The sequence below is a fragment of the Cervus elaphus genome, chromosome 33 (assembly GCF_910594005.1).
Source record: "Cervus elaphus chromosome 33, mCerEla1.1, whole genome shotgun sequence".
NCBI lineage: Eukaryota > Metazoa > Chordata > Mammalia > Artiodactyla > Cervidae > Cervus > Cervus elaphus.
Window position 1 is genome coordinate 33,443,874 of NC_057847.1, and position 105,869 is coordinate 33,549,742.

Consider the following 105,869-nt stretch of genomic DNA (forward strand, 5'->3'; position numbering starts at 1 on the left):
GGACTGCAGCACGCCAGGCCTCCCTGTGACCCCATGGACTGCAGCACGCCAGCCTCCCTGTGACCCCATGGACTGCAGCACGCCAGCCTCCCTGTGACCCCATGGACTGCAGCACGCCAGGCCTCCCTGTGACCCCATGGACTGCAGCACGCCAGCCTCCCTGTGACCCCATGGACTGCAGCACGCCAGGCCTCCCTGTGACCCCATGGACTGCAGCACGCCAGGCCTCCCTGTGACCCCATGGACTGCAGCACGCCAGGCCTCCCTGTGACCCCATGGACTGCAGCACGCCAGGCCTCCCTGTCCATCACCAACTCCTTGAGCTTACTCAAACTCATGTCCATTGAGTCGGTGATGCCATCCAACCATCTCATCCTCTGTCGTCCCCTTCTCCCACCTTCAATCTTTCCCAGCATTAGGGTCTTTTCCAATGAGTCAGTTCTTCACATCAGGTGGCCAAAGTATTGGAGATTCAGCTTCAGCATCAGTCTTTCCAATGAATATTCAGGACTGATTTCCTTTAGGATGGACTGGTTGGATCTCCTTGCAGTCCAAGGGACTCTCAAGAGTCTTCTCCAACACCACAGTTCAAAAGGATCAATTCTTCTGCGCTCAGCTTTCTTTATAGTCCAACTCTCTCATCCATACATGACTACTGGAAAAACCATATCCTTGACTAGATGGAACTTTGTTGGCAAAGTAATGTCTCTGCTTTTTAATATGCTGTCTACATTGGTCATAGCTTTTCTTCCAAGAAGTATGCGTCTTTTAATTTCATGGCTGCAGTCACCATCTGCAGTGATTTTGGAGCCCAGAAAAATGAAGTTTGTCACTGTTTCCACTGTTTTCCCATCTATTTGCCATGAAGTGATGGGACCAGATGCCATGATCTTAGTTTTCTTAATGTTGAGTTTTAAACCAACTTTTTCACTCTCCTCTTTCGTTAAGAGGCTCTTTAGTTCTTTGCTTTCTGCCGTAAGGGTGGTGTCATCTGCATATCTGAGGTTATTGATATTTCTCCCAGCAATATTGATTTCAGCTTGTGCTTCATCCAGTGCAGCATTTCTCATGATGTACTCTGCGTATAAGTTAAATAAGCAGGGTGACAATATACAGCCTTGACGTACACCTTTCCCGATTTGGAACCAGTGTGTTGTTCCATGTCCAGTTCTAACTGTTGCTTCTTGACATGAAGATACAGATTTCTATCTATGCAGATACAGATTTCTCAGGAGGCAGATAAGGTGGTCTGGTATTCCCATCTCTTGAAGACTTTTCCGCAGTTTGTTGTGATCCACACAGTCAAAGGCTTTGGCATAGTCAATAAAGCAGAAATAGATGTTTTTCTGGAACTCTGTTGCTTTTTCAATGATCCAGCGGATGTTGGCAATTTGATCCCTGGTTCCTCTGCCTTTTCTAAACCCAGCTTGAACATCTGGAAATTCACAGTTCACAGACTGTTGTAGCCTGGCTTGGAGAATTTTGAGCATTACTTTGCTAGCGTGTGAGATGAGTGCAATTGTGCAGTAGTTTGAGCATTCTTTGGCATTGCCTTTCTTTGGGATTGGAATGAAAATTGACCTTTTCCAGTCCTGTGGCCACTGCTGAGTTTTCTGAATGACCCTCTAATTTTCCCAAAGTTCTTAACTGTAAGCAAGTGGGAACCACTGTGACCCATTGCCCTGATCATTTCTTCTAAAGGGCTAAGGACCAAGGTCATTCCCTAGTCATTGTACAATGAAACTTCTATAACTTCATCAGGAAATTCAATTGGAAGGAGAGACAGGGGCCTCTAAAAATATTGTGCTGTGCTTAGTCGCTCAAGTCATGTCCGACTCTTTGTGACCCCATGAACTGTAGCCCTCCAGGCTCCTCTGTCCTTGGAGATGCTCCAGGCAAGAATATTAGAGTGAGTTGCCATGTCCTCCTCCAGGGGATAGTCTCAACCCTGGGATCAAACCCAGGTATCCCTCATTGCAGGCAGATTCTTTACCAGTTGAGCCACCAGGGAAGCCTCCTAAAATATTATGAGGAAACAAAAACCAAACCCCATCTCCATTTTCTTGGTATTAGGTATTGAGTTGTCAGAGTTAGGCTCCCACTCACTTTATACTCTAACATGAAACAAAAAGACCTAGAAGTGCTATGCCACCTCCATGTCCATCAGTCAGTATTTGTTGAATAATAATGAATTATGTTGAATAAGAAAAAGGAATGAATGAGCCCAGATTTTTCTCATCTTGAAGATTACAATGAAGTTGTCTTCAAAGATAAGTTTAATTGCAGGCCACTCCCAGAACTAATAACCAGCTGGTGCTAAAAAGTTTCATATATTGGGTTTCATCCTAAAGCCCTTAATCAGTTCCATTCTTTTACCACTCCTTTGTGGCAGATAATTTTATCCCGAGACAAGGAAAAACCAAAATGTCTTTAGTTCTCCTCAATCTTCCAACTTCTTTTGATTCAGAAGAAAGAAAACCAGAAAACCAAGCATAGGGAGAAGGGCCCACTCTCAGCTGGCTCTTTTCGGGCTGGGGAGGAAGCGGTTTCTTTTCATTTAGAGCAGCTCCTTGGGCTCAGTGCAGCTGAGAGAGATGTAGAGGTGTTTTTCTTGACATTCTAAGTGGAATTGGCCCTTGAAGCTGCCAAATCTCAGGTGGCATACTCAAAGGCTTCAACCACTCAACTGAATGTGGTTGTGTTATGGAAGCAACTCAGTTTAGGACCCTTCATCAGTGGTGAGAGTTCTTTCCTGCTATTCCATGAGGCCATCTCACTCCATTTCCCAGCACTTCAGGCCCTTTGCGTTGAGAGTGATATTTTACCTAGCGAGTCAGACAACTCGTCCCATGGATGCTTGATATTTTTAGTGTCAAATTTATAACACACATACACATAAATGTATGTAGACATGGATGTAAAGACTAATACACTTCTATTTCCTCAGAACAATCCACTTTCAATAACAACTTTTTCACAAAGCTCACAAAACAGGTAGAGTTTTTAAAATATAAATAAACTGGGGGACCTATGGCAAGAGAGGATTTCCTTTCCTTCAAACTACTCTTTACCTCACATCCTACCATCCTATCCCTGTCTTCTTTCCTTGCTCTAAAAGGAAGAAAAACACAAAAGTTCTCCTAAGGATACTTGTCAATGATTAAAATTCCACCAGTGGAAGCATATATTCCTTTCATAAAATGTGTTACTGCTTGATGAGACATAGATTACTCTGGAGTGAAGTCACGGGTTTGACTTCATCATCTTAACCTTTTATATTGATAGGTGAGAGATTTGGCTCCAGAAACCAATTCTGAGATTGGCAGAGGTAGCCAAGTAGGAAAATCTCTGAGTCCTCTCACAAACACACCAAAATCACAATGATCTGCAGAAGAACCATCGATGAGAAAGACTGGAACCTGCCAGAAAAGATCCACAACTAACAACATCAAGAAGAAACTACAACAAGATGGGGAGGGGGGCAGACTGGCAGCAGACTCAAGCCCCCCCACACACAGATGTGTGACTCACAGACTGGAGAGTTATATTGCAGAGGTTCTTCCTGAAGAAGTGAGAGTGCTGAGCCCCATGTCAGGGTCCCTGGCCCAAAGGTCTTGCACAGGGAAGATGAGCTGCCAGAATATTAGACTTTGAAGGCCAGTGGAGTTTAATTTCAGGAGTCCCACGGGACTGGGGGAAATAGAGATTTCACCCTTAAAAGGCCCACACTAAATCCCACATGCCCAGAACAAAAGCAGTAATTTGATAAGACTTTAACCAGTCCTACCTGCTGGTCTTGGAGAGTCTCCTGGAGACGTGGAGGTCGCCTGTGGCTCATGCTGGGGACATAGGCCCCGGCAGCAACCGATCTTGGGAGCGAAACCTGGCGTGGATGCCGGTGCATATGCAGAGGCTGACGGGTGAATTTCGAAACCGTCCCTCCAGTTCATTAGTGTCGACACCTGGCCCTACCCAATAACCTGTAGGCCCCAGTGCTGAGAGACTTCAGGTCAAGCAATTAACACGGCAGGGATACAGCTGCTCCCATCAGCAGACAGGCTGTGTCCAAACTGTTTGTGGGTTCAGGAGGTCTTAAGTAGTTAAGACTCTGAGCTTCCACTGTAGGGGGCTTGGGTTCAAGCCCTGGTTGGGGAAGTTTGGCATGCTGTGGTGAGGCCAAAAAAAAAAAAAAGCCTGATGAGACTTGGGCTCCATATTTAAAAAAAAAAAAAAAATTAAAGTGATAGAAAATACAATTTAAAAAAAATAAAGAGTTTATCCCCTGCCTTAAATTTAAAAAACAAACAAATAAAAAGGTGGCTGAATTATTTGTCGGCAGTGTAAGATTTTAAAATGTATAAATCTTTTCTTTGAATATAAATTACTTACAGAATAGATTTTCACCCTCTGCATGTTCTTACGCACAGCAGTTAACTGCTGAGGCTTAAGGTTTACACAGTGAATGGTAATGACAGTACTTTCAGTAGATAACTTCTGGACAACTTAGGATAGCTCCCCACAGTTCACTGTAATTGAATAAGATTAGGATAGATAAAAAATTTTCGCTGCTAACCTACTATGATATTTATCTTAAACTCAGAGCTCTGAAACAGTTCAAATAAACACAGTAAAATTTTAAGTGTAGTTGAATCTGACAGTTACATTCTGAATGGCTGATCTCAAGGTTTATAGCTACTTAGATTTGTGTTTCATATTGGACGTTTAGTTACCTTCTTGCTTGTGAGATCTCCTTGACTACTATCTGCTTTTACCCATCCTTGCAGCAGTGGCTTCTTTAGGGGAAGCCTAATCTTGTTCTCAGTGAGAGAATAAAATGAGCAGTGAAATGTAAACAACCTCTATTGACTTGAGAGAAATACATTGAGACACAAGTCTCTGTCAAGGTATCCAAAGTCCAAAAATCTCTCTTCACAGAGTAATAGCTGCACCAAGGTTTAAGCAAATGCACTCTTAGCAATTATGTTGCACATCATTTAATGCTGACTATCTGTGTCTAAAAGTCAAGCCAGTTTTGGTGGGCATCTCTTTTCAAAGGATTCTTTTACCTTCTGAGAGGATTTCTCTGGCTGTCTCATCTCACTTTCCTTTTCCTTAATTTTAAGTACTGTTTGAGTTTGCAATAAATCTCTTTCCTGAACTCCTATTTCTGGCACAAGAATGAATTTAGATGAGTGAGAAAACTGATAAGATGAAAAGTGAAAAAGAGTGTTGTGTGTCTAGGTACCAATTACACTGCTGCAGGTTGCCTATTATTATGCATTATCTCAGGACTCGGGCTTCCCTGGTGACTCATATGGTAAAGAATCTGCCTGCAATACAGGAGACATGGGTTCAATCACTGCATCAGGAAGATCCTCTGCAGGCTTGGCAACCCACTCTAGTATTCTTACCCGAAGAATCCCCATGGACAGAGGAGCCTGGCAGGCTGCTGGCCACAGGGTCGCAAAGTCGGATATGATTGAGCAACTAAGCACAGTACCTCTCAATACTTAGAAAACAAGTGATGGCTATGTCTTAGAGGGGCATCTCCTACTGTACCTCAGTCATGATTCTATGACTATTTTGAACTGAATAGAGAGAGAAGCAGTTTTGAAGTCTATAGAGAATCAGACAAGGATGTTGTCTAGTAGACTTCCAGGGAATAGAGATTAAGATACTGTTTCTGAACAACTAATTGAAACTTACAAGTGACGGGATCTGATCAAAGGTGGGCCTTTACTCATGCCAGAGCCTATTCCCCTTCTATGTATTATTTCTAAATTGTATAACTTAAGTTATGCACATGTAAGCTCAGTTGCTCTTTGCGACTGTAGCCTGCCAAGCTCCTCTGTTTACAGGATTTTCCAGGCAAGAATACTAAAGTGGGTTGCCATTTTCTCCTCTGGGTAAGTCATGCATAGTTATTGCATAACTTAGTGACGTGAATCAACAGCAATCATTTATTATTTTTAGGATTCTCAGGGTTTTGGAGGTTAACTGAACTCAGCGGGTGGTTGTCACTTGGGGTGTCTCATGCAGTTGCATGTGGTGATTCTGACAGTTGGTGCTCCTAGGACATCTCTGTCATCATGTGGCCTCTCCAGCAGGACAGCTTTAGGGGATCAGATTTGCAACATGGCGATTCAGGAGCCCAAAGACACACGAAGAGCTTCCAGTCAGCTTTTTAGCTCCTCATTCTTAAATATGATCACATTGCCAAGGTTTATCAGGTATGGGAGGAAAGTAACACAAAAGATAAAGACTAAAACAAAACAGAAATAAAAGGGGGGAGGGGACTCAGAGGACGTAGATGAATAACATATGGGCTTACCATTTTCCAGGTACTGTTCTAAGTGAGTAGTACATTATTAATCTCATTTGAACCTCCAAACAACTCTATGCAGTGAGCACTCTAATTACCGCTCTTTTTGCTGAGGAAACTGATAAACAGAGGTCAGGTAACTTGCCTGTTACTTGTCATAGTTAGTGGCAGCACTGGTATTTGAATTGGTTGCAGAGTCCAAGTTCATAACCATTACATCACATACCAGAAACCATTCATGGAAGAGCAGGAAAAGTCTCTATATATAGCATCTTCAAAGACAAAAATAGGTTTTGCACTTATGAAACAAGAGAAGAGTGCTATTTTACAAAGAACATTTAGGGGAAAAAGAGATTTTTAAAATGAAAAAGAATGCAGTGATACAAATAAAAACAGAGGGATTATAACACAAATTTTGAGGGAAACTTTCAGAAATTTGAATAAAAAGCTGAGCTAGAAAATAAGATATTAATAGAAGTCACAGGAAAATGAGAGGCTTAGGGGCTTCCCTGGTGGCTCAGATGGTAAAAAATCTACCTGCAATACAGAGATTCAGGTTCAATCCCTGGGTCAAGAAGATCCCCTGGAGAAGGGAATGGCAACCCACTCCAGTATTCTTGCATGGGATATCCCATGGACAGAGAAGCCTGGCAGGCTACAGTCCATGGGGTTGAAAAGAGTTGGACACGACTTAGAAACTAAACAGCAACAATCAAGGGTCTAGCATAATGAGTGAAAAAAAGATCTATATCAAGGCTCACCATCAAAAAGCCAGAGATAAAGACATTAAATGTTTTCCAGAGAGAAAAATAAGCTCTTAAAAGGATTTAGAACCCACTGAACTTCTCAACAGCAACATGGGCCATGTTCCAGTTGGAGCAGTGCCTTCAACTCTGAGGGAAAATGATTTCCAATCTTGAATGCTGTACGGTGCCAAACCACAGCCAGACCAGAGCACCCAGTAAAGGTATTTTCTGACATGTAATCCCTCGACATGTTTCTCTCTCAAGTCCCCGTTCTCAGCAGACCACTTTGCTTCTTCCAAATAACAGAGGAAATAAAAAAAGAGGAAGGTATGAAATCCAAACACTGAGGGGTAGATGAGAATGGATGCTCATGGTCATCCATTTCCGGGGTGGAGGAAATTTCCAGGACTGCTGCAGTGTAGCAGGCCTGGAGCACAGAGGGACAGAGAGCCCCATAGAGGCTTTTACCGTGAAAAAGGCAGCACTGATATGTCACCTGACGGGTCTGATTTTACTAGAAGTTTAACAGCAGTGTTAGAAAATTTGAGGATGTGTGAATAATAGGTACATGGAAGGCTAAGGACACAAAATAGTACAGAGCTTTGTTAAAGTCTAGGAAAAACAAAAATTACTACAAGAAAAGAGAAGAAAGTTGCACTTGCAAAACATGGTGTGGCCCAGCTGTGAGAGGTATGTGCAGTTAGCAACATAAATATTAAGCACTGAGTTAACTCGAAAGTGTGCTGTAAATACAGTGGGAAGTTTGAGAAAGGGACCTATATTTGTGGGCTGTGCTGGGGGGCCCCTTGATCATCATTTTAAATGCAGGGAAATCAATCAATAAAGATATCTCAAATTGAAAAGTCAATACAGTGAACAATAGGTAAAAAAAAAAAATTGGGGATATGTATAATTGTGGACAAAAAATGTTGCCTGCCTTCAAGACTTCCACCACTATAGTTGCCCCCTGCCCTCTGACAGGAACTCAGGATGGAGAAAAACAGGATACTGGCTCTAAACAGTTAAGATCCATGTGTGCGTGCTAAGTTGCTTTACTTGTGTCTGACTGTATGTGACCCATTGACTGTAGCCTGTCAGGCTCCTCTGTCCATGGGGTTCTCCAGGCAAGAATTCTGCAGTGGGTTGTCATGCCCTCCTCCAGGGGACCTTCCTGACCCAGGGATGGAACCCGTGTCTCATTGGAAGGCAGGTTCTTTACCATGAGCATACCTGGGAAATCTAGTTAAGATGCACATCAAAGAATAATCTCAGTGAACCCAGTGTCTCTTGCCTCTTCCTACATCTCTCTACCAGCGTCTGTAAATGTGAATAGAAACCAGGAACTGTTGCCTCATTTGGCAAACTTAGACATTTACTTCAAAACGTTCTGTTGCAAGAAGCCTGAATTCTCTTTATGTAACAGATTTTCTTTCCACTGAGGCATGAAGGGTCCCTTTTAAATTTCTCTGGTTATCTGGAGTAGTAATAGAGCTTCACTGTCATCAGTCATTAATTTTGAAAGGAGTTCATCTGATAAGTGAGCACCATTTAGGAGTGCCTTGAGGAAACAAGGACTTCTCTGGTGACTCAGAATAAAAAATCTGCCTGCAACGCAGAAGACATGGGTTTGATCCCTGGGTTAGGAAGATCCCCTGGAGAAGGGAATGGCTACCCACTCTAGTATTTTTGCCTGGTGAATACTATGGACAGGGGAGCCTGGCGGGCTACAGCCCATGGGGTCACAAAGAGTTGGACATGACTGAATGACTATCACTTTCACTTTTGTCAAAAACTAAAGCTTTCAGTGGGTGTAAAGACTGAAAAAAATTTGATCCCCACCTGAACGGAACACACTGGACTGGGAGAGAAGAGGTCTACAGGGGCAAAGTGGTGTCAACTGGTGAGTTTGGACATCTGAAAAAGGATAGGAAGATTGAAAAATAGTTTCCAAAAGGATCCGTTTTTCTAGTTCATGGGTTTGCTGAGAGCTTGTTTTAGGAAGCTAGTAACTTCTATAGTTTTAGCCATTTAATAAACACATCTGGATTTAAATACTAGAAGTTTGAGAAGTATCTTAATTCGCTTTGGAATATTTTCAAAATAAATCCTATTTCTAGATGTACTTTCTCCTGGAGAACATTTGTTAATTAGATTTAACTCAGTACCTTCTGGTCCAAACTGAAGATGTGTGAGGGAAAAAGAGACAATGCATTTTTCAAGTAAAATAGGAAAAGGCAGACTTGGACTTGTTTTTATGGCTCACTGAAAAACTGGGAATATTATAATCTGAAAATAGATGTAGGCAAGATCTGCTATCTTATCCAGTCTTCAGAGCAAAATAATAAAATTCCTGCTCATTAAAACTAAACATTTTGGGTTTCTCTCCTTTGAGTAACTTGGCTCGCAAGAGTGTTCTCTCAGCATCTTCTCTGAATTTGGTGCCTGACTTCATGTAACTCATATCTTTTTCATGATTTTTAAAGAAAATTTCGAAACTATACTCATTTTTCTATCTTCTCACAGATGACTTTTCTTTAAGAAATGCATTTCTTATTGTCTTCATCTCTTAGAGCTCTTTCCCTCCTCACCACCTGTCACCCAAAGGCTCTTTCCAGATAACTTTCCTGTGAAGTAGAAACTACTCTTTAAGGATATTAAAATCACACTTTGGGTTTTAACATGTTTGGAGGGAAAGCTGAAAATACATTTAAAACATTTTAAATATTCATGGTCAGTGATCTTCTAAAAAAGATATCAGACAAACACGTGTGGATATTTCCATTATTTAAAATTGAATTGAAATTACTTAAATATTAATAAAGAGTGAATTGGTGAAATAAGTACAATAGTACCATGTAGTGTTATAAATAGTGATGTGGAGATAGGCTATCTATCTAATCATCTATCTTTATGTATTTTAAATAGCTCAGAGTATATTGTTACCTGAAAGAGTATGGTATGACCTCATCTTTGTCTTTTAAAATGTGTATGTATTTAATATCTGTCCACATAAATGTCTGAAAGAAGGTACATGAAAAGAGTGACTTCTTTGGGTGCTTACGAATATGGGTGAATTTTCTTTTTTACATTTTAATGAATTGTCTGTTTTGTTTTACAATAAATAGGCGTTACTCTTTAATCATAGAAAGAACAAATCATTTTCATTTAAAAATGCATACTATGGGAAATTATGATTTAAGTTCTTTAAAAATCCTTTCAGTAAGAGGTTATTTCATTCTTAATATATCCAAATTAACTATTGGGGAAAATAGATAAATAACTTTCAAATCATAAAACTATAAACAATAGTCCTGGAAGTAGGACTAAGAAACTGTCTCTATCTTTGAGCAAGATAATACTCTGAAATATTTTAATGGGAATATATTTAGGGGCAATAGGGAGTATAATTAGAAAGTGTTAGTTGCTTAGTCGTGTCCGACTCTGTGACCCCATGGACTGTAGCCTGCCAGGTTCCTCTGTCCATGGAATTCTTCAGAAAAGAATACTGGAGTGGGTTGCCATTTCCAACCATGAATCTTGACTGGGGACAACTATACCCTTTGGGTAGAAGTAACTGCTTTCATCAACTGAGTGAAGATCACTGGTATAATCTTTTATTATATGTGCATAATGGAAGTCAGAATCTCACTGCACCATTAATGAGTTGGGAAATAAAGTATGATGCCTTGTCAGAAACCCTAGAAATGCAACTGTGAGTTATTAGAGTTTCCAGAGTAAAACAGAAGCCTGTACAAAAGTTTTGAGGATACCACACAAATAGTACCTGCTTAATTGGCACAAGGCAGAATAACTTAATTAGGGTAATTGACCACAAGGAAACCGGAGCCACTAGAATAAAAAAGAAAGGTTCCATTGACCTGGCCTCAAACCCATTGAAATGAAAATGAAGTACATCTCTGAATTTTCAGAGGCCCCAGTGTCAGTTTCTAGTTTTAGCCAAATTCCTATTCCTGGTAGTTAATACATATTATCTTTGTGATTTTTTAACTTTTATACAGGGGTTCATCGTTATTGCTCTTATTACTAATAAGGACAAGGAGCTTGGTTTAGGTTCAATTTAAGGTCTGTGGAAATTAGTTTGGTTTCCTTCCAGACCAAGCCAATGAAAATAACTGGTTCCATTCATTTATTAGTCCAGATAAACAAAGCCAGTTTTATTCTGGGCATAATGCTTATCTGTGTGAGTGACCTGCACTGAAGCCCAGGGGAGGACAGAAACCATGAAAAGCAGAAACTGAAAAGTTGGCCTCTTTCCCCAGGAGCCAACTGTGTTCCAGAGCAAGGAGAAACTATACTCAAATGAGCTGAAGAGCAACAGGCTCTTTTGACCTTTGAATATAGGAAAATAAAAGCAATTTTACTGTGTAGTCTGGAAGAACAGTTTTCCCTAGTTTGTACTCGGTTTAACAAAATATAAAAAAGCAAAAAAGCTGCTCTTTAGGGCACTGCTCTCTCTCTCTCTCCCAAAGTGTATAGAATATGTTTCCTTTTAAAACAAAAGTAAATTATCTTTATTTTGAGATCTTTAAGATAATCCTATATATAGACTTGAGCTATTTGGAAATGCTCTTATGATGAAACCAAGTATATAAATATAGACATTCATATCAAGATTGTATATTAACTTACTCTCCAGAAAGCTGCTATAGAATTTACTAAAAATGACTTTTTCCCATTTCTTCAATTAAATAACTTTTAATGGCAAATACATTGGCATTGCAAAAATGCAGAATACAAAGGATTTACAATAAAAGTATACCTCCTTCCCAGGTTCCCATCCAGAAGTAATCATCCTTCATACTTTTTCACTTATCTTTTCTGAAATTTTCTGTGCACACACAGCATTTGTATGTAATAAATTAACATATAAAAATATTTATGTTTCACAAATGGGAATTTTCTTGCTTTTACCTAGTTTTACTTTTTCTTTATTTCTTTTATATTAAAATTAAATATATGTCCTAGAGATCATCCAAATAAGCCTATGTAGGTCTGTATTATTCTTTCTAATGAATGCAAAATATTTAATTATATGAATGTACCATAATCTATTTGATCAGGTATCTGTTGAAGGATAGAGAGTTGTTACTTGCTTCTTTCTTTTTCTATAAACAATGCTTCAATAAACATTCAGATATATATGTCTTTGAATGCACATGTAAGAATGGGTAGGTAAGTTCTAGAAGTAGAGTTGTTAGGTTGAAGTCTGTACCTCATTTTAAATTCTCCCTATTATAATAAATTTGATAAAATTTTGATTTTCACTTGAGTCATTTCACAATAAAAATGTGAAAAACCAAAGAATTTACTATATAAAATGGAAACAGTGATGGGTGTTGATTCCAGGTCAACAAAACACTCAGTTTTGAATGTTTGTTGTTTAGTCGCTCAGTCGTTTCCCACTCTTACAAGCCCATGGACTGTACCCTGCCAAGCTTCTCTGTCCGTGGGATTTCCCAGGCAAGAATACTGGACTGGATTGCCATTTCCTTCTCCAGAGGATCTTCCTGACCCAGGGATCAAACCCGCATCTCCTGCATTGGCAGGCAGATTCATTACTACTGAGCCACCCAAGAAGCCCTTTGAATGTTCAATGCCCCTGAAAATCATCATATAGATGCTACTAAATCAGAGAGAAAGAATCTCTACAAGCTTACACTCCCTTAAAAAAAAAAATCCAGCTTTTAGTTCTGAAAGAATTTGGCACTAAGTTGTGAAGAAGATATTTTCTAGAGCATTTAAGGTCTCAAAGCAATTCAGTTCAACACTGCAAGAATTTATTGCCTGTCTATTCATTATAAATCCCAGTGGACTGTAAAAAGAATTGTATGCTGTCCCTGCTCACCAGGAACATGAGAGTATGATCACTGCATAAGCAAGATATTTAGTGAAAGAGACTAATTTTGGAGGAAAAGGGGATTATTGTAACATGTAAAAATCTTTATCATATCATACCAGTTCTCACATAACAAAGTTATGTCATGTCAGCAGTGATATAAGGGAAGACATATTTCTCTAGTACATTATGGGTGTTAATTTCAAATAGTATAAAGGAAGAAAGAATGGAGGAAGGCAAGGGAAAAAGAACGTGAAAAACAAAAACAATCTCCAGCATGCATCATCCAGAAAGACTTCTTTTCTTTGTACCTCCATCAGTCAAGTGATGGCCCCAAGTTCACACCTTATGACTCATCTACCATGAATTATTTGCTTTTCTCTCCAACACACACAGCACTCTCCTATTGCATTGCCTTTAAATGTCTCCCTTATGTTAGTCCACCCAGCAATTGCCTGTTTATCCTTGCATTGCTGACTCAAGGATCATTATTTTCTCTTCCACCCAGGAAAACATATCCTTTTCTTCCCCTACACTCCTATGCTTCTAGGGTAATATCTCCATCATAGTTTAAATGTGTGTGTGTGTGTGTGTGTGTGTGTGTGTGTGTGTGTATTGGCCATGCCATGTGGCTTGTGGGATCTTAATTCCCCAACTTTCCCAATCAGGGATCAAACCTAGGTCCACAGTCATGAAAGTGCCAGGTCTTACCCACTGGACCATGGGGGAATTCCTTCTTTTCTTTTTTTTTTTTCTTTTCTTCCTGATCTTTTGTATTTCTGAGCTATGTGTTCTTTCTTGCAATATTTTCACATACTGTCTTTGTCACGGTTACCTGTGAATATTACAAGTAGGCTATTGTTTCTTTCTTTGTCTTCTCCCAAAAGTACAAGTTTATATCTCTCATAACTTTTAGCACACTGCTCTGTATTTAATTTTAAAAAGCTTACTGGGTGTCTGCCATCCAGTTAGGATGCTAATTTAATGGCTCATGTGGCATCATTAGGGTTTCGCTGATAGCTCAGTTGGTAAAGAATCTGCCTGCAATGCGGGAGAACTGGGTTCGATCCCTGGGTTGCATCATTAAACACTTGGTAATAATAGCAAATGATCATAGTGCTTACAGTGTGTGGGCACTCTTTTAAGCCCTTTACATAATTAACTTTAATTCTCACAGCAACTGTGGGAAGTAGACTTGGTAATACTGTGGAAACTGAGGCACTGACAGGTTTGATATTTGCCCAAGTTTAATGTTAAGTGTTGGCACCAGATACTCTGGGCCATTGTTTGAAAATGACTAGAGGTTTGAGCAGACATTTACGTTAACACTTAGAGCCAGGCATCACAATTCCTGTTTTGGAGATGAGGTTGAGAGAGCAAAATAGCTTGTTCAAGGTCACACAGCCTATTGGCAAAAACAGGATCCAAATTATGTTTAATTCCAAAATCCATGTATTTTCCACTGCCTATGCTTCAACTCAATCAATCTCTTTCTGGGGCATGACTCAAGTTTCAGATTGTATTTTTCAGCAGTAGTTTTTGCCTGCCAGCATCCATTTTCCTTTTCTCTAATAACACCATGTTATTCCTTCAAGGATCTACCCTGTCTTACCCTCAGTACATGGAGGTAGCACATGAATTACATTCCTGTTATGGTTACATGTCTTCTTCCCAGGAAGCTTTGAAGTTTCTTGAAAGCAGGGATAGTTTCCTCTTTTTCCTCTTCCCCTTCCCCCTTCTTCTTTAACTCTACCTCTTCTTTTTCTTGGAGGTACATCTCACATGCATAATCCATAGTAGAGGCTGAAAATATTTTCTGAATGAATGCCTTGCACGTGGTACTTGCTTACTCAGTATTTGTGAAGTTGGATTGTTTGACAAGATTGGAAATAAAATGAGCCTCAGCAAAGTATTAGAATCTCAGCAGGCAGAGAAAGGTCAAATATATGCCCCAGGCATATTCTACTTCTTTGTACCATTCAAAAACAGAGCATTTGAGCTTCTGGAGGTTTCTGAGGTGGTTTTCATGGGAAACCCCATATAGAATTCTTGAGCATAATCCAACCTGTTAGACATGAAGGAGCAAAGAAGCTGACAAATTCCATATCTTAGAAGAAAAAAAAAAAATCAACATTCTCCAGATAGAGAAGTAAAGGGATCATGATACCTATATCTCAATGGCAAAAGGCAGACAATCCTTATGTGGCATTAATCTAAATTTGATTAAGACATTTAGAGTTTCTAAATTAAAAAAAGATTATGTCTACCTATCCTCTACCTTTCTAAAGCTAGAATTCAAAACAAAATGAAACTGTACACTCTAAACCAAAAATAAACATAACAAAGTCTTATAGAATTCTATTTTTTTTCTCCTACTGATGATCACTTTTAGGCTTTCCAAAAAGGATCACTGTCTATGAAAAATTTTTTTGGAGGAATCTGCTCTGTTGTGCCTCAAGCATGTTGCTAATTTTTCTTTGGAATAGTCCTGTGTTGCCTCTAAAGATGAAGGCATCAGTAATCAAAGTGTTGATCCAGTCATGAAAAGAGAATGTCTCTGCTCTGTACAGTGACCCTAACTTGAGACTTAACTGGTCTAGATAGCCTCTCTTTTCCTTGTTCAACAGTTTGACATGCATTATTCCTGTACAAAACCCACTGTTTATTTCGCATTACCCACAGCAGCATTGCCCGAGCATTTTCTGAAGAAAATCATTTTAATAGATGTAATGCAAAAAGTGCTTTGAGGTCACACGTATATGGGGCTTTCATTTCATCCACTGGGGGTATCACAATATCATGTTACCTATTATCATATTAAGATCTTAATGGGGAAAAAAAGATGTACATAGTGACAATATGGGGTTTCCAAAAAGCTGGCACTGGATACCATAATTACCATGGAACAAAAGAAAAGTGAAGGAGGTTAGTATAAATACAGAAGTTGGACAAGATGCAAGCAATTAAAATGAATCTTCTTAGTACTACACTTGAGTTCCTGCTTTTGACTAAAGACCCTAATACTTTAATCAGCTATTCTCCAGACTGCTAAATCTAGTATAGAAGGGCTATGTTTTTAATTGTACATAACCTATATGCAGAGTACATCACGTGACATGTTGGGCTGGATGAAGCACAAGCTAGAATCAAGATTGCTGGGAGAAACATCAATAACCTCAGATATGCAGATGACACCACCCTTATGGCAGAAAGTGAAGAGGAATTAAAGAGCCTCTTGATGAAAGTGAAAGAGGAGAGTGAAAAAGCTGGCTTAAAGCTCAACATTCAAAAAATTAAGATCATGGCATCTGGTCGCATCACTTCATGGCAAATAGATGAGAAGACAATGGAAACAGTGACAGACTTTATTTTCTTGGGCTCCAAAATCACTGCAGATGGTGATTGCTGCCATGAAATTAAAAGATGCTTCTTCCTTGGAAGAAAAGCTATGACCAACCTAGACAGCATGTTAAAAAGCAGAGACATTACTTTGCTGACAAAGGTCTGTATACTCAAAGCTATGGTTTTTCCAGTAGTCATGTGTGGATGTGAGATTTGGACCATAAAGAAGGCTGAGTGCTGAAGAATTGATGCTTTTGAACTGCAGTTTTGGAGAAGACTCTTGAGCGTCTCTTAAACAGCAAGGAGATCAAACCAGTCAAATCTAAAGGAAGTCAGTCCTGAGTATTCATTGGAAGGACTGATTCTGAAGCTGAAACTCCAATACTTTGGCCACCTGATGCGAAGAACTGATTCGTTAGAAAAGACCCTGATGCTGGGAAAGATTGAAGGCAGGAGGAGAAGGGGACTCCGGAGGATGAGATGGATGGATGGCATCACCGACTCGACCTGTGTTTGAGCCAGCTCTGGGGGATTGTGAAGGACAGGGAAGCCTGGCCTGCTGCAGTCCACCGTGTTGCAAAGAGTTGGATACAACTGAGCGACTGAACAACAACAAAACATAAAATTGTGGGAATTCAAGGAGGGAGGTAATGTGAAAGAGGAAGTATCTGCTAAGAGAAAATGTGGCTTAGATCATCATTGTTTCCTTTTGTAGCCATCGATACTTCTCTTTTTGCTAATTTTAGTCTAAATTTCCCGTTTTCCGTCTCTATTTACTGAAGGACAACACTGAGAAGAGCTGGGTCTGGAAAGGAAGTAGCCCAAAGGATAATTTCAATAACGGCTAATGTTTTCACTGATAATAATTAATATTTCCTAAGTGCTGATATCATGTTACTGTGCTAAGACTTGTATCATCCCATTCCATCAATCTCCTCCTGAAGGAGGTACTATTGTTTACCTAGGTTTACGAATGAGGAAATGGAGACTTAGAGAGGTTCAAACAAACTTGTCCAAGGTGCCATCACTGCGCTTTAATTACTATCCTGAAGTGACTAATGAATGAACGGGTCACGCGCTAGGAATTAAAAGCCCCAGACTGTTGTCCCAACTTTTCTTAAACTTTCTGAGCCTCAGAGCTTCATTTGCCTAAGTTATGGGGTAATTGTGAAGATCAGTAAGATAATGTTTACTTGAAGGACTTTGTAAATACAGACAAACCATAATACATTACCATATTATACATAAGAGAATGGATCTTGAGTTAGGAAGTTTCCACCTCAGGACTGAAGTTGAGAAAGACCAGACTGAAATATTAGAAGGAGAAAGGTGGCTATGTGGTGAAGAATTCTGATATTTGGGAAGTTGGGACACACTGAGGAAGATGAACCCAAGATGCCTTCTGGGAGAGGGAAAGAAGAAGTGCCCAGTGGAAGATGAGTAGGTGATGACCAGTATGGGACTGTTAGAGCAAAAAAATAAATAAAAAAACTGAGAGAGAGAGAGAGAGAGACAGGACGTACAGCCCAACCCAAAGCTACATACATACAGAATGCCTGTGTGTGCGCTCGGCTGCTCAGTCATGTCAGACTCTCTGCGACCCCATGGACTGCAGCCTTCCCGGCTTTCCTGTCCGTGGAATTTTCTGGACAAAAATACACAAACAAAATAGTATAAGAGAAATAAAGACGTGGAATCTTCTCTGGCTGCTGGCTTGTCTACTTTTGCTTATTGTAGCTGCTGGAACAAAAGGTAACCTATTCTGAAGAAGAAAGAACTGCATCCTTGCTCTTCTGCATATTTGTTTTGGGGACTCATGGGATATATATGTTATTTCTATGGGCTTGTTTCTTTCCTATTTTTTCCCCTTAAGGGGGAATGTACAAAATTGAATTTGACATTTTTGCCAAACCTCTTAAGCCAGTGGTCCTCAAATTTAGTAAACGTCAGAATCCCTGGGATAGGTTTGCCAGATTTAGTGATTAAAAATATAGAATATGCAGTTAATTTTAAATTTCAGTTAAATACTGAAAAATTTTGTTATAAATATGTCCCAAATAGCTCATGGGACATGCCTATACCGAAAAAATTTACTCATTGTTCATCCAAACTCCAAAGTTAGTTGAAAATGCTGTATTTTATCTAGCAGTCCTACCTGGAGCTTATTAAAATTCAGACTCACCTGTTCCATATTCTAATTCTGGAAGTATGTCTGAAGTAGGGCCAAGTGATCCTCCAGATGATTCCAATGCAGCTTATGCTTAGCTAACACTCTGAGAGATACTGGGTAAGCTTGGAATATGCCAACACGAGAATGAGAGGTTTTAAGAGGCCTGGAGGACATCTTCAGAAGAGGATGAAGGTATGTGTACAGTGCTTAGGGGATGCTGGAAGACCTGTTCCTTGAGTGCAGCAGGGAGAAATTTGAGTGCTAGGACCCCAGTGCGGTAACTGGTCCCCACTGTTGTGTCATTTAGTCCTCTCAACAACCCCCAAAGTAGAAAATCTATTATCTCAATCTCTTTATATGAGGAAACAAAAGCTCAGGGTGAAGTAACTTGCCCAAGGTCACATAGGTAGTATTTCATGGTGTCAGGTTTGATCTAACATCAATCGTTTCCATAGTCCGCATTCTGAATCAGTCCTATGCAATCAATGATAGGAAGTTTGGGCAATTTTGCCTATGCAGCTCACCGCCCGCACCCCCCCCCCCCCCATTTACAGCCTTCTTCAAATTGCTGAGTTAACTAAAATATAGTCAGGTATGTGACATCTGCTCTCTAGAAGTACTCAAAGATCTCCACATTCTAATGTATAATAGCCAAAAGGCCTGGGGGTTTGTGAAAAGCTTAAGGGTCTAAGCTGATGAAAATATTGAAGAGCCATTAGATAAGATATTGTTTGAGGCAAGGTGTTTTTTTTTTGTCTAGAATGCTCAGCACCAGCCAAAACCCATCATCCCAAAGGGGAATGTGTCAAGGAATGCTCTCCTCTGGAGCATCAGCCAACAATTTTCTCACCAGGGGACCTACGTTCAGTAGTGTCTGAAGGGGACATTGAGAGGCCACTAGATATAGGGAACAGGTCGATGAAGAAATTGGAGCTGTTAGACTAGAAAGGAGACAACTCAAAGAAACCATGGCTGCAGTTTTCTAATATTTGTAGAACTGGTAGGAGGGAAGGGCAATGAGCAAGGACCATAGGTTAGATGTTAGCAGGAAAAGGATTTTGACTCCACATATGTGATAGAGTGCACTATTATTCACAGTATTTGCTGTTTCTCTGGGGCATGTCTTTTCCTGCCTTGTCCCTTCCTAGGGGAGGTTTTCACGTGATTCTCACTGAAAACTTTAAGGTCCAGCATGGGACTCTCCACCCTCTTTTCCTCTGCCGTGAGATCTGCACTCATGGGGAGAGGGACATTAGCCTGAATCCCAGATGGAAACTGATACGGGGCAGAGCCAAGCTGACCTGTGGTAGGCACCCAGTGTAAGCAAGAAGTAAGCCTCTGTGGGTAAAAGAAAAGTCACAGACATTTTCCAGCTTTCTATTTCTGTGGGATACCTTGCTTTTGCTGACAGGCAAAATGAGAAAGCACTCTCTGGAAGTCAGCGTGGTCCTTCTCCAGAAAGGACTCCCTGGAGAAATGAGGAGTTTCCTGGACTAGAAGTATTCAATATAGCTACAGACAATTTAGAAGGCTGTTTGAGAAGCAGGGCGGGGTGGGGGGAGGTGGGTGGGGGTGGAGGCTGGGAGAGGTGAATTGCAGTATGGGCTGAGTGGTTAGGACATTAAGCTCCTTTCCATATCTGAGAGTCTGTGCTACATGAGTAATAAGGTAAAAGTAGCTGCAAAATGGGCAAGGCCTTTTGCACAGCCAGGCTTTACACACACTTGAGGAGGAGGGACACAGTGACTCTGGGGCAGATTAATATCAGCTAGTGGTTACTGAAATTTAGAATATTAACTTGTGCTCTGTTTGAGAACAGGCTTCTGGAATGTAACTAAAAAGAGAGTTAAATATTTATGTGGTTTGAGATTAACCATAAAAGACCTTCAGGGGAGGCTTAGAACACAAGAATAGCTCCGGAAAGTGTAATTCAGTCACTAACATGGGCCTCTCCCAGAACCCTGCTAACTGTTAGATGTACAACGCCAAGCCACACGCTTGGCCAGAGATCAGAGAAAGCAGAGCCACGAGTGGGATCCTGCCGTTTCGTCGATCAGCAGCCCAGAGAAAGGCCAAGTTGGGATTCACTCCCTTCTCTCTCCCCTTTCCTGTTTTATCCCTTCATAATCCCAAGTTTTTCTCTTGGCTCTTCTTTCACCCTTCAGTTCCCCTCACTCTTAACATTCTATCTCAATAATCTGATCTGTCATTATTGGATCATCTCTCTATAATCTGATCTTGATTCTACCTATCATTTATTTACCTAAGTCACCAGTGACAAAGCTAGAAGTGAAAAGGTAAAACAAAGCAACACTGTAAAATCAGGAAAGTGTCCATTTATTCAGTGAATTAAGTAACATGTGGTGGGGTGTGTGCTATGTGCAAGCATGGTTTTGGGGGGAAGAAAAAGATATATTCCAAACTTCCGATCATGGCTTATGACACAGGGGACCTTGAACAAGTTCCTTAAACTCTCAGTGCTTTCAGTTCCTAATCCTTAAAACGAGGTCAATAATCTCCTGGCAGAGTAGTTGGAAAGATTAAGTAAAGTAAAATACTTTATACTGCAAATACATAAAAGATACCAAGTAAAAGGTTGATAAATTTCATAACATTTTAGTTCAGCTTGGATCTGTGTTTATAGTTTATTCATTTAATTTCAGGTTTAATACCTTAAAAGCTAGGTCCATTTTCTGTTAGTATATTTCAGTGTCTACCATTTGGTTGGTCACAGGAATGTATAGGAAGTACTTGAAGACATGGGACCAAAATCTACGTATCTATGTAATATTATGTTGGATTGACCAACTTTTGGCCAACCCAATATGTAATTATATATGCAATACTGTATATTTCATATACATGCTATGGATTGAATGTTTTTATCCTTCCCACAAAATTCACATGTGGAATTCTAACCTCCAGTGTGATGATATTTAGAAGTAGGGCCTTTGGAAGATAATTAGGTTTAGATGAGGTCATGAAATATGGCCCTCACAGTGGGATCATTGTCCTTATAAGAAGAGGAAGAGGGACCAGAGCACTGTCTCACCATTATATAAAGACACAATAAGAAGGTGGCGGGCCATCTGCCACCAGAAAATGCATTCTCAGCAGGAATCAACTCCAGCAACACCTTGATCATGAATTTCCTGCCTCCAGAACTGTGAGAAATAAATGGCTGCTATTTAAGTCATCCAGCCTATAATGTTTTGTTATAGCAAGCTGAGCTAAGACTATACACACACACACACACACACACACACACACACACACACACACACACACACAAGCCTCCAGCACTGGGAGATAGTGCAGGACAGAGGAGCCTGGCGTGCTGTAGTCCATGAGGTCAAAAAGAGCCCGGCACAACTTAGCGATTGAAAAATAACAAAAGCAACAAAGTTTTGTATAGTACCTCTACTGTTAGAACAACTGAATGAGATTTGGAGATACTGCCTTAGTATATAGAATATAGTGTATATATCTATATCATATGAATGTCTATATCTAATAATTTTGTTATGATGTAGGTCCCATACAGAAGGAAGAGAATAGACACAATCCCAGTCTTTAAGAATTTTACACTCGTCCAAATGATCTAGGGCATTTGAACAGACCCTTTTTGTTCCCTTCTTTACTGACAGGTTTATGATATTCCTTGAAGTGTCAATGTATTCACCCTTGCAGTGTCTCACAGTGGTCTAAGTCAATCATGAGAATCTTGTTTCCTGCTTTCCCAGGCCCCTTTGAAACTTGTGGTGTTCTTGAGACATAAGGAGAAGTCCCTGTGGGGGCTTCTTGAGAAGCTTTCACCTTTTTGACAAAAAGACACAAATAGCTGGGAGCCGCTTTCACCATCCTGTTCTGGCTTAAGTGCTGACTGGCAGTGACCATTTTTATTTTGTGACCCTGATTTGACAAGCAGGGGTAGCAAAGTCAACATGCCAAAGATTGTGGAGCAGAAAAATAAAAAAAAGTGTTATTGATTATACTGTTAAATAACCAAGCCAAAGATAGTAACCATCTATTTCTAGACTTGTTACATCAGAAAAATAAAAAGTCACTATTTGTTAAGTCACTATTAGATATTTTTGATAAATTGCAACCAAAGATGATATCTTTAAATTTTATTTTTATTTTTTTGACTGTGCTGGATCTCTGTTGCTGCCCACAGGCTTTCTCTAGTTGCGGTGAGCAGGGGCTGCTCTTGGTTTCAGTGCGTGGATTTTTCATTGCAGTGGCTTCTCCTTTTGCAGAGCACGGGCTCTAGAGTATACAAGCTTTAGTAGCTGTGCGCAGGCTTAGTTGCTCCATGGCATGTGGAATCTTCCCGGACTAGGGATCAAACCCTTGTCTCCTGCGTTGTCAGGAGGATTCTTTACCTCTGAGCCACCAGGAAGGCCCCAAAGATATTCTTGATAGATATCAGATAAAAGGATAATATATAGTGGAATTTCTGCTGCTGTGAAATTTCAGGACAAATGAATAGTGGAATAAAATATTATTGGTATTTGATATTTGATATCATCGGTATAATGGTATTTCCAAATATCATTGGAAAAATTAAAAAAAAGGTTTTGCTGAGGAGCTCTTTCTCTCTTGAGAATACAATTTATTTCAGCAAACAAAATCTTCAATATTTATACTATCTTAAAGTAGATATAGTAGGGAACATAAAAATTTCTATTTTGATCCTGAAAAGAGAAAGAATATATATATATATACATATATATGTATATATATATATATTTCAAAGCATGAAGAATGCTAGATGTATATGACTATATGATGATGAAAGAAAATTATTTGAGGGAATTTTATAGTAAATACTAATTATATAATGCTGGCAATTAACACAAATAGTTTGCCAGCTGTCTCCACATTTGTCAATATCATGTGTTGAGATGTTTAAAGGAAGCTAAACATCAATATATTCCTTTAAAATTTTTTTGAAAGTTTGGCTGCAGTGTGATTTTCTTACTCTTAACTAATCCTTCCTCATCACTACCATCACATATCAGTCTATGTCCTAATGCCTATTTGATGGTTTTAGAGTGTTTGCCTTACTGCAATTTTCTCCTGAGATATTATTACCTCAGGATAAATTCAGTAGTCTTTTATACTTTCTCAGTTTCAAAAACATCTGAGTTTTACATTTCTAAGCCTATAAAAATTTCTAATAGAAGTAGGTCTTACCATAAAATTTTTTTTCATAAAGGCGTTTGATCATAGTTGGACTGTCAGTTTTATATACTTTTCCTGTTGACCTCTTTTAAAACTGACTTTCCTACATTTGTAATATTTTTTTGGCCATTACAAAATTTTCCAATTCGAAACCTTGTGATTTGCTGCTATGTTCAGAGGGATCAGAGTCAAATTTAGACGTTCCAAAGACATCCCTTCAACATGTATATCTATTTAGTCACAGTAGCAGTTTGTATTGTATAACAAACCTATCTATAAAAATTGGTCTTAGTCTTTCTGAAATTTATCTCACAGAGTTATGACATGGAGTGATATACTTTAAATGATCAAATAGCAATTTTAATACTGGTAGAGATGGATTTTGAAAATCCTTTACTAGCAAAAAAAGAAACCCTTTATTAGACACCATTATCAAGAAAATATTTTGCATGTCTGTGAATATACTCAATGAAGTTCACATCTATTATATAAACACTTTTTTAAAATAGAAAAAGATAATTATATAATACTATTTAAAATAAATTTTAATAGATGCTAAAATTATTTTTAAAAAACTAATAGAGAAAATACAAACCAAAGCATTAAACTTAGGTTCTGCTCGAGTCTTTGTTCTTGTTTTGTACACAAGTCATCACTATTTCAGTTATAGTGAAAATTAGCCTCTTTCTCCCCCATTAGCCTGTCAAGGGCAGGAAATGAAAGTGAAAGTGTTAGTCACTCAATCATGTCTGATTCCTTGTGACCCATGGACTGTGGCCCACTCGGTCTCCTCTGTTCATGGAATTCTTCAGGCAAGAATACTGGAGTGGGTTGCCATTCCCTTTCCAGTGGATCTTCCTGACCCGGGGATTAAATCCACATCTGCATTGCAGACAGATTCTTTTTTTTTTTTTCCCATTTATTTTTATTAGTTGGAGGCTAATTACTTTACAATATTGTAGTGGTTTTTGCCATACATTGACATGAATCAGCCATGGATTTACATGTGTTCCCCATCCTGAACCCCCCTCCCACCTCCCTCCCCATCCCATCCCTCTGGGTCATCCCAGTGCACCAGCCCTGAGCACTTGTCTCATGCATCCAACCTGGGCTGGCGATCTGTTTCACACTTGATAATATACATGTTTCGATGCTGTTCTCTCAGATCATCCCACCCTTGCCTTCTCCCATAGAGTCCAAAAGTCTGTTCTATACATCTGTGTCTCTTTCTGTCTTGCATATAGTCTTATTGTTACCATCTTTCTAAATTCCATATATATGCGTTAGTATACTGTATTGGTATTTATCTTTCTGGCTTACTTCACTCTGTTTAATGGGCTCCAGTTTTATCCATCTCATTAGAATTGATTCAAATATATTCTTTTTAATGGTTGAGTAATATTCCATTGTGTATATGTACCACAGCTTCCTTATCCATTCGTCTGCTGATGGGCATCTAGGTTGCTTCCATGTCCTGGCTATTGTAAACAGTGCTGTGATGAACATTGGGGTGCACGTGTCTCTTTCAGATCTGGTTTCCTCAGTGTGTATGCCCAGCAGTGGGATTGCTGGGTCATATGGCAGTTCTATTTCCAGTTTTTTAAGAAATCTCCACACTGTTCTCCATAGTGGCTGTACTAGTTTGCATTCCCACCAACAGTGTAAGAGGGTTCCCTTTTCTCCACACCCTGTCCAGCATTTATTGCTTGTAGACTTTAGGATAGCAGCCATTCTGACTGGCGTGTAATGGTACCTCATTGAGGTTTTGATTTGCATTTCTCTGATAATGAGTGATGTTGAGCATCTTTTCATGTGTTTGTTAGCCATCTGTATGTCTTCTTTAGAGAAATGTCTGTTTAGTTCTTTGGCCCATTTTTTGATTGGACCATTTATTTTTCTGGAATTGAGCTTCAGGAGTTGCTTATATATTTTTGAGATTAATCCTTTGTGCAGACAGATTCTTTAACATCTGAATCAACAGGGAAGCCCATCAAGGGCAAACAATGGTCTGGTCTTACTCTAGTGACTAGCAGAGTGCTTAGTACATACTGACAAATATTCATAATATTTGTTGAATGAATGATACCCTTCCTGCTTCAAACCTTCATGACCCTCCCTGTCTAATAGTTTAGCACAAATTCTTTTCCCCAACAGCTAAGTCTTTATACAAAACCTCTTGGAGCCCAACCACCTTTAAATAGAACAGGGTGTGCCTACAACATGCCTTAAGCTTTTAGCTTCAGGGCCTGCTTTGTCCAAAATCTTGACTTTGTACTTTACCGCATCTCAAAAGATTCATATCACTTGCTTTACAAAGACACTTTTTGTCCCTCTTAACCAATAGGGTTTCTTTCCTTTGTGCATCACTACAATATGTCTGTTATGGCACTTGCCATATTTTGCTTTTGACTATATGTATTTGCATTTACAATCTATCCCATCAATGCTGTAAGATCCTTGAATAAGTTCTTTTATCTCTCCCCACAGCACAGCATACAAAGTAGGCATTTCATTCAGACATAAGTGTGTACACCTACTGTTTGGGCCATCAGAGTTCTTAGCTGTGAGAAGGAAGCTACTAATGGAAAACACATATTACTGGAGTATTCCAAATTACACAGTGATTAAGGATGAAAGCTTCTGTAACAGCTTACATGGGTTGAATCCTCATTCTGCTGCTCAATAGCTTTGTAGCCTACATAATCTCCTAAATATCAGTTTCCTCACCTGAAACATGGTAATACTACTACCTGCCTCACAGGGCTTTTGATCAAATTAAATGAAATAAGGTGTGTAAAATGTTTAGTATACATAATACACACTTGTTACTATTCCCTCTTAGTAGTAGTATTATTTTGGCTTAGGGTGTTTGATTTTTTTAATGGCTGATATGCTTGCACTGCAATATTAGATGGTAGGTTAGAAAGCATCTCTGCACTGAGTAGCCCTTCATCAACCAAATAATTTTGGGCACATATATATTTTTCTTAGAAATCTCAAAAAATTTCTGCAATTCTCCATGTAATTTTTGTGGGCTACAGTTTATGGGATCACAAAGAGACCTTTGATATGCTTCTTATCATGATATTTAATGTCCAATTATTCCTCATTAGGTTAATAGCAATGATTTTTTATTAATAACTGTTTACTTATTTAGTATTTATAAAGCATATTACAAAGGCTTTTTAGGAATACATTAGACAGTAACGTATATTACTGAGTACATTGCCCCACTGGAATGAACCCATTATGAACTATCTAAACCACTGTACCTTCATTTCAAAATAGGGCTTTGCAGCTTTCTCATCCTGGTATAGGAGACCAGCAAGGGTGCATGCATTAATCAACTGAGCAGAAGATCTGGGAGGATACCACTCAAGGAATCTTCAAGATACTATTACCATTTGCTTGTTTCTAACTTAAATAATTTGGAGTTCTTAGAAGATTAGAAAGTTTTGAAAAGTAGACTGTCAACACAAAGAGAATGAAAAGAAAATTTGGGGCAGGGGGCATTTTACAAAATGTTTCTTCTACAGAACAACAGGCTTTTACAGGCCTGCACTGATTTAAAAAAAAATCTTATTAGATATAAATGAGAAGCATGTGCTTCTGGTGGTATTATACTCAAAGGATTTTAGTTAAGTAAAGTCTAAACTTTCAGAGTATTTGAAATATACTCAGTTGGACAGTTAATGAACCCTCCTCAACTTAAAGTAGAGAACTGCCACAAGAGAAAAAAATGCATGAAAAAAGTTATGGAAGAGACAAATGGATATTGAAATCTTTTCCAGTGTTCCCATTCCAATGATTTTTAGGAGTTATAGTTAAAGAAGTACAGCTTTCCTTCCATCCCTGAAATTGGTTTCTTGCATAACACATTATTTTGAATGTCAGCAATCAGCCCTTGCACTTCTTTAGACCAAAGACCAAGATTGAGAGCAGAGTGAATGCCTATTTCAGTCCCAGAAACGAAGACATCAGTAGTGTAATAGAAGGCAAGTGAAAGATAAATACATTTGTTTTTCCATCTGCTAAGACATAACTAAAACATTCTTCCCATTTTTTCCTTAATATTTTGTTTCCTGGCAACTAATAACAAAAATTCCCAATCAACCACATCTTTCACAATTCTTGGTTCTTTAAAAAAGCAGCACTAATACTGTTGTTTAGATTTCTAATATATAAAATTATTTTCAAAAAAGAAGTACTATATATTAAAAAGTTATATATATTATATACATAGGTATACATACATAAAATTATATGTGTATGTATAGTTCAGTAAAGGATCCATAGGGATGTATTATATAACCATTCTGAAAAACAATGGGGCACTATCTGGTAAATTTTCTGTAACCCAGCTATTTTATTCCTGAATGTTTATTCAAGAGAAGCTCTTTCACATGTACCAGAAGGAAACTAAAAGACTGTTTGTGATCTCTTTCTCTCTCATACGTGCATTTGGAGATATTTCCAATGTTTATCAAGAGCAGAATGGATTAACCTGATACAGGGTGAAAATTAATTATAGCTACATGCAAAAATACCTAAGAATCTTGTCTACACAGCAAAAAAATTGGCATAATCTTACACCTATATTTCCATAATATATAAAGTTCAAAAATGTATACAAAATTAACCAGTATTTTGTTTAGGCATATAAACATATGAGGCAAAACTAAAGAAAAGCCGGACAATAATTAGCACAATATTCAAAGCTTTGATTAAGACCTGACAGGGTCCCACAGGGGATATGAAAGTAATATTCTTTCTCTTCAAGTAGGTGGTGGGTAGAGAGTTGTTCATTGCATTGTGATTCTTTACATATTACACATATTTAATAAATGTTCTTTTGAAACTGTTCAATATTTGGTAAAAACATATAAACAATAAAACAATAAAAAGCAAAGGTCTACACAATTACTGCCATTATTATATCTAAAAAAATGTTTTAAAACTAATATATTGTTCAGTCATTTATAATCATCTACTTTTGTGTGGTCTGGGACATTATTTCCTGATATCTATGAGACTGGCAGCGTTTAAGTACTATTAAAAAGATGGCAAAACTAGTCAGTCTAGTTCATTTTATTTTGTGACGCTACAAGGGGTCAAATTCCATAAAACCAACTGACAGGCTGTCCCAGGACTTTTGCTTTAGACAGTCTTTAAAAATGAAAGGTTATTTTGAAAACTCACTGAGATATTGTAAAATACATTTTTGCATGAGGATTTTTATTTTGTTGTAACTTTTCACTGAATAGTTTTATATTACACATTTCTAGAATGATCCCTTAAACACAGTCCATACACTGCAATTCCATCTGTCTAGTGTGTTTATATGGGGTCCAATACAGTTAGGTTACAAAATTCACAATTTAATTTTTCATATTGATGAATTTTATTGTATCTTCTCACTTTATGAGAAGAGATAGATTTAGCTAAGAATCATTGGTCCAAAAGTATAAGTATTTCACTTGCAACTAAAGTATATGTATCACTTAAAAGTAAGAGAGACTCTTATCTTTAATGTGAAAATAGAAACTGTCAATGAATGCTTAAATACAAGCTAAAGATACTGAGTTATTCACCCTTGGATTCGAGGCATAATGATTTTATAACTTCTCTCATATGATGTAGTTTATAGAACACAGATATTTGGGTCTGACAGACCTGTTTTAAATCCAGCTCTCTCAACTGTGCATGTTTGGGCTATTTCCCGAGATCTCCTCACCTGAAAGACAACAGGGATTTTATGGAGACTCAATTAGATAATGTAGGAACAATTCCTCGTACAAAACTATTACTGAGTAAATGTTATCCTTTCCCCACATTGCAGGTCAAAATAGGAGATAAAATATTTTCAGTACAAGAACATCAAGTCATTGCAACAGATTATAAGCAAATTTCTTATCATCCAAAGCACTTACCAGTGTTTTTTTGTGACATAAACCACAGACTTATGGATTCCTGCCCCATTATCTCCTCCCACTTGCTTCATACATGGTTTCCTATCCATCATTCTCTTTTATTTTGGGGGGTTGGGGATAAGAGAGAGAAATGCTATCTCAGGAAATGGAAAAACTTACTGTGAAGGGATGTTTTTCATCATCATCATCATCACTGAAGAAAGCTTATAAAAGACAGGAGTTGTGAATAACATACTTTTTGATATGAATTGGCAATGACAGCATGCAGTTTTGTAACATAAGAGACCAAAGAAAATCCCATGGAGGCTGAACACTGAATATGGATTTCTTTTGCATCATTGTATGCTTATTACTATGAAGTCTTTGTAGTGGATGCTAGTTCTGAAGACAAGAGTCAGATACATAACAAGCAACATAAAATTATTTTTCCATGTCTGTTGTTGTTGAGTTGCTGAGTCATGCCTGACTTTTTTTTGACCCCGTGAACTGTAGCCCTCCAGGCTCCTCTGTCCGTGAGATTTTCTAGGCAAGAATACTGGAGTGGGTTTCCGTTTCCTTCTCCAGGGGACCTTCCTGACTCAGGGACAGAACCGGTGTCTCCTGCATTGGCAGGCAGATTCTTTACCACTAAGCCACCTGGAAAGCCCTTTCCATGACTATACCTAAGTAAGGATAATTTCTTTCTCACATCCATTCTTACTTACATTGAAAAATGTTTTGTGGCCTCTCTGAATCTTTCTGGGGCACTAGAGGGCTTTGGGGCTGTCCTACATCTGACTGCCTCAAGAAGCCTTTTGGAAATGTTTTCTGTTCTCACTCCACATTAGGTAAGGAATAAACTTAGGGTCTTTCTGCTCTTCACGGTAGAGCCTATGAGCCCAGCTTCTTTCTGCTCTCAGAGCTCCCTCAGCAATCTAGTTCTTAGTGTCAAGTCTGCATTCCTGCACATCTTACTCTGCACATCCTTCTGTGAACGGTGGCCCATGCAGTTGAGCAATACGGCATTCCTACACAGCGAGGTTACAGGACTTCTTCTCAAGCATCCTTTCAATGCCCTCATCCCCAGCCCACCTTGATTCTCTTCTCTTTCCTCACTCTGCACACCTTTTATTAAGATTTGGGGTGGGGAAGAGAAAACTGTCTCTGACTGAGCACATATTCTTTAAAATATATAGTTTATGGTATATGTTTTGTACAGTCATTTTAGGCTTAGACTTCAAAATTCCAATAAATCCAAACTTTGTGTGTCAGAAGTTTTCTGCGTATGATCAGGAAGAGTACAAAGGGAGCACAAACATAAAATAAAAGGTGCTTGCTCTTGTTGAGAGGCCAAATTTAGATGAAATTGTTAAATAAATTAAAAAACTGCCCCCGAAACGAAGTGACTTAAAAGAGCAAATTAATCCTTTTCATGATTTTGTGGCTGGTCAGGAGAGTGAAAGGCTGATTTAAAACTCAACATTCAAAAAACTAAGATCGTGGCATTCAGTCTCATCACTTCATGGCAAATAGATGGGGGGACAATGGAAACAGTGACAGACTTTATTTTGCTGGGCTCCAAAATCATTTCTGATGGTGACTGCAGCCATGAAATTAAAAGACACTTGCTCCTGGAAGAAAAGCTATGACAAACCTAGGCAGCATTTTAAAAAGCAGAGACATTACTTTGCTGACAAAGGTCCATCTAGTAAAAAATATGGTTTTTCCAGTAATTATGTATGGATGTGAGAGTTGGACCAAAAAGTAAGCTGAGTGCCAAAAAATTGATGCTTTTGAACTGTGGTGTTGGAGAAGACTCTTGAGAGTCCCTTGGACTGCAAGGAGATCCAACCAGTCCATCCTGACGGAGATCAGTCCTGGGTGTTCATTGCAAGGATTGATGCTGAAGCTGAAACTCCAATACTTTGGTCACCTGATGTGAAGAACTGACTCACTGGAAAAGACCCTGATGCTGGGAAAGATTGAAGGCAGGAGAAGAAGGGGACAGCAGAGGAGCAGATGGTTGGATGGCATCACCAACTCCAATGGACATGAGTTTGGGTAGGCTCTGGGAGTTGGTGATGGACAGGGAAGCCTCGCATGCTGCAGTCCATGGCGTCACAAAGAGTCAGATATGTCTGAACGACTGAAATGACTGACTGACTGAGGTGATTCTTTGGCTGGTATCTACCTGAGCTCCGACACATAGTTGCATTTAGCTGATGGATGGCTGGGGTCTGAGCTCAACTGGGCATCTGGGACATTTGGGCCTCTCTCTCTCCCCACGGTCTTCCATTTCAGGCTTCTTCATGATATGAAGAAGCAACATTCCAAAAGACTAAACACAGAATGTATAAAGTCTCCTAAAGCCTAGTCTTAGAAGTCATAGAACATCACCTCCACCATATTCTGTTGGTCAACACAAGTGGCACAATACTCCATATTCAAAAGGTGAGAAAACAGATTTTACCTGACGGACACCAGGTTGTGTGTGCTGAGCCCTGCCTGCATCATGGGATCCTGTCAATAGACAAGTAGGGCTGAAATGCCCCCTGGGCTTCATTCAGCCACCTGGATACCCTGGAGTGAATTTACACCTACTGGGAGGATAGGGTCATCCCCTTGGCTCATCACAAGCCATGAGCCTGTGAACTCTCTCTGCCCGTTAATGACATTCTCTAAACCAAACTCGCACACACACACAAAAGACACTGTTGAGGCTGGTAGAGGCCCAGCTGAATATCATCTTAGTTTGAATCGGATATACACTAGGTCTTGATGAAGGTTAAAGGCTTCCCTACAGAATTTAGGTAGTTATTACAAAGCTGCATAGAGTTTGCAGTCGGGAGAGAAAGGGAGAGGAAAAGAAATTGGATGTTGTTCCTCATTTACCTCCTCTGCTCCCGGTTACTCCCAGAAGTGAAGCCACATTATCAGGCCTTGGGAGGAATGTGTCTCCAATATTGTTCTTAAGCCTTCAGAGGATGTCCCACATGGATGAGTCCTTTGTCCTCTACTCCTTCTTTATCGTGTCTAAGCTATTTAATCCCTTTCTGCAGTATCTCCATCCCCCCCCTTGCCTTTTCTCTGTGGTCCATCAACTCTTCTAACAGAAATAAACACATTTCCTCCCCTAGCAGTAATTTTGTGTGTGTGCGGCCTCAGATGTCAGCTGCTTGTCAGCGACTCCTGTTCTTGAAGTTTTGCTGAGGGGAGGATCGGGCTGTTTTAGAGTTGGCTGACACCCTCGGGAATAGAGAACAGGTGCATTCCAACTCTGTGATTGGACATAAGTAAGGAGCAAATGACTTTTCTGTTAATCAACTAAAAACAAAGCCACTGAAAAATATAATTTCCTTCAAAGTTTTCCTTCTAGTATGCTTGAAAAATCAATATTTCTCTCTTAAACTTAATTATAATGATGCTATTTCTTTTTGGTATAATACCTTAGACCTATTATGCTAAAAGATCATTCCTATCTTCAATGATTAAAATTATTTAACAGATTTTATAACTATTTAGCAATAAATGATACCATACCTAGGTAATGTCCCTTAACAATTTTCCCTTCATGATACTGGCATAAGGAGGAGGGAAGGACCAAGGGAGGAGGGAGGTTTATTTTATGCCATTGCAAGGAATTTAAAAATATCAAGGTGATTTGGATTGCTTTTGGAAGCTCGCTAGTAGACCAGGGTCTTCAGCTGTGTTAAAGAATCTTTGGAGAGATGGAGGGAAGAATACTGTATCAAAATATACACAGATTTTCAAAAGTGGGAAGCTAAGTGTGGTATGATCAGGAGACAGTAAAAGATCTGGCTTATTTAAAGTAAGGGGGCATTTCCATATTTCTAAAGTAATAAGGTTTTAATTACAATGAACATCCTTGACATAAAGGCTTGGTAACTAAGATTCTTACAAATAGAAAATGCTCATTTGTTTCTATTTATTACTGTTTGGGATAAGATTCTACTAGTGATATCATCATTGTTTAGGATCTTGAATGACTGATATAAAATAAAAGTCAGAAGGAAATCATTACAAAAGTTTCAACAGATGAAGACAGTAGTGACCAGATGAAGAGCATGATCATCACAGTACTGTTCGCAATAGCAAAATTTGGAGACAGTCTTCATTATCCAATAATAAATGGCTGATTAAATACATCTACACAGAAAGAAACAATGATGTAATCTAAAAATAATGCTGTAGAGAAGTGAATTAATTGATATGGAAGTATATGTTAAGCAGAAAACTTTGGATACAGAAAAAGATCACGAAACGATCTAGATTTTATTTTAAAGACATGTCTCTATCTCCCTTCACATCTCACATTCCTCTCCCCCAACTTTTTCCAATAAAATATCTTTGGAAAGATATACAACAGAAACAGGCCTGGCAATTAGTCCTGATTTATCCTCATGGCAGAAATTTTAGATTTTTCAAAATCCATCTGCATTTTCTGATATTTCTATAGTGAACATAAATTGCTTTATAATTTAATCAATCATTTTTCAGAAAACAGAGAGATAAATTGAGGGGAAAAATGAATCAAGGATACCTGGAGTACTTCTCTGAGGTTAACATCATGCAGGACTATCACCGTCTTTTCCCACAAAGTATCCGTTGGTGCCACTGTCAGAATTTAGAACTGGCTAGACTGAATTTAGCCTGACTCAGCATAGCATTTTTTTTTTTTTTTTGTCTTATGCTAATGCTTGAAAGCTTGAAACTCTGCACTCTATTCAATCCATTTCATCAAATATTTATTGAGCACCTACTATGTGCCAAGCATTAAGGATACAAGATTAACAAGACATAATTCTGTTGCAACTTAAGTCAATAAGTGCCCTCATAGAAATCTGTATGTCTTGGAAAGTCCCAGATGGTTGTTCTGATGATATTCTTCAGGGGAAAATCATAAGCAATCCTCACACAAGACAATGTCCAAGAGACTTCATACTAAAAATAATCTATCCATGTTTTCATTCAATGTTTTAAGCACAACGTGGAATTACGCTGAATCACTATTTTTAAAAAAAGACTCACATATTTGTGGTTCTTCCCTATGATACCAGCACCATTCTCCTTTTAAATCAATAGCCTTTCAGTTCTTTTAGTAGAAATTATTTAAATCTTTTTAGTCTTTGAGTCAAAACTCTCATTTTGATTTTGAGATCCTGAACTGGAGACTCCAGTTTCCACACAAGGCAAAACTGTTTTTAAAGTTTAAATCAGGCAGTATGTTTCAAACTAAAGTTGCTAAACCCAGGATAACCAAAAATTAAACAGTTAGCAAATCCAAAACACTTAGAGTTGGACTTAGTGAATCTGAACAATTTCACTAGTTATATTACATAATTAATTTTTGAATTAAAATTTCAGTCTCAGTTAATTAATTTATGTGTTTTCATTTTTGTTTTCCATTTTTTTTCCTTTAGAGGTTTATTTTTCCCCCTGACAATTTTCATGGCATTTACATGAATCAGTGTGTGAAGGAACTTGGCAATCACTTTATACCATTGTCTTATTTTGTGGGAAAGAAAATGTAAGCCCAGAAACAAGTAACTCATAGAAGCATAAGTTTCTTTGCATAGTGCCTTTGAAATATAATTGTGTGATAACTGGTAACTACTGTTATTGGAAACTTGTCCCTCAGATTCCTAGTCCATTACTCTTACTTGCCTAAATTATTTCTCTAAATTATTTGGTTAAAGCATTCTTTTGGGCTTGTACCCAGCTCAAGACACTCTGATTATTGTTGTTTTTTTTTCATGATATTTAATGGATCTATTTATTAATTTAACAAATATTTATTGAGTACCACTTAAGTTTCAGATACTGGTCTTGCCATTACTTTATATATTAACAGAAATTATTAAATAGTGAGTATTATTTTGGGAGTGGTTTAGTTGCTAAGTGCTGTTCGACTCTTGCAACCCACGGACTGTTGCCCACCAGGCTTCTCTCTCCATGGGACTCCCCAGGCCGGAATACTGGAGTGAGTTGCCATTTCCTTCTCCAGGGGATCTTCCCAATCTAGGGATTGAACCCACATCTCCTGCATTGCAGGCAGTCTTCTGCATTGCAGGTGGATTCTTTACAGATGAACCACCAGGGAGGCCCGAGTATTATTTTAAACCCATATAAATGAGCATTTTGTGGTTAGTCTTGTGTGTGTGTGTGTGTGTGTGTGTGTGTGTGTGTGTTTTCCTGTGGCAGAGGGGAGCGGAGGTGAGAGAATGTCTGCCTTCCTTCCTGTGCAAAATCTGCTTGGTTTTCTATCTTAACTGCCATTTTATGCCAAACATGTAGTGTTAAGACAAGCTTGTTTCTGGGACTTCCCTGGTGGTCCAGTGGTTAGGACTCAGCATTTCTGGTTCAGGAGATGCAGGTTCAATCCCTGGTCTGGGAACTGGGATCTGGCCTGCTTCATAGAGCAGCCAAAAAAAAAAAAAAAGCTTATATATGTATATATAAAATATGCTTGTTTCTGAGAAGCATGTCTACACTAAGTCTCCTGGGTTTTATTTTATGATGAAATACTGATTTCCTCTTTATAAAACAAATTCTTTATCCCATAATTTTGAATAACATACTTTCAAAAACCCTTTGTCTGATCGGATTTAGGACATTAAACATTTCAGCATAACAATATTTTCCTCTGGGCCTGCAGCATTTTAATTTTATTGTTAAGGAATAACTTTCATTAATTTTAAGACTTTGCTTCAGAATGAAATGAAACAGTATGTGTAATGCTAATAGTTATGCCAGACAAAGAAATATTGCTTTCCTTATTTAAATGATTTGTCTTCATTGTAAAAGTGATAATCAATTTTTAGTCCTTTCTGATTTTTCCTGTTCTTTTTTTCACTCATGCAGCATTTTGGTCCTATTTGCTTGTTCTCTCTATTTATAGGTCTCCCCTAGCTTCTCTTTTAGCTTCCCTGGTGGCTCAGTCAGTAAAGAATCTGCCTGTAATGGAGGAGACTGGCTGGAGTACAGGAGATAAGTGTTCGATCCCTGGGTGGGGAAGTTCCACTAGAGAAGGAAATGGCAACCCACCCCAGTATTCTTGCCTGAAAAATCCATGAACAGAGTAGCCTGGCAGTTACTATTTGACTTTTCTAGTATTGCTGTCAAAAAAGTTCAGTCCTTGGATTCCAGGTTGCTTTTCTATATTCATCTGCTTTATGCTGTCCTGTTAGTGAAAATTCTTGCTTGTTGCTTGGTGGGACATCAAAAATCTGGTAGTCTTTGGCTTCTGCCTCATTTAGGGATGAGGAGTACAAGACAAGAAACATAGACTCCTTGGTTTAGGATTTCTTAGTTTATTAATTTCTGGGTTCAAATTTCTTGGCTTCGTATTTCTCCCAAATTTCCCAAAGGCTAACACTCTAATATCTGCTTAAAAGCAAACAGCAAAGAAAGTAGCAGAATTTTTTTAAAAAGGAGCTAGGTGATGTGAAATTTAGGTAGTGTTTTTAGCCCTGGATCTAACAACAACTATGATCAAATTGATATGGTAATACACATAAGTAGCTCCTGAATTTCTATGGGAAGAGAGGGAGAGCTTAAAAAATTACAGGCAAGTACTGAACTGACTGACTGACTGACTGATATAAAAGGGGCTTTCCAGGTGGTGCTAGTGGTAAAGAACTTGCCTGCCAATTCAGAAGACATAAAGAAACAAGGGTTTGATCCCTGGGCAGGGAAGATTCGCTGAAAGAGGACACGGCCATCCACTCCAGTATTCTTGCCTGGAGAATCCCTTGGACAGAGGAGCCTGGCAGGCTACAGTCCATAGGGTCACTAAGAGTCAAACATGGCTGAAGCAACTTAGCACACACACACACACTGATATTAATATGTCATAAACATATAATGGTTTCTTGATGCTTGCAAGGTAACAGTTCAGTTGAATTGCTCAGTCGTGTCCGACTCTTTGCGACCCCATGGATTGCAGCACGCCAAGCCTCCCTGTCCATCACCAACTCCTGGAGTTTACTCAAACTCACGACCATTGAGTCAGTGATGCCATCCGACCATCTCATCCTCTGTCGTCCCCTTCTCCTCCTGCCCTCAATCTTTCCCAGCATCAGGGTCTTTTCAAATGAGTCAGCTCTTCGCATCAGGTGGCCAAAGTATTGGAGTTTCAGCTTCAGGTAACCACAATATACAAAACAAACAGCTAACTAAAGTTTTAAACCCGATTTATGAGTGTAATATAAAATAGTACTGTGGATGCTAACACCAACGTTAGATTAACCAAGTCCTAAAACTGCACCTGTTGATACTGTACTAACCAGTATGTCTAAGCCTTTACTTTTCAGTTCAGTCACTCAGTCATGTCTGACTTTTTGTGAGTAAACCTTTACTTTAGTAAAGTAAACCTAGTAAAATAAAGTAAACCTTTACTTTAGGTCACACATAACACTAATATACCAATAAATAGGAACAATAAGAGTATGTGCCAAAATGCTGGAGGAAGGCCACAGGTGAACTTTATGGAAAAACCTGCCACCAGGTAATTAAGCATGCCACTAAAACATTTTCAGCTATTTTTCTCTTAATATTCCCATGTACATTCAAGATAGCGCTAAGTAAATAAGTTCATAGGAAGGTAGAAAGGTCATTTTAAGTCCTGGTTTCGGGTGTGTCAATGCTTGTCAGAACAGCAGCAGGAAGACGAAACAGAAAGTTGTATCTATCATAGAAGGATTTAAAATTTTTCTTTTTTTTTGGTCTTGGGATGAACAGCAAACCCCACCAGTTCTCTAGAGTCTGCTTTCTCACTTCCCAGTAGATGTTGGGTTTAAGCAAAACTGCAGGAGCAGCAAGCCCTCTCTAGGAAACCTCAGCGTCTTTGCAAACAAGCGCAGCGGGCTGTTCTCTACCCTCCCTGCTTTCCCTCTCATCTGGCAATCGGTTTGCCTTTCGATAGCAACCCAGGAAGGAGTGGCGCGCCCCAAATTCGCGAGGCTCTGCCAAATACCAGAAGCTCTTCTTTGGAAGACAGAGGCTCCTCCTTTGGACGTGAGGCGCCCCTACCAGAGCGCGCCCTTGCAGAAACGGAAACCACTAGCTGCGCTGAAGTGAGTCAAGTGATGAAATCAAGACTGCATGGGAAGGAAGCTCACCCAATAGCTCACGAACCGAAGTGGTGACAGACGTTGCTGAACTCTGCTCGTGGAAACCCTACGAGCCAACCGTTGCTACTATCAGGAGGTGGTTCTCGGAGGCACGGGGTACCCCGATCTCCGTACAGCGCACCCCTTCATTTTGGCAAAACGCAGAGGAAGAGAAGTGTGTCTGAGGGCTATCTAGATCCTCTGGTTCCCTAAGGACTCAGACTCTGTTCTGGTTACAAGGTGACCCCTGACATCAGGTCAGCGCAGGACTCCCCAGGGTAGACGGGCTGAGACTCGCCCCGAGCGGAGAACCAGCCTCGCCTCTCGCGCGGCCAGAGGAGCCGCGGGGCGGCTGCGCGCGGCCAGGGACTGCGCCCTCGCCCCGCGCGCGGACCTCGGTCCTCACCTGGAGCGCTCAGGTAGGGCTTGGGCGGGGCGGGAGGCTGGCGCGCAGGCGCGGGGCGGGGGCCTCGCCCCTGCCGACGTCGCAGGCTGGAGCTCACCTGGGAGACTCCGAGAGGAAGCGGAGCCTCGGTTCGGCCTCTCCTGGCAACGCCGGAGGCCCAGCGGGAAGGCAGGAGGCGGTGGCGGAGGAGGAGCCGGACTAAGCGGCAACTGTAGCGACAGCAACCGGAGCCGTCGCCGCCGCCGCCGCCGCCACCTGCACCTGGCGCCCGGCCCACGTCCAGCGCCCGCCGGGCCGCCGCTTCCCGCCGCCCTGCCCTGCCCTGCCCTGCCCACCGGCCAGGTGAGTCGGCGGGCCGGCGCTAGGGTCGCGGCGGGGGACCCGTTGCCCCTGGGCAGCATCGGAGGTGGGGAGGGGGGGGGTCGGATGGACGCAGAGGCTCACGTGGCGGGGAGACCGGGACGGTCCCGGTGGCCGGTTGGAGATGGTCTCGAGAGCGGTGTTTCAGTTGCCCTTCGGGAGAGGGCGAAAGGGGTGCCCGAGGCCGGGGGAGGTGACGCCCCGGGGGTCACCCTGTCACCCGCGGTGCCCCCTGTAAGGAGGCTCCAGAAGATCCAGCCCCGGGCCGAAGTCCCGGGGGCCCGGAGCCTTCCCTTTGAGGGTCGCGGACTGGGGGTGGGGTGGGGAGGTGGGAAGGGCAGGGAGCCGGGCGGCCGCGCTTCCTCTCGGGCTAACAGGTTGCAGGTCTCCTCCCGCCCCGGTGCGGGTGCCGGAGCGGCGAGCCCGCGGCGGGAAGAGCCGAACTAGGCAGACAACTTTCCCAGCCCGACCCCAGACAGTCCTAGCTGGAAACCGCGGCCGCCGAGCCATTCGAATGGTTTCCGAGTGGTTTGGAAGGCGCTCTGTGGTCGGGACGCGGACATCCTTCTCTCTCTCTCTGTTTGGTCTCTGCACTTTTCCGGGTGCGCTCCCTAAGCCAGGCTGCGCCCACTTTCCGGTTTGATCAAGAAGTTATTTTCTTCGAGTCAGGAGGAAATTCAACTGCCACTCACCGACCGCACACCATCTCGTTAAAGGACCTGTTGACTTAACCTGCATATCGCGGGTTTGGTCTGCCTGTGGCATATGACTCAAAGGTTCAAAAAAACTTTGTTTCAGGAACCTGCCACGTCTGAGCCTGGGTGTGCCAGGCCCAAATTCCTTTCCCTGCCTAATTAGGCTTTTCTGAAGCCTAAGAAATGAGGGTAAAACCGGTGCTTACCTTAGATTTTTCTTTTCTTTTCTTTCAAAGTCCATCAAAGCACTTCCTTCTCTCTCAAAAACTCATCCAAACACCTCATTTTAAAATTGATCAAATAACTATTTCTGTTTTAAGAACTCCATGGAGTTACCAATTTTTTTCTGGCTTTCAAAATATCTTATCAAGTGAACAGTGGACATAATTTTCTATAGAAGTTATGTTGCAATATTGAAGACATTTTAATTCAAATTGTATTATTAAAAAATCAAAGTCGCTGCCTTTATTTGAGAATTTTTGGTTGTGGGGAAATCTATTGCTTTTTTTTACTGTGCAAATTTTTCTTTAAATTTGTGGCTAAACTATGTAAGGTTAAAATCATGCCCTACAAATGAATTTCTTTAAATTTAACTTTTAATATCTGTAGTCTAGCATACATATTAGTTGAAACATTCTGAACAGTTTGTACGAAGCATCTTTCTTTTTGCATTGCTTTAACTAGCATTTTTACATAGAAATTTTAATAATAAACTGTCTCACTGTCTAGATTTTTTTAGTTCTATCTTTGCTAATTTTTTAAACATAGTTTAAATTGAACACTTAACATAAAATGCCTAAGGAAACACAAATGGTTTTTTTAAGACACTTAAAGTTAAAATTCAATCACAGCACAATAGGAGATTATTATTAATGATAGCTTTAACCAGTGCGTTTTGCTTTTCATAAAAGAGCCTCACCTTCCCTCTTAATGTTCTCGCCATACAGAGAAATATATGTGCTAAATACTGTTTAAAAATTAGACATGGGTATTGCTCTGTCTGAGGGGCTTCACAGGTGGGTCAGTGGTAAAGAATCTATCTGCCAGCGCAGATGAGAGTTTGATCCCTGGGTGGGAAAGATCCCCTGGAGAAGGAAATGGCAACCCATTCAGGTATTCGTGCCTGGGAATCCCAAGGATAGAGGAGCCTGGCAGACTACAGTCTGCAGGATCATAGTCTGACAGGACTGAGCAACTGAGCACACACACACATTGCTCTCTGAGTGTATGTTATTAATTTAATCTTATTGATTATTGGGCCAGATGTTATTAGATTATCTTTACTCTTAATTCTAGAGAGAAATGTAACATATCTGCATTATCTAGAGTAACTGTGTCTCATTTAAACTCTCTGTAAAAATAGAAAAAATAATACTTCCCTAGATTAAGATAATGAGGACTTAAGTCAGGAATCCCTTCTAGCCCTACCCTTCTTAGGATCCCCTTCTCACTTTGGATATCCAGCCAACCCATCCATTTTGTGATGAACTGAAGCTGAGAAGAGATTCTAACTTCAGTTCACCTAGCAAATTAATAGTAGACATGGCCTTATTTGAGTGACCTGACTCAAGACACATGTTATCTTTCTTTTCACTACCCACCTTCTCATTTATCTTAAGATGTTTATCTTTCTGTCTTTCATATAGTTTGTAAGTCCTTTGTAATTACAGAACAGTCAGTTGTTCTTTGTCCAGCTCTGATTTACTCTAATTTCTACTGTCCCGATGATGCCTGACTTCAGGGAGACTGAGGCTGTCAATCTTTTCTGTCACTGTGGGCACATGTGTATTGATGATGACATTGAGATTTTTAATCCTTCCTTCGTATTTCAGAGCCACATTTAATTTTTTGAGTCAACTTGGACAACATAATTTAGTCTTCTGATCTTTTATTATATTGGCTTAAAATGTATTTTATTTTAAGCCAATAAAACATCAGTGTTTTTAAAACTTTTTTTTTTTTTGGACTGCAGTCCTCAGAATTGCATTCTATTCTTCAATACAATAGACTGAAGTATGTGTGTATATAAATGAAGCAAGGTTTACAAGGCAGTACTTAACCTTACAACTGGATGTTCTCTATTATTTACTTTAAAAAATATTGGTCTTAAAACACTGCATTGATTTTATGGGCACAGATGGACTGGAACCTACAATAAAAACAGTAATGTTCTATTGAATTTACATTTTTTTAAGGCTGATTTTTCTAGCAGTTTGTGTCTCATGCACACACATTCACGGGGAAGAAAATCAAACTGTACTTTTAAAAATGTATAAAATTATACTGTAATCCTTTTGAAACATTTATTGGATGGCTAGAGGCTCTAGGACCTGGTGCTAGACCAAATCTCTCAAACATTAGGAACTGCATGAAACCTTATTGTACATCATTGTATCTTAAATGGGTTCTCAGTATATTGTGGTATGTTTGGGGACAGGAAAAACTGGAAAGGTTTTTCTGAAGGGATTTCGGTGGTAACTATTATCAAATGAAAGCTTGAGAGAGAAAAAGAACTCTGTCCTGCTCTAAGTGCTAACATTTATGGCTGAGTTATATGCTGGGTGGAGTCTGAAAAAAATTATTATAGTAAACTGGCAAGTTTATTCTTTGGTTTATAGTTTGTTAACATATATTTTCCTTTTACTATGAAACAAATATAAGACATATTGTAGAAATCATACCATTTTCCCACCCCCGCAAAGACTAGATTGGGAAATTGAGAAATTTGATTGGATCCCTAAAGGACCTGTAGGGATGTAGGCTTGAAAGTTCTGATTGGATGATTAAGCCTTCCATAGAAGCTTTTAATTTTAATCTGCCTTCAGATTCCTGGTAAAAGGAATCTTTCTCCAAAAGCAAAATTACTGTTTTAAGATTTTAGAAATGATTAATGCCCAGATCATCTTCAGACATATTTAACTTTTTGGTCCATAGAATATAAAAATATATTTTTATGCCAGATCTTTTATGACTGTAAAATCATATTGAGAAAGAAATATTTTTAATCACCTATCTATGCATCTATTTAGGATCAGAATGATTAGTTTGATATAATTTGAATAATCAAAACACAACATGGGGCCAATAGCAGCAATGAATTCAAATCAGTGCCAGTAAAGACAAAAGACCAACATGCATTAACTTATGGCAAAGCAGAGACAAGTAGGACTCTGAATTCTAGGTCATTAGTGACTACTAGCAATTAGATGAAATCTTCAGTCATTCTCTGGGTTGGCCTCATATTTTTGGCACTAAACAGAGATTATTTTCCCAAGTATACATTTTTCCCCTATAATTGTTTCAGTTTCAAACTGTCCAAACTAGTTTTTTCATCTCATCTATACCATTGCCTGCTGGACATCTTTGAGATGTCATAATTACCTGAGATTATACATGTGTAAACCAGAACCTTCATCCCATCAAAACAGCAGCAGCAACAACAAAAGACGACCTCTTTTACTTCCTGTATCTTCTTTATGAGCATTAGTACATTTACTGTATCTTTTTTTTAAAATTTTTTTATTTATTTATTTTATTAGTTGGAGGTTAATTACTTCACATTTACTGTATCTTATCCACAATTCCAAAACCAAAAGAATCTCTGTTAAAAAAATTTTTTTGGTTAACTCATTTGTCAGTAGAATTCAATGCATTTGCCGTGAAACCTGAGTGAATTGTCAGGACGCCGATTATCATCACTCTGCTTGGTGGATGTGTCTGGCTGAAGAAATAGTTCTATGCTTGATTATGTGTGTGCTAAGTCACTTCAGTCCTGTCCGACTCTGTGCGACCCTGTGGACTTAGCCCTCTAGGCTCCTCTGTCCATGGGATTCTCCAGGAAAGAATACTGGAGTGGGTTGACAGGCCCTTTTCCAGGGGATCTTCCTGACCCGGGGATTAAGCCCTCCTCTCTTACGTCTCCTGCATAGGCAGGCAGATTCTTTACCACTCGCTCCACCTGGGAAGCCCCTCTGTGTTTGACTACATGGTACCATTCCAGTGCTGCTGGGGGACACTCTGTTATATTGGGTATGTAAACCACATCTCCTTTCTAACATCCAAAATGTCTCGATTTTTGAGACATATTAGGCTCCTGGGATTTTGGAGAAGGGGTTATTGATCTGTATCACCATCCAGATGTCATGCCAGAAATCCAAAGGTCATTTTTTACTCTCATTTTAGCTTCTAGAACTATCAGAATACTGAATCTCTTTAAGGTTTTCCACCTTCTTTTTTCACAAATTCCTCTCCTACTTCTATTGCTCTAGTTCAGGGTCTCATCACCTTTTGTCTTGGGTACCATAGTCACCTGCCACCTGATATCTCGATGGATAGTGTTAAGCTCAAATCCATCCTCAGAAGAACCCTGAGGTGCTAATCTCTTTAAAATTATAAACCTGAACTTCTCTCTCCTCTGCTTCAAGTCAGGTAATGACTTTTCACAGCTCACAGGATAGAGAATCTATGGCCCTTAAAATGGCCCCACCAAATATGACCCTCGTTTAACTATGGATTTATACTCAGAATTTTTTATTTCAGCAACAGATGTCATTGGTTTTGTTTGTTTGTTTTTGTTCTCTGCACTGCTCAAAGCACCTTCCCTCTAATGTTTACCTCTATAACTTTTTCTGATTCTTAGGAGTCAGCTGAGGTCTCACCTCATTTAGGGTACTGCACACCCTGACCAACATACCTCCACATACACCTGAGCTGGGTGAGGTGTCTTTTTATCATGTGACTTATATATGTGACATAATATAGTCTGCTGGCTCACCTGTGAACTCACACACAGTTTTATTAATAAATTATTTGCAAAACATGTAAAATTTCTCTTTCCACTTAAACTATTATGGAATAATAATCTTGGAGTAAAAATGGCACAGAAAGGAGAGAGAGGCATTGGGCAGGAAGTATATTTGCTTTTTTTAATAGATATTGAAGTAGGAAATATACTTAATTAGGATATTTAATTTATATTGCTATTATTTCCATCTGATTTCTTTGAATTCATTGTTATTTTTGTGTGTTTTGGTTCTGTTCCAAGATCTGGGTTTTACCATTTAGAAGTGAAAAGTTAATTTTGTGATTGAAATGCCTTGCAGCTTTTGTTTGCAAATATTCTACAATTGAGTACATTTGTATTGGTGAGAAGTTTAGATCAGCTTTCAAGTAAAGAGTATAATGTAATTAGACTAGACCAGCCATGAAATTAAAAGGAGTAAGCACTCCTTGGAAGGAAAGTTATGACCAACCTAGACAGCATATTAAAAAGCAGAGACATCACTTTGTCAACAAAGGTTCGTCTAGTCAAGGCTATGGTTTTTCCAGTGGTCATGTATGGATGTGAGAGTTGGACTATAAAGAAAGCTGAGTGCTGAAGAATTGATGCTTTTGAACTGTGGTGTTGGAGAAGACTCTTGTGAGTCCCTTGGTCTGCAAGGAGATCCAACCAGTCCATCCTAAAGGAGATCAGTCCTGGGTGTTCATTGGAGGGACTGATATTGAAGCTGAAACTCCAGTACTTTGGCCACCTGATGCGAAGAGCTGACTCATTGGAAAAGACCCTGATTTTGGGAAAGATTGAAGGCAGGATGAGATGATTGGATGGCATCACCGACTGGATGGACATGGGTTTGGGTGGACTCCACGAGTTGGTGACGGACAGGGAGGCCTGGCGTGCTGCAGTTCATGGGGTTGCAAAGAGTTGGACATGACTGAGCGACTGAACTGAACTGAACTGAGAAAAAAAAAAAAAGATGAAAGATTCCTTCCTGGAAGTCTCCCTTCACCAAGTTCTGTCAGTTTTACCTCTTAAATAAATATTTCTCAAATCCATCTACTTTTCTCTATTCCTAGCACTAGCATCTCTTGCCTGAACTTTTGCAATGTCCTCCCTGTTGCCTCTGTGAACTTCTTTCTAGTTGCTCCTTCTCAGGGTACCTAGAGGGATCTTCTCAGAATATTGGTCTTCTTGCCCTGCTGCTTAAAGCCTTTCATTGCCTCAGGATAAGTCAATCTCCTTAAGATGGCCTAAAGACCTGGCTTGATTTAGTTCCTGCCTAGAGCACATCTCTCTCATCATCACTCTCTGCTCAGGCTCTCATTTCAGTTTAGTCACTCAGTCGTGTCTGACTCTTTGTGACCCCATGGACTGCAACACGCCAGGCTTCCCTGTCCATCAACTCCCAGAGCTTGCTCAAACTCATGTCCATTGAGTCAGTGATGCCGTCCAACCATCTCATCCTTTGTCATCCTCTTCTCCCATCTTCTCCCATGCTTTCTGTCATAAGGGTGGTGTCATCTGCATATCTGAGGTTATTGATATTTCTCCCAGAAAACTTGATTCCAACTTTACTTTATCCAGCCCAGTATTTTGCATGATGTACTCTGCATATAAGTTAAATAAGCAGGGTGACAATATACAGCCTTGACATACTCCTTTCCCAATTTTGAACCAGTCCATTGTTCTTTGTCTGGTTCTAACTGTTGCTTCTTGACCTGCATACAGGTTTCTTAGGAGGCAGGTAAAGTGGTCTGGTATTTCCAATTCTTTAAGAATTTTCCACAGATTGTTGTGATCCACACAGTCAAAGGCTTTGGCGTAGTCAGTAAAGCAGAAGTAGATGTGTTTCTGGAACTCTCTTGTTTTTTTGATGATCCAATAGATGTTGGCAATTTGATCTCTGGTTCCTCTGCCTTTTCTAAATCCAGCTTGAAAATCTGGAAGTTCACGGTTCACGTACTGTTGAAGCCTGGCTTGGAGAATTTTGAGCATTACTTTGCTAGCATGTGAGATGAGTGCAATTGTGCGGTAGTTTGAATATTCTTTGTTATTGCCTTTCTTTGGTATTTGAACTGACCTTTTCCAGTCCTGTGGCCACTGCTGAGTTTTCCAAATTTGCTGGCATATTGAGTGCAGCATTTTAACAGCATCATCTTTGAGGATTTGAAATAGCTCAACTGGAATTCCTTCAGCCACTAGCTTTTTTTCTTAGTGATGCTTCCTAAGGCCCACTTGACTTCACATTCCAGGATGTCTGGCTGTAGGTGAGTGATCACACCATCGTGATTATCTGGGTCGTGAAGATCTTTTTTGTATAGTTCTTCTGTGTATTCTTTTTTTTTTTAGGATGTATTTATTTATTTTTTTATTAGTTGGAGGCTAATTACTTCACAATATTTCAGTGGGTTTTGTCATACATTGACATGAATCAGCCATGGAGTTACATATATTCCCCATCCCGATCCCCCCTCCCACCTCCCTCTCCACCCGATTCCTCTGGGTCTTCCCAGTGCACCAGGCCTGAGCACTTGTCTCATGCATCCCACCTGGGCTGGTGATCTGTTTCACTATAGATAATATACATGCTGTTCTTTCGAAACATCCCACCCTCACCTTCTCCCACAGAGTTCAAAAGTCTGTTCTGTACATCTGTGTCTCTTTTTCTGTTTTGCATATAGGGTTATCATTACCATCTTTCTAAATTCCATATATATGTGTTAGTATGCTGTAATGTTCTTTATCTTTCTGGCTTACTTCACTCTGTATAAGGGGCTCCAGTTTCATCCATCTCATTAGAACTGTTTCAAATGAATTCTTTTTAATGGCTGAGTAATATTCCATGGGTATATGTACCACAGCTTCCTTATCCATTCGTCTGCTGATGGACATCTAGGTTGCTTCCATGTCCTGGCTATTATAAACAGTGCTGCGATGAACATTGGGGTGCACGTGTCTCTTTCAGATCTGGTTTCCTCAGTGTGTATGCCCAGAAGTGGGATTGCTGGGTCATATGGCAGTTCTATTTCCAGTTTTTTAAGAAATCTCCACACTGTTTTCCATAGTGGCTGTACTAGTTTGCATTCCCACCAACAGTGTAAAAGGGTTCCCTTTTCTCCACACCCTCTCCAGCATTTATTGCTTGTAGACTTTAGGATAGCAGCCATCCTGACTGGTGTATAATGGTACCTCATTGTGGTTTTGATTTGCATTTCTCTGATAATGAGTGATGTTGAGCATCTTTTCATGTGTTTGTTAGCCATCTATATGTCTTCTTTGGAGAAATGTCTGTTTAGTTCTTTGGCCCATTTTTTGATTGGACCATTTATTTTTCTGGAATTGAGCTTCAGGAGTTGCTTGTATATTTTTGAGATTAATCCTTTGTCTGTTGCTTCATTTGCTATTATTTTCTCCCAATCTGAGGGCTGTCTTTTCACCTTACTTATAGTTTCCTTTGTAGTGCAAAAGCTTTTAAGTTTCATTAGGTCCCATTTGTTTAGTTTTGCTTTTATTTCCAATATTCTGGGAGGTGGGTCATAGAGGATCTTGCTGTGATTTATGTCGGAGAGTGTTTTGCCTATGTTCTCCTCTAGGAGTTTTATAGTTTCTGGTCTTACATTTAGATCTTTAATCCACTTTGAGTTTATTTTTGTGTATGGTGTTAGAAAGTGTTCTAGTTTCATTCTTTTACAAGTGGTTGACCAGTTTTCCCAGCACCACTTGTTAAAGAGGTTGTCTTTTTTCCATTGTATATCCTTGCCTCCTTTGTCAAAGATAAGGTGTCCATAGGTTCGTGGATTTATCTCTGGGCTTTCTATTCTGTTCCATTGATCTATGTTTCTGTCTCTGTGCCAGTACCATACTGTCTTGATGACTGTGGTTTTGTAGTATAGTCTGAAGTCAGGCAGGTTGATTCCTCCAGTTCCATTCTTCTTTCTCAAGATTACTTTGGCTATTCGAGGTTTTTTGTATTTCCATACAAATTGTGAAATTATTTGTTCTAGTTCTGTGAAAAATACCGTTGGTAGCTTGATAGGGATTGCATTGAATCTATAGATTGCTTTGGGTAGAATAGCCATTTTGACAATATTGATTCTTCCAATCCATGAACACGGTATGTTTCTCCATCTGTTTGTGTCCTCTTTGATTTCTTTCATCAGTGTTTTATAGTTTTCTATGTATAGGTCTTTTGTTTCTTTAGGTAGATATACTCCTAAGTATCTTATTCTTTTTGTTGCAATGGTGAATGGTATTGTTTCCTTAATTTCTCTTTCTGTTTTTTCAGTGTTAGTATATAGGAATGCAAGGGATTTCTGTGTGTTCATTTTATATCCTGCAACTTTACTATATTCATTGATTAGCTCTAGTAATTTTCTGGTAGAGTCATTAGGGTTTGTATGTAGAGGATCATGTCATCTGCAAACAGCGAGAGTTTCACTTCTTCTTTTCCTATCTGGATTCCTTTTACTTCTTTTTCTGCTCTGATTGCTGTGGCCAAAACTTCCAACACTATGTTGAACAGTAGTGGTGAGAGTGGGCACCCTTGTCTTGTTCCTGATTTCAGGGGAAATGCTTTCAATTTTTCACCATTGAGGGTGATGCTTGCTGTGGGTTTGTCATATATAGCTTTTATTATGTTGAGGTATGTTCCTTCTATTCCTGCTTTCTGGAGAGTTTTAATCATAAATGAGTGTTGAATTTTGTCAAAGGCTTTCTCTGCATCTATTGAGATAATCATATGGTTTTTATCTTTCAATTTGTTAATGTGGTGTATTACATTGATTGATTTGTGGATATTAAAGAATCCTTGCATTCCTGGGATAAAGCCCTCTTGGTCATGGTGTATGATTTTTTTTAATATGTTGTTGGATTCTGTTTGCTAGAATTTTGTTAAGGATTTTTGCATCTATGTTCATCAGTGATATTGGCCTGTAGTTTTCTTTTTTTGTGGCATCTTTGTCTGGTTTTGGAATTAGGGTGATGGTGGCCTCATAGAATGAGTTTGGAAGTTTACCTTCTTCTGCAATTTTCTGGAAGAGTTTGAGTAATATAGGTGTTAGCTCTTCTCTAAATTTTTGGTAGAATTCAGCTGTGAAGCCATCTGGTCCTGGGCTTTTGTTTGCTGGAAGATTTTTGATTACAGTTTCGATTTCCTTGCTTGTGATGGGTCTGTTAAGATCTTCTATTTCTTCCTGGTTCAGTTTTGGAAAGTTATACTTTTCTAAGAATTTGTCCATTTCATCCAAGTTGTCCATTTTATTGACATAGAGCTGCTGGTAGTAGTCTCTTATGATCCTTTGTATTTCAGTGTTGTCTGTTGTGATCTCTCCATTTTCATTTCTAATTTTGTTAATTTGATTCTTCTCTGTTTCTTAATGAGTCTTGCTAATGGTTTGTCAATTTTGTTTATTTTTTCAAAAAACCAGCTTTTAGCTTTGTTGATTTTTGCTATGGTCTCTTTAGTTTCTTTTGCATTTATTTCTGCCCTAATCTTCTGTGTATTCTTGCCACCTCTTCTTAATATCTTCTGCTTCTGCTAGATCCATACCATTTCTGTCCTTTATTGTGCGTGTCCTTTATTGTTCTAGCTCTACTAGCCTTTTTTCCTTTTTTTTTTTTTTTGCCAGTTTCCTCCTGCCTTTAGGTCTTCGTGTCATTCTTTCTGCCTGGAACTCTCCTTCCCCTTTCAGCCTATCTAGCTAAAACTTACCTTCCGATTCCAATTTAAGCTCTTACTGTAACTGGAATTTTTCGTGGGTCTTTTTCCCCACCTCCAGCTATGGATTAAAGTGAAGACTGAAGCCCAAAGAGGTAAATTCCTACTTAATACCTGGGAATATTACCTTAAATAAAATCAAACTTTCCTCACAATAGGAGCAGACTTTAGTATGTGACTTGTATGTTTAAAAAATAGATTTTAGTTCTTACTGCCTTTATATTTTTACCAAATAACAGTAGTTAATATTTATTGTCTTAATAAGTTTTAGTCATCAGTTACTATTTTACTATTGAGCAGTTATGTGCCGGGCATATTTTAGGAACTTACATGAATTAATTGTTTAATTTTCAAAGCTGCTCTATGAAGTGCATGTTTTCCCCCCCTAATTTAGAGATAGGAAAATTGAAGAGTAAGTAATTTGCCTCTATCTACAAGGCTAGTGAAATGTCAGAGCCAAGATTCAAATCTAAGTAGTCTCATTCCAAATCCTATACTTTCCCTGACTTATATGTAAATAAGACTAAGTAGGATTATTAAAGATTCTGCAGTAGCAACAGAAATCCTCTCAACCCTCATCTCCCCTAATCCTGCTATGAAAAGGCAATCACACTTTCACCTCTTTTAGATGTTTCTTCCCATTTTTACCTTTTGAAATAATATGCTTATATTGCCATTTCTTAATGTATTATTTGACATTACCTACTGACTGCCCATATGGTAGATACATATTAAGCTTTTTCACACACATACTCATTGTGCTCCCTACCTTGACTTCCCAATAGATGTCACAGTACAGTCTCACATTTTGTTGGCATTTTAGTATGTATTTGTTATTGTGAAATCTTGCTCACCACTGAGCCAAGCAAGTCTATTATGAACATGCTTCCTTACTTGTAGAATTTTTAAAAATCTTTGAGTTAATCATAAACTCGCTTAAGAAAAAAGAACCTGCTTAGTTTTTCCATATATGATTTTCTGTATAATCCAACACTGTCTCAGTAAGTTTTTTTCACCTAATCAAACCTATCAGATTCATGGGTCCCTTCCTAGAACTCTCTGTCTTCTTGTTTCTGTTTGGACTATTGCTTTCTAGTCCTGTTCCATAGCAATTGTTTGGGATTTTTCTGTGCTGACATTTCTGACAGAGTTCGTATTTATTAGACACCATGACTTCTGTTGTTTTTGTGCCCCCTAATTTGGATGGAACCTCCCCAACATCCAGTAGGCCTTTTCCTTTCACTGTGTCCTCTAATACCCAGTTTTCCTCTCTGGAGGCAACTAATACTTTTCCTTTTTTTAAAAAATAATAAAAACAATATGTGTATATTTTCTCTGTTTTTGAAATGCAAAGAAATTTTGCTTTTTTTTTTCCATTTAACTATATTGTGGAACTAACATCATATCAGCATATAAAGTTGCTTCTTTGTTTTTAACTTTGCTTACTATTCCATCATATGACTCTATCATTATTTATTTATCTAGTTCCCTTTTGGTAGAGTTGTAGGCTGTTTCAACCTTTTGATATTAAAAAGAATGCTTTACCCTGGGGAAGAAAATGGCGACCCACTCCAGTATTCTTGCCTGGAAAATCCAATGGACAGAGGAGCCAGGTAGACTGTAGCCTGCCGGTTCCTCTGTCCACGGGATTTCCCAGGCAAGAATACTGGAGTGGATTGCCATTTCCTTCCTCAGAGGATCTTCCTGACCCAGGGATTGAATCTGCATCTCCTGCATTGCAGGCAGATTCTTTACCACTGAACCACCAGGGAAGCCCAAGCATGTCATTAAGTGGTCTTTTTCAGCAAGTCAAGAACCTATCTTGAACACATGTCACAGCTTAACAACCTTCCCAGCCTCCATGCTGACTTATTTGTTGAGTTCAGCTAACTCTTATTTCCAAATCATATCCTGAGCTTCCACACCTCTTCTGCTGTCACCTGGATTACTTTTACTAGTCTCCTAATTGCCTTCAGCTTCCTCTCTGGCTTTCCCAACCATCTACCCTCGGGGTGGGGGTGGGCAAATCCATATTCATCACAGCTTCAAGAGCAATAATTTTAAATTTCAGTTCTGATTAGTTCATCACCCTGCTTAAAATCCATTAAAGCCTCTTCCCTTTGCCTGAAGGTTTAAGTGTTAATACAGATCCCACAGAATTAGGTACCCCTCCCTTCTCTACCCTTCTCTACATGGACTTCCCTGGTGGCTCAGACGGTAAAAGCATCTGCCTACAATGCGGGAGACCTGGGTTCAATCCCTGGGTCGGGAAGATCCCCTGGAGAAGGAAATGGCAATCCTTCTCTACATGGAGCTTGGCATTCAACTTGTGTTTCATAGGCCTCAGTGTGTGATACCGTCCTGACAAAACTTACCCTACTTGAGGTCATCTGTTGAAAGAAGAATTAATGTTTAGGCTGACATTGTTTTATTTCCAACTGAAACATACATTAAAAGGGTTTTTTTCATACTTTAACCATAGGATGCAGAAATTTCAAATGGTAACTGAATCAGTGGAGGGATATCATGTGCTTCTAATTAGGCACATGTTTGGCCTAATCTTAAAGGAAGACATTGCTTTTATGCATAATCAAAACAAATAATGTTATGGATTTATGGAGAATTTATTTTGTTCTTTTATATCTGGGGATGTGTTAGCTAATGGAAATGGGGTAAGTAAGGGAAATATATAAATGCTGAGTGGAAGATTTTTTTTAATTTCTAGACTAAGGGCTTGGCAAACTACAGCCCTTGGGCCAAATTCAGTCTACCACCTGTTTTTGTAGAGAAAATTTTATTAGAACCAGGTATGCCCTTTTATTTATATATTGTCTATAGCTGCTTTTGCACTGCAAAAATAGAGTTGAGGAGTTGCAATACAGGTGATACGGCCCACAGCGCAAAAAATATTTACTGTTTTGCCCTTTCCAGAGAGTTTGCTCACACTTTCTAGAGAGGAATGGAAGTTGAAAGTTTGAGAGCAAGTATTTACTAAATGAGTTGTGCATAAACCTGTAGGAAGATGAATGCAAAGGGATAAAGGCTTGAGCAAGCAATCTTCACTTCTCCCCTATTTCTTAATACTCTGAGACCTCAAAAGGAGAGTGAGTGGACAGGCATATATCTGCAACTTGTGAGTTTTGGACCCCAAAACGGAATGTTTGATTGGATTCATTGTATGCAACTTGCACACCCATCTTCCAATGGTATTCCATGACAAGACCCCATGCACACTTCCTTCACTAAGATATTGAGAAAAAAACATGAAGGAGCCACTGCATTGTTGAAAAAATCTATAGTTGCTATCTTTAGTAACCCATCGAGATTGGCTTCCTGATTGCAGTGGAGATGGTGGAATCCTATAGCAGCAGGAACCAAGTGGCAGCGTTTCACCACCAAGGATGAATCAGCTTACCTGTGCAATAAAGGAAAGTAGGGACATAGGTATAATCAGAAGGCATTGGCCCCTCAAATGGGGCCAAAACCTCAAATGGTTTTGTGGGTAAAGTCATCAACAGACTTCTGGCATTTTGTGTATTTCACAGGAGAAGCTCTAGATCTGGTAGCAAAAAGCTTTAGTGGCCGCAGTTGACAGTCATGACCTTTCATCCAGTTTCCAAACCTAAGTCAGTTCCCAAGTTGAGAGTGATTTGATTGAAGTGGTGGCCTTTTCCCCTCTAGGAAGAACACTGTGTCACTGCCTCAAGCATATACCATAAACCTTCCTCTAAGCCTTTCCCAAAGGAACCTGTAGCCATTTGTTAAACTGCATTTTGAGGAAAAGGAAATAATCATACCTTTCACCCTTCATTCCTGAGGACCGAAAATATCCTTGTGGTCCATCAGTCAAAATGGGGACTTAGAATGGCCATGGAATAGGTGGAGTCTTAGCTCAAGCCTGATTCACAGTGTGCTCAGATGGTCAGAAGATCCACTCTGTGGATCTTATTTCCCCAGTTTCTCAAAGTATAATTGGAATAGATATACGAGATAACTATATTAGCTTTCTAAATCACAGATCCAGGACCACTATGGTAGGGGACCTAAGTGGAAGACCTTAAAACTTCTCCTTTGTAAGACAGTAGATCAGAAGCAATGCCATATCCCAGAGGAAATTGTTGAGATTAATGCCACCATCAAGATTTGAAATAAGACTAGTGATATTTGTCACATCTCCATTTACCTTACTTATTTGGCCTGTGCAAAAGTTGGATAGACCTTAGAGAATGACTGGACTACCATAAATCTAATCATTGGCTGATTCCACATGCACAGCTGACCTTTGGACAATATGCAGGTAGGGACAGCAACCCTCCAAACAGTTAGTTAAAAATCTGAATATAATTTATAGTCAGCCCTCCAACTGTGTAGTTTCTCTGTATTGGCAGTTCTGCATCCGCAGATTCAAAAAACCTCAGACTGCATGATGCTATAGTATTTACTATTGAAAACATATATGTATAAGTGGACTCATTCATTTCAAACCCATGTTGTCCAAGGAGGAACTGTAGTTGCTGACCCAGATGTAGTATCTTTACTTGATCAAATCAGCACAGCCCCTGGCTTTTGGTGTGTACCTACTGATATGATGACTTCACCAGGACTACCAAAAGCAGTTTGCTTTTGTTTAGCAGGGCCAACCATATATTATCACAGTTTTGCCTCAGGGTCAGATTAGTCCTTCTGTGCTAGAAATCTTAACCATCCCAACATTCCACAAAACATCACACTGGTCTACTCTTGATGCTATTTTGTTGATTGTATCCAATGAGCAGGAAGTGCTGGGTACTTAGTAAAGTATATGAGAACCAGAGGATAATATTGATAATTCAACCCCACAAAAATTCAATAGCACTTAAGTAACATTTCTGGATTTTCAGTGGTCACTGTGCCCAAAAGGCCTTTCTGGATTTTGAGGCAACATGTACTACATTTGAATATGCCACTTCAGCCTGTCTCCAGAGTAACCTATAATGCTGCTAGTTTTGAAAGACAATCAGAGCAAGAAAAGTCTGTGCAGCAAGTTCAGGACACATGCATACTGTGCTCCCAATCTGGCTGTGTGACCTAGCAGAGTCAATGATTTTCTGAGTGTCTACAGGAAATGTAGAGGCTGTACAGAGCCTCTGACAAGCACCGAGAGCAGAATCACAGCACAGATTTCTGAGATACTGAAATAAACCCCTGACTTCTTCAGCTAACTCTTCACCCTTTGACACACAGCCTTTGAAACACTTTTTGGTGTGCTACCAGGTAAATCCTGAATACATGAACGTAGGGTGTCAGTTTATCATATGGACCAGACTTCTCATCATTAACTGAGTGTTGTCTGAGTTACCTTGCCATGAAGTTGGCCATTTTCAGCAACAATCTGTCATCAAGTGGAAATGGTATTGTCAGGGAGAGGGAAATGTCCTCCTCTGCTCCTCCCGAGTCCCTGTGACTAGACTAATAATAAAATTGATATGAGAGACTAACAGTAATAAAAGAAACAACTTTTAATTCATGCACACAGAGTTCTCATAGAAGATGGGACCTAAGAAGTGGCCAGAGTAGGCATCTTTTATACTTTTTACACAAAGAAGCAATAAAATTTGTGAGGAATTGACAGGACAAAGAAGCTTAGGCTTTGAGTGCTTGATTAGTAAAGAATCTAAACAATTTGGGCTGTAGTAGTAAATTAAAGAAGTAACAAAGTGTGTGTGTATGTTTAATACAGGTTTCTTGGCCCCAGATTCCATGTCTCTGGCAACAGAGTGTCCTCTACCTACAGATGGAGAGCATGCACCCATTCACATGAGAGTTATTTCCTGCTTTCTGGGATACAGGAGGGTCGAAGGGATCAAACCTGGGTCTCCTGCATTGCAGGCAGGTTCTTTACCGTCTGAGCTACCAGGGAAGCCTGGATGTTTCATAAGTAACTTTAATCCAAAATAATATGCCACTGAGGCATATTTGGTGGGGAGGCCTAGCCCTCAGCCTCAGTAGTATGTAAGGGACAGAGCTTGCACAGATTTGGAAAGTACAAGTAAACTGTGTGAGCAAATGACTCGGACTCCTTTGATAGCAGCTCCTATTGTATTCCTCAAGCCTGGGTTACAGAGGAGTCTGCAGAATATGCACGTACCATTCAAGAGCTGATACCCAGCAAGAGAATTCCAGAAAAACATCTACTTCTGCTTTATTGGCTACGCTAAAGCCTTTGACTGTGTGGATCACAACAAACTGTGGAAAATTCTTAAAGAGTTGGGAATACCAGACCATTTTACCTGCATCCTAAGAAACCTGTATGCAGGTCAAGAAGCAACAGTTAGAACTGGACATGGAAAAGTGGACTGGTTTAAAATTGGGAAAGGAGTATGTCAAGGCTGTATATTGTCATCCTGCTTATTTAACTTATATGCAGAGTACATCATGTGAAATGCTGGGCTGGATAAAGCTAAAGTTGGAATCAAGTTTTCTGGGAGAAATATCAATAATCTCAGATATGCAGATGATACCACCCCTATGACAGAAAGCCAAAAAGGACTAAGGAGCCCCTTGATGAAGCTGAAAGAGGGAATAAAAAAGCTGGCTTAAAACTCAACATTCAAAAACTAAGATCATGGCATCCAGTCCCATCACTTCATGGCAAATAAATGGGGAAACAATGGATACAGTGAGAGACTTTATTATCTTAGGCTCCAAAATCACTGCAGATGGTGACTACAGCCATAAAATTAAAAGACGCTTGCTCCTTGGAAGAAAAGCTATGACAAACCTAGACAGCATATTAAAAAGCAGAGACGTTACTTGCCAACAAAGGTGCATCTAGTCAAAGGTACAGTAGTCATGTATGGATGTGAGAGTTGGACCATAAAGAAGGTTGAGTGCTGAAAAATTGAAACTTTTGAACTTGGACTTCAAAGAGATCCAACCAGTCCATCCTAAAGGAAATCAGTCCTGAATATTCATTGGAAGGACTGATTCTGAAGTGGAAGCTCAAATACTTTGGCCATCTCATGTGATGAGCTGACTCATTAGAAAAGACCTTGATGCTGGGAAAGATTGAGAGCAAGAAGAGAAGGAGGTGGGAGAGGATGAGATGGTTGGATGACATCTTAGATTCAATGGACGTGAGTTTGAGCAAACTGGGAGATAGTGAAGGACAGAGAAGTCTGGCATGCTGCAGTCCGTGGGGTCACAAAGAGTCAGACATGACTGAGCGACTAAACAACAAATTCAAGAGTGGATAGCTATAGCACTACAACCCTCCTCATTGTAAAGGGCAGTGGAGAAGGAAAATTCTCCCAGTAGGCAGAATTTTGAATAGTAGATGTGATTTGTATAGTGCATCTGAAATGAGAGATGCCAGCAGTAAAGATGTATAATGGGCCATGGGCAGTTGCTCATGGTTTGACTGTATGGTCAGGGACTTAGTAGAAACAAGATTGGAAGACTGGTGACAAGGAATTTTGAGGGAGTGGTGTGAGGAGGGACTTTTCAAAAAGGGGAGATCCTGAAGAAATTCATGTCCCATCTGAATGCCCACCATAGAGCATCTATTTCTCTTAATAGTCAGGTGGACAGAATTATACACTCTGTGGATGTCAGTTAGCCTTTCTCCTGTCTCCCCTAGTGCATATGCAGAGGGCCCATGAAGAGTAGCCACGGTGGCAGAAACAGAGGCCATGTGGGCACAACATGGACTTCTTTCTAAGGTTGACTGGCTAGTACTACTGCTGAGTTCTTAGTCAATGAGAAATCAACATTGAGTGCCTAGGGGCACCAGCCAGCCACTGGGTGACAGGTTGATTGTATCTGACTTTCCATCATTGAGGGAGCAGAGATTTATCCTCATTAAAATAGACAAATATTCAGGATATGGATTTGCTTTATCTGTGAGCATGAACAGCACAGAATGCCTGCAGACAGAGTTCACTCGGAATGAATAGTGGAAGAAGGAAGCCGTGGATATCAGTTATGGTCTCATGGCCAATGAAATAAATGAGGATTGTAGTAGCTTTGCACGTTTTTCTGTTGCCTTTTGTATGTATGTGTGTATTTGTATCTGCTACCAGTTTTCTTCTTTCCTCCCATTTTTTTTTTTTAGTATTACACTAGAAGTTGTTAGCAGTTAAGGTTATAATTTAGTCTTTAGGTGACAGAATGTTAGGTGGGACTGTGACAGAATTGGAGAAGTAATTCACATAGTCATAACAGTGGATACAATGGCTGTTGGCACTCTGTGTCTCCTCATTTTGAGGTTTTCCCTTCACTTATGAGAAGGGTGCATCTTGTTTGGTGGAATACAGTTATTTTGCTATTGTGCTATACTTTTCGATAGCCCTACCATGTACCACTGGGAATCTACAAGAGAGCTGGCTGTTCACCTTTCATCTCAGGCACTAGCTTGGAGCTACACTGGCCCAAGGTGTGCATGAAAGTACACTAGACTCCTGCCGAGGACAGCTTTTCAGCTCCATCGGCAGCCAGAAGTTTTCCTGAGCACCTAGAAATTCCGGGGTTTGATACCTTGCTAAGAATGGCTTCTTTCAGGACCCCAGAGGGAGTGTCTCCACTAAGGCACCCCATGACTCTTTCACTATTAGGGAGCCAGTGCTCTCCCATCTCCACTAAGATCTCTGGATCTCAGTCCTTGTATGGGATAGTTCTTGGGCCTTCAGCTCAGCTTAGGGGTAGTGGTTGCCCCTTTTATCTATCATATCTGTGTTCTTTACAATTCTTGTTAACTCCTACTAGCCAATTCCCTGTCACTCCAGTTCTCTCTTAATAATAGATTAAACTTTCCTTGTTCAAATCAGTATGTACTTTCTGTCTCCTTGCTAACCCCAAAGCCATCAACTGTGGTGGTTTACTAACTAAGCCGTGTCCCACTCTTGCAACCACATGGACGGTAGCCCACCAGGCTCCTCTGTCCATGGGATTTCCCAGGCAAGAATAATGGAGTGAGTTGCCATTTCCTTCTCCAGGGGATCTTCCTGCCCCAGGGATCGAACCTGGGTCACCTGCATTGCAGGTGGATTCTTTACTGAATGAGCTATGAGGGAAGCCATCAACTTTGTTTCAAGCTAAACAAATCTTTCAAAATGCACTGCTTCTGCCTGGGGGAAAATCAGTTAAGTGGATAATCTGTGGAACTCCTGGAATTACTCCAATAGGGGGGAAAAATTCTTCTACTCTCTAGAATGCCATAAATAATCAACTTAGTATATCTTTCGTATGTTATGTGAAATTCATTCATAGGTGCAGATGTGGCAGGAGGTAGTGTTTGAGCCTCCCTTCCTACTTACCCAGTTACCCCCATGGGTAAGTGTAACTCCATAATTACTTTTTTGTTCCAAACTATAAAGATAGGTTGGCTGGTCCACAAATCAAGATCTACAACCTTTCACCTAAGATACGTTAATGGAGATGTTTATAGAAGTTGGATGTCTGACCATGCTGTTTTCCTTATTAAAGCCTGTGCTTCTCAGTCACTGGAAGTCAAACCTATCACTAGGCTTTTGTCTCAACCTGAAGATACCTTAGTTCAGAAGTCATCCTGCTTTATGACAAAAGTCATCCTACTTTATGACACTTTCATGCACTTTGTTGTCTCCTGGTGGCATTTTCCAGTCACCCAGCACAATCTCACGTGGTCTTGAGCCGGGCTCTCTGGGGTGTGTCTGCTGTGTGGCTGTCTCAGTGTAGTTTGCTTTGTATTAGTGTCTGTCACTTGTCATACATCCGGAAGTTACTTCCTGCTCAGAATTGTTGACAAGGATGTGAATGTGGACTTAAACATCATCAGTACTAAGAAACCATAAGTAGCAAATCACCATGAAATTTGATTCCACCAATAAAGACAAACAGAAATGACTTCCTACCTCTCCTCTGTTCACTAACATTTTCAACAGCAGATGACAGGCACCTAAAATTTCTGCCCAAGACTTAAGTGAAAGTCGCTCAGTCCTGTCCGACTCTTTGCGACCCCATGGACTATAGAGTCCATGGAATTCTCCAGGCCAGAATACTGGAGTGGGTAGCTGTTCCCTTCTCCAGGGGATCTCACCAACCCAGGAACTGAACCCAGGTCTCCCGCATTTGCCAACTAAACTATCAGGGCTTAAGGGTTTATTATCAGGGCAAGTTTTGTGTTTAAATTCAATGAGGAAACCCAGATATAATGCGTGGAAAAGCTCCAGTGAGTATTAATTCACAATAGTCTACTTTTGCTAATCTACAATCTAGGCTATGATTTGAAGGTGTAGTTTTGTAATTTCTTGCTTTGTGTAGTTATTCTTAACTCTTTATAGCATGCTTTAACTCAAGTTGTAAGCAAGTTTCATATACCAATTAGGCTCTGTGCCAACTAAGTTCAACTGTAACCAGACCTTGAATCCCTAAAATTGTAAAGGTTTATTGTGACAAATACAGAAACAAGATATAGAAAGAAACACTGTCTGCTTATGTTATTAAATGTTACTCTTATGTGCAGTTATGAAGTTCTGCATTCCACTGCTTTAGAAGATTGTTTTAGTTGAAATTTTAAAATTAAACTAACAACTAATATTCTTGCAATTTGTGCTTTTTCACCTGGAGGGACAATAATGACTATAATGACTGTAATGATGGATCTTATTTTGATATTTTCCCATCTGAATCTGCATTTAAACAATATCCCCAGATGATTTATTGTCACATTATAGTTTAAGAAGCCATGGTCTAAATACTTGGAAGCATGGCTTTGTAGTTAGATTATTTTAACTTATGAGATTTTGTTTTCTGTTCAGATGGAAGCATATTTTTACTCTTGAGAACAATTCATTGATTTTAACCCAGTCTCACAGACGGTTAGAATTGTGAATATTATTTTAACCTTTCAAAGTATCATTTATAGGTACCTTTATTTATTATTAATACCTTTTTGTAATGTTTACATATATACTAAGAATTAGATTAATTTTTTAAGACCAGAAGTTCTCTGAATTTTAATTTTTTTCTAACTTTAGACATTTATAAGGATTTAGAATTTAGAAAATCTGAATTTTAATTACTTTTTTCTAGTTTTGAAAAACTATTTTATGGTATTCCCTTCTCTTCTATCAATGTGATCTTTTATAATTAGCAAGTGACCATTTGGAAGGTATGTTTAAAGATTTTCGAAAGAGAACAAGAACAAAGCCTTTGTCTGCTAATCATTTCTAATGTGCAAATAGCCTGAGCTTGCTGTTGTGCTGAGTTTCTGGTTTTTTTTTTTAATTCTCAAACTTAATAATCCAATTGGAAGTTGGTTCTAGGAGAGATTTGTTTTGGTTCATTGGCTGTTTTTACACTGGTCTTCAGGGTTGGCAAGTAGTATGGTCTAACAACATAGTATTATTCCCAGGAATAGGAATTAAGACCCCCCCCCCAGTTTCATCTTACTCATTAATTAATTAGGATTATGTTTTTTATTGTTCACAGTCTCAGTTTTTCCATCTTTATTATGGGAATAAAATACTATTTTAGAAATGATTTTACAGCATCATAATTTGGAATATAACCTCTATGCCTCTTTTATATCAGCAATTAATCCCTTAGCTTTTTCAGGAAACTTTGGGTCATTCTTGCTTTGGATTTTTTTCCTATCTCTCTGTGTCAAAATAACTTGCTTAATTTATATCAAGAGTCTATTTTGAAAACCTGTCTTTGGAGTATTAGAAATTAGTAATATGGTTGTCTTTGGTTAGGTGCAGTCCCTTCCTTATCAGGTGCTAGTTTTGCCCAAAGTCTTGTTACCTAAATGAGTGATTCTTAACCTTCACTGCCTTTTAGAATTATCTGGAGAGTTTAAAATAACAAAACAGGGCCTAGGCTCCACCACTAGAACACTAAAAAATTATATACTTTAAATATGTACAACATATTGTACATCATGTACATTTCAATAAAGCTATAAAAAAGTTCTTAGAAGTATCTTTTTAATAATACACAGTGATCCAAACAGCTGGAGTTCCTCTCAATAAAAGCCACACTGTCGAAAATAAATGAATAAATAAATAATAAAAATAAGTAAAATAAAATTAGACTCTGTAGAGATGGGGCCTAAGGCACTGCAGTTTTAAAGAGCTTTCTGCTCACATGTGTCCAGAGTTGAAGATCGGTGATGGAGATGCTTCATGTTGAGTGTAATTTATCATTAATGGAAGCGTGATACTGTACATTAGCAGTAAAGAAGAGCACAGTATACACAGTCCTGAGGGAACTATGTTGGAACCTTCAGCTGATCAGCAATCGATAAAAAAAATCTATTCCCTTAGAAATAATCTGAGAAAAGCAAACCATCATCTTTCTACTTTAGTAGACTCTACCGCTAAGCAGTCTCAGTTTCTTAACCCTCTGTTGTCAGAATCTACAGTCTCATCCTCCTCAATCTTTATTTCCAAAAATATGCTCTGAAAATAGTTTTTTCTTTAAAACTTCATTTGTCCAGAAAACTTCACTTGGGTTGATAAGAGACTATTTGTAGTTTTACCCCTCTAGGTTTTCCCCTTATTTCCTTACATTTATAACATCAATTCTTGACCCCAGCGGCCTTATTTCAGACAATTCAATGAAAATCTCAGGCTTTTACATCAGTTGGGGAAATGCTGCTTGAATGACCTTGGCCAAGCCATTAGTCTATTTGACTCAATGTTTGTCAGTGAAATGAAAGTAGGTGCACTTGTGTAGTAACTGTCAAAGTATGTGGGACTTAACATTTAACAAAAGCTATTTCTATTATTTATGATAATAAATGAAATCTTGGTCTACTTTCATCCCTTTTCTAGTCAACAAACACTTATTGGGTACCCATTATGTCACCAATATTGGGTAAGTGTCAAAAAAACAACCACGAGTAAAGGAGTAAATTCATGTCCTTTCTGTGCTTTTCTCGACTCTCCTATTAGAGATATCCTATACTAAATCGTAACTGAGTCACTCCCTTAGGTAGATGAACATATGGACTGGAGAGAAGATTTTGCACTATTGATGAATTCCTCTAGTTTATAGTCTATCCTTGAAAAAGAACTCACTTCCAATGGCCTCATTAATTCTATCCTTTTTTCTAATTCCTCACCCTATCCACAAATATAAACTTCTGGCATAAAATGTTTTAGAAAAACCGTCACTATTATAGAAAGATCTAGTTATGTCATCTCCCTCTACTCTTTACTTTCCCAGGACTCTTTCTTCTTCTGCGTTGTGTTAAAACATGCTAAGGAATGAGACCAGCTCATTCCTTCTCAAATTCCTAATCAAGCCTACTCTGGCTGTGGAAGAAATCTAGGATCACTATGTAGCACTAGAGAAAGGGATTTTTGGTGATTGTCTCAGACAGAAAGGAGGATGAACATAGGTTAATTTACATCTATTGTCAAGCATGAACACTATGCCAGAAAACATGTTTATGAGTAGGATGGGGAATTAGAAGGATGGAACTCATGAGTCCATTAGAAGAGAGAAGGGTGATCAGGTTGTATTTTGTAGGTTGGAGACCATTGTCCTGTGAAAACTCAGTATTTTTTCTATCCTTATCTCCCTGGAACTTCTTAGATCATTGTTGCCCTGTTAGTTTGAATGTGTCCTAGATCCTAAGCCCAAAGATGTTAGGGGCATGACTATCACTCGCCTGTTGGATTCTCTGCAAAAAGTTCATTTCTGGTTTTGCACTGAAGTCCGTTAGACCAGGTCTCATGACGTTTACTTTTTTTTTTTCTTTCTTTTTTTTTTTTTCCATTTATTTTTATTAGTTGGAGGCTAATTACTTTACAATATTGTAGTGGGTTTTGTCATACATTGACATGAATCAGCCATGGTTTTACATGTATTCCCCATCACGATCCCCCCTCCCACCTCCCTCTCTACCCAATCCCTCTGAGTCTTCCCAGTGCACCAGGCCCAAGCACTTGTCTCATGCATCCAACCTGGGCTGGTGATCTGTTTCACTATAGATAATATACATGTTTCGATTCTGTTCTCTCGAAACATCCCACCCTCGGCTTCTCCCACAGAGTCCAAAAGTCTGTTCTGTACTTTTAAAGATCAACCACTGTCAAACAATTAACATCTCTGAAGGGTAGTATGCAGATTGTATCCCCTTGATCAAGTGGACATATTATCTGTCAGTCTGTTCTCCCTTGTTTCTCCTTTTTTCTTATTCCTTTGCTCTTTCCTTCCAGTTTCTCCTTTTCCTCCCCCAACCCTTCAGTTCCGTTCAGTCACTCAATTGTGTCCAACTCTTTGCAACCCCATGAACCGCAGGACGCCAGGCCTCCCTGTCCATCACCAACTCCCGGAGTTTACTCAAACTCATGTCCATAGAGTCGGTGATGCCAACCAACCGTCTCATCCTCTGTCGTCCTCTTCTCCTCCTGCCCTCAATCTTTCCCAGCATCAGGGTCTTTTCCAGTGAGTCAGCTCTTCACATCAGGTGGCCAAGGTATTGGAGTTTCAGCTTCAACATCAGTCCTTGCAATGAACATCCAGGACTGATCTCCTTTAGGATAGACTGGTTGGATCTCCTTGCAGTCCAAGGGACTCTCAAGAGTCTTCTCCAACACCACAGTTCAAAAGCATCAATTCTTCGACACTCAGCTTTCTTTATAGTCCAACCTAACATCCATACATGACCACTGGAAAAACCATAGCTTTGACTAGATGGACCTTTGTTGACAAAGTAATGTCTCTGCTTTTTAACATGCTATCTAGATCAGTCATAACTTTCCTTCCAAGTTGTAAGCGTCTTTTAATTTCATGGCTGCAGTCACCGTCTGCAGTGATTTTGGAGCCCAGAAAAATAGTCAGCCACTGTTTCCACTGTTTCCCCCAACCCTTAAATGTAGCTTTTTCTCCCTTCTTTACTTCATTGTAGGTGAACTCTTTTGTACCCCAAGACTGTCAAACTTTCATCTCTAGCACAGAGCTTTCCCTAATTTTCAGTCCTGTGTATCTTTTTCCCTGGAGAAGGAAATGGCAACCCACTCCAGTATTCTTGACTGGAGAATCCCATGGTCAGGGGAGCCTGTCAGGCTACAGTCCACGGGGTCCCAAAGTAGGACATGACTTAGCAACTAAACCACCACCACCATATATCTTTTTACTCATGAGAACTCACCTTGGAAATCCTACCAGCATCTCAAATTTGTCATGGCCAAAATGGAACATCCCATCTCCAATCTATCTTTCTTCCTATATTTCCTGCTTTTGTTATAGGAATCACTTTACCCATCCACCTCCTCTTTTTCCCTTTTATTCACAAAGTCCTATTTGATCTCAAGTCCTTGAGTCTCTTAAGTTAACCCTCTTCATTCTTCCCGTTCCCCTCAATGATTTGGTACACATTACCTTTGCTGGTGCTGAGGAACTTGTGATTTTTCAAAAATATAAATATGATTATGGTCCTTCCTTAAAGTCATTCAGTACTTTCCATTCCATTCATTCAGGACAAAATTTGTAGAGTCCAGATGTACTGTGTGAGCTGCTCTTTAACTGACCTGGCCTTACTTTCTGCCCTTTCCTCCTTGTGGCTTCACTTCTGCTGTACTCAACGACTGAGCACATCTTTTCTTGCTCTTAGGCCTTTGCACCTGCCATTCCCTCTCTCTCCTCTCTCTTTTGTCCACCAGCCTAAACATTGCTTATGACTGGGTGATATCTCTGGGAAATTCTCCCTAACATTTCTCCTTATCTTCCATGTGCTTTCATAGTCTCCATCATATCACACTGCTTCACTGCCTGTTGAAGTGCCATCATTCTTATTGGCCTCTGCTCCTTGACGCTTACCTTTAAGGTATCTTTCCTTTCATAGCCATAGCCTAGCACAACATTTGATAGAGTAAAAATGACATAACTACAGTTGGGTGGTTCTGAAACTCCTTATATCTTAAAGTGATGTTAAAAGCTTAAGAGATCATTTTAATTTTTACATGATACTGTTGAAGCAACCAAGCTGAGAAATATTGAAATCTCAGTTTTATGGGCAATAAACATCATAACTGAGGTATCTTTTGGAACCAAAGTGTCCATTCTATACTGAAAACATATAGAGCAGTCCAATTAGAAACAGTATATCAAACTAAGTTTGCAGGTTCTGCCTATTTTGTTTATCCAGCTTAAAATTTCTTGTTAAAGACCGGAAAATCCATCTTAGAACTTGGTTTTCTTATTTCTTATTTTAAATCTAGTGATAACTTTGGAAAAGAATTTAATTAAATAAAGTGCTAGCTTTTACTTCTATAAATGACATTTTCCTTAAAATATGTTTGGGGTTAGGGAGCACAGGCATTTTCCTTGCCCCTTTGCCCCTGCTAATTACTTGACTGACTATAATGGTGCCTGGTGTATAATCATGTACTGAACCCTTCACATTACATTTTTTTAGGCATTGTGAAGAAAGTCCATCTTCACTGTGATTCAGGCTGTAGTCAATGTCCTCTTTTACATTTTGTTTCTTCTGCTTCTGGTGGCCTGTATTAGGATTTGATAAACATACTGCTTTGTTCTTCGGCATCATCTACGAGCAGGATTTTATCACACCAAAGACTGGTTTTATAACTCAATGATCTCTATCGCCTCTTTAGAGACACTTCAAATGAAGCTTACTGCCTTTTCTTTTTTTTTTTGGCTATTAGATTTAGTGTTTGTGTGATCTATGAAAAATAGCCATTTTATAACATTATCTTAATTTTCCAGTCTTTACTGGTTATGTCAAATTCACAAGTACTATCAGGTGCGCAAATTTGGGAGGATGCCAGTTTACTTGGTGGTGAGGCTGCTTTATCATTTTAATTGATTTAGTTGAAGTTCACAGATTGTTGGTGAACTTCTTAAAAACCACTATTTTAGGTGTGTATCTGACAGTACCTGTCAGTGTACTTTTGTTTTCTTTTGGATTACCCCTTTCTTTACAATCAGTTTAATGAAGTCCTTTGGCCTCTCAGTTATTGAACTAAAATTCTTTTTAAATTCAAAATATATTTATAAAACCTATGCATATTATATGGTAGATAGTAGGCAGAGTTAACAAATAATGTATTTTTTACTGGAGAGAAATCTCTAATATTTTATAACCCCAATAAATGATAGTTAATGATAGCAATTTTCTCCCAAAAGTGTAATTTTTTGAGGTCAAGGTATCTTTGACTGTTATTAACCATAAGAGTATGTTGTTTACAGCTTATGTTCAGTTGTTGTCTGAGTGAATGAAGTGAACCATGCCTATAAGAATGAGTAGCTACTAATACCATCTATCATTTCTGTTTACAGGTATTACAATTTAAGGGAACCTTCTTGCCAGCAAATCTATGATAAAAAATATACATAACAGAGGAAACTGTAACTATTATTTGTCAAGTGACACGCTTTTAATGTCAGAATGGCTCACCTAAAACGATTAGTAAAATTACATCTTAAAAGACATTACCATAAAAAATTCTGGAAGCTTGGTGCAGTAGTTTTTTTCTTTATAATATTTTTGATTTTAATGCAAAGAGAAGTAAGTGTTCAGTTTTCCAAAGAGGAATCAAGGATGGAAAGAAACATGAAAAACAAAAACAAGATGTTTGATTTAATGATAGAAGCTGTAAACAATATTAAAGATGCAATGCCAAAAATGCAAATAGGAGCACCTGTCAGGCAAAACATTGATGCTGGTGAGAGACCCTGTTTGCAAGGATATTATACAGCAGCAGAACTGAAACCTGTTCTTGACCGCCCACCTCAGGATTCTAATGCACCTGGTGCTTCTGGTAAAGCATTCAAAACAACCAATTTAAGTGCTGAAGAGCAGAAGGAAAAAGAACGTGGAGAAGCAAAACACTGTTTTAACGCTTTCGCAAGTGACAGGATTTCTTTACACCGAGATCTTGGACCAGACACTCGACCTCCTGAGTATGTTGAAGCATATTAATTGTTTAGTGTTTATCTCGAGGGTTTGCCTGGAAGGGGTGTTAGTTAAGGTGATACTTGTTCTTTAGCCGCTTTGAAGCAAAGAATCAGCAAATACCAATTGTTTAATCTGTTTCAGTGATTTTTTTGCTTATTATTATTATTGAGGGTGTATTTCTGTATCTATGATTGGTGAGGCATTACATACATGAAAAATTACCATCTTAGAAATTAGGAAATAGAAGTCTAGATCTGACCTCTATAGAAACACAAGGAAATCCTTTATTCTTAAAAGCTTTAGTTTTCTCATCTATTAAGCAGGAAACATGGGGTGGATTTTATGGGAAATGTGGGAGGTGGAAGAGTTATTTCTGTTCTTCTCTGTGTTGCTATAGAATAGAAATATTAAAAATGTGCCAAGATTTTGGAGCTATAAGATAATGATACTTTATGAGCTAAATCACAGACTCTGTGGCTACTTTTAGTGCTATAATTATATTTTAGAATGCCCTGTGTTTTGTAACCTTTAAGAGTCAATATTGTCATAATTACTAATTCAACTGCAATTCTTTCTCTGGAGTATTGTTGAACAAGTTCTTGTATTTATTGAGTTTTCTCCCTTTAGCTTCTGAAAGGCCAGAATTGCTTTTTATTGTTACTTTGTTTACATGTTTATCTCAAATATACAGTATTTTGCTTAACATTCCCCCAGCCCAGATTCTTCTGTGCTGACTCTGTTCTTAGTTAACTGTTTTGTTATCTTTGAGGTAGTATTCAAATACTCTATTTGAACTGAAATAGTGAAAACGAATTTTAGCACTTTCAGGCAATCTGTAGATTTGTTAAAAGTGCAAGATAGACAAACTGTAAACAGTACTTGCATATTTTGCTTTCTAGTTATAAGAGAATTAAACTTATAAGTGTGACTGAAGAAATGTACTTTGGTAGACTTAGGTCTATTGCTTTCTTCATATTTCTCTGGATCTGTTATGAATACCTGGTCCAACTATGAGTCCCTCAATACTGAAGCTGTGTAAATTAGATTTCTGTTGCTCTATGCTAATGTATATGATTCAAGGTTAAATTGCTCATCATTTTAAATGAATGTGTGAAAAAACAAATGAGTGGAAAATATTCTAGCTGTCCTAACACGGCACCATATAGTTCCTTTTTTATGCTGATAGGTTAAAATGCACTATGGCACTTTACTGATTTTGGAAGAAGTGTTGATTGAAAAGTAATTCCCATCACAAATCAAGAAGCATGCTTCCTGTTCTTTGACATGACAAAGTGAGCCTGAGATAAGCCTTTTCCCCAATATAGCATTGAGAATCTATAGTAATATTCGATAATGTTAATCAATAAGTAAGTGCAAAATAGCTAAGCACACAAACTTTTTTTGGACGGGAATGCCTACTTAGAACTGTGAAGAGTTGAAGATTTAATATTTCCATACTTTTAACTTATATCAGCAAGAAAAACATTTTCTGAAGAATTGCTAATCTTTTACATGCTCATTAGAAATATGGATCTAGTTTTCTCCCAAAGCCAGATGGTCTTGTGACTTATAACTTAAGCACATTTCTATATGCCAACTTTTTCAAATGGTTTGACTGGGAATCTGTAATTACTTTGGCAAGTTATTTTAATTTCACTACTTTAAATGACATGTGAAACAACTTTTAAAGCATAAATTGAGCATGCTAATTGTTTCAAAATAAATGAGGTTTATGAAATCATATTGTGAAATTTTATTATCACTTGCATTAATGACACTTTTACTTGATATTAGTACTTATCAGTTAGGCAAATAAACCCTAGTTTAAACTGAAAGTCATATGAGAATAAAAAGATAACATTTCACTAGTGTGAATTTTTGTGAAGTTTTCCTACTTTAAATCTTCAAAAACTTTTTATATTTCTTAACTAATACTATATCAGTTCAGTTCAGTAGCTCAGTCGTGTCCGACTCTTTGCGACCCCATGAACCACAGCACGCCAGGCCTCCCTGTTCATCACCAATGCTGGTTAGTCACATGGCAAATAAATATAGGGAGTTTTTTTTTTTTTCAATCTCAAAGCTTCCTACCCCAAATGCTTATAAGAAAACAAATAAGGTTTTCTCTTTTCTTAAAAAAATATAGTGTGAAGTTTTTCATAATTTTTACTTATACTTTGTTGCTTTATAAAACTTTATGTATTAAAAATACAAACTTACATTTCATTATTTGTTTCTGTGTAATTTTAACTCGAGGATAGATAAATTGGTTGTTTGTGTTTGGACTTTAATTTTAATGAGTAGATGAGTAGTTTATCCAAAATTCACTTTAGAACAAGTTGTTTGTTTTCATCTACCAGTGCGAATGAATGCGATTATTTTCTTCTGGCTATACACGTATGTCACACTTTAAAATCACGGCAGTCTTAGAGAGCAAAATCGCTTTCATGCAGAACCTTCCTCCTCTTTTCCTACTCAGTGGTATTGACACCCTCTCGATATTTTACCCCTAATCTAATTCCTTCATCACTACACATATTTCAACCTAAAGATCTCTCAGAAAAGGATCTGAAACACAGTCATACTGATGTATAGCTATAAAAGTAGTAATTAGTGAGAGTTTGTAGTATATCTCTTTTAGGGTGGCCGCTTTCTCAGGCCTCTAGTACCATCGTGGGGGCTCTGGTTTCCCCGTCGGCCCTGGCGGAGCAACGGAATTGTGCTGGGCTCTTATCTCCACGAGTGACCGTGATTTACTTCCCTGTCTTTGGATTTGACCAGCACTGTTTGATCGTTCACACACTATAGTGGTTTTTGACTGTGTGGGAGGATTTCATAGCCTGTTTTCTAAAAGTGTACAACCATTTATGGTTATCAAAGATCCAGTTATTTTATCTTTACCATAAACCACTCATATTTTATGTCCCAGGTTCACTCTGTCTGATGTTACTGTGTTTTGAGGCCTCTCCTATATGTTATTTCATTTGATCCCCACCTCACCTCAGCTGGGGAGGGACTGTGGTCATCTCTAGTCTCAAAGGCTGGAGATTTTTGTACAGACCCACCCACATCCCAGTGGGTTCATATGAAGATTATTTTCCTTGAGGGTGACATTGCTATAAAAATGAATTCAAGATCTATTTATAACTAATGTTTTTTAGCAAATGAGTAGTATCACTAATCAGTCATAAACCACCTAGGGTCTTTCTCCTTACTGGAGCAAAATGTTTAACACAGCAAGTCATGTGACACATGGTAGGTACTTAACAAGTTTTTGCTTCTGATGATCATTATAAGAAGATAGGCTTTGTAGAAAGCGAATTTTTTTTTCCCTTTGGTTCAGGTACAGGTTAAGAAAATTGATTAAACTTAGAAAATATTACATACTTAGCAAATATCTAATTTAAGATAATCTCTACAAAGATGAATATTAATTTAATACAGTTGCATTGTTAAAAATTGCAGATATTAAGAGAATGGCATCATTTCTACAAAGAAAAAAAAAGAACTTGGTTTTTATATTTGAGCAGTTACACTTATTTGCCATTTTACAGTTTGTCTCACTTCTAGGTTATTTTTCTTATTTGAAATGTTATTTATATTTAAAATTATATTGTTGAGAAAGCTTACAATAGCATGTTTTAATCCATAACATGTGATCAATATCAGTGGACATGATCTCTAGGTGAGTGGTCTATTTGTAAAACTTTCGTTTTGATCTGTTTGCCTTTATATAGCATTAAGATCATCTTACATAGAAATAAACTATGCACCAGCATTTCTACTGTGTTAAAGGTTAAAATAATGATAATTTTAGCAATGGTATAACTGTGAAATAATGTAATAAAATTCATTATCATTCTTCTACTTTGATTTTTTCTAGATGTATTGAACAAAAATTTAAGCGCTGTCCCCCCCTGCCTACCACCAGTGTCATTATAGTTTTTCATAATGAAGCGTGGTCCACGCTGCTTAGAACTGTCCACAGTGTGCTATATTCTTCACCTGCCATACTGCTGAAGGAGATCATTTTGGTGGATGATGCTAGTGTAGATGGTAAGAAAGTACATGCAAAGTAGATTATTTCCTGAGTAAATCCATGTGGTGTTGTCCAAAGTCTATTTGGTTGTATTTACTCTCTGTATGCCACCTCAGAGCCTGCATATAGTGTCTTGGATGCTGTGTATGATGGGTAGAAGGGGAATCCAAGGATGTCCATATTCAGATATTTTAGAGTTTATAAATGTGTGAAACACCGTTATTTATAATTTTGTAGTCCTCAGTGTGAGATTTTTTTCTTTTAAAGACGTGATTAGGAGCACATACTTGTGCCTTTAGTTAGGCTGCCTTGTTTTGATTCCCATTTCTGGTCCTAACAAGCTATGCAACTTGGGCAAGTTACTTAACCCCCTTATGCTCAGTTTTTCTGTTTGTAAAATGGGGGAAATGTCATATTTCATCAAATTTATTGTAAGATACATTATTAGTTTACATATCATTAGAAAAAAGACCCTTACAGTCAATTAAACTAACATGCCGTTGATTATAAAAAGTATATAATTGTATGGTTTAGAATTGAAGAAATATATAAGTAGTACACAACTCCCAGGGTTGTTTTAAAGATTAGATGAATTAATATAAATAATATAAAAGAGCAGTTAAAAATTACTGATGAGTTACCATATCCTGTTTTGTTTTTGGCTCTTTTAAATATTCTAATACCACTTACAAAGCTAACTAAAATCGTTAATGAATTTTCACTTCAGTTTACAAGTCAATAGTCAGTTGCTAAGTTACACATTTTCAGTTGGGCTCACAGGATAATTGGACAAATACTCTAATTTGCTGAATTTTCAAACATTACAAATATTTTAGGTATCAAACAGGTATAGATTATTTCAATGAATGCAGAATTTGTTCCTGAATGAGCCCGAGTTTGGAACTAGATTTCTTAAACTCAAATTCCAGCTTTTTGGAAACACTAGTGAGCACTTTCCTTATCTGTAAAATGATGATGACATTCTTCCTTCAAATTCAAGTGCTATCTATCATTAGGTAAATCATTACTTTATGGGGCTTACCCTGGTGGCGCAGATGGAAAAGAATCTGCCTGCAATTCAGGAGGCCTCGGTTTGACCGCTGGGTTGGGAAGATCCCCTGGAGAAAGGAATGGTTACCCACCCACTCCAGTATTCTTGCCTGGAGAATTCAATGGACAGAGGAGCCTGGTGGGTCCATGGTGTTGAAGAGTTGGACATGACTGAGCCACTACCACTTTCACTTTTTTTCCCATTGCTATAGACCATGAGGGGGACAAAAGTTGCCTATTATGTCATATATCATCAATTAATTATAAGATATATCCAGATTAGACATGATAGTGAATAAAGCACAAAATTATTAACTTGGTTTATTTAAATATTTCTACACACAATTCTAGACATCCCTATGGTTTCAAAATAAAATAGCCCAAGTGAATAGAGGTTATATTATTGAGCTAAATTAACATCCAGATGGAAGAGGATTGCTCCTCATCAGAGATCTTTGACTTAGCTATGAAACCTATCCACCAAATAGAGAAGTTTATTGTTCAAGTTCCCTGGATTCAAGTTATATTACGTACAGATTTCTGATTTGAATCTCTAATCCTCTGAGCTAGGTTGCTTCACCATCCGATTGTAATCAGTTGATTTATTTATTGCTTGATTTGTTCTGTATTTTTCTAATTCTTTGTATTTATTTGGACCAAAGTCCATGGATTTTTAAGTGATATCTGATTAAGTTCTGCAGACTTCTTGTGTGTTTTATGTAAAAAAAAGAAAAATCCAGAACTTTATTTTAGAAATCTTTTGCTTTGGTTTCTTGAACTCTTTTTTCACATAATTTTTATTTTGTTGATTTTTGAAGAAGTGGGACAACAGGGACACAGTAAGGGTACATCTAGTAAGCCTTCAGTTGAAAGTAACTTATATTATTTAATTGCACAACAAGATTAATAGAATGAAAGAAAATCAGAATAAAGGATATTATGCATTTATAATCTTTCTGTTTCAACCATTTTAATCTTTTCTTTCCTAATCACTGTCTAAATAAATATATAATGTTTATATAATTATACCCATGAAAGAAATCCAGTTTTGAAATCTGACATTTTCACATCACATTGTTATTAGCCTTTTTCCGTTACCTTCAAAACTTGCTTTTAATGACAGTAATGAACCAGATACATTTTGCTTAACCATACAATTTGTTTAACCCTTAGTCTTACTGTAACATGATATTGCAATAGATACCCTTGTGCTTATGTTATTTTCCTTTTTTTGAATTATATCTTTAGATTAGTCTGGAACGGCAGGGCTGTTTGGTTAAAGTGTCTGAATATTTTTTTTTAATTCTTTATAGCAATCAACAATAGATTTGGAAAAGTTTTCTTGACAAAGGGCTATCTTTGCATAGTAGTGTAATTGTCTTATTGAATTCAGTCAGAGAGCTATCCAAGGAGTACCCACTGTGGAAAATGTATCCCTAGTTACTATAAAGGAGCTTGTGAAGTAGAAACCATAGTCCCTGACTTCAATTTGCTTGATGGAAAAGCATGAATATGTGGGTTATCAATTAACAGATAACTAAAACCCCGTGACACCAAACAAAATATAATGAACATTTCCAGAGTATAGACCATATGCTAGTTTTGTTGTTGTTTAGTTGCTGAGTTGTGTCCAACACTTTGTGACCCATGGGCTATAGCCCACCAGGCTTCTCTCTGTTCATAGGATTTCCCAGGCAAGAATACTGGAGTGGATTGCCATTTCCTTCTCTAGGGGATCTTCCTGACCCAGGGATAAAACCCGGGTCTCCTTCATTGTAGGTGGATTCTTTTCTATCTGAGCCACCAGGAAAGCCCAATGTGCTAGTTAGTCCCTGCTTTAATTTTTTATTTGTATAACTAATCTTTCATTGTATCCTCCCAACAATCCCCTATGAGGGTAAATCCTATTATTCTCATTTTATAGTTAAAGAAAGCGAGGTACAGAAAGGTAAAATAACTTGCCCAAGGTCACATAGCTAAAAGTAATGGTGCTATAAATCAGACCCAGGAAATTTGACTTCATGGTTTTGTGTTTTTAAATTCATAAAATTAGGAGTGTGGATGGGGTTAAATTTAAAAAGCAGGTAAGAATTTACAGGAAATTCAGAAGTTGTGGGTGAATAAAATTTCTTAACTTGTGAACAGTGAGAGGGTTTATTGAAGGAATCTGTTGTGACTCCATTTAAAAAATCGATTCCCGTAAAGATATTTGAAATGTTTCTATTTTATGTTTCTGCTTTGTGAATCTATCATTAAAGCAGAAATATCTATGGCTATATATTTTTAAGACAACTTACAATCCTATTTGTCTCTCAGAGAATTAATTTTGAGGTGCTTGCTGCTGCTGCTGCTGCTAAGTCACTTCAGTCGTGTCCGACTCTGTGTGACCCCATAGACGGCAGCCCACCAGGCTCCGCCAGGTGTTAAAAAAGTTAATCTGTTCCTCTGAGACAGTAATGTTTAGATAACACTTACTTTTCCCAAAATGTTATTCCTGGACTCTTACCTCCTTCATGAATGTTTAAACTTTAAATAAGCAACTATCCTTTCTGCACTACAGGAGAATTTAAAAATATACATAATTACAGATAAAGTCAAAGTCACCTCCAATTGCTTCTGAAATCTGGCAGAAGCAAACATTTACCCAGGATGCTTGCTGGCATCCTCAATATTCCCAGGTCTTTTTGAGTCTGTGTGATGGCCCAAGAAGGCCACGTGAAGAACTACATGATATATTCAACGAAGAATCAAGAATTTAATGTGAAAAAACAGGCTTAAGATGTTGTTTAAAATTATGGACAACACTTTAGTGACTTGACTGATGTTTGTTTCTTTTACCTGTTATTTTAACTCTTGCATAGTATGTATGTCATCCAAATAGGAATATTGAGTATCTTGACTTACACACCCATAACTCAGATTTTCCCTGCTTATAACCTCATTACTGATTTGCATGCCCTTTTCTTCCTTCATATTTTTATTGAAAAAAGTCTGTGTCAGGAGACTCTAGAGCTTTCAAAATTTTTTTGCTGACTCTTTGTAGAAATATTCCCAAACTACTGTAGCCATGCACTTTTCTACTTGTATTTTTCTCAAGATTTTGGTCTTAAAGTTATTTTGACCACTGGCTAAATATCAGAGAATTTTTTTGAGACTTTGAATTTTTCTATAAATTTCCAGATTTGAATACCAATTTAAAAAATAATTTAAAATTTTTTAAAAAGAAAATCAAATATCTTTTGGGCCAAATTCAGTCTCTTTCTTTCCTTTGTCTCTTTTCTCTGGCCTCTAAATGAGTGTTCTTAACTCCTGGGGTCTATTCCATTTGAAGTCTCTCACTCCTCCCAAACACATTTTATTTATTGATATGACACAGACAGGATGACTGTGTGTTATAATGTCATGCATTATAATCATGCAAAAGTTAAGATTTGTATATGTAATTTTTTCAGTAGAGTTAAGGATATAATATTTTTAATCTTAAGGGGTGGACATGTACAACTAAGATTACACACATGGAGGAATCATTGCCTTGCGCTTTCTTTGTTAGCTTTCATGTTACATATGAAATAAACTTAGAAATGAGTTAATCTTGATTTTTTTTCTCTTACAGAGTACTTGCATGATAAACTAGAGGAATATATAAAACAATTTTCTATTGTAAAAATAGTCAGACAAAAAGAGAGAAAAGGTCTGATCACTGCAAGGTTGCTAGGAGCAACAGTAGCAACAGCTGAAACGCTCACATTTTTAGATGCTCACTGTAAGTATGTATAGGGAAACACAGTTGTAACATTTTCCCTCTCCCTCCCTCTAATTCAAAAGGTAAGGAAACCTTTTCTTTAAATGTCTAATAGCATTTTCTTTAACTTCGCTTCCAACTGGTGATTATAGCAATGATAGTGCAAGCAGATTATAGCTCTGGGTAGGAAATTCCTTTCACTTATTCAATGATCTTACCTCCTTTGTATTTGAGGTTCTTTATGTCCTCCAGTGACCAGCTTCCCCAGTGAGTTACCCATGCCTGGGACAGTTTTTCAGATGCTTGTTTTATATTAAAAAAAAAAAAAAAGTGTTTTTCCTTATTATTCTTGATTATTGCACTTTAAAGTGAGTGAAAGTTTTGTTTGTGTGTGTGGTCAACCCTATCAGTAAACTTTGTCCCAGTCCTCATACTTTTACTTTTTATATTTCAGTTCTTTTCTTTCCCCTTCAAAGATTCATAGTCCTTCTTGTGCCAAAAGAGAGGTGTCCCTTCATAGCCTCTGGTGTCTTTGCCATGAATGTTGTTAGTTTTTGTTTGTTTTCATTGATGCTGTTTTTTTTCTTTGTATTTTAATTTTTTCTCCAGCGGCAATGATTGTAATTATAGTACTTGAAGACTATTTTTAGAGTCAGTGTTTAATGTTCACCATAGGTATTACCCAAACCTCAGGTAGTCCCTCAAGCTCCAAGCTTCCTGAGTTTTACTCTTTGTATGAATGTTTAGGTTTGAATTGGCCAGCCCTCAGGTGCTGTTTGACCAAGCAAATGGTTTTGAGCATATGCTAGTTGTTATAGAAGGGCTTTTGGATTTGCTTGAGTCTCTTTAGAGCTTTCACTTCCGGTATTCTCTCAATACCAGGCATTTAAGGAAAGTCTAAAGGTAATCCAAGAGAGGTGTTTTCAAAAGGAAATGGCCCCTTCTCCAGTATTCCTTCTCCTGTTCCAAAATTACAGAAATATCAGACTGGGCATTCTTCCCTGCCAGGCAGATTTGTCTGAGGGTCCTCCTGGGCCATGACTGCCGATGGCTGGATGATGGAAAGTCCTGAGTGGGACTGCGCGTGCCACATCTCCTGAAGTCTGTGTGTGATGTGAGACAGCCTGGCCTGGAATCTGACCTTTTGTGCCCCTTCTTCAACCCCTTTCGTTACTGCTGAGTTGGTTTGAATGGTTCTTTTCCAATTGCTAAAATCAGAATATTCTGATTCCTTTACTTATTTTCTCCTACGACCTTGTCAGAGAAATGAAGATTTCAGTTTCTATGCCTTACTCAGGGAGATGAGTTTAAGTAAATCAGAATATTTTTGGAGCTAGGTGGTAGCAAAAAGTCACCCTTGATTCATAGTCCATTTTAAAGAGAAATACACAGTGTGAAACTTAAATATATCAGTATCATTTTACTTCCATTTTAAGGTTAAAAAAATGTCACTGCCTCCCCCCCAAAGTCACTCCTTAGCTATGCTTAATCTTGCCTTATTTTTTTTTTCATCCTACCCTTATCTCATGACAAGAAACCTTTAAGAAATCTCCCTTATGTAAATGTTCAAAATAATAATAATGACTTAGATATTCTCATTTCTCTGCAAACTCTCTTCCAAAATACAAAAGGAAAAAGAAAAAAAAAAACCTGGAGTGTTTTTCTTGAATTAATTTAAGTTGTATTCTTTCCAGGTGAGTGTTTCTACGGTTGGTTAGAGCCTTTGTTGGCCAGAATAGCTGAGAACTACACTGCTGTCGTGAGCCCAGATATTGCATCCATAGATCTGAACACGTTTGAATTCAACAAACCTTCTCCTTATGGAAGTAACCATAACCGTGGGAATTTTGACTGGAGCCTTTCATTTGGCTGGGAAACACTTCCTGATCATGAGAAGCAAAGAAGGAAGGATGAGACTTACCCAATCAAGTAAGAGGATTACTCTCAAGGTCTTATATATAGTCAGTTGTTTGAATGTCTATGCATTCTTCGTTTTTTACAGTAATTTCCACCAAGGTGATTCACGCTAACAAGAATAAAGAATATTCTGTATGGAAGGCTTAAAAAAGTACTTTATTTATGGACTTGCTTATACATGATGTTACCTAGTAGGAAGTAGAATTAAGTGAGCTCTTACTATGTCTTCCTTATAATCATTACTTAAGAATCTTTAAGCTTAGTTCAAAGACAAAATAATTTTGCTCTGCTAGGGAAGGATACTTACCATAGTTCCTCTCCATCCCCCAGAACTTGACTTTGAAGATAGCATTTTTAGTTTCTATTAATCTGTATAAAGCCTTGAGATTGTAATCTCTCTTTATTTGTAAATTTGATTCAGTTGCTCTTAAAATAGTTCTTTTTTTCTTATTTGGTTGTATAACAAAGTTTGACAATGGATTATTTTTCAGAACACCCACTTTTGCAGGAGGCCTTTTTTCCATATCAAAAGACTATTTTGAATATATTGGAACTTATGATGAAGAAATGGAAATTTGGGGAGGTGAAAATATAGAAATGTCTTTCAGAGTAAGTTTATAAATATAGCTCACATACTAAACAATGAAACATATATTTCTAGTTGGCTGATACAGATTATCATAGATGTATGTAGTCTTTACTTTTTGTGCTTTCTTAATGTCAGAAATTTTAGAATCAATATATTTTCTTTTAAAATGTAGCTTAATATATTTATTCATTGCTGCCAGTGTAACAAGAGGAGTCAGTTAAATGCTTGTGTCCAGGCACTAACCCCAATTAATGCACTTGTAGCTACTGAATTCCAGCCAAGATAAATATAATTAAATCTAGTGCTTCAGGAAATTGGTTGACTATCAAGGGAGTCAGAATGGAAAAACATTTACATATAATTTTAAAGAACATTGGATTTAACTCTTTGGATTAAATGAGCTTTTTTCCTATACCTATTAAAAGTTAATATGAGAAATAAAGCTTTTAGATCTCTATATGTATGTATTTGATATCATGAGTTCAGTTTCTTCAATAGCTTTGTCATTCATTTCTCATCACTTAGGCTGGAATGTAGTAGAAAAAGAACTGAACTAACAGTTGGAAGTTTTAAGTTTTGGCTCTGGTTTCATCATATAATGGCAATGATTATCTTAGCCAAGTTTGAGTGGCTTAAGGGCAGGGGTCTTGTTTTATTCATTTGAATATTCCCAGCCCCCAGCACACATTGGATCTCAAGCACAGTTGAACTGAACACATCACTAAGCTTTCTCACTTGCTTAAAAGAGAGAATGTGATCACTGCCCTAATATTAGCACATACATGACATTTAGATTTTTCATTTATGGCAGAACAGATTGTCAAGACATCTAAGTGAATAGGTACTGATTTAGCAATTTGCCATTTTATTTAGAGTTAAAGCAAATAAGTTTTTTTGACCCTCTTAAATGGCATGGTATTTTTTAATATATATAATGTTTATATATATATATATATATATACACACAAAGTTTAATAGGTTGTGCTTTGGAATAATGATTGTCTGGAATTGTTTTCTTGATCACAAAATTGAATGTACAAGAGGTAGAGTTTGGCCCCACTTACTCCAACTCTGCTGTGGAAGTCAAATGCAGAAGAGCCTTTGGTCTTCTGTGGATACTAGAGAACTTGCATATTTTTTGACCAAAAAAAAAAAAAAAAAGAAATTTCAGAATTTATTTTTGTGAGCAATCTGAAATCACTATTTTGTTAAGGTAATTTCTGAAAATATGTTTACTTTTTTTGTCGCTAGTGTCTGTACCACCTAATGATAGTTCTTTATCTTTAAGAACTTAGGTTGAATTGGCAGGGAACAGAGAAAGCTGTAAACAGAGAGAAAAGAGAAAGCTGTTTGTAAAGCTGTAATATATCTCTTGTTTTTATTAGTATCTTAAAGGTGAACTTAAAAGCAACACTGATTTTCCTAAAATACTGTAAATTTAAACAAATATCATTAATTATCAGGTATGGCAATGTGGTGGGCAGTTGGAGATTATGCCTTGCTCTGTTGTTGGACATGTTTTTCGCAGCAAAAGTCCTCATACCTTCCCAAAAGGCACTCAGGTGATTGCTCGCAACCAAGTTCGCCTTGCAGAAGTCTGGATGGATGAATACAAGGAAATATTTTATAGGAGAAACACAGATGCAGCAAAAATTGTTAAACAAGTAAGTTAGAACTAAACAATTGCAATAAAAATCCACAGCAAGTTCACATGTTCTTGGACTTGTTTGAATCAAGTATAAAATATTTTTTAAGAAATTATTTTTGAAGCTGGTCTTTTTAACTCAAAAATATATAATTTACTGATGCCAGTTTTCTCTCTCTACTCTCTCTTTTTTTTTTTTAAAGTCAAGTAAACTGCATTTAAAACCTGAGGCAATATATAGCAGAAACCAATGCAATATTGTAAAGCAATTTCTTCCAATTAAAAATAATTTTTTTAATTGAGGCATTCTACTTGATGTTACTTTTTTTTAACATGAAAGATATTTAGTTTTTGTGACTGCTTTGGTTCAATATTTTACCTAATGAAAATAAGATTAAGTGGAACTGCTTTCAACTGGTTTAGGTGATGTGATTAATTCCTGAATCAAGGTGCTAAGTGGCATTTTGAATTAGAGAGAGACAGTGTCAGATGTGGCAGAATAAACCAAGATATCAAGCTTTTTTGTTTCCAGTTCTGGCTCCACTACTTTCTGGAAGGGTGACTTTGGCAAAGCCTCTTGAAACTGTAAAATGGTCATGGTACTTTATAGGGTGATTAGCAGGTTGGCCAGACATGGAATGTATGCTCCACCACATTTCTTCCTCCCCTTCCCTGTCTTGATATAAAATACTTACCTGTCTCCCAAAACAGCTGTGAAATAAGGAAATAAGTGCTAACAAATGCACGGCAGTATGGTTGCTACTGACCGGTCCTAGATTAAAGCTCTGTAGAATCATCATGCCTAATGCATTTAGAATTGAGTCCCAACAGTTTCAATATTGGATGTGGTAACTAAACTAGACAGTTGAAGGACATGCTTTGGTAAATGGCATCCAATTCTTTGTAAGAAGCCGTGCCGATGTGCAAGGAAGTATATATTGGGATTAAAGTGCATCAACACCTTGGATGTCATAAAGATCTGGTTACCTCATTTGTCTTTTTCTCTGGTCTCTGGTCACTCCTTATAACATGCCAGTACCAAGCAGAATCAGAGCCCTAGTGGACTGGATTGCTAGCCCTTCACCCGGGGCCACCAACACAAGTGGGCAGTTTGTATACTGTACAAGGTGCTTGGCTAAGCAGGCGAGTGGATACTACATACAGCTATGATTTCTTGTCACCCAAAAAGTGGCAAGTGACCCAGAAAACCAGTTTTTACCTAGGGCAAATAGACCTACATGATAAAATATATAAGCTACCCAGAAGTCTTTTAGAGTTTCCTGCCTTTTGCTAAGACCCCTGGGTTCAAAACACTGAAGTTGGCACAGAAAATATTTTTGTTAGTTGAACTGATAAGCTTGAGTATTTACTTTTTCACCTATCTAGGTACTCATAATTTTTCTTTAAAATTTTGCCTATATCAAATACCTTTTCAATTTAGAAGTGCTTTAAAAAATATCTTCTTATTCCTTTTTAAATAAGATAAGGGGATATAAAATACAGTTGATTAAAAACTTGACTTCTTCTACTAAAACATTTTTATTGTTAGAATATCATTAGAAGATATTATTAGGAGTAAATGACACCCTTAAAACTAGAAAAAAATATTCCCAAAGTATGAAAATTATTATTATCTTTGTGGTCTTGACTGGAGAAGAGATTACATTGTACACTGGTGCTGTTTCTCACACCTCACTTTATAGACCACTTCAGTATATAAAACTAGGATACATTTCGAATGTCCCCACTACCATTTTTTGCTTTCAGCATTTCATTTAGGATCTCTGTACCATGAAAGAGGTTTGTGGCACAAAGGAAGAATAAAATAGCACAAGGTCAGCATTGCAGTGGTCCTTGATTCTCTTTGAAGCCAGAAGTGAGCAGCCAGGCATACTTGTTGCCTGAATGAGTGGTGACTATAGTTAAATTGCATATTACATTTTGGCCCAGAATTTTTTTTTAAAAGACCTAAATGTAAATACAAATAATAGCATTTGAGGTATTTTATCAGTGCTGTTTTAATTAAGCATTCCCCTTCACTTCTCATCTTCCTCCAGAAATCATTTGGTGATCTTTCAAAAAGATTTGAAATAAAGCACCGCCTTCAGTGTAAAAATTTTACGTGGTATCTGAACAATATTTATCCAGAAGTGTATGTGCCAGACCTTAATCCTGTTATATCTGGATATGTGAGTATTTTCCTGTTCCTTTTTACTTGGTATACTCTTTGCCACCAATATTTATGTGGTTTAAGAAAAATTGCTATAATACTTTCTGGTTTATTGCTTTTGAGATTTTTACGTTAACACCACTTTCAGAAATTAGTTGAGAAAATATATAAACCACATAGATTTTTAAAAAATTTATAACTTGAAAATTTCCCTTTAGATTAAAAGTGTTGGTCAGCCTCTATGTCTGGATGTTGGAGAGAATAACCAAGGAGGCAAACCATTGATTCTGTATACGTGTCATGGACTTGGGGGAAATCAGGTGAGCACCGCACAAAAAATCCTGCCTTTTCTTTAGTACCTGCAACCGCAAGTAAGTTCTTACATGTCTTTCAGAACCCATAAATCAATTTCATGTTCAGGTAAACTGGTATGTGAAATACTTTTAGAGTAAGTTAGGCAATTAATATTGAAATTGCAGAGTACTTTATTTTGATTTTCACTCTACCTCTGAAAACAGTTTGATGTTGCTTACCCATTCAGTAGAAAGGCAAATGAGAATATAATAGAATAATGCCATCTGAAATAAAAATAACAAAAACAGGATCTTCTGTGTGAACCTTTAAGGTTGCATGACTATTAGCAGGTGATTTTGCTAAATTATACATAAAGGCTATGCTTAACTGGATTAGACAGTGAATAATATCATGTTCATACTGTACTTTTGTGGGCCACAATATTATCTCAACAGATTTTTTTTTTTTAATGTATGTTCTTGATTCTCCTTGATTGGTGACATCTCTGCTTGTTACTACCCTTTTACTGTTTTACTAGTTAAGACTAAAATGTCATATGTCACTATGGATAGAGAACATATTAAAATATTATTTCTAGGTTTTAGCTTCCTTTTCTTGCCTTTTACAAGTTAATTCCTGGAAGATTAGACTCTTTCTCTCTGTTGTTAATTCAACAAATTCACTAAGTGACCCCTGCATACCAGGTACTCTGCTGGGTTCAAGCAATTTAGATTCCAGCTCCTTCAGGAAATCACTGTTTCAAAACTGGCATTTAGAGTCAGGATGGTCAGGTCTGGGATAAAGCTTTCAGAGTGCTCTGGGGGTATGGAGGAGGGCATCTGAATTAGGGTGTCCATACATTTGCCTGGGAAAGGTGACATCTGGGAACATTTTTTGAAAGGTACACATAGGGGTTAGTGAAGTAGCTGGTGGGAGTGAGAACAGATTGTCCTAAGGAGAGGAGCTGGTATGTGTTTTGGGGGAGGGCAGGGTTGCAAGTGTTTTGGTATAGAGTCCAAGATGTGCATAGAGGATTTTCACAGTATTATTAATGAATACTCATGATGCCCTGTGTTAACAGGACGGGACTTTGATGATATCAATTTGAAGAAGAAAGGGTCAGTTTATCTCCTGGTCCACATACTTCCATGTTTTTCTACTTAGCCTCAGTTTAATCCAGTTCCAATGCTTACTCATCCAAACCAATCAATCTACTTACTGAAGGTAGATGATGCTGATGCCCAAAAGCTATAGGTAGTGAATAGGATCCATTGCTTGATGGTTAGATATAGTTCTGAAATAGGATGGAGATACACACAGATATATACAGACTTACATGTATGTACATATACATCGATGTATGGGTATACACATTGCTATTTTGAAATTTCCCTACACACTATATTTTAAAAGAAAAAATAATTATACAAATAGTTGCCTTCTTTTGGAAATAACATGGGCCTATCCAAGTAAAAATTAAGGTTTGGAGCAATGAGAAATATTTCTTCATTTGTAAAAATCTTACCATTAAATGTGTGTGTGCGTGCTCAGTCGTATCTGTTTTGCAACCCCATGGACTGCAGCTGCCAGGTTCCTCTATCCATGGAATTTTCCAGGCAAGAATACTGGAGTGGATTGCCATTTCCTTTTTTAGGGTACCTTCCCAATCTGGTCATCAACCCGTGTCTCTTAAGTCTCCTGTATTGGTAGGCAGGTTCTTTACCACTAAGTGTAAATATTTATAAATTTATTTCAGGCTTCTTATAGCATTACATCTCTTTTACCATAAAAATTGAGGATATATTTTATACACTGTTCTGTTTTTCTCCTATCATTGCCATAAAGATATTTTTATAGTTCTGTCTCTAAAATAATTTTTAAATTTTAAATAGCATGGGGGCATCTTTTAGAAATTTTGGAGTGGTTAAATAACTCACATATTCTTTCAACAAGTATTTGTTTGACAGAGTCTATAATGTAACTCACATACTCTTATAGTAGTGAAGAAGACCAAGTCTCTCTCTTGTGAAGCTTGTATTCTAAATGGAAAGGAAAAAATAAATATGTAATTTTAGGTACAAATAAAAATAAAATAGGGTAGGGAAATAATACATGTGTGGGGTTAGTTATTTTCAGAGGTTCAGGAAGACCTCATTGAGAAGGTGACCTTAGCCTGGAAGCCTGAAGGAGTTAGGAGAGAAACCGTGTCCTAGGAGGAGAGCATCTTGGCAGAGGGACCCAAGGCCAGCGGCAGGTAAATGGAGCAGACACAAAGCCAGTGTGGCTGGAGTAGAGTGGTCCAGGAAAAGAGGGTGGAAAATGAGGTCAGAGACATGGGTTAGGGGCCTGCTCATATTAGCACTTTGCTGGCCACGTTAAGAACATGGATTTAATCCCCAGTGTGACAGAAGCCACCTGAGGATTTTGAGTGGAAGAATAATATTTTCTGGTTTATATCTTAAGAAGATAACTCTGGCTTCTATTGCCCTGACATGGCCATTGATTTTATTTTGATTTACGTACTTTAAATGTTATTTTCATTCAAGCACTGCATTTAAACTATTTTGGGAATTGTAGTTCCTTGAGTGGTAGATGTTTCTGAGATATCATCTAACTCGGTCATTTCCTCAGGCTTCCTTCTACTCTCTTGACTAATGATATTTTTTTGTAGCAGAAAACTCCATTGTAGTGGTATTTGAATATGCCAAGTGAAAAATAAGTATTTTGATTATGTGACTAAATTGACTAAATACTGGTGTAGTGCAGAGTGGTTTAATCCATTACCACTTTGTTACACAAGGCCTTGCTTCTTCCCCTTTCTCTTCTGGTGCATTTGTCCTGTTTCTAAGTGAAAGTCTCTCCAGTGTTCTCAGCTAGCTGATTACATACTCTTTAGCTGTCTAAGTATCTTCAACTATTTTCCACTCCTTATAACTTCCCTTTTAATGTTTTTTTTTTAAAAATATTATGAGTGAAGTAAAGTACTGGTCAGCCTTTTTCATCATCATTGAGGTCCTAAAGTTTATCTTTTTTAAAGCACAGCCAGAATGTTGTTTTCATGATCTAAACCCATTTTATTTCAATCTGAAGAAAGAAAGTCTTCTTTCTTTCATTCTGAAGAGCTTTCAGTCTCCATCTGAAGAGCTTTCAGTCTCTATCTGAAGAGCTATCAGTTATAAAAATGGCTGATATTGTATTTGTGGAAGGAGATAAATTAAGCATGAGGCTAAGGCCAGGGGAACTCAAGATTAATTCAGCTAATGTTTGTGGAGTGCCTACTCTAATCCACGTAAAGGGTTTAGAACAGTCTCTGCCTAGCACATAATAAGGGCTCAATAAATATTAGTGCTAAGACTAATTACTTCACTATTGAAAATCAATTATGTTCACTCATTTTCTCTTTGGAATGTCAACATTATGAAATATTTGATTTATAATGGATGTCATTACTGGATACACTGCCTGACTGTGGTCTACAGTGAAGTCAGCTAGCTACACCCATAATTCTAATAGAGTGCTGTGGAAGTTGTCTCTGATGATTCTGGGAACCCTGAGGAGAGTGTAAGTTTGTGTACAGGACAAGTACAGGGAAAACTAAAGAAGCAAGGTAATATTGGAGTTGACTTTTGAAGCATCAAAGGGAGTTAGCTAGGCAGAAAAGCATCCAGGAAGGTATTCCAGGGAGAGCACCATAAAGCAAAGTCTTGGGGTTGTGGATACACATGTCCTGCTTTGGTAGAATTGTGTGAAAGGAACAGAGTGCATAACTGGGACAGTGGTTGGTTAAGATTGAAAGAGGAAGATTTCACATACCAGTGAAGAAGGATGGGCTTTATCTCAGCAACAGTAGTGATTCACTTGAGCGGGGAACGTAAGGGATCAAATCTATGTTACAAAAGACAAACTGGCAGCAGATCGGATTGTGTTATAGGAGCAGAAGTTGGAGGTACATGTGGAGGTGTTGCAGTAGAGATTTTGATGCCTGAACAAGAGAAGTGAGGGTGTGGAAGTAAGGATGGGTAGGATGGTAACATCTGAGAGTAAGATTGAGAAAGACTACGGAGCTAATTAATTGGATATTTGGAGAGAGAGAAGCATCGATAATAGTAACAATAGCTAAAAATGAATTGAATGCTTACCACATCCAGTTACTGGTCTAAATGTTTTACACATATTAACTCGTTTATAGTCATAACCCTATGTGTGCACTTGTGTGCTAAGTAGCTGTAGTCATGTCCAACTATTTATGACCCTATGAACTGTAGCCCGCCAGACTCCTCTGTCCATGGGATTTTCCAGGCAAGAATACTGAAGTGGGTTGCCATGCCCTTTCCCGACCCAGAGATAGAACCATGTTTCTTACCTCTCCTGCATTGGCAGGTGGGTTCTTTGCCATTAGCGCCACCTAGGAGCTATGAAATTACCTTTTACAGGCAAGGGAACTGAGGCATGAAAAACTCCTCCCCCCACCCCACCTTTTTTTTTTGGCCATGACGTGAGGGTCGCAGGATCTTAATTCCCCAGCCAGGGACTTAACCTGGGCCACTGCAGTGAAGTGCCTAACCCCTGGACCATCAGGGAATTCCCAAGAGTACTATGTTTAAATACTACTAGTTTAAATGAAAGTACTATTGAGACGAATAAGAGGGAATGAACACTTGTTGGGAGAAAAAGGAATGATGGGCTTGCTAAAAGTTTCCAGGCTCTTTTCTATGGCATACCGGTTCTAGCCTCCATCCTACCTGATAGCATCCAGTTTCTGACATGGGGAGGAAGATAGTACCATCTTAATTAAGTAACTATTGGTGATAGGCTGGAGAAAGGACACAATCTTTTCTGTTCCCCAAACTCAGTTTGTAATTATGATACCTATTGTTCAGTGAGTTGCTAATTTTTTTTTTATTTGCTGGCAATTTTGCAACTGAGGATATAGGGTGCTTTTGTCAATAACAGCATTCTTCCTTTCACAGTACTTTGAATATTCTGCCCAACATGAAATTCGGCATAACATCCAGAAGGAATTATGTCTTCATGCTGCTCAAGGTGTTGTTCAGCTGAAGGCATGTGTCTACAAAGGTCACAAAACAGTTGCCGCTGGAGAACAGATATGGGAGATCCAGAAGGTACCTCAGTGCAGTTAATTCACCCCTTTATATAATTATTCTGAGTAGCTCTATTGATTATCTGGGAAAATATATGAAACAGTACATTAATGTTATCCATCAGAATTTCTCTGTCTTTGTTAACTTTGTTATTATGTATCTCTACCCTATGTTAAGAAAGAAGGTATCAATGTAAATACTCTTAGAGCAGAATGATTGTAAAATATCTTAGAGCATGATTTATGCAGATAACTTTCTGTGGATTATTAATAATAGTTGTTCATATTTGTTTTTCTGGAGTTTCTTATAATGCTTCTTGTAACAGTCATACTTTTCTTACTTAAACTGATACTTTCCTTCCCAATTTTTGTACTTTTTCATGAATCTAGAATTGAGGGAATATGTGAAAGGTGATTTTTTTTTTCCCCTTGTTTTTAAGTATATGTTTTAAAGCTTAGCTGGAAACTTGCAATTCTTACCTGCACATTGATTTTGTGTAATATTAGAACATTTTCTATAGTACCTTCTCTGAAGTGAACATTGGTGGCATAAATTGCGTTGCCTACACCAAAAACCAACAAGATTTTATCAGACATAGTAAATCTTAGAAACATTAAAAGTTAAGAATGGTATATATTTATTCTGTCAAGTCTACCTTAGGCTTCCATGAGACCTTGAAATGTGTTTATCTTTCTCAGTTAACTCTGAGTCTTGAAACTTAATGTCTGTTTTATTTCTTTTTATTCTAGGACCAACTTCTGTATAATCCATTCTTTAAGATGTGCCTTTCAGCAAGTGGAGAGCATCCAAGCTTAGTGTCATGCAATCCATCAGACTCACTCCAAAAATGGATTTTTAACCAAAATGATTAAGTGTTCCTTAAAATTAAGGAGTTGAAAAAGGAGATATTCTTTCTCATAAAACTGTGACTAGGCATACACTGTAGTTTTTGAAAATTATGCAAAAGCAGCTAATTGTAACTTATTCCAAGTGCATTTTTTTCTTATTTATATCTTAAAATGTCTATGTAGCACTGCTACAGAAATCCCTTAAGTTTCCATCTCAAAGCACAATAACTAGTAATACCAAAGACTATTTTGAAATGTCCAGATGTAGAGGAAGAGAAGTTTACAGTATGATGAAAATAATTTTTCCAGTAAAGTGATGTTTGTGTGCTTTGTATGCTTGAGAATATGCATAGCTACATCCACACACTCACAATTTAAGATATTTCTTCTAGTTTTTTGGGGGGGAGGGAGAAAGATTTGATACTGTATTTTTTTAACATAGAAATGGATCAATGAAGGTCAAAAGTTGGCCTTTGTGTAAAACCAGGAAATTTTTTATAGATCTAGAATTTATTATATAAAAATGCAGGTAAACTTTTTTTTTTTTTGCATTTTGTTAACTTATCTGTCAAATGTTTCCTTAAACATGAAATTAAATAAATAAGGAGAAAACTATTTTTAACACTTCAATTTCTTGACAAATTTTAAAATATTTTTTAGTCTGAAGTCTACTTGATTTAAAACACTGAAGTCTTCTTTAAAAGACTTTTTAAAAAATAACTATACTGTGTGTTTTCCCAAAGAAATAAAAAAAAAATCTCTAAGTTGCTCTATGTTAAAAAGGTGTCTTTTTCCCTTCTGTTAGTCTTTTTTTCCTACCAAAATTCACTAATCTTGAATGTTTATGAAATTGAGTTTCAGATGCAGAATACTTGACTCATTTAAAGTTAAATTTTGTTTGTTACCGATTCAATTGTAGATTGTCTTTGCAATGAAATTTTTCACCAAAAACCTTATTTCTATCTATGGAAAATACAATAAAACCAATTTTTATCACTATTATAAAGGATTTGATTTCAGTTTATTTATTTTTTGGATAAAATATATAATTGATAATAGGGGAAGCATGAATTTTGTATACTGAATTTCTAAGCATCAATTGCAGAGTCATCAGATATTCTTAAGGGAAAAAAACTTAATAATAGCAATGGCATAAAAATGGGAAATGGAGAAGATTCTGTGTTAGATATTTAGAAAAATTTTTACTAATTTCTGATAACTTTTCTTGAGTATATGATAACTATTTGGTGTGTGATGCTTACATGGAAGACTTAACAATTTTTGGTAATTCTATATATAGGTCCTTCTATTCTTATTGAAGAAGTAAAATATGATTGGCTTCATTTTTAAACCTGGCTTCAATTGTGCATAGATTTCCCTGGTGGCTCAGGTGGTAAAGCGTCTGTCTACAATGCAGGAGACCTGGGTTCGATCCCTAGGTCGGGAAGATTCCCTGGAGAAGGAAACAGCAACCCACTCCAGTACTCTTGCCTAGAAAATCCAATGCATGGAGGAGCTTGGTGCTGGCTACTGTCCATGGGGTTGCAAAGAGTCAGGCACGACTGAGCGACTTCACTTTCTTTCAGTTGTGCATAAGAGAATATTTTAAAATTATTAGCCCGGTCTTCTCATTGTACTTTGAACTTACATTAAAAAAAAACCCTGCACTCTTTATTATAATACCAACTTTTATTTCAATTCAACTGATAATTTATTGTGGGTTTAACTTTGTGCCAGAAATTATGGTAGGCATGTTGCCTTTAAGCCTAGGTCTTATGCAGCAGAAAGACAGATCATTTTGAAATAGCACAGTGCGTGACATTATGATGTTATATGTTATGATGCAAATGACAGCTCACTATTCATAGTGAATATTTCTTTACTTTAATAAATACTTTAATACTTTAAAAGTATTGAAGTATTACTTTACTTTAAAATATTACTTTATTTTACTTTAAAATATTTCTTTAATAAGTACTTTAATACTTTTAATACTTTAAAAAGCATGACTTTTTCTAATACAATATGTATTGTGAAATATACACTAGAGCCCACACACATGCACTCTTGCTGTTTCTCAGTCTGTTAACTCCAGAGTAAACATCCAGGAGCACAGACTGCTCTTGGAGCTCATTGTATCTCACAAAACCAAACAAATCCCCAAAGGGACTTGATAAACTATGAGCTTAAGTAAAACACATTTAAAAAAACAAATCTGAGCTCCCTCTGTGTATCAGTCATTTATCATCATGTTAAGACCCAACCAAAAATCTATTTAGGTTAATTTTAATATAATTTCATTAAATGCATTCAAAGGGAGAGTCCTTTCTACCTGATTTGGGAGCCTCAGGCTGTTGCTCAAGTGTCATATAATTCATTTCATTAGGAATTTGCCCTTAAAGGAGAGGATAGTATCTTTTAAAATCTGAATTTTGAAACAAGGCTAGCAGGAAATTATTTCTCAAGACTTCCTGTCATCTATCCGAGAGATTTGGATGCACTGAAGTGTGAAACTGTGGAACTTTTGCTCAACATGAAGCTACCTTGGAAATGATGTAATGGCTGCAGAAGACCCGGTATGTTGCCTTTTTTCCAGAGGACTAAACCTGCTCAGGTCAATCTGATGCGTGTAAAGTCATGACATGACCATACAATTAACCACAGTAGAAAATAGTGAAGTCGCTCAGTCGTGTCCGTCTCTTCGCAACCCCATGGACTGTAGCCTACCAGGCTTCTCCGTTCATGGGATTTTCCAGGCAAGGGTACTGGAGCGGGTTGCCATTTCCTAATAAGCAGTACACTAAAATTGCCTATTACTACAACTGACAACGACGATGAAGTTTTAAGTTCCTACATTGACAGATGTGGCCTTACTCTTGATAGACAGTTAAGTTAAATACTATGTAAACCATCAAAATATAAGTACAAAAAGATAGGAGCTACAATTTTTGAGACAATAAAGTTGAATGCTTTGCAGAAACTAGAAAAAGTCAAATTATTTTTTAAAAAAACACTGCCAAGTTATGTGTGGATAAGAATTATAAAAGAGAAAACAAAAATTAAATTGCATCACAATTGATCTAAAGAAAGCAAAACGAAATATCCTCAGATGATGCATTTTTAGTGTGGTTATGCAGAAAAGATGTTGCATAATTCTCATAAACTAATTCACATCCTTTTAATGTTTCTTGTATACCACTCTGTTAATTCCTGAATATAATTTTTCATTTATTTCTCTAAGAATATTAATAGATTTAACATTTTTGTGTTTACATCTACTGTATTGACAGTTTCCTATGAGCTATATTTTCCCATATTGTTTTGCTTTCTGCGTTTCATAATGGCTACTCTCCTTAAATGTCTGATGCTTCTTTATTGTCTGTTTAACAGAGGATCATTGAATACTTACTGGAAAATTCGCCAGTATGGGGAGGGCTTGTTGGCTGTAGTCTTTCCCATTATATGACCTTATTGGGGTTCCTGCACTGTGAAACAAAATGACTGTTTAGATCCCAAGAGAAGAAGCTTCTGGTCACCTTCCTGGAGGGAATAGACGGAAATGTCATTGGGAGAAGAAGGCTGGGGGTATATTTTCAATGCAGGACTCCTGTCCTCAGCTGCGCTTTGAGTTCCCTGTTTCAGAGCCCCTCTCTGTTTTTTACCCTCTCCAATAAGTGAATATCTAGGCTTCTGCTTGAGTCCAGGAGAGGATCTAGGGGTCTGACTGGCAGATAGATTTTTAGCTAGTCTTCCTCTTTCAACTCCACTTTCTCTAAACCTCACTTCTAGAGGCACCACGTACCACCAGCTTCTTTATTAGTATTTCAGTGGTCTCACCGTACAAAATGGATTACTGGTCTGCTCTCTCTCCATTGCTAGCTTTGAATTAATCTTTCTCCATTCAGCTGACCCTTACTATGAACTGGCTTGCAGTCCAAACTCCAAAATTTCAGCATCGAAACTCTTTCTTTCTATGAATTTTCTCTGTCTTTTTAATGTCATTTTCAAGGAATTTTGGAAGGGACCAAAAGAGAATGAGGATCCAATCTGGTATTCTTAATGAAAAACTTCCATTCATTCTTCAGTGACCTCAGTCCGTCTTCTGTCACTAACACCTTCCAAGTTGTCAAATCCAATATCCACTTTCCTGTCCTCACATATCTCTGTAACATTTGAGATGATTGACTGAAACCTCATTTTTGACGTTTTTTGAAACTTTTTTGTCTCTGGGCTTCTCTGGTTCCACAAGCTTATATCTGTAGTCCCATTGCTCTTCTCTAAACCATCATATCTTACATGGACTGAGATGATCTCTTAACTAATGTCCCTGACTTTTCATCGGTCGGACGCAGTCTGTGCTTCTTTCTTGCCTCATCCATGACCAGGTTTCTCTGGCTCCTCGTGCTTCAGGCACGACAGCTGTCTCTTCTGTTTGTCTCAGGTCAAGCTTGTTTTTGTCTCAGAGCCTGTGCTGTCTTCATCTGGATGCTCTTCACAGCAGTATCTTTTACATACTTCAAGTCTCAGATTAAATAACATGTTCTCAGAAGAGATTACCTTTATAAAGTAACTCAGTCATGACTGCATCACCCTGTTTTTGCATTATTACATTTACGATTACCTGAAATTTACTTTCTTATTTTATGTGTGAACTTGTCATTTATCTCCACTAAGATGTCAGCTTCATGAGGGCAAGGTAAGAAACAATGAAATTGCATTACATTTTAGGGAATGTGTACATCTTCTATGTGAAACAACTCTGTATTTTTAAAGAATATTTTAAGCACAGAGGGATGCCAGTCGGGGGAGGGCTATAAACATAAGAATGGAAGATGCAAAGGATTAATGGGCAAAAATAAAAAGAACAACAACAACAAAAAAAGATTTTTTTGCTTGGGCCGATGAAAATAGATACAAAATTTTTAAAAAATTTTTGATAGAAAAATTATGGATCTATATATCATTTCTTCAAAAGATGTTTTAGAGAGAACATAGATTTATTTAAAAATAAAAGTACCAATTCATATAGCAAATAGTAAATTTATGAAATTCATTAACTGAATAGTGTATATATGTGGAGATTTTAGTAGATATAAAACAAACTCAACAAAATTGATAGTTGATAAATTCACAGTTGATAAGGAAAGGTAAGATGTTTAGCATGTTGCCAAGCTTCTAGAGTGACACAAATGATGACCCCATCTCACCAAACTTATTCCTTAAGTACATCTGTCACAGACACATACTTCTTTGAACGTTAGCTATGAGAGTATTTTTTTCTGTTTAACAATTTCCTAATTTCAAGATGTTCCTTTAGAATCTCAGCTATCCATTGTGTACATCATTATGCAGATGTCTTAATTTTTTTCCAGTGAATATTTTGAAAATGTCTTCCCTTTTAAAACAACATTGTGAAAAACATTTTTCTTTGAAAGTATGAAAGGAATCCAAGGTGTTTTTAAAAAGGTACTTTTAGTGACTTTTTTTAAAGAAGAAATAATTTCTACTTATTTGTAAAATTTTTGTTATCTGGAAGGAGCACTATTTCATTATTCTGTGTTAGAGTGCTTTTATTATTTTATTTTTCCATTGTAGTTCTTAACTCTGGATGATTTTGGTAGAAAAGAAATTTGTTGAAAGGGTACTGAGTAGTTCACAGAATCATTTATAACACTGGAGAAAACTCTAGAAAAATGGGAAGGATAAAGCAAAGCATATAGTTTTGAAGCTAACATTATGCTGCAGAAGGTTGCTGGTGAGAATACTGTTTCCACTGTTACCAAACACCAAACGAATGGTTTGCCCCTCTTAGTCACCTGGCATTGGCATTGCCCACTGCTAACACTTGCTACTAAATGACCGTCCATCTACAGTTGTGAATGAATTCCCAAAGTTACTGCCATAGCTGCTGCTGGGGTGAATTCCCATTACCAGTATCCAGGCTGGCTGTAGACTGACTGAGCCTGTTCATGTGCCCTCCCCTCAAGGCAATGGAATTTATGAAAGTGAGTATCTGGGTTTGGGGCTTCTGAAGCAGAAAGCTGAAATTTCACAGGAGTAGGAAGGGAGTCCAGGTGTCAAGGAGCTAAAAGAAAAATGACAAATCACTTTAGAACAAATCCTAGGATTTGTAAACTATAACATGATTTATTTCCTTGCTGTCTTTTCATTTAAAGAGTAAACAACATATATTATATATGAAAATGTTTTCACAGTCATATTGTGAGCATTTTCTCACTGTCCTCTTTTCCTTGCCTATAAATTAGGTCAAGGATATTATATATTCTTTTTTATTTCCGTGTTATTAGAGTTAGATAATTTGTTTTCTACCAGCAGTAATTTTTAGTTTGTTTTATAAAGTTAATTTTTTATTGAGATACAATTTATATATAATAAAATTCAGGGGGCTTTTGTTGTTCATCATAACATTTTTGAGATTTCATCCATGAAACTTTATGTATCTGTAGGTTTGCCTTTTAATTACCAAGTAATATTCCATGTATGAATACACCACACTTTCTTTATCTGTCTTCCATTTATGGACATTTCAGTTGTTTTGACTTTTTGGCTGTTTTGAACAAGACTGCAATGAATATTCATGTACAAGTATTTCTATGAATGTATGGTTTTACTTTTACACAGATACATAAGAATGGATTTATAGATTTGATATACGTTTAACTTTAAAAGATACTGTCAAGATACTGGGTTTTTTTTTATTATTTTATTTATTTGGCCATGCTGTGTGGCTTGCAGGATCTTAGTTCCCTGAGCAAGAATTGAACCCAGGCCCACTGCAATGGAAGTGTAGAGTCCTAACCACTGGACCACCAGGGAAGTCCCCAAATAGTTGTTTTTTAAATGGTTGTAATAGTTTTTATTCCCACAGGCAGTATATGAGAGCTCTTAGTGGCTCTGAGTCCTCACCAGCATTTAGTATTTTTAACCTTTATGATTGTAGGCATTCTAATGGATGTGGAAGGGTATCTTATGGTTTCAATTTTTATTTCTCTCATGAAGAGTTATTTTGAACACCTTTTCATGTTCATGTTAGACAGTCATATATCTTTTTTGTAAAGTGTTTAAGTCTTTGTACATGTTTATTGGATAGATTTCTTTATTATTGATTTGTGGAAGATCTTCATGTATTATGAATAAAAATCCTTTGTTAGACATATGTATGGCAAATATTTTCCCCCAGTCTGAATTTGTTTGTTTTCTTAGTGATATGTTTTAATGTACAGAACTTCTTTTTATTGAAGTGTAATTTATCACACTTTATGTTTAGTGTTTTGTATGTTCTAAGAAATCTTTATCTGCTCCAAGGGTGTAAAATTATATTTCCATTTCTTCTAGACACTTTATTGTCTTATCTTTTATTTTCGGAGAGTAATTAATCTTGAAATTCTTTTTATATATGGAGTGATGTACAAATTTGAGATTTTTAATTTTCATAAGGATATCTAGTTGTTCCACTATCATCTGTGAACTTTCTTCCCCCAAAGAATTGCACTCCTGTCCTTGTTGAGAAATCAATGCACTCTGTGCATGTGTCTATTTCTGGGCTCTCTAGTCTGTTTTATCTAGATCTACATGCCTTTCCTTATGGCCGTACTGCAGTATTTTGCCCCTTCATGGATCACAGCCTTGTCATGGCCAAGGGGCTTGCGTAACTCAATGAAGCTATGAGCCACCGCCATGCAGGGCTATCCAAGACAGATCATAGTGAAGAGTTCTGACAATACATAGTCCACTGGAGGAGGAAATGGCAACCCACTCCAGTATTCTTGCCTTGAGAACCCCATGACAGAGTGAAAAGGCAAAAAGATATGACAATAGAAGGTGAGTCCCCCAGATCAAAGGGTGTCTAAAATGCTACTGGAGAAGAGCAGAGGGCAATTACTAATAGATCCAGAAAGAATGAAGCAGCTGGGCCAAAGTGGAAATGACGCTCAGTTGTGGATGTGTCTGATCGAAAAAGTAAATTCAGATTCTATAAAGAACAATATTGCAAGGCACCCTGGTGGCTCAGAGGTAAAGAATCCACCAGCCAATGCAGGAGACAAGGATTTGATTCCTGGTCCAGAAAGATCCTAGAAGCTGTAGAGCAATGAAGCTGATAGGCCAAAACTATTGAGCCTATGCCCTAGAGCTACAGCTACTGAGCCCCTGAGCCACAAATGCTTAAGCCTGTGTGCCCCAGCCCACGCTCTGCAACAAGAGAAGCACAACTCTTCACAGTTAGAGAAAGCCCACACAGCAATGAAGACCCAGGATAGCCAAAAATAAATATATATATTTTTAAAAAGAACAATACTGCATAGGAACATGGAATGATAGGTCCATGAATCAAGGTAAATTGGACATGGTCAAGAAGGAGATGATCAGATTGAAAATCAACATCTGAGAGAACTAAAATGGACAGGGAAGGGTGAATTTCAATCAGATGACCATTATATTTACTACTGTGGACAAGAATCCCTTAGAAGAAATGGAGTAGCCTTCACAGTCAACAAGAGTCCGAAATACAGTACTTGAGTGCAACCTCAAAAGTGACAGAATGATCTTGGGTCATTTACAAGGCAAATCATTCAACATCACAGTAATCCAACTCTATGCCCCAGCCACTGATACTGAAGAAGCTGAAGTAGGCTGGTTCAATAAAGACCTACAACACTTGCTAGAAAGTGAAAGTCACTCAGACATGTCCAACTCTTTGCAACCCCATGGACTATGCAGTCCATGGAATTCTCTAAGCCAGAATACTGGAGTGGGTAGCTTTTCCCTCCTCCAGGGGATCTTCCCAACTGATTGAACCCAGGTCTCCCGCATTGCAGGCAGATTCTTTACTAGCTGAGCCACAAGAGAAGCCCAAGAATACTGGAGTATTCTAACCCTTCTCCAGCAGATCTTCCCGACCCAGCCATTCAGGTATGACCTAAATCAAATCCCTTATGATTATACAGTGGAGGAGACATTAATAGATTAAAGGGATTAGATCTGGTAGACAGAGTGCCTAAGAACTATAGACAGAGGTTCGTAACACTGTACAGGAGGCAGTGATCAAAACCATACCCAAAATAAAGAAATGCAAGAGGGCAAAGTGGTTGTCTGAGGAGACTTTACAAGTAGCAGAGGAATGAAGAGAAGCAAAAGGCAAGGGAAAAAGGGAAAGACATACCCAACTGAATGCTGAGTTCCATAGAATAGCAAGGAGAGATAAGAAGGCCTTCTTAAAGGCAAAGAAATAGAGGAAAACAATAGAATGGAAAAGACTAGAGATTTCTTCAAGAACATTGGAGCTATCAAGGGAACATTTCATGCAAGGATGAGCACAATAAAGAAAAGAAATGGTAAGGACATAACAGAAGCAGAAGGAATTAAGAAGAGGTGGCAAGAAAACACAGAACTATACAAAAAAGATCTTAATGACCAGGATAATCACAATGGTATGGTTACTCACCTAAAACCATCCAGGACTGTGAAGTCAAGTGGGCCTTAGGAAGCATTACTACAAACAAAACTAGTGGAGGTGACAGAATCACGGCTGAACTATTTAAAATTCTAAACAATGATGCTGTTAAAGTGTTGCACTCAATAGGTCAACAAATTTGGAAAACTGGAAAAAGTCAGTTTTCATTCCAATGCCAAAAGAAGGCAATGCCAAAAAATGTTCAAACTACCATACAGTTGCATTCATTTCACATGCTAGCAAGGTTATTCTCAAAATCCTTCAAGCTAGGCCTTGGCAGTATATGAACCAAGGACTTCCAGATGTACAAGGTAAATTTGGAAAAGGCAGAGGAAGCAGAGATCAAATTGCCAACATTCATTGGATAATAGAGAAAGCAAAGGAATTCAAAGAAAACACCTACTTCTGCTTCACTGACTACACGAAAGCCTTTGATTCTGGGAATCACAACAAACTATGGAAATTGCTTAAAGATAGGAATACCAGACCACCTTACCTGTCTCCTGAGAAACCTGTGTGCAGGTCAAGAAACAACAGTTAGAACTGGACATGGAATATGGACTGGTTCAAAATTGGGAATGGAGCATGACAAGGCTGTATATTGTCACCCTGCTTATTTAAATTCTGTGCAGGGTTCATCATGCAAAATGCCAGGCTGGATGAAGCACTAACTGAAATCAAGATTCCTGGAAGAAATTTCAACCACCTCAGATATGCTGATGATACCACTCTAATGGCAGCAAATGAAGAGGAACTAAAGAGCCTTTTGATGTAGGTGAAAGAGGAGAGTGAAAAAGCTGGCTTAAAACTCAACATTCAAAAAATGAAGATCGTGGCATCCAGTCCCATCACTTCATGGCAAAATAGATGAGGAAACAATGGAAACAGTGACAGAGTTTATTTTCTTGAGCTCCAAAATCACTGCAGGCAGTGACTGCAGCCATGAAATTAAAAGACTCTTGCTCCTTGGAAGAAAAGCTGTAACATACATAGACAGCATATTAAGAAGCAGAGATATCACTTTGCTGACAAAGGTGTGTATAGTGAAAGTTATGGTTTTTCTAATAATCATGTGTGTATATAAGATTTGGACCATAAAGAAGGCTGAGCACCGAAGAATTGGTACTTTCAAATTGTCCTGGAGAAGACTCGAGAGTCTCTTTGACTGCAAGGAGATCAACCCAGTCAATCCTAAATGAGATTAATCTTGAATATTCATTGGAAGGTCTGATGCTGAAACTCCAATACTTTGGCCACTGGATGTGAAGAGCCAACTCATTGGAAAAGACCCTGATGCTGGGAAAAATTGAGAGCAAGAAGATAAGGGGACAACAGAGGATGAGATGATTGGATGGCATTACTGCCTCAATGGATATGAGTTTGAGCAAACTCAGGGAGATTGGGGAGATTGTGAAGGATAGGGAAGCCTGGTGTGCTGCAGCTCATGGAGCCAAAGAAAATAAAGTCTGTCACTGTTTCCAATTTTTCCCCATCTATTTGCCATGAAGTGATGGGACCAGATGCCATGATCTTAGTTTTTTGTTTCTTTATTTCTTTCTTTTTTTTTTTTTTGATCTTAGTTTTTTGAATGTTGAGTTTTCAGCCATATTTTTCACTCTCCTCTTTCACCTTCATTAAGAAGGTCTTTAGTTCCTCTTCCTTTCTGCCATTGTGTCATCTGCATACCTGAGGTTATTGATATTTCTCCCAGCAATCTTGATTCCAGCTTGTGCTTCATTCAGCCTGAAATTTTGCATGTACTCTGCATACAAATTAAATAAGCAGGGTGACAGTACACAGCCTCATTGTATTCCTTCCCCAGTTTGGAACCAGTCTCTTGTTCCATGTCCGTTTCTGTTTCTTCTTGAACTGCATACAGTTTTCTCGGGGGGCAGGCAAGATGGTCTGGTATTCCCATATCCTTAAGTATTTTCCACAGTTTGCTGTGATCCACACAATCAAGGGCTTTAGTGTAGTCAATGAAGCAGAAGTAGATGTTTTTCTGGCATACTCTTGCTTTTCCTATGATCCAACGGATGTTGGCAATTTGATCCCTGTTTCATCTGCCTTTTCTAAATCCAACTTGACCATCTGGAAGTTTTCGGTTGAAGTTATTCTCAGTGTTGGTGAGGGCTGAGAAAAAAGGACACTCATAAGTTGCTGGGAGTGACATAATCTTCCTGAATGGCAGTTCAGCAGTGTGTTAATGGCCTTAAAATTGTTCAAACACTTTGACTCAACAAATCTATTTCTAGAAATTTGTTGTAGAATAAAAAAAAAGAGTTTTTTAACTTTTACTCTAAGAACATTCATTAGGATTTTATTTAGTGAAGGGTTAGAAAATTATAAATGCTTATTTGAAGAAGATTGTTGTGAATAAATTTTTGTATATCTATACAATGAAATAGTATATTTATATATAAATTTATATATATCATGTAAAAAAATAATGAAAAATGTTTGCACCTTTAAAATCATGGCTAGACCCTTCAAAATCCAAACTCTACCCTGTAAAAACACCCACTTTTCTGAGTTTTGGGTTTATTTTCCTCTGTTTATTATAATTCTCTACATATGTTTATAATTTTACTATACCATATATAAATACATATACAAACATTAAACATTACTTCTTTTGAAGTGAATTTATTTATATGGGAAGTATATTTAGGATATACTGGATTTTTAAAAATCCAGTTAAAAAACTGCATATTCAGAATAATCTCATTTTTTGTGGGAAAAAATCTGGGAGGATATACAACATTGTCACTAGGTTAATTCTGGGTGGTGGGGTAATATGTGATAATCTAGATTTACTAACTTATTTTATAGATTAGTTAAATCAGTAAAGGTGCTTATTGCATAGAAAACTATGGTTAGAAAGGATTATTTAAAAGGTAGTGTCCACTGAGGAAACCAGAATTGAAAGAGACATGTGTACCCCAATTTGATTGCAGCACTGTTTACAATAGTTAGGACATGGAAGCAACCTAGATGTCCATCATCAGATGAATGGATAAGAAAGCTGTGGTACATATACACTATGGAATATTACTCAGCTATTAAAAAGGATGCATTTGAATCAGTTCTAATGAGGTGGAGCCTATTATACAGAGCGAAGTAAGTCAGAAAGAAAAACACCAATACAGTATATTAACGCATATATATGGAATTTAGAAAGATGGTGACGATGACCCTATATGCGAGACAGCAAAAGAGACACAGATATAAAGAACAGACTTTTGGACTCTGTGGGAGAAGGCGAGGGTGGGATGATTTGAGAGAATAACATTGAAACATGTATATTTTCATATGTGAAACAGATCGCCAGTCCAGGTTCGAAGTATGAGGCAGGGTGCTCAGGGCTGGTGCACTGGGATGACCCAGAGGGATGGGATGGGAGGGAGGTGGGAGGGGGGTTCAGGATGGGGAACACATGTATACCCATGGCTGATTCATGTCAATGTATGGCAAAAACCACCACAATATTGTAAAGTAATTAGCCTCCAATTAAAATAAATAAACTTAAATAAATAAATAAATAAAAGGTAGTGTCACCCTTAGTACATTTTTCACCTTCTAATTATTAAAGTAAAAACAACTACTGGTTGTCTTAGGAAAAGCGCAAGATGATTAAATTATACTTTTATTTACTTAGTACAACACACTCGTGTTTGGTTTAGGCACAAATGAAGGCAAGGATATTTTTGTGACACCTTTATTTCATTTGTATCACTGTGGATAGGTCTCCTTACCCCTGTAAAAGACAGGAATGAAAGACCTGCATAAAATGTGAGAACGCAAAGAGAATTCACAGGAGCACTTTAACCAAAGAGAGACCCCCAATCTCCTATTCTTGATAAGGGCAGGATAGTGAGACCATATATTCTGCCTTATATTTATCAAGTCTTGGTTTCTGGTTTCAAAGAAATTGGTACACATCAGTAAGTTAGACATTAGGTGACTTATTAAAATGAGTAAGATATGATCTATTCCCTCAAGGAGTGTCCGGTTCAGCGAGGAAGTTGACACCTGATCAGATGATTACAGTTAAGGTAGAAGTTGGGGATAGAGGTTAGCACAGAACAAAGGGAGGTAGAGGTGTGACCCTGTTCACAACGATGGGTGTGTGGGTGTCAGGGGAGTTTTGCTGGAAGATATTTCTGGGAGCTTCACTTTGAAGGGCCACCTAGAGTTAGCCAGATTGACTGTCCATCAGCTTCCCTCAGTAACCTGGCATTTACTCTTTGAATCGAGCATCTTTCACCCAGTCTTAAGTGCAGGAGGTGGGCCACAGTGAACTTAGAAACAGAGAAGGCAGAGCTCATGCCCCTCCTCTTTTCCTGCCAGACCTCCTGGGCGCACACCCCACATGCGCTAGCTTTGCAGTCCCTCCCTCCCAGTCTATTTTGCTCTGCTTCCTGATTAGTGAGCTTTATAACTTCACAGGGAAACTGAAGGCATACTATGACAGAGGTCCTCTTCAGCTCATTTTCTGCTGGCAGATATCCTCTATCAGAAGCAGCATTGATCTTTTTCTTACACAGATAGGCTTGTGATTGTTACTGAGTTTTTAAAACCTAAAGTATATAGAGAGAAATCACATGTAGTGAAAAATCTAAAGAATAGCAAATCAATGACTAACATGAAAATCAGCGTTTACTGAGAATGTGGAAGTACGCGGCTGTGATTGGGAGGGAACACACAAGGACTGTCTAAGGTCCGTTCCACCAATATTTCTTAAGGTGGGTGCTCAGGTGTTCATTCTTCTTGAAAATGAAGATTTCTATTTCATATAGTCTTCTGTATTTATGAAGCATTTTAAAATTAAAAGAAAAAATAGTTAAGTAAAGTAAAGTAAAAAAGTAAAGAAGGAAGGAGAGTGAGTATGGTGAGGAGTTGCGGGTGGTGGTGGAGGTGAAATACACATCATGAGGAGGGTCCACTTTGTTTACTATTATTTTATTGTCCCTAAAATGGCCCTCTTGTCTCTCATCTGTCTTAAAGCATTAATGGTAAATACTTATCTGTATAAGAGGCTTTGCTAAGCAAAATGCTCGGTGAATTGGATGTGGAACTTAGAATACTTCAGAAGGGCCTACCGGATATGAAGGCTGTAGAGCCAAAGCATTGAACAAATGCAGCATAAAAGGATTTGCATTACGTTCCAACCACAGAGCAAGTGCATTTAATGGAGTTATAAGGGAACCATGGGAATTGTGTGTTTATATAAAGTAGAGTTCAAAGGGAGTTGCCAGGGTTTCAGTTGGGAAAGGCTTTGTGGAGGAGGCAGGATTGCTGGAGCCATTTAATAGAAGCAGGAGAGTTTGAACTGGAGGGAAGAAAATGTTTCAGGCTTTGAATTATTTGTGGTCCTGTTGCTATTTTGACTATTAGGGGAGCAGGAACTGCCTGCATGGTGATCTCCCCAGGCCTGCAGTGGATTGTCCAGGAATGCTCTACTGTGGCTTCCACTCCTCTCTGGCAGTTCTTTCCCCAAACCACAAAACCCAAATGAATGTGCTTTTCTTCTAAATAGGCATGGCTTTGAATATGAAACCAAAATTTTTGGTTTGAGAAGAGTCAACATTTTGATGGCATTTATATTTCTGGTGTTTATTTTTCAGTTGCAGCAGTAAAGATAAACTATCCTCCTCCATCTGTGCTTACATCTTTCTATAGTTAGCTGAAAAGTGGTGCTCATCATGTTTATCACCCATTTTTGTCTGCTTGGTGTTTACTTTTAGATCTGTTTCTCAACAATGGGAGCGTGTCCGCTCCTTGGCATTCAGATTCATGTTGTGATGGGAGAAGAGAAAATGTTACCAAAGGCCTTCTGAGTCAGTGTTCCGGAAGATGATCTCAGCATCCTCTCAACTAACTGTTTTCTGCTTCTTTCTTTATGCTCTTGTCCCTTTTCATCATCTTTCCTTCTCCCCCATGTCCCCAAGGTCTTCTAGTTCTTCTACCCTCGCTCTAGCTAAAGGCTTCATATTTAGGAAGACTGATCAAAGTTCCTCCAAGAGAAGTCTTGAGATAATATATCACAGGAAATTTTGCCTACACCAACCAGAGGGTGAAGGACATACTTATATGTCCTTATAAAAAGTAGTTTAAATTGCTGCTTCCCAGATGCTGCTAGTGGTAAAGAATCTGACTGCCAATGAAGGAGACTCAAGAGATTAGGGTTCGATCCTTGGGTTGGGAAGATCACCTGGAGGAGGCAATGGCAACCCACTTCAGTCTTCTTACCTGGAAAATTTCATGGATAGTGGAGCCTGGGAGTTTACAATTCATGGAGCCACAGAGTCAGACACGACTGAGCAGAGCACTGCTTATAGTTGGCCCTGATAAAGGAGTCAGTTTACTTATTTTTGATAGAAATTTTATCCACTCATGGTAGAGGTATGATGGAATAATTTTTGTATTCTCTATGTAGAAAATAACATTAAAATATTATCATAGAGCTAGAGCATGCAGCTAAAATATA

At 38.1% G+C, this 105,869-nt stretch overlaps 1 protein-coding gene across 1 annotated transcript; it reads left to right on the forward strand.

Annotated features, from left to right (window-relative positions):
* The first annotated feature begins 38,492 nt into the window (after positions 1-38,492).
* GALNT3 (polypeptide N-acetylgalactosaminyltransferase 3) lies at positions 38,493-90,908 on the forward strand. The gene is made up of 11 exons (XM_043894480.1): positions 38,493-39,083; positions 67,893-68,516; positions 72,395-72,567; positions 77,214-77,363; positions 79,037-79,271; positions 79,751-79,868; positions 81,312-81,512; positions 83,551-83,682; positions 83,882-83,983; positions 88,928-89,080; positions 89,809-90,908. The coding sequence occupies exons 2-11, from the start codon at positions 68,002-68,004 to the stop codon at positions 89,929-89,931; spliced, it is 1,902 nt and encodes a 633-aa protein (XP_043750415.1). The 5' UTR covers positions 38,493-39,083; positions 67,893-68,001; the 3' UTR covers positions 89,932-90,908.
* Positions 90,909-105,869: the final 14,961 nt, after the last annotated feature.

What these genes read in the sequence shown, in the direction of transcription:
- GALNT3 (XM_043894480.1), top strand. Translation starts at nt 68,002, where the DNA reads ATGGCTCACCTAAAACGATTAGTAAAATTACATCTTAAAAGACATTAC. An exon ending in CCAGACACTCGACCTCCTGA is followed by an intron (nt 68,517 to 72,394) that starts GTATGTTGAAGC and finishes GATTTTTTCTAG; the next exon opens with ATGTATTGAACAAAAATTTA. An exon ending in ATATAGAAATGTCTTTCAGA is followed by an intron (nt 79,869 to 81,311) that starts GTAAGTTTATAA and finishes ATTAATTATCAG; the next exon opens with GTATGGCAATGTGGTGGGCA.